Source organism: Procambarus clarkii, chromosome 56, assembly GCF_040958095.1.
Source record: "Procambarus clarkii isolate CNS0578487 chromosome 56, FALCON_Pclarkii_2.0, whole genome shotgun sequence".
Lineage (NCBI taxonomy): Eukaryota > Metazoa > Arthropoda > Malacostraca > Decapoda > Cambaridae > Procambarus > Procambarus clarkii.
In genome coordinates this window covers 7,382,508-7,526,686 of record NC_091205.1, presented here as the reverse complement: position 1 = coordinate 7,526,686, position 144,179 = coordinate 7,382,508, and the positions used below count along the sequence as shown (strand labels likewise).

Sequence of the window (144,179 nt, the reverse complement as noted above, 5' to 3'; positions counted from 1 at the left end):
TCAGGGTGACAAGCACCAGCCCCGCCCCCACACAGTGAACACTGGGGAGCCCCAGGAGTCCCTCAGGGTGACAAGCACCAGCCCCGCCCCCACACACACAACACTGGGGAGCCCCAGGAGTCCCTCAGGGTGACAAGCACCAGCCCCGCCCCACACAGTGAACACTGGGGAGCCCCAGGAGTCCCCCAGGGTGACAAGCACCAGCCCCGCCCCACACACACAACACTGGGGAGCCCCAGGAGTCCCTCAGGGTGACAAGCACCAGCCTCGCCCCCACACAGTGAACACTGGGGAGCCCCAGGAGTCCCCCAGGGTGACAAGCACCAGCCCCGCCCCACACACACAACACTGGGGAGCCCCAGGAGTCCCTCAGAGTGAAAAGCACCAGCCCCGCCCCACACAGTGAACACTGGGGAGCCCCAGGAGTCCCACAGGGTGACAAGCACCAGCCCCGCCCCACACAGTGAACACTGGGGAGCCCCAGGAGTCCCTCAGAGTGACAAGCACCAGCCCCGCCCCCACACACACAACACTGGGGAGCCCCAGGAGTCCCTCAGGGTGACAAGCACCAGCCCCGCCCCCACACACAACACTGGGGAGCCCCAGGAGTCCCCCAGGGTGACAAGCACCAGCCCCGCCCCACACAGTGAACACTGGGGAGCCCCAGGAGTCCCCCAGGGTGACAAGCACCAGCCCCGCCCCCACACACAGTGAACACTGGGGAGCCCCAGGAGTCCCTCAGGGTGACAAGCACCAGCCCCGCCCCACACACACAACACTGGGGAGCCCCAGGAGTCCCCCAGGGTGACAAGCACCAGCCCCGCCCCACACAGTGAACACTGGGGAGCCCCAGGAGTCCCTCAGGGTGACAAGCACCAGCCCCGCCCCACACACACAACACTGGGGAGCCCCAGGAGTCCCTCAGGGTGACAAGCACCAGCCCCGCCCCCACACACACAACACTGGGGAGCCCCAGGAGTCCCCCAGGGTGACAAGCACCAGCCCCGCCCCACACAGTGAACACTGGGGAGCCCCAGGAGACTCTCAGAGTGACAAGCACCAGCCCCGCCCCCACACAGTGAACACTGGGGAGCCCCAGGAGTCCCCCAGGGTGACAAGCACCAGCCTCGCCCCACACAGTGAACACTGGGGAGCCCCAGGAGTCCCCCAGGGTGACAAGCACCAGCCCCGCCCCACACAGTGAACACTGGGGAGCCCCAGGAGTCCTTCAGAGTGACAAGCACCAGCCCCGCCCCCACACAGTGAACACTGGGGAGCCCCAGGAGTCCCCCAGGGTGACAAGCACCAGCCTCGCCCCACACAGTGAACACTGGGGAGCCCCAGGAGTCCCCCAGGGTGACAAGCACCAGCCCCGCCCCACACACACAACACTGGGGAGCCCCAGGAGTCCCTCAGGGTGACAAGCACCAGCCCCGCCCCACACAGTGATCACTGGGGAGCCCCAGGAGTCCCTCAGGGTGGCAAGCACCAGCCCCGCCCCCACACACACAACACTGGGGAGCCCCAGGAGTCCCTCAGGGTGACAAGCACCAGCCTCGCCCCACACAGTGAACACTGGGGAGCCCCAGGAGTCCCCCAGGGTGACAAGCACCAGCCCCGCCCCACACACACAACACTGGGGAGCCCCAGGAGTCCCTCAGGGTGACAAGCACCAGCCTCGCCCCACACACACAACACTGGGGAGCCCCAGGAGTCCCTCAGGGTGACAAGCACCAGCCCCGCCCCACACACACAACACTGGGGAGCCCCAGGAGTCCCTCAGGGTGACAAGCACCAGCCCCGCCCCACACAGTGAACACTGGGGAGCCCCAGGAGTCCCTCAGGGTGACAAGCACCAGCCTCGCCCCCACACAGTGAACACTGAGGAGCCCCAGGAGTCCCTCAGGGTGACAAGCACCAGCCTCGCCCCACACAGTGAACACTGGGGAGCCCCAGGAGTCCCCCAGGGTGACAAGCACCAGCCCCGCCCCACACACACAACACTGGGGAGCCCCAGGAGTCCCCCAGAGTGACAAGCACCAGCACCGCCCCACACACACAACACTGGGGAGCCCCAGGAATCCCTCAGGGTGACAAGCACCAGCACCGCCCCACACACACAACACTGGGGAGCCCCAGGAGTCCCTCAGGGTGACAAGCACCAGCCCCGCCCCACACACACAACACTGGGGAGCCCCAGGAGTCCCCCAGGGTGACAAGCACCAGCCCCGCCCCACACACACAACACTGGGGAGCCCCAGGAGTCCCCCAGGGTGACAAGCACCAGCCCCGCCCCACACACACAACACTGGGGAGCAAAACCAAACACTCGGCCCGCAACTATAACGCAGGAGTCATCCAGTGCTCCCCCCTCCCCCTGCATAGCAGACTCCCACCATGGCTGAGGGCACACCAGGAGCCCACCACGGCTGAGGGCACACCAGGAGCCCACCACGGCTGAGGGCACACCAGGAGCCCACCACGGCTGAGGGCACACCAGGAGCCCACCACGGCTGAGGGCACACCAGGAGCCCACCACGGCTGAGGGCACACCAGGAGCCCACCACGGCTGAGGGCACACCAGGAGCCCACCACGGCTGAGGGCACACCAGGAGTCCACCACGGCTGAGGACACACCAGGTGCCCACCACGGCTGAGGGCACACCAGGAGCCCACTACGGCTGAGGGCACACCAGGAGCCCACTACGGCTGAGGGCACACCAGGAGCCCACCACGGCTGAGGGCACACCAGGAGCCCACCACGGCTGAGGACACACCAGGAGCCCACCACTGACAGACAGTATAGGTGGCTGCGGTAACTGCAATATTCGCCGAGGAAGGTGGAAACAACCTGTCCTTCTACAATGAACGTCGCATTTAGACCGTATGCGTTACATAATTGTCGTACTTGAAAATGGAAGCGGCTCGTAAAAAGAGACGTACTGTCCCGTTTTCTGTTTTGAGTCCTCTGGTAGGTTAGGATTGGACACTTTAATGCGACTGTTTTCTTGACGTTGGGAAGCCTTAGGAGTTCGGGCTGGACTATCTGTGTCTCGTGTATACGAGAGTTACTTACCCGTGATCAGTTAGTAACATGGATGAGTGTTGTTTGTTGACTATGTCAGATATGTAAATTATTATTGCTAAGAGCGTGACGAGTAAACATCTCCCATCATATATAAAGAAGGTCTTCCATTGAGCTTTTATGGGAATTTTTTATATAAAATTAATAATACTTTACAGGTAAAAAATATGCTGTTTGATATGCAACTTTTTGATCTCATCGCAATAGGAAAGGATTCATTATTAACTAAAATATTGATTATTTTACATATAAATGTTGTGTAGGGTAAAATGTAATTATCTTATACATACTAATTTGGAGAGGCTGAAATTTGAAGAACAAAACGAGTTAAGTAATAGTTATATAAATCGTATATAAAAAAGTTGTAAAAGTTGTAAAACATAAAACCAATATCCGCAATGCCGACACTACTCAAGCACAGCGCAGGAAACGCGTTCGTAAACGTGACGAGAGAACTGGAGTAGAAATTGTGAAAATGAACAGGCCATAGTGGATTACAATAAGTTCATGAAAGGTGTTGATCATTTTGATCAAATGGTCAAATATTATGAGTTTGCAAGAAAAACCCACAAATGGACCAAGAAGATCACTTTCTATTTTCTGCAAATGGCCATGCACAATGCATAAGCATTGTATAACCACTACTCAACAGATACAAAAAAAACTAACACTATGGCGTGGAACAGCGAGAAATGACCAACAACAACAAGCATACCACATGTTCCCGACATAGATGCCAGCGCAGCTCCTCCTGCTGACGCGGCAGTTTCAACACCCGACCCATCTGGGGCGAGGCGTCCTCCAACACCTCAAGCCCACTCATCAACCACAAATTCTGAAATGGACATTGAGGACATAGAACCACTTGATGTTTCTGATTTCATAGAAGATTCTACTACAAGTTTGGTGGTTCCTGTAGAAGACAATATTCCTCCAGTGCATCCAAGAAATACAAGAATTATAGATTCAGAACAACGTCTCAACTACAAGTTGACGCATGAACTCGTGCACTTGGCTAAAAAAAGAAGATGCCGTGTTTGTTTCAAGTCTGGCAAAAGGAGGGACGTGATATATGGATGTAAAACTTGTGATGTGGCACTGTGCGCTGCGCCTTGCTACACAAGGTACCACCGAAGAAAGATATTTTGGGTGGAGAAAAAATAACCACCGGCAACAGCTTCACTCCACCTAAGAAACATCAGACTTCAGGATCAGAAGCCTGAAGATGGTGGAGTGAAGAAAAAATGCTCAACTGTTGATCTTCAATCAACATAGACAGGGTAAGTACACCTATTTGGAATTTTTTATCATCTATAAGAAGTTATATTATATACGTTTTGTAGAGAATTTATTTGCGAATTTTTTGGTACCAGAATGAATATTATATCACATAAACTTCTATGAGTAAAAAAAAAAAAACACAAAGTATGTTTGGGGGTGTGGCGGGTGTGGCTCTGGGTGTGGCGGGCGTGTGACAGTGGGTTCCCTTTAGCCGTTGATATATCCAACACGTGGGAAATATTTGTATGTGTTATGTATATGTCTGTGTAGGGAATTTTACTGCGATCACTGTCATACAAATTATAAAATGTTTCAACAAGTATAAACATGACAAACATCAAACGAACGAAAACAATACGTTCGTTTCTGCCGCGAACGCATACTGAGCGACGTGGTTCTATATTTGGCGCTTCTCTTACACATGCTTTGTACAAATGTTATACAGTTCATCTTATAGAAAATTTTATTGCGAACACATTGGTATAAAAAAGAAATACGTACATAGAAAAGTAGGGTCAGGAAACGTATAAACTTTCCAAGCATGATTTCCCCCCTGTGTTTTCGCCAGTGCGCTCGCGGCTAACTACTCTCCACTTCACACACTCTTGCGGGTGGGCAATTACCTATATTAAACATTCATATGCATATGTTCGTGTAGAGAATTTTATTGCGATTCCAATGATACCAAAATTAGCGATGTAGGACAACTGTAGGCTTCGCAACCATTAAGAAAGTGGAAACATTTTGTTGCTGTTTGGCGCTCTCGGCGAGTGATCTGCATAGTTTTTTATTTGGTGTTGATACTCCTTATGCTTGGGCGGCATTTTATAGGTATGCTCTTATAGACAATTTCATTGCGAACACAGTGACACCAAATTTAAATACGTGCGCCTTCAATTATTGTCAGGACAGTCAAAAGAGTGTACACTTTTTCGGTCTTACAGCGTAGGCGCGCAAAGCGCCGAAAGCATCTGGGGTATTGTTTTTTTTTTATCTTTTATAAGCAATAACTCCATTAAGGAGACGAGGTAATACTGCACTAGTGACGTTCCTTGTGGAGCATCAAGGAGCTGTGGGAAGCACTCCCAATAAAATATTCAATATTCTCAGATTTAACAACTAAAAATTGCTCTAATGTTATCTCACTAAACTTTCCTGAACTCGATCTTGCTTTTATAATTATTTTACTTTTCTTGCCTAATTTGACCAATGTTCACCAACATCAAACTCCGTTACTAGTTAGCATTACTTACGTTACCTCACCTGATATTACTTTCCCATACCATACCTTATGTTACCCTACTCTACCTTACTCTCATTACTTTACATAATTATATTTCCTTACCCTTTAATACTTTACCTAATAATTCCTCACACTTTAATACTTTACCTTACATTACCATTCCTTGCTTAACCTTACCTTACACTACCTTTCCTTATATTACATTTCCTTTCAGTACCTTACCTACAATAGCCTTTATATGTCAAGTGAAAAATGAAGAAGTCCACTACGGGCTCACCATCTTGAGAGGTTATCTTGAGATGATTTCGGGGCTTAGTGTCCCCGCGGCCCGGTCCTCGACCAGGCCTCCATCCCCAGGAAGCAGCCCGTGACAGCTGACTAACTCCTAGGTACATATTTACTGCTAGGTAACAGGGGTATCAGGGGTGAAAGAATCTCTGCCCATTGTTTCTCGCCGTCGCCAGGGATCGAACCCGGTATTATAGAATCATGCGTCCAGTGTTCTGTCCGCTTAGCCACCGGCTTCCCATAGCCTGTGCTACTCGGAGCTTTTGTTCCGAGTAGCTGAATCAAAAGCAACAACAACAACAACAAACAACCTAATGTTATTCATTTGTTATATCAACATTCGTTGTAGTGAACTTATATCACTTGTCCTTACCTTACCTCACTGTACTTTACCTTACAATACCAAACCCAACATTACTTTAGTTGGTTTCACCTTATATTTGACCTTACCATATATTCCCTTAACTTTTGTGGCAATGTCAGACCTTACATTTCCTTGCAATACAAGACCTTATCTCACTGCACTTTACCTTACAATACCTTACCCCATATTTCCTTACTCTACTTTATGTATACCTTTTTTGTTCTTATATATTCTTACTATTCCTTACAATACAAAGTCCTAGTTTACATTCTGTACTCATGCTCTACCTTGTTATTCACTTCTTTGGACAAGGAAAATCGCATTAGCGTGATGTATCAATGAGAAAATCAGTAGGAGCCGTGAATAGGTTCGAAATCTTCTCTTCCAGGTAGGGATCACACTCTCACACCCACACAAAGGCATGCCACTTGAATACATTCTGTGTGCCTGGGCATGTTGTCAATTTCTCTTTAAAAATCTGCAGCGTTCGTGTTGATATCAGCTATATTTTTAGGGGTTGAGTTATCAAGCATAAAGAAGCTATCTGGATCTCTACCTTCATGCTACTTATTGGGATGTTAAACATGTCTTTATACTGCTGTTTTTGGATTTAGATAATTTCTTTGTCATCCTCTGTAACCCTTCACTTGTAAAAGTCCAATACTGACAGTGGTTTTTGCTTTTGATTTTGCACATATGAAGAAATGTCTTGTTTTTTTCTTTACCTCTTGTATGGTTTTCTGTTCTATTTGCATTTCTTCTATCTGATATGATTGTTTCAGTTTCTGTTCGATTTCTTCAGTTTCCGTGGTTAAATTATTCCTTCTCTTTAGGGATAGTCGTGTCTGCTTAAGCATTTCCGTTATTTTTTCCTACTTTTGTAGTGCCGTCTGCGTTCTCTTTCTGGCTTTCCGGAAAGGAACATGTTTCAGACAGACTTTATATGAATCACAATATTCAGTTGTTCTATTCCTTGTCTGGGATTTTTATTACTTAGAACAGTTTCCTACTGAATGTTTATAAGTATCCTGTTTATTTTTTCCTAGTCATTCACTTTATTGTTAAATTTGAATTTTTTGAATAACCCATCTCGCTTGATCATTGTTTTAGGCCTATTTCAAGTACTGATATTTGTTTGCACTTCAATGAACTTGTGATCTGAGTGTGTGGTATCTGAGACTATTGTTCCTGTTTATGTCTTCAGTGTTTGTGACGATCAGATTTAGAATATTTTCGTTCCTGGTTGGGTCTGTTATTTGCTGGTTGAGTGAAAATTTGTCACAGAATCTAAGTAGTTCTCTAATCAATGGTTGTTAAGTAAGAGGCATGATTACCACACATACAAAATTCTCAGGAGTATTAACAAGGTAGATAAGGACAAATTATTAGGCACGGATGGTACTCACACAAGAGAACACAGGTGGAAACTGAGTTCCAAAATGAGCCACAGAGTCATTCGAAAAAACTTTTTTCAGTGTCAAAGTAATTAATAAATGAAATTCGGTGGAGTCTGACTACATGCACTGTTTCAAATGTAGGTATGAAAGAGCTCAATATGGTCAGTAACCTGATGAGAGGCGGGACCAAAGAGCCGAAGCTCAACCCCCAAGTAAAACTAGGTAAGTACAACTAGGTGAGTACCAAAAATTTGTTAAGCAGGATCACACACTCTCACGCAAACTGTTGGGCAAGATCACAGTTGGGCAAGATCACACTCTCACACACAAACTGTTGGGCAAGATCACACTCTCACACACACAAATTGTTGGGCAAGATCACACTCTCACACACAAACTGTTGGGCAAGATCACACTCTCACACACAAACTGTTGGGCAAGATCACACTCTCACACACAAACTGTTGGGCAAGATCACACTCTCACACACACAAATTGTTGGGCAAGATCACACTCTCACACACACAAATTGTTGGGCAAGATCACACTCTCACACACACAAACTACTGGGCAAGATCACACTCTCACACACACATTGAGAGAGCAGCCTCTGCTGCCTGTAGAAACCGATCCCATCTGCTTATCATGGGGGACTTTAGTCATGGAAGGATAGACTGGGAAAACAGAGAGCCACATGGAGGTGATGAAACATGGAGAGCGAAACTGCTAGAGGTGACGACTAGAAACTTTTTAAGTCAGCATGTCAAGGGTCCCACGAGAATGAGAGGCAATGATGAACCAACAAGACTCGACCTAGTATTCACTCTGAACGATTCAGACATAAGGGAAATCGGTCTTGAGGCCCCCGTGGGTATGAGTGATCACAGTGTACTGTTGTTTGAATATCTGGTCGAAGAAGAGTTAATGTACTCAAGGAAGGGACCAGAAAACAAGAGGCCGGCATTCCGGAAGGGAAACTATGAGGAGATGAGAAAATTCCTAACTGAAATAGCTTGGGAAACAGAGCTCAGAGGAAAGACGGTTCAAGACATGATGGACTACATCACACAGAAGTGTAAGGAGGCAGCAAACAAGTACGTCCCAGTCCAAAAGGAAAAAAATGAAATGTAAATGAGAAACCCATGGTTCAATCAGAGTTGCAAGCTAGCAAAGCAGCAAACTAAAGGGCATCTAGACGACGACGGCATGGAGAAACTCTTTAAACAACAGAACACTAGAGAGCAGAGAAAGATACCAGAGCGCCAGGAATGAATACATCAGGGTGAGAAGAGAGGTAGAGAGACAATATGAAAATGAAAATGACATAGCAAGCAAGGCAAAGACTCAACCCAAACTGGTGCATAGCCACATCAGGAGGAAAACAGCAGTGAAGGAACAGGTAATGAAACTGAGGATAGGGGCAGAAAGATTCACTACAAATGACAAGGAAGTGTGCGAGGAACTCAATAAGAAATTCCAGGAAGTCTTCACCTCAGAGCAAGGAGAAGTCCCAGAGATAAGGGAGGGAACACCAACCCAGACATCACTAAAGGAGTTTGAGATTACCAGTGGGGAGGTGAGGAAGCATCTGCTAGATTTCGACGTGACAAAGGCTATAGGCCCGGATGGAATCTCACCATGGATCCTTAAGGAAGGAGCAGAAGCTCTGTGCCTACCACTCTCCATAGTGTATAAGTCACTGGTAACAGGCGAACTGCCAAAAATTTCGAAGACAGCCAATGTAGTCCCAATATACAATAAGGGTGATAGGCAAGAGGCACTGAACTACAGGCCTGTGTTACTAACTTGCATTCCATGCAAGCAGATGGAAAAGATTGTGCGAAAAAAGGTAGTGGAACATCTGGAGCAAAAGAACTTTGTAACACAACATCAACATGGGTTCAGAGATGGCAAATCATGCCTAACAAGATTAATTGAGTTCTATGACCAGGCAACAAAAATCAGGCAAGAGAGAGAGGGCTGGGCACACTGCATATTTCTGGACTGCCAGAAAGCTTTAGACACAGTACCACATAAGAGACTAGTGCACAAACTGGAGATGCAGGCAGGAGTGAAAGGGAAGGTACTTCACTGGATAAGAGAGTACCTAAGCAACAGGACACAGCGAGTCACCGTGAGAGGTGAAGTCTCGGTGTGGCGGGGAATCCCCAGTGGAGTCCCACAGGAATTAGTCCTTGGACCTATACTCTTTTGAAATACGTAAATGATCTTCCAGAAGGAATTGACTCGTTCTCTCGATGTTTGTTGATGACGCGAAAATTAAGAGGAGGATCAGGACAGAGGAGGATAGTATGAGGCTACAAGATGACCTAGACAAACTGAAGGAATGGTCCGACAAATGGCTACTAAAGTTCAACCCAAGTAAATGTAAGGTAATGAAACTAGGAGGAGGAACTAGGAGGCCAGTCACTGGATACCTAATGGGAGATGAAGTCCTTCACGAAACGGACAGAGAGAAAGATCTGGGAGTTGATATCACACCAAACCTGTCTCCTGAAGCCTGTCTCCTGAAGCCCATATCAAAAGAATAACATCAGCGGCCTATGCGAGGCTGGCTAACATCAGAAATGCTTTCAGAAACCTGTGTAAGGAATCCTTCACAACCTTGTATACCACATATGTAAGGCCAATCCTGGAGTATGCAGCCCCAGCATGGAGTCAGTACCTAGTCAAGCACAAAACGAAGCTGGAAAAAGTTCAGAGGTATGCCACTAGGTTAGTCCCAGAACTAAGAGGCATGAGTTATGAGGACAGACTACGTGAACTGCACCTCACGTCGCTGGAAGACAGAAGAGCTCGGGGAGACATGATCACCACATACAAAATTCTCAGGGGAATTGACAGGGTAGACAAGGATGGATTATTTAACACAAGAGGCACACGCCCAAGGGGACACAGGGAAGCTGAGTACCCAAATGAGCCACAGAGACATTAGAAAGATCTTTTTCAGTGTCAGAGTAGTTAGTAAATGGAATGCATTAGGCAGTGATGTGGTGGAGGCTGACTCCATACACAGTTTCATATGTAGATATGATACAGTCCAGTAGGCTCAGGAATCTGTACACCAGTTGATTGACGGTTGAGAGGCGGGACCAAAGAGCCAAAGCTCAACCCCCGCAAGCACAAATAGGTGAGTACAAACTTTTGAACAAGATCACACTCTCACACACACAAACTGTTGAGCAAGATCACACTCTCACACACACAAACTGTTGGGCAAGATCACACTCTCACACACACAAACTGTTGAACAAGATCACACTCTCACACACACACCAACGGTTGTACAAGATCACACTCTCACACACAAACTGTTGTACAAGATCACACTCTCACACACACAAACTGTTGAACAAGATCACACTCTCACACACAAACTGTTGGGCAAGATCACACTCTCACACACACAAACTGTTGTACAAGATCACACTCTCACACACACAAACTGTTGTACAAGATCACACTCTCACACACACAAACTGTTGGGCAAGATCACACTCTCACACACACAAATTGTTGTACAAGATCACACTCTCACACACACAAACTGTTGGGCAAGATCACACTCTCACACACACACCAACGGTTGTACAAGATCACACTCTCACTCACACAAACTGTTGTACAAGATCACACTCTCACACACACACCAACGGTTGTACAAGATCACACTCTCACACACACACCAACGGTTGTACAAGATCACACTCTCACTCACACACCAACGGTTGTACAAGATCACACTCTCACTCACACACCAACGGTTGTACAAGATCACACTCTCACTCACACACCAACGGTTGTACAAGATCACACTCTCACACACACACCAACGGTTGTACAAGATCACACTCTCACACACACACCAACGGTTGTACAAGATCACACTCTCACACACACACCAACGGTTGTACAAGATCACACTCTCACTCACACACCAACGGTTGTACAAGATCACACTCTCACACACACACCAACGGTTGTACAAGATCACACTCTCACTCACACACCAACGGTTGTACAAGATCACACTCTCACTCACACACCAACGGTTGTACAAGATCACACTCTCACACACACACCAACGGTTGTACAAGATCACACTCTCACACACACCAACGGTTGTACAAGATCACACTCTCACACACACCAACGGTTGTACAAGATCACACTCTCACACACACACCAACGGTTGTACAAGATCACACTCTCACACACACAAACTGTTGTACAAGATCACACTCTCACACACACACCAACGGTTGTACAAGATCACACTCTCACACACACAAACTGTTGTACAAGATCACACTCTCACACACACACCAACGGTTGTACAAGATCACACTCTCACTCACACAAACTGTTGTACAAGATCACACTCTCACACAAACTGTTGTTCAAGATCACACTCTCACACACACACTAACGCACACATACCAACGCCTTCTGGAGCTAAGATAATGCCGTCGGGGGTCACAGTCTCAGGACAGTTAAGATGGGACCAAGAAGGAGCCAGAAACACCCTCTGAAGCCTTCTCCCGGGACGAAGCCGTGACGCAGCAGTAATGACTCTGGCAGCGATAATGGCCAGGTGGAAGCGGTTAAAGGAGAGTAGCGAGGGAATGGTAAGTACAAGTTGAAGACGAAGTTGGTGAAGAAGAAAACGGGGATAAGGAGAAGCAGAAATGGAGGACAGTTGACCTTGGAGTTACACGTAGACGAAAACTGATATCCGCAAAAGAGCACAAACACACACTAGGGGGCCGGTGGCTGAGAGGACAGCACACTGTAAACGTAATCATGTGGCCCGGGGTTCGATTCCCGGCCCCGGCGAGAAACAATGGACAGAGTTTTCTTCACACTGATCCCCTTGTTACCTAGCAGTAAATAGGTACCTGGGAGTTAGACACCTGTTACGGGCTGCTTCCTGGGGGGGGGGATAAATGTGTGTTTGGAAAACAAATTTGTTAGTTAGTAGTTAGTAACAGTTGATTGATTGACAGTTGGGAGGCGAGCGGAGAAAACAGAGCTCAACCCCCGCAAGCACAACAAGGTGAGTACAAAGTAGACAAAGCAACATTGTCCAAACCAAACCAGCAGAACAAGACGTCACGGACAGAAACTGGAGACACAAATGAATTACAGACACGTCAGAAAGAACTTTTTCAGTTGTCAATAACTTGAACAGGTTAGACGCAGAAGTCGTTGAAGCTAGTTCAACTCAAAGTTTTAAATGTAAATATGATAAAAGCGTGACAAATGGGTTATTACATTAATCTAAGAACGTTCGGATAGCGGCCCTTGGAGCCTAGAACGACCCTGCAAGCAGTGAAGAACTCAACAAGAGATTCCAGGAGGTCTTCACAAAAGAACAAGGAGAAGCCCCTCCACTAAATGAGGAGGAGGAGGCAAACCAAGCAACCTTGGAGGAATTTGACCTCACCAGTTATGACGTCACAATGAATCTGTTGGAGCTGAACGTGACAAAGGCTATTGGGCCTGACAGAATCTACCGTGGATACTAAAAGAAGGTGCAGAAGCACTAAGTGTGCCACTCTCAATGGTGTATAACAAGTCACTGGAAACAGGAAACCTTCCAGAAAGCTGAAAGACAGCTAATGTAGTCACAACAATGCAAAATGGGTAACAGGCAAGAGGAACTGAAGTACAGCTCAGTTTCTCTAACTTGTATACAATGAAAGGATGGACAAGATCGTAAGGAAATGACTTGTAGAACGTCTGGAGGGAAATAACTTTGTAACACACCACCAACATGGGTTCAGAAATGGTAAATCGTGTCTCACAGGTTTAATAGAATTCTATGACCAAGCAACAAAAATTAGGCAGGAAAGAGAAGGGTGGTAGACCGCATTTTCTTGGACTGTCAGAAAGCCTTTGACTCAGTAACCCATAAAAAGCTGCTACAAAAGTTGGAGCAACAGGCAGGAGTATAAAGAAAGGTGCTCCAGTGAATAAGTGAGTATCTAAGAAACAGGAAACAGCAAGTAACGGTGAGGGGGGGGGGAGGCATAAGAGTGGCGAGATGTCACCAGCGGAGTCCCACAGGGCTCAGTACTTGGACCCATCCTGTTTCTAATATATGTAAACGATCTTCCAGAGGGTATAGACTCATTCCTCTCAATGTTTGCTGATGATGCAAAAATTATGAGAAAAATGAAGACAGATGAAGATAAACAGAAACTGTAGGAGGAGCTGGACAAACTGGAGGAATGATCTAAAAAATGGCTACTAAAGTTCAACTCAGGAAAGTGTAAAGTAATGAAATCAGGCGAAGGGAGCAAAAGGCTGAACACAAGGTACCATCTGAGAGGTGAAATCCTGCAAGAGTTAAATAGAGAGAAAGATCTGAGGGTTGATATCACACCGAACCTGTCCCCAGAGGCCTACATCAAAAGGGTATTATCAGCGGCATATGCTAGGTTGACCAACATAAGAATTGCCTTTAAAAACTTGCGTGAGAAATCGTCCAGGACCCTGTATACCACTTATATCAGTCCAATCCTGGAATATGTAGCTCCAGCCTGGAGTCCATACCTAATTAAACACAAGACAAAGTTAGAGAAGATTCAGCGGTATGCCACCAGTCCCGGAACTGAGAGGTATGAGCCACGAGGAAAGGTTAAGGAAGCTAAACCTTACGTCGCTGGAAAACAGAAGAGTAAGGGAAGACATGATAACCACCAACAAAATTGTCAGGGGAATTGCTAGGGCGGACAAAGATAAACTCATTAGCACGGGTGGGACACGAACAAGGGGACACAGGTGAAAACTTAGTACCCAGATGAGCCACAGAGACGTTAGAAACCATTGTTTCAGTGTCAGAGTAGTTATCAGACGAAATGCATTAGGCAGTGATGTGGTGGAGGCAGACTCCATACACAGTTTCAAATGTAGATATGATAGAGCCCAGTAGGCTCAGGAATCTGTACACCAGTTGATAGACAGTTGAGAGGCGGGACCAAAGAGAGCCAGTGCTCAACCCCCGCAAGCACAACTAGGTAAGTACATCTAGTGTGTACCTCCAGTAGACACAGACACATGTGTCTGTGTCTACTCAGACACATGTGTCTGTGTCTACACAGACACAGCAGTCAGAGTGCGGATATCCGGAGAGTTGGAGCGCGGATATCCGCTCGCTCCAACACACGCCAACCTTCAGATAAACTAAAAGTTTCACTCCGGGCTATAAAATTCTCCTTTACGGACCAATAAAAACTTCCAGGCGACATGAAGACCAAGAATCAATACAGTTTTAGAAAAACAAATCGTGTGGTATATCCTGAGAGTATACTATGTATACTATAGTATACATAGTATACTATATAGTATACATAGTATACACAATACAGAGACGCATAACACGCCGTGTTAAACGTGTCTGCTGAAAGTGTAGGTTGTCCTTGGTGGGAACACTGGAACACATGTTGCAGGAGGAGTCGAGTGGGCTCATCGCCGCCGGATGTTAGTGGCAGCGTTGGCTCCTGACCGTCGGCTGACAGGATGGATCTTCACTCAGACACTCTCTTGCACTCACTCGGGTACACGATTACACCCCCCTACACACCCACTACTACTCCCACACACACCCACTACTACTCCCACACACACCCACTACTACTCCCAAACACACCCACTACCACTCCCAAACACCCACTACTACTCCCAAACACACCCACTACCACTCCCAAACACACCCACTACTACTCCCAAACACACCCACTACCACTCCCAAACACACCCACTACCACTCCCACACACCCACTACTACTCCCACACACACCCACTACTACTCCCAAACACACCCACTACCACTCCCAAACACACCCACTACCACTCCCAAACACACCCACTACCACTCCCACACACACCCACTACTACTCCCACACACACCCACTACTACTCCCACACACACCCACTACCACTCCCAAACACACCCACTACTACTCCCAAACACACCCACTACCACTCCCACACACACCCACTACTACTCCCACACACACCCACTACCACTCCCAAACACACCCACTACCACTCCCAAACACACCCACTACCACTCCCAAACACACCCACTACCACTCCCAAACATCCACTACCACTCCCAAACACCCACTACCACTCCCAAACACACCCACTACTACTCCCAAACACACCCACTACCACTCCCAAACACACCCACTACCACTCCCAAACACACCCACTACGACTCCCACACACACCCACTACCACTCCCACACACACCCACTACTACTCCCAAACACACCCACTACCACTCCCAAACACACCCACTACCACTCCCAAACACACCCACTACCACTCCCAAACACCCACTACCACTCCCAAACACCCACTACCACTCCCAAACACACCCACTACTACTCCCAAACACACCCACTACCACTCCCAAACACACCCACTACCACTCCCAAACACACCCACTACCACTCCCAAACACACCCACTACCACTCCCACACACACCCACTACCACTCCCAAACACACCCACTACCACTCCCACACACACCCACTACCACTCCCACACACACACCCACTACTACTCCCACACACACCCACTACCACTCCCACACACACACCCACTACCACTCCCACACACACCCACTACCACTCCCACACACACACCCACTACTACTCCAACACACACACCCACTACCACTCCCACACACACACCCACTACCACTCCCACACACACCCACTACCACTCCCACACACACACCCACTACTACTCCCACACACACACCCACTACTACTCCCAAACACACCCACTACCACTCACCCACACACACCCACTACTACTCCCACATACACCCACTACCACTCCCAAACACACCCACTACTACTCCCAAACACACCCACTACCACTCCCCCACACACACCCACTACTACTCCCAAACACACCCACTACCACTCACACACACCCACTACCACTCCCCCACACACATACACCCACTACCACTCCCAAACACACCCACTACCACTCCCTCACACACCCACTACCACTCACACACACACCCACTACCACTCCCTCACACACCCACTACCACTCCCACACACGCCCACTACCACTCACACACACCCACTACCACTCCCTCACACACCCACTACCACTCCCAAACACACCCACTACCACTCCCAAACACACCCACTACCACTCCCACACACCCACTACCACTCACACACACCCACTACCACTCCCTCACACACCCACTACCACTCACACACACCCACTACCACTCCCCCACACACATACACCCACTACCACTCCCAAACACACCCACTACCACGCCCACACACCCACTATACGGTTGAGAGGGGGGACCAAAGAGCCAGAGCTCAACCCCCGCAAACACAACTAGGTGAGTACAACTAGGTGAGTACTACCACTCCCAAACACACCCACTACCACTCCCACACACCCACTACCACTCCCAAACACACCCACTACCACTCCCACACACCCACTACCACTCCCAAACACCCACTACCACTCCCAAACACACCCACTACCACGCCCACACACCCACTACCACTCCCACACACCCACTACCACTCCCACACACCCACTACCACTCCCACACACCCACTACCACTCCCAAACACACCCACTACCACGCCCACACACCCACTACCACTCCCACACACCCACTACCACTCCCAAACACACCCACTACCACTCCCACACACACACCCACTACTACTCCCACATACACCCACTACCACTCCCAAACACACCCACTACCACTCCCACACACCCACTACCACTCCCACACACCCACTACATCTCCCACACACACCCACTACCACTCCCACACACCCACTACCACTCCCACACACACCCACTACCACTCCCAAACACACCCACTACCACTCCCACACACACCCACTACCACTCCCACACACACCAGTAGTAGGGATGACACGCCACAGGCCCTTTTTTTTCTGGGAGAAAATTCCCCTGTGTGAGCCAGGGTTTTCAGGTAAATTTAGAAATTCCCCTGTGTGAGCCAGGGTTTTCAGGTAAATTTAGAAATTCCCCTGTGTGAGCCAGGGTTTTCAGGTGAATTTGGGGAGTCACAGATTTGGAAGTAAGGATTTCTTATGATGAAAATAATTTCCGAGATTTTAGAAGTTTGTTAAAGTCTTATGAGAAAAATAATTTCCGAGACTTAGAAGTTTGTTAAAGTCTTATCATGAAATAATGTCATACGACTTTGTTAAAAGTTCTTATTTGTTTCTTACTTAGAAACTTGTATATTGCTATATATATCTAATTCATTTCCCTGCCATCCCCCCTCCCTCACCTTTCCCTCCCCCTGCATCTCCCACTCATATACCTCACACCCCCCTCCCTCCCCCCCTACCTCACAATCTGTCGCCTCACCTGTGTTTACTTTAGACGTCAGCCAGACACGGCCTTCAGGTCACCTCGGTAATCGTATCTTATCTTCTCCATAATAATATCTGGACCGTCCCTCTCTCTCTCCTCCTATTTCCTTACAACTATTTTCAGAGTTTCAAATAATCATAGAAGTTTATTTATATGTTTATGACCGAATTTGTAAAAGGACCATTTTCAGAGAATAATGTCTTAGATGTTTTGTTAAAGAAAACAGCCAACTTAGCCATAACATTTAGTTTTATATCCATTTACGGCTATTTCATCTGTAAAGACCAAAATTGAACAGAGCCCAGTTTTAAGCTCATATTTCATCAGAGTCCAGTTTATACCGAAAATTCGCCAGAGTCTACTTTGAGAGCAAAATTAGTCAGAGACAGTTTTAGCTCATATTTCATCAGAGTCCTGTAATCTGCGAAAATTTGACAGAGTCCATTTTATACCCAATTTTCGTCAGAGTCTACTTTGTGAGCAAAATTAGTCAGAGACAGTATTTAGCTCATATTTCATCAGAGTCCAATTATCAACAGAAATTCGCCAGAGTCTACTTTGAGATCAAAATTAGTCAGAGACAGTTTTAGCTCATATTTCATCAGAGACCATTTTATACCTAAAAATGAACAGAGTCTACTTTGAGAGCAAAATTAGTCAGAGACAGTTTTAAGCTCATATTTCATCAGAGTCCAATTATCAACAGAAATTCGCCAGAGTCTACTTTGAGAGCAAATTTCATCAGTGTCCTGTAATCTGTGAAAATGTGACAGAGTCCAGTTCTTGATCGAAATTCATCAGAGTCCAGTTTTCTAGCAAAATTCGCCAGAGTCTACTTTGTGCCAAAATATTCAGAGTCCAGTTCATGATCGAAATTAATCAGAGTCTAATTAAAGACCCAAATTTGGCAGAGACCACATTTTCGCTACTAGCAGTCCAATCCCCCTGAAATTTTAAACAGTCATATTTCAGACGTAGTAAATAAGATCAAGTCAGTTACAGAGCTCCAGCTCTTGTCCCCCTGTATTTTCATATTTTCTCGATATTCAGCTGCGTTCTCCACATTTTGTCCATGTTTTCTGTGTTCATTCCATGTTCTACAAATGTTCACAGCATGCTCAGTTCAATTCTTTTCACCTGTTTTTTCTCATTTTTTTCTGTAATCTTTCTCTTAGTCTCATTATGTTCTCTACAAATTCTAGTCATATTTTCTATGTACATCATATGTTCTCTGTATAACTTTTATACTCAATATTCATGTTCTCAATGTTCTAGCTTGTTCTTCACACGTTCAGTGTTCATTCTTTGTATTCCCTATGTTCCTTATCATGTCTTCATATTCTCTATAAGTTCATATTCCCTGCATGTTCACTCTATTCATCAACTTTTTCTTACATGTTTTCTGTGTTCACCGTATGTTCACTGTGTTCCTTCCCGTACTTAACCTCAATTTTTTTTATGTTCTTTGTTTTCTTCCATTCGCTAACTAGTTCTTTGTCAAATATTAGCATCAGCATTACAGTTCCCTCAACAATTTTAGTCACCAAGTTTTATTTTCAAAACTATATCAAAGTAATTCTCGTTGTCAACTTAATAGTTCTACCAGCCATGTTCTTAAACAAATCTACACTTTATTCAGTTCCAAATTTACAAAAGACAAACCTTTCTTGTAACTTCTTAACTAAAAATCTTTCGCCGATCAACTAAAAACATAGTCACTTTCGTCATTTCTCAACTAAACTCATCCAGTCAACTAAAAATAGTCAGAAATAGTCTCGTTCAACACTGTTCTTAACTAAAAACAACCTTTCTCTTAGCTAAAAATTGTCAAAGGAAACTTCTTTCAGCACTTTCTTAACAGCCGCTATGTTTCATCAAGAAAAAATTGTCAAAGGAAACTTTCCAAAACTGTTCATAACTAGCTTTTATCCATCGTCAATCAACTAAATAATAACTTTCATCATTTCTTAACTAAACTTATTCCCCAGTCATCAGAAAATAGCCGTGTTCTTCATGTTTCATTGTCATTTCATAACTAAAATTATCCATCAATCAACAGAAAAAGTCATATTCATCATTTCGTAACAGCCATTATGTTTTCGTCAAGTAAGAAAATATAGTCAAAGATATCTATCATCGTCGTTCTTAACTTCCATTTATACTTTGTGGAGCACTAAAAATAGTCAAATGTAACTTTTTCAACACTTTCGTAACTAAAATTATATGTCGCTAAGTAAGAAAAATAGTCAAATGTAACTTTTTCAGCACTTTCGTAAAAATTATATGTCGTCAAGTACGAAAAATAGTCAAAGGTGCTCTCCGTGACACCAAAGTTACTCTTCGAGAAATCAAAGACACTCTTCAATACATCAAGGACTTACTCAAAGATACCAAAGTTACACTCTAAGACATCCTTCGAGACATCAAAGACATCCTTTAAGACTTCAAGGGCACTCTTCGAGATATCAAAAGACACTCTCAAACACTCAAAATTTACTCGCATCCTCAAAGTTATTCTCAGAGTCATCAAAAGTTAATCTCAGTCATCAAAATGCTATTCTCTAAGTAGCCTTTCGTTCATCAGAGAAACTTTCTAAGACATCTTCGTTCATTAAAGTTAATCTCAGAGGCATAAAAGTTATTCTCGGAGCTATCAAAATTAATCTCTAAAACAACAAAAGTTAATCTCTGTCATCAAAGTTGATCTGCAAGATATCTTCGAGACATCAAAGTTACTTTTCATTACATCAAAGACGCATTCAAATACTACCCATGTTCTCAGAAGTCATTCTCAAAGTCATCAAAGTTATTCAAAGAGCTAACAAAAGTTATTCTCAGAGTCACCTTCGTTCTTCAGAGAAACTTTCCAAAACATCTTTGTTCATCAAAGTTATTCTCAGAGTTAACAAAGGTAATCTCTAACTCACTCTCAGTCATCAAAGTTAATCCAAGAGACGTCAAAGTTAATCCAAGACATCATCTTTCATCAAAGATATTCTCTCTAAGCCATCAATGTTCTTCTCTAAGACATAAAAGTTATTCTCTATGTCAACAAAAGTTATTCTCTGAGCTAACAAAATACTACTCATGTTCTCAAAGACATTCTCCAATTCATCATTGTTGTTTCAAAGACATCAAAGTTAATCTCAGAGTTATCCAAAGACATTCTCAAAGTCATCTAAAGTTATTCTCTAAGACATCAAAGTTATTCTAAGAGTTATCAAAAGTTATTCTCAGTCATGTTATGTTATTCTCTAACTCTCTTCCATTCATCAAAGACATTCTCTAAGCCCTCAAAGTTATTCTCTAAGACAACAAAGTCATTCCCAGAGTCATCAAAAGTTATTCTTCGAAACATAAAATTTGCTCTGTAAGATATCTTCGTTCATCAAACTTATTCTCCGAGATATCTAAAGTTATTCTCAGAACAATCAAAAGTTATTATAAGACAACAAAAGTTATTCTCAGAGCTACCCAAAGCTATTCTCAGAGTCACCTTCGTTCGTCAGAGAAACTTTCAAAACATCTTTGTTCAACAAACTTGTTTTCAAAGTCATCAAAAGTTAATCTAAGACATCTGCTTTCATCAAAGTTATTTTCAGAGACATCTAAAGTTATTATGTAAGGCATAAAAGTTATTCTCAGAGACATCAAATGTTATTCTCGAAGTCATCAAAGATATTTTCAGACATCTAAAGTTAATTTCTATGTTATAAAGTTATTCTCAGAGACATCTAAAGTTAATCTTGGTCATCAAAGTTGTTCTCTAAACATCAATGTTGATCTCTAAGTCACCTTTGTTCATCAAAGAAACTCTCCTTCTTCCATCAAGTTATACTTTAAGACAACATTGTTGTTCTCTAAGACATCTTCAGGCATAAAATTTCTCCCCAAATGTAACTAGTTCAGCTTTTCATATCAAACTTACACTTCTGTTAAATATATTTTCTTAGACATTTTACCTTTTAAACTGTTCTCTGAACTACACTGTTCAAACCTACGTAACCTATCCTCTCCACCCAATGTTACTTAGTTAACGTAACGTTCCTAAACCTAACTTTACCTATCCTATCCTAACATAACTTACCTTACCTTACCTACCTTTCCTAACTTAACCTGCTTAACCTATCTTACCTAACTTTACCTATATTACCTTACCATACCTTACCTATCTTACCTGACTTTACCTATCTTACCTAACTTAACCTGCATAACCTAACTTTATCTATGTTACCTTACCTACCTTACCTATCTTACCTAACCTAACCTAACCTAACTTTACCTATGTTACCTTACCTTACCTACCTTTCCTAACTTAACCTGCTTAACCTATCTTACCTAACTTTACCTATGTTACCTTACCTTACCTACCTTTCCTAACTTAACCTGCTTAACCTATCTTACCTATCTTACCTAACTTTACCTATCTTACCTAACTTTACCTATGTTACCTTACCTTACCTACCTTTCCTAACTTTACCTATCTTACCTAACTTACCTACATTACCTAACTTAACTTAACCTGCTTAACCTAACTTACCTTACCTTACCTAACTTATATAACTTATCTTACCTATCCTAACGTAACCTAACTTGCTTTACCTAACTTAATCTTACATTCCCAAACTGATGTATCCTAACTTATCTAGTCAAACCAGACATGATCTAACTTAAGTATTCCTTCTTGTCTTTGTGTTTCGTCAATCATTGTCTCATATTCATTTACTCATTTCATTAGTTAATTAATTTCTCAAATGGTCACTTATGCATTTCAAGTGCTATTTTGTTAGAGATTGGATATTTAAGCATTTCAAAGAATTATAATTTCTCAAATGGACGTTTTTGCATTTCAAGTGCTATTTGTTAGAGATTGGATATTTAAGCATTTCAAAGAATTTTTGTTATATATGGGCATTTACTCATTTCAAGGGATAATTTCTCAAATGGACGTTTTTGCATTTCAAGTGTTATTTGTTTAAGATTGGGTGTTTAACCATTTCAAAGGATTTTTGTTATATATGGGAACTTACTCGTTTCAAGGGCTAATTTCTCAAATGGTCATTTTTGCAGATCAAAGGTTATTTGTTAAAGTTCATCAAGTTGCCCATAAGTTGTATTTATTATGTTTGTTATCATATGTTCTTATTCCCCAACCCTTTAACCTAACCTCTTGTAATCTTAGTGTATTTAGTAGGTTCTATCTTATGTTCTTATTCCCCAACCCTTTAACCTAACCTTTCAGATGTAGTTTGTTGAATATATTATCCTTTTCCTAACCTTTCAGATGTAGTTTTGTTTCTCCTTTTTGTATATTTTTACCCAAACCTTCTTTCCTTCTTTACTTTGTTTTCACATATAAGTTCTTTCTTTATCATAGTAATAATAAAATTACAATAGTAAAGAATCAGATCTACTAAAACTTGAAATTGAGAAAAACAAGAGAGCAAGTGAGTGAGAGCATGAAAAGAGGAGAAAAGAGTAAGAGAGAGGGGGGCGGAAGAAAATGGGACCAAAGAAGAGAGAATGAGAGAGAGTGTGGGCATGGGAGCACTAAGACTTGAATTGAGAAAAAGAAAAACTAAGTGAATGAGAATGAGGGTGTGAGAATGGGAGCAATAAGACTTGAATTTGAGAAACAAGAGAGCATTTGAGCAAATGAGGGAGAGAGAGGGGGAGGAAGAGAGCGAATAAGGGAGAGAGATAGAAAAGGAGGGTTAGAAGGAGTAGGAGAATCAAAGTAAAGAAGGAAAGATGGTTAAGTGGGATGGTGGGTTTGGGTAAAAATATACAAAAAGGAGAAACAAAACTACATCTGAAAGGTTAGGAAAAGGATAATATATTCAACAAACTACATCTGAAAGGTTAGGTTAAAGGGTTGGGGAATAAGAACATAAGATAGAACCTACTAAATACACTAAGATTACAAGAGGTTAGGTTAAAGGGTTGGGGAATAAGAACATATGATAACAAACATAATAAATACAACTTATGGGCAACTTGATGAACTTTAACAAATAACCCTTGATCTGCAAAAATGACCATTTGAGAAATTAGCCCTTGAAACGAGTAAGTTCCCATATATAACAAAAATCCTTTGAAATGGTTAAACACCCAATCTTAAACAAATAACACTTGAAATGCAAAAACGTCCATTTGAGAAATTATCCCTTGAAATGAGTAAATGCCCATATATAACAAAAATTCTTTGAAATGCTTAAATGTCCAATCTCTAACAAATAGCACTTGAAATGCAAAAACGTCCATTTGAGAAATTATAATTCTTTGAAATGCTTAAATATCCAATCTCTAACAAAATAGCACTTGAAATGCATAAGTGACCATTTGAGAAATTAATTAACTAATGAAATGAGTAAATGAATATGAGACAATGATTGACGAAACACAAAGACAAGAAGGAATACTTAAGTTAGATCATGTCTGGTTTGACTAGATAAGTTAGGATACATCAGTTTGGGAATGTAAGATTAAGTTAGGTAAAGCAAGTTAGGTTACGTTAGGATAGGTAAGATAAGTTATATAAGTTAGGTAAGGTAAGGTAAGTTAGGTTAAGCAGGTTAAGTTAAGTTAGGTAATGTAGGTAAGTTAGGTAAGATAGGTAAAGTTAGGAAAGGTAGGTAAGGTAAGGTAACATAGGTAAAGTTAGGTAAGATAGGTAAAGTTAGGTAATATAGGTTAAGCAGGTTAAGTTAGGAAAGGTAGGTAAGGTAAGGTAACATAGGTAAAGTTAGGTAAGATAGGTTAAGCAAGTTAAGTTAGGAAAGGTAGGTAAGGTAAGGTAACATAGGTAAAGTTAGGTAAGATAGGTTAAGCAGGTTAAGTTAGGAAAGGTAGGTAAGGTAAGGTAACATAGGTAAAGTTAGGTTAGGTTAGGTTAGGTAAGATAGGTAAGGTAGGTAAGGTAACATAGATAAAGTTAGGTTATGCAGGTTAAGTTAGGTAAGATAGGTAAAGTCAGGTAAGATAGGTAAGGTATGGTAAGGTAATATAGGTAAAGTTAGGTAAGATAGGTTAAGCAGGTTAAGTTAGGAAAGGTAGGTAAGGTAAGGTAAGTTATGTTAGGATAGGATAGGTAAAGTTAGGTTTAGGAACGTTACGTTAACTAAGTAACATTGGGTGGAGAGGATAGGTTACGTAGGTTTGAACAGTGTAGTTCAGAGAACAGTTTAAAAGGTAAAATGTCTAAGAAAATATATTTAACAGAAGTGTAAGTTTGATATGAAAAGCTGAACTAGTTACATTTGGGGAGAAATTTTATGCCTGAAGATGTCTTAGAGAACAACAATGTTGTCTTAAAGTATAACTTGATGGAAGAAGGAGAGTTTCTTTGATGAACAAAGGTGACTTAGAGATCAACATTGATGTTTAGAGAACAACTTTGATGACCAAGATTAACTTTAGATGTCTCTGAGAATAACTTTATAACATAGAAATTAACTTTAGATGTCTCTGAAAATATCTTTGATGACTTCGAGAATAACATTTGATGTCTCTGAGAATAACTTTTATGCCTTACATAATAACTTTAGATGTCTCTGAAAATAACTTTGATGAAAGCAGATGTCTTAGATTAACTTTTGATGACTTTGAAAACAAGTTTGTTGAACAAAGATGTTTTGAAAGTTTCTCTGACGAACGAAGGTGACTCTGAGAATAGCTTTGGGTAGCTCTGAGAATAACTTTTGTTGTCTTATAATAACTTTTGATTGTTCTGAGAATAACTTTAGATATCTCGGAGAATAAGTTTGATGAACGAAGATATCTTACAGAGCAAATTTTATGTTTCGAAGAATAACTTTTGATGACTCTGGGAATGACTTTGTTGTCTTAGAGAATAACTTTGAGGGCTTAGAGAATGTCTTTGATGAATGGAAGAGAGTTAGAGAATAACATAACATGACTGAGAATAACTTTTGATAACTCTTAGAATAACTTTGATGTCTTAGAGAATAACTTTAGATGACTTTGAGAATGTCTTTGGATAACTCTGAGATTAACTTTGATGTCTTTGAAACAACAATGATGAATTGGAGAATGTCTTTGAGAACATGAGTAGTATTTTGTTAGCTCAGAGAATAACTTTTGTTGACATAGAGAATAACTTTTATGTCTTAGAGAAGAACATTGATGGCTTAGAGAGAATATCTTTGATGAAAGATGATGTCTTGGATTAACTTTGACGTCTCTTGGATTAACTTTGATGACTGAGAGTGAGTTAGAGATTACCTTTGTTAACTCTGAGAATAACTTTGATGAACAAAGATGTTTTGGAAAGTTTCTCTGAAGAACGAAGGTGACTCTGAGAATAACTTTTGTTAGCTCTTTGAATAACTTTGATGACTTTGAGAATGACTTCTGAGAACATGGGTAGTATTTGAATGCGTCTTTGATGTAATGAAAAGTAACTTTGATGTCTCGAAGATATCTTGCAGATCAACTTTGATGACAGAGATTAACTTTTGTTGTTTTAGAGATTAATTTTGATAGCTCCGAGAATAACTTTTATGCCTCTGAGATTAACTTTAATGAACGAAGATGTCTTAGAAAGTTTCTCTGATGAACGAAAGGCTACTTAGAGAATAGCATTTTGATGACTGAGATTAACTTTTGATGACTCTGAGAATAACTTTGAGGATGCGAGTAAATTTTGAGTGTTTGAGAGTGTCTTTTGATATCTCGAAGAGTGCCCTTGAAGTCTTAAAGGATGTCTTTGATGTCTCGAAGGATGTCTTAGAGTGTAACTTTGGTATCTTTGAGTAAGTCCTTGATGTATTGAAGAGTGTCTTTGATTTCTCGAAGAGTAACTTTGGTGTCACGGAGAGCACCTTTGACTATTTTTCGTACTTGACGACATATAATTTTTACGAAAGTGCTGAAAAAGTTACATTTGACTATTTTTCTTACTTAGCGACATATAATTTTAGTTACGAAAGTGTTGAAAAAGTTACATTTGACTATTTTTAGTGCTCCACAAAGTATAAATGGAAGTTAAGAACGACGATGATAGATATCTTTGACTATATTTTCTTACTTGACGAAAACATAATGGCTGTTACGAAATGATGAATATGACTTTTTCTGTTGATTGATGGATAATTTTAGTTATGAAATGACAATGAAACATGAAGAACACGGCTATTTTCTGATGACTGGGGAATAAGTTTAGTTAAGAAATGATGAAAGTTATTATTTAGTTGATTGACGATGGATAAAAGCTAGTTATGAACAGTTTTGGAAAGTTTCCTTTGACAATTTTTTCTTGATGAAACATAGCGGCTGTTAAGAAAGTGCTGAAAGAAGTTTCCTTTGACAATTTTTAGCTAAGAGAAAGGTTGTTTTTAGTTAAGAACAGTGTTGAACGAGACTATTTCTGACTATTTTTAGTTGACTGGATGAGTTTAGTTGAGAAATGACGAAAGTGACTATGTTTTTAGTTGATCGGCGAAAGATTTTTAGTTAAGAAGTTACAAGAAAGGTTTGTCTTTTGTAAATTTGGAACTGAATAAAGTGTAGATTTGTTTAAGAACATGGCTGGTAGAACTATTAAGTTGACAACGAGAATTACTTTGATATAGTTTTGAAAATAAAACTTGGTGACTAAAATTGTTGAGGGAACTGTAATGCTGATGCTAATATTTGACAAAGAACTAGTTAGCGAATGGAAGAAAACAAAGAACATAAAAAAAATTGAGGTTAAGTACGTTAATGAACACAGTGAACATACGGTGAACACAGAAAACATGTAAGAAAAAGTTGATGAATAGAGTGAACATGCAGGGAATATGAACTTATAGAGAATATGAAGACATGATAAGGAACATAGGGAATACAAAGAATGAACACTGAACGTGTGAAGAACAAGCTAGAACATTGAGAACATGAATATTGAGTATAAAAGTTATACAGAGAACATATGATGTACATAGAAAATATGACTAGAATTTGTAGAGAACATAATGAGACTAAGAGAAAGATTACAGAAAAAAATGAGAAAAAACAGGTGAAAAGAATTGAACTGAGCATGCTGTGAACATTTGTAGAACATGGAATGAACACAGAAAACATGGACAAAATGTGGAGAACGCAGCTGAATATCGAGAAAATATGAAAATACAGGGGGACAAGAGCTGGAGCTCTGTAACTGACTTGATCTTATTTACTACGTCTGAAATATGACTGTTTAAAATTTCAGGGGGATTGGACTGCTAGTAGCGAAAATGTGGTCTCTGCCAAATTTGGGTCTTTAATTAGACTCTGATTAATTTCGATCATGAACTGGACTCTGAATATTTTGGCACAAAGTAGACTCTGGCGAATTTTGCTAGAAAACTGGACTCTGATGAATTTCGATCAAGAACTGGACTCTGTCACATTTTCACAGATTACAGGACACTGATGAAATTTGCTCTCAAAGTAGACTCTGGCGAATTTCTGTTGATAATTGGACTCTGATGAAATATGAGCTTAAAACTGTCTCTGACTAATTTTGCTCTCAAAGTAGACTCTGTTCATTTTTAGGTATAAAATGGTCTCTGATGAAATATGAGCTAAAACTGTCTCTGACTAATTTTGATCTCAAAGTAGACTCTGGCGAATTTCTGTTGATAATTGGACTCTGATGAAATATGAGCTAAATACTGTCTCTGACTAATTTTGCTCACAAAGTAGACTCTGACGAAAATTGGGTATAAAATGGACTCTGTCAAATTTTCGCAGATTACAGGACTCTGATGAAATATGAGCTAAAACTGTCTCTGACTAATTTTGCTCTCAAAGTAGACTCTGGCGAATTTTCGGTATAAACTGGACTCTGATGAAATATGAGCTTAAAACTGGGCTCTGTTCAATTTTGGTCTTTACAGATGAAATAGCCGTAAATGGATATAAAACTAAATGTTATGGCTAAGTTGGCTGTTTTCTTTAACAAAACATCTAAGACATTATTCTCTGAAAATGGTCCTTTTACAAATTCGGTCATAAACATATAAATAAACTTCTATGATTATTTGAAACTCTGAAAATAGTTGTAAGGAAATAGGAGGAGAGAGAGAGGGACGGTCCAGATATTATTATGGAGAAGATAAGATACGATTACCGAGGTGACCTGAAGGCCGTGTCTGGCTGACGTCTAAACACAGGTGAGGCGACAGATTGCGAGGTAGGGGGGGAGGGAGGGGGGTGTGAGGTATATGAGTGGGAGATGCAGGGGGAGGGAAAGGTGAGGGAGGGGGGATGGCAGGGAAATGAATTAGATATATATAGCAATATACAAGTTTCTAAGTAAGAAACAAATAAGAACTTTTAACAAAGTCGTATGACATTATTTCATGATAAGACTTTAACAAACTTCTAAGTCTCGGAAATTATTTTTCTCATAAGACTTTAACAAACTTCTAAAATCTCGGAAATTATTTTCATCATAAGAAATCCTTACTTCCAAATCTGTGACTCCCCAAATTCACCTGAAAACCCTGGCTCACACAGGGGAATTTCTAAATTTACCTGAAAACCCTGGCTCACACAGGGGAATTTCTAAATTTACCTGAAAACCCTGGCTCACACAGGGGAATTTTCTCCCAGAAAAAAAAAGGGCCTGTGGCGTGTTATCCCTACTACTCACACCCACTACCACTCCCAAACACCCACTACCACTCCCAAACACACACACACTACCACTCACACACACGCACTACCACTCCCACACACACCCACTACCACTCCCACACACCCACTACCACTCACACACACCCACTACCACTCCCACACACACCCACTACCACTCCCACACACACACACTACCACTCCCACACACACACACACTACCACTCCCACACACACCCACTACCACTCCCACACACCCACTACCACTCCCACACACCCACTACAACTCCCACACACACCCACTACCACTCCCACACACACACACACTACCACTCCCACATACACCCACTACCACTCACACACACACACACTCTACCACTCCCACACACACCCACTACCACTCCCACACACACACACACACTACCACTCCCACACACACACACACACTACCACTCCCACACACACCCACTACCACTCCCAAACACACCCACTACCACTCCCACACACCCACTACCACTCCCACACACCCACTACATCTCCCACACACACCCACTACCACTCCCACACACCCACTACCACTCCCACACACACCCACTACCACTCCCACACACCCACTACCACTCCCACACACACCCACTACCACTCCCACACACACACACACTACCACTCCCACACACCCACTACCACTCCCACACACCCACTACCACTCCCACACACACCCACTACCACTCCCACACACACACACACTACCACTCCCACACACACCGACTACCACTCCCACACACACCCACTACCACTCCCACACACCCACTACCACTCCCACACACACCCACTACCACTCCCACACACACACCCACTACCACTCCCACACACCCACTACCACTCCCACACACCCACTACCACTCCCACACACACCCACTACCACTCCCACACACACACACACTACCACTCCCACACACACCCACTACCACTCCCACACACCCACTACCACTCCCACACACCCACTACCACTCCCACACACCCACTACATCTCCCACACACACCCACTACCACTCCCACACACCCACTACCACTCCCACACACACCCACTACCACTCCCAAACACACCCACTACCACTCCCACACACACCCACTACCACTCCCACACACACCCACTACCACTCCCAAACACCCACTACCACTCCCAAACACACACCCACTACCACTCACACACACGCACTACCACTCCCACACACACCCACTACCACTCCCACACACCCACTACCACTCACACACACCCACTACCACTCCCACACACACCCACTACCACTCCCACACACACACACTACCACTCCCACACACACACACACTACCACTCCCACACACACCCACTACCACTCCCACACACCCACTACCACTCCCACACACCCACTACAACTCCCACACACACCCACTACCACTCCCACACACACACACACTACCACTCCCACATACACCCACTACCACTCACACACACACACACTCTACCACTCCCACACACACCCACTACCACTCCCACACACACACACACACTACCACTCCCACACACACACACACACTACCACTCCCACACACACCCACTACCACTCCCAAACACACCCACTACCACTCCCACACACCCACTACCACTCCCACACACCCACTACATCTCCCACACACACCCACTACCACTCCCACACACCCACTACCACTCCCACACACACCCACTACCACTCCCACACACCCACTACCACTCCCACACACACCCACTACCACTCCCACACACACACACACTACCACTCCCACACACCCACTACCACTCCCACACACCCACTACCACTCCCACACACACCCACTACCACTCCCACACACACACACACTACCACTCCCACACACACCGACTACCACTCCCACACACACCCACTACCACTCCCACACACCCACTACCACTCCCACACACACCCACTACCACTCCCACACACACACCCACTACCACTCCCACACACCCACTACCACTCCCACACACCCACTACCACTCCCACACACACCCACTACCACTCCCACACACACACACACTACCACTCCCACACACACCCACTACCACTCCCACACACCCACTACCACTCCCACACACCCACTACCACTCCCACACACCCACTACATCTCCCACACACACCCACTACCACTCCCACACACCCACTACCACTCCCACACACACCCACTACCACTCCCAAACACACCCACTACCACTCCCACACACACCCACTACCACTCCCACACACACCCACTACCACTCCCAAACACCCACTACCACTCCCAAACACACACCCACTACCACTCACACACACGCACTACCACTCCCACACACACCCACTACCACTCCCACACACCCACTACCACTCACACACACCCACTACCACTCCCACACACACCCACTACCACTCCCACACACACACACACTACCACTCCCACACACACCCACTACCACTCCCACACACCCACTTCCACTCACACACACACACACACTACTACTTCCACACACACACCCACTACCACTCCCACACACACACCCACTACCAGTCCCACACACCCACTGCCACTCCCACACACCCACTACCACTCCCACACACCAACTACTTCTTCCACACACCCACTACCCATCCCACACACCCATTACCACTCCCACACACCAACTACCACTCCCACACACCCACTATCACTTCCACATACCCACTACCCATCCCACACACCCACTACCAATGCCACACACCCACTACCTCTCCCACACACCCACTACCACTCACACACACACACCCACTACTACTCCCAAACACACCCACTACCACTCCCCCACACACACCCACTACTACTCCCACATACACCCACTACCACTCCCAAACACACCCACTACTACTCCCAAACACACCCACTACCACTCCAACACACACACCCACTACAACTCCCAAACACACCCACTACCACTCACACACACCCACTACCACTCCCCCACACACATACACCCACTACCACTCCCAAACACACCCACTACCACTCCCACACACCCACTACCACTCACACACACCCACTACCACTCCCTCACACACCCACTACCACTCCCACACACACCCACTACCACTCCCAAACACACCCACTACCACTCCCACACACCCACTACCACTCACACACACCCACTACCACTCCCTCACACACCCACTACCACTCCCAAACACACCCACTAGCACTCCCAAACACACCCATTACCACTCCCTCACACCCACTACCACTCCCACACACCCACTACCACTCCCACACACCCACTACCACTCCTACACACCCACTACCACTCCCAAACACACCCACTACCACGCCCACACACCCACTACCACTCCCACACACCCACTACCACTCCCACACACACCCACTACCACTCCCAAACACACCCACTACCACTCCCACACACACCCACTACCACTCCCACACACACCCACTACCACTCCCAAACACCCACTACCACTCCCAAACACACACCCACTACCACTCACACACACGCACTACCACTCCCACACACACCCACTACCACTCCCACACACCCACTACCACTCACACACACCCACTACCACTCCCACACACACCCACTACCACTCCCACACACACACACACACTACCACTCCCACACACACCCACTACCACTCCCACACACCCACTTCCACTCACACACACACACACACTACCACTCCCACACACACCCACTACCACTCCCACACACACCCACTTCCACTCACACACACCCACTACCACTCACACACACACACCCACTACTACTTCCACACACACACTCACTACCACTCCCACACACACACCCACTACAACTCACACACACCCACTACCACTCCCACACACACCCATTACCTCTCACACACACCCACTATCACTCCCACACACCCACTGCCACTCCCACACACCCACTACCACTCCCACACACCAACTACTACTTCCACACACCCACTACCCATCCCACACACCCACTACCACTCCCACACACCAACTACCACTCCCACACACCCACTATCACTTCCACATACCCACTACCCATCCCACACACCCACTACCAATGCCACACACCCACTACCTCTCCCACACACCCACTACCACTCCCCCACACACTCACTACCACACCCACTACCACTCCCACACACCCAATACCACTCCCACACACACCTACTACCACTCCCACACTCACCCACTACCACACACACACCCACTACCACACATAGCATAGATGGAATTACAAATAAAGCAAATGAACTTGGAGTACGGGTACTAGAGGAAAACCCAGACATAATAGCCCTCACAGAAACAAAGCTCACGAAAACGATAACAAACGTAGTGTTCCCACAGAACTATTATGTCATGAGGAAAGAGAGGGAAGGAAGAGGTGGAGGTGGTGTAGCTCTGCTGGTAAGATAAGGCTGGGATTTTGAGGAGATGGATATTCAGGGCTGTGAAGGTTTCAGTGACTACATAGCAGGTACCGTAACAAATGGAGGGAAAAAAATTATAGTCGTAGTCATATATAATCCACCACCAAATGACAGAAGACCTTGACAAGAATATGATAGAAACAACATGGCCACCATTAACATAATAGAAAGAGCAGCTTCTGTTGCTAGCAGGAATGGATCTGGACTACTAATTATGAGAGACTTCAACCATGGGAAGATAGATTGGAAGAACAGAGACCCGCATGGAGGACCAGAAACATGGAGAGCTAAGCTGCTGGACGTGGCAACAAGAAACTTTCTAAGGCAGCACATCAAGGAACCAACAAGAATGAGAGGAGAAGATGAACCAGCAATGCTTGATTTGATATTTACCCTAAATGAGTGGGATATAAGGGAAGTTAAGATGGAAGCGCCCTTGGGAATGAGTGACCACAGTGTATTGAACTTTGAGTACCTGGTAGAGCTAGGAATTATCTCCCCGAAAAAAGAACTAGGAATCAAAAGCCTGGCATTCCGAAAGGGGAATTATGAACAGATGAGAAGTTTCCTAAGTGAAATACCTTGGGACACAGACCTCAGAGATAAGTCTGTACAGGGTATGATGGACTATGTTACCCAATAGTGTCAGGAGGCAGTAAACAGGTTCATCCCGGCCCAAAGGGGAAAATCCGAGAAGCAACAGGAGAATCCATGGTATAATAGGGCATATATGGAAGCGAAGAAACTGAACAAAAGGGCGTGGAGGAACTTCCGGAATAACAGAACACAAGAAAGCAGAGAGAGATAACAGAGAACCAGGAATGAGTACGTCAGGGTGAGAAGAGAAGCAGAGAAAAGTTTTAAAAATGATATAGCAAACAAAGCCAAGACCGAACCAAAGCTACTCCACAGTCACATCAGAAGGAAAACAACAGTGAAAGAACAGGTATTGAAACTTCGAACAGGCGAGGACATGTATACAGAGAATGACAGAGAGGTGTGTGAAGAACTCAACAAGAGGTTCCAGGAGGTCCTCTCAATAGAACAAGGTGAGGTCACTGTGCTAGGAGAAAGGGAGGTAAACCAGGCGGCCTTGGAAGAGTTCGAAATTACGAGAGAGGAGGCCAAGAGACACCTGTTGGATCTGGATGTTAGAAAGGCTGTTGGTTCAGACTGGATCTCACCATGGATACTGAACGAGTGTGCAGAGGCACTTTGCTTGCTACACTCCATAGTTTATAGTAAGTCACTGGAGACGGGAGACATACCAGAAATTTGGAAGATGGCGAATGTGGTCCCAATATACAAAAAGGGCAACAGGCAAGAGGCACTGAACTACAGGCCAGTGTCCTTGACTTGTATACCATGCAAGGTGATGGAGAAGATTGTGAGAAAAAACCTGGTAATACATCTGTAGGGAAGGGACTTCATGACAATTCGCCAACATGGGTTCAGGGAGGGCAAATCTTGCCTTACAGGCTTGATAGAATTCTACGATCAGGTGACAAAGATTAAGCAAGAAAGAGAGGGCTGGGCGGACTGCATTTTCTTGGATTGTCGGAAAGTCTTTGACACAGTACTGCATAAGAGGCTTGTACATAAGCTGGAGAGACAGGCAGGTGTAGCTGGTAAGGTGCTCCAGTGGATAAGGGAGTACCTAAGCAATAGGAAGCAGAGAGTTACGGTGAGGGGTGAGACCTCCGATTGGCGTGAAGTCACCAGTGGAGTCCCACAGGGCTCTGTACTCGGTCCTATCTTGTTTCTGATATATGTAAATGATCTCCCGGAGGGTATCGATTCATTTCTCTCAATGTTTGCGGACGATGCTAAAATTATGAGAAGGATTAAAATAAAAGAGGACTGTTTGAGGCTTCAAGAAGACCTAGACAAGCTGAAGGAATGGTCCAACAAATAGTTGTTAGAGTTTAACCAACCAAATGTAATGTAATGAAGATAGGTGTAGGGAGCAGGAGGCCAGATACAAGGTATCATCTGGGAGAGGAAATTCTTCAGGAGTCAGAGAAGGAAAAAGACTTCGGGGTTGATATCACGCCAGACCTGTCTCCTGCAGCACATATCAAGCAGATAACATCAGTGGCATATGCCAGGCTGGCCAACATACGAACGGCATTCAGAAACTTGTGTAAAGAATCATTCAGAACTTTGTATACCACATATGTCAGGCCAATCCTGCAGTATGCAGCCCCAGCATGGAGTCCATATCTAGTCAAGGATACGACTAAACTGGAAAAGGTTCAAAGGTTTGCCACCAGACTAGTACCCGAGCTGAGAGGTATGAACTACGAGAAGAGACTACGGGAATTAAGCCTCACTTCGCTGGAAGAAAGAAGAGTTAGGGGGGACATGATCACCACATTCAAGATTCTGAAGGGAATTGATAGGGTAGATAAAGACAGGCTAATTAATACAAGGGGCACACACACAAGGGGACACAGGTGGAAACTGAGTGCCCAAATCAGCCACAGAGATATTAGAAAGAACTCTTTTAGTGTCAGAGTGGTTGACCAATGGAATGCATAAGGAAGTGATGTGGTGGTGGCTGACTCCATACACAGCTTCAAGTGTAGATATGATAGAGCCCAATAGGCTCAGGAATCTGTACACCTGTTGATTGATGGTTGAGAGGCGGGACCAAAGAGCCAGAGCTCAACCCCCGCAAACACAACTAGGTGAGTACAACTAGGTGAGTACACACACCCACTACCACTCCCACACACCCTGTAATGATCTGGTGCTCAGATCATTGGTTCTCCCTTCTTCCCTCCTTCCTTCTCCCCTCTCCCCTTCTTCTTCCTTTCTTCCCTTTTCTCCCCTCCCCTTGCCCGTCATTCGTGTCCTTCTCTTCCCCCCCCCTTTGTCGCCCATTTGTCAAGGGCCAAGAGGTTGACCTGAGGGTGGTCTTGCAGCTGGCTCTCGTGATACCTTTGGCTTCCCCCACTCAACTCTCCCCACTCAGTTTTCTCTCTCCATCCACCTCTCATTCCCTCTCTTCCCCTCTCACCGGTCCCTTCTCCATACCAGGCGAGTCAAATGTCCCTTCTCTTTATCTTGGAGGAGAAAGGCTTGAACATAATATATCAGTGTGGTAAACATTGCTCGCAGGTGCACTGGGCTCCATAGAGGCGCCCTGTTCCCTTCTAACAGCTGGCGAGAGCTGTCTCAATCTCCAAGAATTCATGTAACCTTTCACGGCAGATCATGGAAGGTGATTGGCGGTAGATAAGTGCCAAGTCCTTATTGGCCCTAGAGAGCCAGACCTCAGGCCTATTGTAAAGGGTTGGCCATTGCCAAAATAAGGGGTGGAACCCTGGGGCTGTTTTAGATGGTGGGAGGAGCAATCCATTCCACCGCAAAGCGTTTCGGCAGGAAAAACATTAAAGACTAAAACTTAATACTAATTGAGATTAAAGTATAAAATGTGTTGTGAACAAATAAAAAGAAAAAAAAAAGAGGAGAACATGGCAGAAAAAGCAGCACAAGTACAATTAGGTCGACAAACAGCGTTGTTTAAAAAAACAGACATGGGTTGACAATATAGGAGTGAGGTAGGTTACAGGGAATTTATTAGGTAGTGCTTAGTTTTTATCTTAAACTGGTTGAGAGAGGTACAGTCTTTAACATGGTTGGGAAGGTCATTCCACATTCTGGGTCCCTTGATTTGTAGAGCATTTCTAGTTTGATTATGTCGTACTCTTGGAATATCAAAACTGTATTTGTTTCTGGTGTGGTGCTCATGGGTTCTGTTGCAACCTTCAATGAAGCTTTTGAGGTCAGGATTGGCATTACAGTTCAGCGTTTTATATATGTTTAATACACATGAGAGAATGTGCAGTGACATAATATCTAACATTCAGAGATTTGAGTAAGGGTACCGAGTGATGTCTGGGGCAAGAGTTGGATATTGTCTTAATAGCAGCTTTGTGTTGGGTAATTAGAGGACGTAAATGATTTTGGGTAGTAGAACCCCAAGCACAAATACCATAGTTGAGATAAGGATAGATGAGGGAGTAATAGAGCGTCACCAGGGCAGGGCTAGGTACATAATATCTGATCTTAGAAAGAATGCCAACAGTTAATGCCAATGCCAATAGTTAACCCCATACCCATCCTGTGGGCGGTAGTAGACGATATACCCAACCTGTCGGCGGTATTTAACCATATACCCATTCCGTGGACGGAACTGGACCCTATACTCATGCTGTGGGCGGCAATGGAGGCCATACCCATCCTGTGGGCGGTAGTAGACACAATTTAATTTCATCCTGTGGGTGATTGTGGACCCCATACCCTTCCTGTGGGCGGTATAGTGGACGCCACACACATCCTTTGAGCGAAAGTAGAACATATACCAATCCAGTGGGCAGTAGTTGACCCCATACTCATCCTGAAGATGATAGTGGACCCCATACCCATCCTGTGGGCAGTAGTAGACCCCATACCCATCCTGTGGGCAGTAGTAGACCCATACCCATCATGCAGGCGGTAGTGGACGCCATACACATCCTGTGTGTGGTAGTGGACCATATACCCATTCAGTAGGCGGTAGTGGACCCCATACCTATCCCATGGGCATTTGTTGGGCCCAGATCCATCCTACAAGTGGTAGTGGACCCCTTACCCACCTAACAGGTGGTATTGGACCCCTTACCCACCTAACAGGTGGTAGTGGACCCCTTACCCACCTACCAGGTGGTAGTGGACCCCTTAACCACCTAACATAGTGGTTATAGTAACATAGTAACCTAACCTTACTATATAGTAAGGAAAGAGAGGGAAGGGAGAGGAGGTGGAGGAGTGGCCCTGCTGATAAGGAAGGATTGGAGTTTTGATGAGATGGAAATTCCGGGCTGTGACGGATTCAGAGATTACATAACAGGAACTATAACAATGGGTGGACCTAAGATAATAGTGGCAGTCATTTACAAACCTCCCCTAAATGACAGAAGACCTAGACAGGAGTTTGATAGGAACAACATGGCAACCATTAATATAATAGAGAGAGCTGTTTCAGTTGCCTGCAGGAATGGCTCAAGACTCTTAATCATGGGCGATTTCAACCATGGAAAGATAGACTGGGAGAATGGGGACCCACATGGTGGTGCAGATACGTGGCGAGCTAAACTCTTGGAAGTGGCAACAAGGAATTTTCTGAGCCAGCATGTCAAGGAACCCACAAGAGTGAGAGGCAATGATGAACCAGCTAGACTCGACTTGATATTCACCCTGAATGAGTCAGAATTAAGGGAAGTCAAAGTTGAAGCCCCCATAGGAATGAGTGACCACAGTGTACTGACCTTTGAGTACTTGGTGGAGGTAGGGATAACCTATCCAAGGATGGGAGCGGAGGGAAAAAGACTGAATTACCGAAGAGGAAAATATGACGAGATGAGGAACTTCCTCAGGGGAATATCATGGGGAAAAAGAACTTAGAGACAAGAATGTGCAGGTCATGATGGATTTTGTCACCCAAAAGTGCCAGGAATCTGCAGACAGGTTTATCCCCGTCCAAAAGGAGAAAAACGAAAAACAACAGAAAAACCCATAGTTCAACCAGGAATGTAAGGTAGCGAAGCAACTGAGTAAAAGAACATGGAGAAACTACAGAAATATCAGAACACCAGATAGCAGGGAGAGATACCAGAGGGCCAGAAATGAGTACCTCAGAGTGAGGAGGGAAGCAGAGAGACAGTTTGAAAATGACATCGCGAGTAAAGCCAAGACCCAACCAAAGCTGCTCCACAGCCACATCAGGAGGAAAACAGCAGTGAAGGAACAAGTGGTGAAGCTGCGGAAAGGGGAAAACAGATACACAGAGAATGACAAGGAGGTGTGTGAAGAACTCAACAAGAGATTCCAGGAGGTCTTCACAATAGAACAAGGAGAAGCCCCTGCACTAAATGAGGAGGCGGCAAACCAAGCAACCTTGGAGGAATTTGACCTCACCAGTGATGAGGTCAAAAGGTGTCTGCTGGAGCTGGATGTGACAAAGGCTGTTGGGCCTGATAGAATCTCACCGTGGATACTAAAGGAAGGTGCAGAAGCACTAAGTGTGCCACTCTCTATGGTGTATAACAGGTCACTGGAAACAGGAGACTTACCAGAAAGTTGGAAGACAGCTAATGTGGTCCCAATATACAAAAAGGGTGACAGGCAAGAGGCAATGAATTACAGGCCAGTTTCCTTAACTTGTATGCCATGCAAGGTGATGGAGAAGATCGTGAGGAAAAGGCTCGTAGAGCATCTGGAGGGAAATAACTTTGTAATGCACCACCAACATGGGTTCAGAGATGGTAAATCGTGCCTCACAGGTTTAATAGAATTATATGACCAAGCAACGAAAATTTGGCAGGAAAGAGAATGGTGGGCCAACTGCATTTTCCTGGATTGCCAAAAAGCCTTTGACACAGTACCCCATAAAAGGCTGTTAAAAAAGTTGGAGCAACAGGCAGGAGTAAAAGGGAAGGTGCTCCAGTGGATAAGGGAGTACTTAAGCAACAGGAAACAGCAAGCAACGGTGAGGGGGGAGACATCAGAGTGGCGAGATGTCACCAGCGGAGTCCCACAGGGCTCAGTACTTGGACCCATCCTGTTTCTAATATATGTGAACGATCTTCCAGAGGGTATAGACTCATTCCTCTCAATGTTTGCTGATGATGCAAAAATTATGAGAAGAATCAAGACGGATGAAGATAGACAGAGACTACAGGATGACCTGGATAAACTGGAGGAATGGTCTAGAAAATGGCTGCTAAAGTTCAACTCAGGTTCAAGTGTAAGTTGATGAAATTAGGCGAAGGGAGCAGGAGGCTGAACACAAGGTATCATCTGGGATGAGAAATCCTGCAAGAGTCAAATAGAGAGAAGGATCTGGGGGTTGATATCACACCAAACCTGTCCCCAGAGGCCCACATCAAAAGAATATCATCAGCGGCATATGCTAGACTGGCCAACATAAGAACTGCCTTCAGAAATTGTGTAAGGAATCTTTCAAAACCCTATATACCACTTATGTAAGACCAATCCTGGAGTATGCAGCTCCAGCCTGGAGTCCATACCTAGTTAAACACATGACAAAGTTAGAGAAGATTCAGTGGTATGCCACCAGGCTCGTCCCGGAACTGAGAGGATTGAGCTACGAGGAAAGTCTAAAGGAGCTGAACCTCACATCCCTGGAAAACAGAAGAGTAAGGGGAGACATGATAACCACCTACAAAATTCTCAGGGAAATTGACAGGGGGGACAAAGGCAAACTCTTCAGCACTGGTGGGACACGAACAAGGGGACACAGGTGGAAACTTAGTACCCAGATGAGCCACAGGGTCGTTAGAAAGAATTTGTTCAGTGTCAGAGTAGTTAATAAATAGAATGCACTAGGAAGTGATGTGGTGGAGGCTGACTCCATACAAATGTTTCAAATGTAGATATGATGAGCCCAGTAGGCTCAGGACTCTGTACACCAGTTGATTGACAGTTGAGAGGCGGGACCAAGGAGCCAAAGCTCAACCCCCGCAAGCACAATTAGGTGAGTACAGTTTTTTTTTATTATTATTTTTTTCTACCACAGACGTGGCCACACATTTACAATGCTAACCAGCATATATACATTTTCTTCTGTCCTCCATGGACAGGGTTAGTGATGTGTTAAACATATAGTTCAAGGGTTTATTGAACACTCAACCACAGAAGGTGATTCGGTGCTTTTAAAATGCTAAGCTAACCTACATACGTAAATACATAGATACACAGATTTACGTATGCCCTACATAAAGTGTTAGATGTGTCTTTTACATAGTTTCATTAATGTACATTCACAAAGGTGAAATGTAATTCTTATCAGCTTCCATATATACTTTATACCCATACATATACATACACATATACATACATATATACACACACACACATGCATACACATACATTTGTCTCATTTACTCTGACAGGGTGAGATAGCTGATAAAGAAACTAGTGTGCAATTAAGCACTTAATCACTGAAGGTGATGAAGGTGCTTGTACAAGCTCAGGTTATATAGTTACATCATATATATACATTGTATAATTGATATTTTACATGGTCAATCTTGGATACAAGTCCAATATATCAAGTGTTCCAGTACTCATATAGTAATTACAGAGTTCAGCATACCTTAGGCCAGGAGGGCGAAAGTCAGTCAGTATGGGACATTCTACAATATAATTTTCAAGAGAGTGCATGTTTTCTCTTTCACAAAGTTGACACATTGTGTACTCGACATTTGGGTTTTGAGAAAGCTGCCAGATACATCTATATCCCAGGCGTATTCTGGCCACTATAACATCACATTGCCGGGTTCTTGTTCTATTAGTCCCTAATAGAACAAGAACCTAGTCCCTATTAGAACCACCTAACAGGTGGTAGTGGACCCTATACTCATCCTACAGTAGGTAATAGACGCTATACAATCCTGTTTGCAGTATTCTACCCCATAGACATTCTAACGTAATAGCGTTTTCTTTTCACGTTCCTACAATACATTCTTTAAAGATTTTAAAAGCACAAACTAGTGTATAAAATGTTGATTGGTGAAGCACTATTATTTTATGTAATCATTTATAGTGCTTATTATAATTTACTAAGAACAACTAATATTTCTCAAAACAAAACTACGAGCCTTCAATAGGATGTAGCTGATCTGTAATATAATAAGAGCATGGACAATAGCAGGTAAATTTCACAACCCATGTGGGACCTGTAAACTACAATTTTCATTATAATTGAACCAATCACGACTATTCTGCTGTCTACAGCGATTGACGGGTTCTGTGAGACGTAAATTGGTACGTGAGGAAGAGTTTGGGCATTGAAAAAATGTAACTTGGAATATACCACTTATGTACTAATTCTTATTAAACATATTGACTTTAAGCATTCAGTCATATATGTGCTGTCTTGCGTGAGAGCGGGTTGTATGAGGCTCTGCAGGGGGGTACATAGGAGGCTCTGCAGGGGGTACACATAAGAATCGGCAGGGGAGTATATATGAGGTTCTGCAGGGGGGCACACACGAGGCTCTGCAGAGGGCACACATGAGGCTCTGCAGGGGATTAGATATGAGGCTCTGCAGAGGGGTACACATGAGGCTCTGCAGGGGGGTACACATGAGGCTCTGCTGGGAGAACGCATAAGGCTCTGCAGGGGGGTACACATGAGGCTCTGCTGGGAGAACGCATAAGGCTCTGCAGGGGGGTACACATATGAGGCTCTGCAGGGGGTACACATGAGGCTCTGCAAGGGGGTACACATGAGACTCTGCAGGGGGGCACATATAAGGCTCTGCATGGGGTACACGTGAGGCTCTGCAGGGGGGGGGTACAAATGAGGATCTGCAGGGTGTACACATGAGATTCTGTAGTAGGGTACATATGAGGCTATGCAGGGGGAACACATGAGGCTCTGTAGGGGGTACATATGAGGCTATGCAGGGGGAACACATGAGGCTCTGTAGGGGGTACATATGAGGCTATGCAGGGGGTACACATTTTTTTTTTTTTATCTTTACATGCAAGCATGCTTATAAGTACAATAAAAGTAAACAATAACATAGAACAGACCAAAATAACAAAGCACAAACGTGCAAAAACATAAAGGAACAAATGTACTAAACACAAAAACGCCGACCGGAAGGGCCGACCACAAAACAATACCAATTACCAACAAACCACAACAAGCAAGTTAAAACACAGTGGAATACAATGCAGAAATAACACACCAAAATATGAAATATTCAGAACAAGGCTATCAGCACCTCAAACCCACACGGAGAGGCACCAACACAAAACGAAAATAATTTTAATAATAATAACAATAATAATAATAATAATAACAATAATAATAATAATAACAATAATAATAATAATAACAATAATAAAAATAACAACTAGAAAGGAACAAATATACAACAAACAAAGAAAAGCACAATGGCAAAACACGACAAAAAGCATAACCCCAGACCGGGTCACGCCAACAGCCTGAAGGGCACGCAACACGACACAAACAAGCGCACAAGCAGCAACATAAAAAAACATAGAACCACAAAGCACAACATAAGCACACGACATCCACAACCAGCCACACACCAACCAAACCCCGGACCGCACAGGAACCGGACACACACACAAGCCACACAAACCGGAGCACGCAGGATCCGGGAAACAAACCTGCCCCACCCCACACACACACACACCCGACCCGCACCCCACAACCATGCACCACAATTCACAAAGGAATCATGAGCAAGGAATACATATCTCAGAGACAGGAACATATTTATCAGGGAACGAATCCCAAGGATACCGTCGCTTATAGGCCTCCCAAATCAAATACTCCAAGTCGGTGGGGGGACGATCCCCCTGCCGCCGTGGGCCCTGCATAAACTCGGAAACCTCCAGATCAGGCGGAAACGGCCACTCCTGAAGCTCACCGACACAAGTCGCATAACGAGGCTGGGGAGTGCAAACCACGTCTTGCGAGGTAGCAGATGACACCGATGAAGCGTACGAGGGCTGTCGGGACGGCCGCGTCGCCGTACGCACAGGAGCAGGAGACAAGCAACGAGATGGTAACGTCCCAACCGAGACCGCAGGAGACACTGAAGAGATGGCCGGAGACGGAAGAGGCGTCAAGACCGCAGTCGATGAAACGGGGACCGAGGAAGGGGTTACAGAACCCCCAGAGCGAGCAGTCTTTTTCAACACTATCACCAGGCTACCTCGCTCACCACGAACCTCAGCAGGGGGAACCACCCCCCACGAAGAACCGAAGCCATCCGAGGCAAGCGACGCACCCGAAGCAGGAACCGCAGACACCAAATCTGAAGTGGAGGCCGAAACACCGGCACTGGCACCCTCAGGCAAACGCACCTCCGCCACCACCATAGTCTGCAACGCAACCGGAGCCACCCCTCCGTCGCCGGCAGATCCACAAGCGTCGAAATCGCCATCGTCAGCCCAAGCTAAAGACGAAAGCCAGGAACGCTTAGGCTCTGGCCGCACATCATCAGACTCGGAGGCCGACTCAGAGACACGCGCAACACAAACTGGGCGAACCGACGCACGTCGCAGAACGGCAGCATCTTCAACCACATGGGGCACCAGAACGGGCACAGGAGGAAGCGCCGGATCCACCCCATCACCCAGCACAGCCGGAACAGTCGGCAAGGGTGCAGGGACAGGGTCAGACGCAGCAGAGGACGAACTGGAAGACGGGGGAATCGAGCAGCAGGCAGTCTGAAGAACCCCAGGGACACTAGTCGGAGCAGGACGAGCACCCTGCGACGCCACAACCTCTTGAGGAGAGGTGACAAACACAGGGGGAGCACCAGGCGGCGCAACAGGCGGCGCAACAGGCGACACAGGGGGCACATCCGCGGCTGAAGAGACGTCCACATCCACTGAATCCTCCTCCACAGGAAGCAGTGGAAAATCCTCCTCACTGAAGAGGTTCACGGGTGCAACGGCAGGCGCAGAACAGTAAGCAGCCTGATGGCCCAAGAGGCCACAACGATAACACGTCCGAGGCTGGCGGGCGTAAAACACCCGAACGTTGTAGCCCATAAGCCGCACAGAGGACGGAATATCTTCCCGGAGCCTCATGCCCAGGGTGCGAATGTTGGTCCTCACACCCTTAAGTGGACTGGAAGAAACCACGTTCACCCGCACACTAACCACTGCGCCATACCGGCCGAAGTACCGCCGTAGCAGACTCTCTGGAAACTCCAACGGAGCCCCATGCACACTGACGTACGTGAGGGCACCACTCCGATCAGATAGTGACACAGTGCCCGCACCATCCGGCAGGGTCAATGTCCGCCCCTCGTAACGACGGAGAAAGTCGCGATATGCCAATTCCTCGGTAAACTTCAATGTCGCTCAACGAGCTGTCACCAGCTCGACACCATAAATGTTGATCACAGGGACATGAAGCAATTCACACACCAGCGCTATCTCTGGGTACCCAGCCCGGCCGGAAAATTCGAGGCCCACAGACTTAGCCCGCAGTATAGGGGGGAGGGGGACCCCCATCGCGAACTCCACGTCAGCACAGGCAGGCAGAGACACACCCGCCCTCAACAGGCCAAATTGGTAAACAACACCAAAAGCCGGAGCGCAAATTCAACACGTCCATCCCCTACCGAAGCGAGGGCTAGACCTCAGGGGGTACACATGAGCTCAGTAGAGGGTACATATGAGGCTCTGCAGGGGTTATATATGAGGCTCTGTAGGGGGAACACATGAAGCTCTGCAGGGGGGTACATATGAGATTATGCAGGAAGTATACATGAGGCTCTATTGGGGGTACACATAAGGCTCTGCAAGGGGTACACAAAAGGCTCTGCAGGGGTGGGGTACATATGTACATATTACACATGAGGCTCTGCAGGGAGGGTACACACGAGACTCTGCAAGGGGTACACATGATGCTCTGCTGGGGGTACATATGAGGCTCTGCAGGGGGTACATATGAGGCTCTGCAGGGGGGAATACATATGAGGTTACGCAGGGGGTACACATGAGGCTCTGCTGGGGGTAAACATGAGGCTCTGCAGGGGGTACACATAAGGCTCTGCAGGGGGTACACATGAGGCTCTGCAGGGGATTACATATAAGGCTCTGCAAGGGGGTACACATGAGGCTCTGTAGAGGGGTACTCGTGGAAGTCTGTAGGGGGGTACACATGAGGCTCTGCAGGGGGGTACACATGAGGCTCTGCAGGGGTTAAACACGAGGATCTGCAGAGGGGTACACATGAGGCTCTGCAGAGGGTATATATGAGGCTCTGCAGTGGAGTACATATTAAGCTCTGCAGGGAGTACACATGAGGCTCTTCAGGGGGTACACCTGAGGCTTTGCAGGGGGAACACAAGAGACTCTGCAGGGGTACACATGAGGCTCTGCAGGGAGATTGCATGAGGCTCTGCAGAGGGGTACACATGAGGCTCTGCAGTGGGTACACACGAGGATCTGCAGGGGGTACACCTGATGCTCTGCAGGGGGTATATATGAGGTTCTGCAGGGGGGTACATATGAGGCTCTGCAGGAAGGGGGGTACACATGAGGCTCTGTAGTGGGGTACATATGAGGATCTGCAGGAGGTACACATGAGGCCCTGTAGGGGGTACACTTGACGCTCTGTAGGAGGGTACATATGAGGCTCTGCAGGGGGTATACATGAGGCTCTGTAGGGGAACACATGAAGCTCTGCAGGGGGGTACATATCAGGCTATGCAGGAAGTATACATGAGGCTCTGTTGGGGGTACATATGAGGCTCTACACGGGGTACAGACGAGGCTCTGCAGGGGGTACATATGAGGCTCTGCAGGGAGTACATATGAGGCTATGCAGTGGTACATATGAGGCTCTTCAGGGGTACATATGAGGCTCTGCAGAGGGTACCTGCTTGATGAGGTTCTGGGAGTTCTCCTACTCCCCAAGCCCGGCCTGAGGCCAGGCTCCACTTGTGAGAGTCTGGTCCATCAGGCTGTTGCTTGGAGCGGCCCGCAGGGTCACATACCCACCACAGCCCGGCTGATCCGGCACTCCTTTTAGAAAACAGTCCTGTTTTCTCTTGAAGATGTCCACGGTTGTTCCGGCAATATTTCTTATAGTCGCTGGGAGGACGTTGAACAACCGCGGACCTCTGATGTTTATACAGTGCTCTCTGATTGTGCCTATGGCACCTCTGCTCTTCACTGGTTCAATCTTGCATTTTCTTCCATATTGTTCACTCCAGTACGTTGTTATTTTACTGTGTAGATTTGGGACCTGGCCCTCCAGTATTTTCCATGTGTATGTTATTTGGTATCTCTCTCGTCTCCTTTCTAGAGAGTACATTTGGAGAGCTTTGAGACGATCCCAATAATTTAGGTGTTTTATCTCGTCTATGCGTGCCGTATATGTTCTCTGTATTCCCTCTATTTCAGCAATCTCTCCTGCTCTGAAGGGGGAAGTGAGTACTGAGCAGTACTCGAGACGGGTCAACACAAGTGACTTGATGAGTACAGCCATTGTGATGGGATCCCTGGATTTGAAAGTTCTCGTAATCCATCCGATCATTTTTCTGGCTGACGCGATATTTGCTTGGTTATGCTCCCTAAACGTTAGATCGTCGGACATCATTATTTCCAAATCCTTGACATGCTGTTTTTCTACTATGGGAAGATTCGATTGTGTTTTGTACCCTGTATTATGTTTCAGATCCTCATTTTTGCCGTACCTGAGTACCTGAAATTTATCAATGTTAAACATCATGTTATTTTCTGCTGCCCAATCGAAAACTTTGTTGACATCTGCTTGTAGTTTTTCAATGTCTTCAGCAGAGGTAATTTTCATGCTGATTTTTGTGTCATCTGCAAAGGACGACACGAAGCCGTGACGTGTATTTTTGTATATATCGGATATGAGAATAAGGAACAGTAGCGGTGCATGGAATGTACCTTGAGGTACAGAGCTTTTAACATCGCTTGGACTCGATTTTATCTGATTGACTGTTACTCTTTGTGTTCTGTTCGACAGGAAATTGAGTATCCAACGTCCTACTTTTCCAGTTATTCCCATTGACCTCATTTTGTGAGCTATCACCCCATGGTCACATTTGTCGAACGCCTTTGCAAAGTCTGGGTATACAACACCTGCATGTTGCTTTTCTTCTAGGGCTTCTGTGATTTTGTCATAGTGGTTGAGTAACTGTGAAAGACAGGATCTTCCCGCTCTAAATCTATGTTTTCCTGGATTGTGCAATTCATTGTTTTCCATAAAACTAGAAATTTGATTCCTAATCACTCTTTCAAACACTTTTATTATGTGTGATGTTAGAGCAACTGGCCTATAATTTTTTGCCATGGCTTTACTCCCCCCCTTGTGCAACGGAGCTATATCTGTAGATTTAAGTGCTGCTGGTATCTCCCCTGTATCCAGGCTCTTTCTCCATATTACGCTGAGTGCTCTCGCTACTGGTACTTTACATTTCTTTATGAATATTGAATTCCATGAGTCAGGCCCAGGAGCTGAGTGCATAGGCATATTGTCAATTTCTCTTTCAAAGTCTTCCGAGTTTGTGGTAATATCCGTTATATTATCTGCAGCTTGAATGTCATTCATAAAGAAGCTGTCTGGGTCATCAACTTTCATGTTGTTTATTGGTGTGCTAAACATAGCCTCATACTGGCTTCTTAGAATTTCACTAATCTCTTTGTTGTCCTCTGTGTACGTACCTTCATTTGTAATTAACGGTCCAATACTGGTCGAGGTTTTGGATTTTGATTTTGCGTATGTGAAAAAATATTTCGGGTTTTTCCTTATCTCTTGTATAGCTTTCTGTTCCAATTCCATTTCCTCAGACTCATATGATCGCTTCAACGTTTGTTCTATTTCTTCGAGCTCCCTGCTTAGGCTTATTTTCCTTCCTTGAGATAGTTGTGTCTGCCGAAGAATTTCCGTTATATTTTTCCTTCTCCTGTACAGTCGTCTGCGTTCTCTTTCTAGAGTGGTCCTCTTTCTGCCCCTCCTCACAGGCACGTACTTCAAGCAGACCTTGTAAGCTTCAGCTGTCAGCTGAGCTATTCCCTGTGTGGGAGTTTTGTCGCTTAAGACCGTCTCAGATTTAATGGTTGCAAGTTCTACATTTATTTTTTCCCAGTCAATCCTCTTATTGCTGAAATTGAATTGATTGAATATTCCTTTTCGCTTGTTGGGTCTCTTAGACCTACTACCGTTATTTATGCTAGTTCGCACTTCAATGAGCTTATGGTCTGAGTATGAAGTATCTGAGATTGTTATGTCTCTGATTAGTTCATCATTGTTTGTGAATAACAGGTCTAGTGTGTTTTCGTTCCTAGTTGGTTCTGTAATCTGTTGATTGAGCGAGAATTTGTCACAGAATCTCAAAAGTTCTCTGACCTGTGGTTGGTTATTTCCCGGGTCATTCCCTGCTATAATATTTGTGTTTGCCATTCTCCATCTTAGACTCGGTAAATTGAAATCTCCAAGGAAGATAATATCTGGAGCTGGTACACATGAGGCTCTGCAGGGGGTACACATGAGGCTCTGCAGGGGGTACACATGAGGCTCTGCAGGTGGGTATATATATGAGGCTCTGCAAGGGGTATATGAAGCGCTGCAGGGGGTACACATGAGACTCTGCAGAGGGTACACATGAGGCTCTGCAGGGGGCTACACACGAGGCTCTGCAGGGGCTACACATGAGGCTCTGCAGGGATACACATGAGGCTCTGCAGGGGGTACACACAAGGCTCTGCAAGGGGGGCTACATATGAGGCTCTGCAGGGGGGTACACACGAGGCTCTGAAGGGGTGTTCACATGAGGCTCTGCAGAGGGGGGTGTTCAACGACTGTGAGGATTCGTCAACTGTGAGGATAAGACAATTGTGAGGATACGACGACTGTGAGGATACGACGACTGTGAGGATACGACAACTGTGAGGATACGACAACTGTGAGGATACGACAACTGTGAGGATACGATAACTGTGAGGATACGACAACTGTGAGGATACGACAACTGTGAGGATACGACAACTGTGAGGATACGACAACTGTGAGGATACGACAACTGTGAGGATACGACAACTGTGAGGATACGACGATAGTGAGGATACGACAGTTGTAAGGATACGACAACTGTGAGGATACGACAACTGTGAGAATACTGTGAGAGGAAGTACTAAAGAAATGTGAGGGGTTATTGGACGAGTCTTGGGGTAGGTAGTTCACCAAGACGGAAGAGGTGGTGGGTAGTTTATCACCTTACAAATGTTTATGAATAGTTAAGACAGATATCTCATGGGTCAGGTACCAGTACCTGAGATGATCAATTCCACCCGTCTGAAGGGATCGAAAAGCTATAATACAGACGATATGTATGTAGTCGCTCGTTAAGGAGGGTTGTGGCACCGAATAAATGACTAAGTTACGTTAAATGGCTCGTTAAGTTGGCGGTCGTTACCAACACCTTGGGTTATTGGTTGGCTGTTGTTTGGTGGCCACACCAGGGGGGGGGGTGTACTCACCTGGATGTACTCACCTGGGTGTACTCATCTGGGTGTACTCACCTGGATGTACTCACCTGGATGTACTCACCTGGATGTACTCACCAGGAAGTACTCACCTGGATGTACTCATCTGGATGTACTCACCAGGAGGTACTCATCTGGATTTACTCACCAAGATGTACTCACCAGGATGTACTCACCAGGAGGTACTCATCTGCATGTACTCAACAGGAGGTACTTGTTACCAATCGTACGTCACGGCTCGAAACCCTGACAATAGCAAGACCTCAAATGTCTCGGGCAAACTACAAACTGCTGTTCTCTAGAGCGGATCACCAGTGTAACCACATGATTGGCACAGGCAAAGAATTAAAAGTATTTCTCCCTTAGGACTGAAGAAATATGCATATAAAGTTATAATATATATTCAATATAATTCTCAATATTATATAAATTACAGATGGACAAAAATCACTTATAAAGCAAAATCGAAGTACTGTCTCTCCTAGAATATAATATATTATGGCACAACACAAGTAAACACTTATCTCCCAAAGATGTTAACTCTCCTGGTCCGTGATAGCTACTGACCTACATAGGCGACAGCACTAGAAATCTTAACATCTGCCCCACTAAAAATTGCCAAAGTTACAAGTATTTATAAAACTTACATGGAGCAATATATTGTGACAAGAGTAATCTTAAACTAACTTCGTAATTAGTTATAATAATAGGTATAACAAAAATAAGGTAATTATTGCTTTATACAGTAATTAAAACAACACATACAAAGGGGGAATGATGGCATGCCCACCCAGCAACTGACTCTCCCACGAACAATTGCCAACTCAAGTTCAAACAATTATAATTCACCTATTGTTACCCACGTATGATCATACAAATCATTAGTTCCCACGGGAACAACTGAGTACACAAAGAAATAAAACAATCATTCCCACGATTCGTTGGGCCTAACTCCAACATACAACAATGTAACATGAAATTATATATTACACAAAACATATATAAATGTAAGCATATATATAAATGTAAGCATATATATATGTACAAATTAATTTATTTAATTACGTATCTTAGAGAGGTACGTAACACTTCCACCTCCAAGAAAAAAAAAATGCAATGGATTGAAGATCAATGGCATTTTTTCCGAAGTAAAAATGTTAAGTAAAAAGAAACATTTCATTTATGGTACATCAAAACATCTTGACAAAGCATCAGCAATAACATTCTGCCTGCCTGGAATGTGTTTGATCTCAACGTTAAATTCTTGCAAAAACAAGGACCAGCGCAGAGTTCGTTGGTTCTTAACTTTCATCCTGTATATAAAGATAAGGGGGTTGTGGTCTGTAAATATTAACACTTTGCTTCCTGACAGATAAATTTCAAACTTCTTAATTGACAATATAAGACCCAACGCCTCCTTTTCTACCACGGAATAATTCTTCTGAGCTGCATTAAATTTTCTAGAGTAATAATACACAGGATGCTCAATATTATCTAAACCAACTTGAATAAGCACAGCACCTAATCCAACATCTGACGCATCAATGTGTAATATAAAAGGTTTATCAAATTGGGGACTAGCAAGAACAGGTGATGTGGACAATATGCCCTTTAGGTTCTGAAAAGCATTCTGACAATCTTGTGTCCACTGAAACTTTACTTGCTTGCGTAACAAATTTGTCAAAGGAGCAGCCACTGTTGAAAAATTTCTACAATAACGCCTATAGTATGCACACATACCAATAAATCGTTGGACTCCTTTCTTATTGGTTAACACTGGGTAGTCCACAATGGCTTGAATCTTATCTTGTAAGGGAATAATCTTACCTTGTCCTACCTCGTGTCCAAGATAAGTTATCGTACCTCTTGCCCAACTACACTTATTCATATTTATGGTTAACTTTGCGGTTTGCAACACTGTAAACAATTTCTTAAGGCCTAAGAGATGATCTGCCCAATTCTTACTGTACAAAACAATGTCATCAAGGTAGGCCCTACAATCTGGCACATCCTTGAGTAAGAAATTCATGAGTCTTTGAAAAGTGGCAGGTGCATTTCTCAAACCGAATGGCATGACATTAAATTCATACGCACCATCAGGTGTAACAAAAGCAGTAACCTCCCTAGCATACTCTGTTAATGGGATCTGGTAGTAGCCTTTAGACAAATCAAGCTTACTTACATATTCGGCATGTCCTATGGACTCAATGCATTCCTTCAAAAGGGGTAAGGGAAAAACGTCTACAGTAGTGCTCTTGTTCAGTTTCCTGTAATCCACGCACAATCTCCAGGTTCCATCTGGTTTTGGCACTAACAAACACGGAGAGCTCCAAGTACTTTGACTTGGCCGAATGAAATCATGCTGGAGCAGATATTCCACTTCTGCTTGTATAATTTTCCTCTTTTCGGAATTCACTCTGTACGGATGTTGTCGAATGGGTGTGCTGTCCAGGAGCTGAATGTCGTGTGTGATGAGGTGGGTCTGTGTGGGAACCTCCCCAAACAGAGATGTATGGTTGTCCAGCAGAACCTGGAACTCATCACGTTGCTCCTCCTGTAAATGACATAGCATCTCCCTGCCATTGGAACTGGAACTGAGAAGTTGAATATTAACATCATTTCCCTCACTACAATTATCCTCAGGTGGTAACTCTTCCCGACTAAAACAAGCTACTACACCTGGTCCAATATAAGGTTTTAATCTGTTAATGTGCACAGTCATTTGGGGTTCTGAAAGATTAGGGTTAATTAGTTTATAAGTTAGGTCTCCCACCTTCTCTACCACTTGGTAGGGTCCTGCAAACTTATGGGACATGGAAGTCGTCCCATAAGGACATACGAGGTTTCAACACCAACACCAAATCTCCGACAGCAAACGACCTAAGTTTAGCCTTGAACTTCTTGTCATATCTTACTTTCATGGCTTGTTGAGTTCTTCCCAGATGTTCTTTCGCCAACTCACGAGCCCGACACAACTTGTCCTTGACCTCACTCAAGTACAACCCACTCTGATGAACAGAGACATCTCCCAACAACTTTTCTTGTAGCATTTTAAGAGGACCTCTTACTTGGTGACCAAACACGAGTTCAAAAGGTGAACAGCCCAATGACTCTTGTAGCCCTTCTCTAGCAGCAAACAACACAAAGGGGAGATTCTCATCCCAATTACGTGGATGAGTTTCTCCGGTTGTCCTCAACATTTGTTTTAAAATCTGGTGGAAACGTTCAAGCCCACCTTGGCTTTGTGGATGATATGGACTGGATAATTTGTGCTGAATCCCTCAGGACTCGCAAAAAGTTCTGAAAACTTTAGAAACAAAATTTCCCCCATTGTCACTCTGAATAACTCTAGGCATTCCAAACAACGAAAAGAATCGTTCAAGACACTTGATGAGATTATGAGCCTTGGTATTCCTTAGAGCATAAGCTTCAGGTAATCTTGTAGTCATACACATGAGAGTGAACAAAAACATGTTACCCGACTTAGTCTTAGGTAAAGGACCTACACAATCAATTACAACATGAGTAAATGGTTCATCAGGAACTACAATAGGTTGCAATGGTGCTCTAGGCACAGATTGATTTGGTTTACCAACAATTTGACAGGGTACACAGTTATGACAATATCTGACCACGTCTTTCTTTAACTTAGGCCAGAAAAAATATTTGCATATCTTATGGTACATATTTGTGATACCTTGATGACCTCCCATGGGGTCATCATGTGCAGCCTGCAGGACCTGCCTACGATACTCATTGGGGACAACGAGTTGGGTTCTAATCTCACACTTGATCGAATATATTTATGTTTGAAGATCTAAGGCTGAGGAAATTGAGCTTGGCTAATGCCCTGATTATTTTTACTACGTTAGAAATAAGGTGATCTTAAATCTCAGGTGATATTAGTTGGATAATAAAGAACTTGTACAAATGAACTAAGTGAAGAACAAGAGTTGAAACTCGGTAACTGAACTGGCTTTTTATTTACTATGTCTAAAACAACTATGTTAAAAATTTCAGGAAAATTTATGGGTTATTTACAAAGATACGAGAGAGAACTAAAGTGGAGGATGAGAGCTGGAGCTCGTTAACTGTTTTGATTTGATATACTTACTTTGAAGTATGTCTGCTTTAAATTTCGGGAAAATTGGTCTGTTACTAAAGAACTTGTACAAATGAACTAAGCTGGGGGACGAGAGCTAGAGCTCGTTAACTGTTAGATTTGAATTACTACGTTTGAAGTATGTCTGCATTAAATTTTGGTGAAATTGGTCTGTTACTAAAGATCTTGTACAAATGAACTAAGGTGGGGACAAGAGCTAGAGTTTGATAATTGTTTTGATCCTATTTACTAAGTCTGAAATACAGAGGTATAAATTTCAGGGAATTTGATGGGATATTACCGAAGACACGAGAGGGAAGTAAGGTGGGGGATGAGAGCAGGAGCTCAGTAACGGACTTGATCTTATTTACTGTGTCTGAAATACAGAGGGTTAAAATTTCAGGGAATTTGATTAGGTATTAACGAAGATACGAAAGAGAGCTAAGGCGGAGGACAAGAGCTAGAGTTTGGTAAATGTGTTATCTTTACTTACTCAGTTAGAAGTATGGTGGGTTTAAATTTCATGAAAAATAATGGGTTAATAACGAAGATGTGCGAGGGAAGTAATGTGGGGGATGAGAGCTGGAGCTCAATAACTAAATTACTGTATTGAACTACGTTTGAAATATGAATATCTAAAATTTGAGAGGGATTAGACTGTCTGTAAAGAAGATACTGGGATAAACTATGGTGGGGGACAGGAGCTAGAACTTGCTTACTAACACGATTTATTTGTGTAAAACTGACTAGTTTAATGAAAAGGAGAGGGACGGTCCAGATATTACGGAGACACAACGATAAGATAAGATAAGATTACGGAGGTGACTTGACCCAGGGCATCTGGCTGGCGGCGTAAGGTAAACACAGGTGACGCAGGAGGTTGGGAGGTATGAGCAGGTGTAAATACAACAACTAGTCAGCAGGGAAAGGAAGGTGACACTCAAGTGTATATTTACAATTATGAAACGGAAGTACTGTCAAAAAGACATGTCTTAATGACATTCATTTTAAGTCCTATTAAAGTCAGGTGAATGTTGTATGATCTGGGATAGTCTCAGAAACTGTTGAGGTAGAATGCTGATAGTGTGCAAATGTCTGTTAATTCGTGTTAGGTTTAGTTTATATTAGTTCACCATCAAATTGTCTCATCATCCTTATTTCGTAATTGAAATTTTGCCCAAATCTGTCTCGCCGCTCTAATGGTAAATTATGTTTAATTTACCCAATAATCAATAGGGAGGGAGTACCACCTCTGGCTGGAAGAAGGGGACCCTTAGCCTCGAAGGAAACCATACATTACGCATTAGAAGGAATGTTGAGGTCCCTTAAAATACTGTTTCTGTGTGATTTTCTTCTACCATCCCCCTTCCTTTTGTATTTTTTGTTTACTTCATTATATATTTGAAGGTTACATGATATACATTGGTTGATACAAAGAGTGCTTAAAGGTTATGAATCTCTTGAAGCTCCTCCGCTTCCGGACAAGAACCGAGAATGCAGCAGGCGTTTCCCCTCTGGACTTACGCACTGAGGCGCTGAAACAAAAAAAAAATGGCAGCCTTTGGGTCTCTGGTGACATCAATGAGCTTGGAACCCAATTCCTTGAGAAATCCCAAGACATTCTTGTCCCAGGGGCTATGGGAAGAAAGGTGTATTGACCTTCCAATCGCCTGAATTTGACTGATTTTGCTATTTCCCCGTGGTTGGCCGCCCCACCTGCTTGATCATCACTCTCACACAGAAAGTGTGTGAGAGAGGGACCAGAGAGTGAGACATTTCATGAGACAATAACACCTCACAGTCTATCACAAAACCTGCCAGTTACTGATCAGAGGATCAAGAACAAGTCTCCTCGTCTCCTCCGATATACTTCCATCACTAACAATTTACATATATATTATGGTTCGTGTATTCTAAAGGACAAGTTTACGGGAAAACTCCAACACCGAAAACTTTGTGAGAACGTTCCTTAATTACAAAATATTTTCTGCAGCGGGACGTTAGTGGGAGACGTGGGAGTAGAGGTGTTGTGGGAGACGTGGGAGCAGATGTTTTGCGATAGAACAAACACACACACACTCTCACACTTCCAGTAACAAACACACACAAAAACTTTTTGTTCCAAACACACACACACTCCCGGCAACAAACACACCAACAAGCACACGAGCCCCAGTGAATGTAACATCTCACGACAAGCCGCTGTCATCCTGCCGTTACAGCAGAGCTCATCACCCACTTTAACTGAATATAAATTAAAACTGACAAAAATTCTCTACTAATTAATGATAAATCTTGGTATGTATGACCTCAACTAAACTGTGCTGACATAATTACAGAAGATTACAACGTCAGTAGAGTTATGAGCAGGAGGGTTGTGACGAGGCTTCTCTCACCTCACTGACATACAGGTTCTCCCTAATACAACAAACTGCACGTCAACTCATTCCCATGACTGCAGGACAATGTGACACGGCATTTTTAGTGGTTAAAGTTGGAAACTTGGGAGTTATTGTTGTGTTTGGAGCATTTTTAACACTTTTTTAGTAATTATGTCCCCCCCCCCCCCGAAGTAAAAAAGGATCATATAGAGCCCAAAGGGAAATCCCTCAGCGGTACCAGTTGTGTGTGATCGTCAGGGCTCAGGTGTGTGTGTGTGACCGTCAGGGCTCAGGTGTGTGTGTGACCGTCAGGGCTCAGGTGTGTGTGTGTGACCGTCAGGGCTCAGGTGTGTGCGTGTGACCGTCAGGGCTCAGGTGTGTGTGTGATCGTCAGGGCTCAAGGTGGTTGTAAAGAGCCCTGAGCCCTCGTGCTCTTATATACAAACAAACTCATAGGGAAATCACATTAACGCGATATATGTAGTTCGTTGTTTCCGAACTAAAACAGTTGACCCTCCCATATATATTAGTTTCCCATCTTGTCGTCTGATGTTATGGAGGGTGACGAGGTACTGGTGACCGGTGACAGACGGCAGTGAAGCAGAGGCAGGGAAGAGGTACTTTGGTCGACCTGGAGACTTATTATCTAGAAGGCTGGAGGAGCACTGAGGACTTCCCTATTGGAGTGTGCTAGCCAGAGGGCTAGTAAAGAGCAGGGTGACCTCACGATTTGTGTGCTAACCAAAGGGTTAGTAGAGCACTGTAAGACTTCACTGTTTGAATGTACTAGCGAGTGCGCTAGGGAAGAGGGAGAGAGGGCGCTTGAAGACGTCACTATTACTGCAGGTAGCGTGAGGGCCAGTGATGCTCTGGTTGACCTCTGGTAATGGAGTGTATATAGTAGTGGTGGTAGATAATTAGAACGGTTATTTGTAAGAGCAATTTCGTTTCTTGCCTTAAACATTACACAGCATTTCCAGCAAGTATAGGGGATCTCTGAACTTGAGGAGGATCGTAGTTTTAAAAGAACCCGGTTACGGAGGAGTTCGTAACACACAGTGATGGAGGCACACGTCACCGTGTTGCTGTTCTTAAAAACATGATTTACATATATATATATATATATATATATATATATATATATATATATATATATATATATATATATATATATATATATATATATATATATATATATATATATATATAGTTATATTTATATATATATATATTTGTATATACTCTTAGTATATAAAAATACGGACCTCACAAAACGGAAGAGAGGGACCTGAAAATCATTATTGCTAGACATGCGACCCCTACTGACACCAACCAGAAGATTGACCTAATATATACTATAGGAGGAAGAAGACTGTAAACTTACTCATGAAGAACTCTCCTCACACCAAACACCTTGAAAAAGACGAAAGTTGTCTATGCTATGGAGGTCAGACACATTGGGCTAGAGCCTCACCCAACTTTGCAGGGTGAAGGGTCTGAGGTACTGGATGGACATACGCTGGTCAGGAGGGTTCAATTAGTCCCAATAAAAGGGAGTCTAGTCATATTAACACGCACACATAATATGTGAAATGCGGCTGGCCGAGCCCATAGAGTTGTTTACGAGGACCATGAGATCAGTATTTAATAGAGAGATAAAGAAAGAATGTGAAGGGGGGGGGGGAGGGAGAAGGAGGTGTTTGAAGAGAGGGGGGGGGAGAGGTAGAAAGGGAAGACAGGTGGAATGGGAAGAAGATGAGAGGTGGAGAAGGAGAGAACAGTCAGGGGGACATTGAGAGAGTGGGTGCAGATGGGGTGGGAGAGGTGTGACAGGGAGGGGAGAGAGAGGGATGTTGGATAGAAAAGTGGAGAGGGTGAGAAAGGGGGAAGATTAAGAGAGATGAGATGGGGAGAGGGAGCATCTTAGGGAAGACAGTTGGTGAGGGGGAGGAGAAGGGAGATATAAAGAGAGGCGAGATAAGGGAGGAGAGACGGGGGAGATTTGGAGAAAGTAAGAGTGGAGAAGGGAGAAGAGAGACCCGGGCGCAGCCGGGGTATACCTCCACTAGTACATATAAATGTAAACAAATTAGAATGAAGACTGGAGAAAGCAGCACTAGGGGCCTCACCTTAACACCGCTACACCACAAACAATTATTAATTGTAGAATTAGTCAACTTTATGTTAGTATTGACTCCAGAGCCTGGCGGAGGGTTAACCTGCGGCCCTCTACGGCGCCATTGTTTACAATTTGCATATATATTGAAGCTTCCCTAATAAAGCTACGATATTTGCATGCATATTAATGACAAGTTACAGTAAATATCTGAATTAATGACATTGCTCGTATTTACTCCTGTATATGTATTTACGCTTAAGCTCCTGGGCTCCGCCTGTGACTCGTAGTTCGTGTTTTGGTTAGCTGTTGCTCCTTTAGCTAATGCGACCCCTCCTGAAGTTGGGAAGGAAGTTTTCCTACACTGTGTGGTCAGTGTAGCTGGCTTCTCTCCCTCACTCCTACACTGTGCGGTCAGTGTAGCTGGCTTCTCTCCCTCACTCCTACACTGTGTGGTCAGTGTAGCTGGCTTCTCTCCCTCACTCCTACACTGTGTGGTCAGTGTAGTTGGCTTCTCTCCCTCACTCCTACACTGTGTGGTCAGTGTAGATGGCTTCTCTCCCTCACTCATACACTGTGTGGTCAGTGTAGCTGGCTTCTCTCCCTCACTCCTACACTGTGTGGTCAGTGTAGCTGGCTTCTCTCCCTCACTCCTACACTGTGTGGTCAGTGTAGCTGGCTTCTCTCCCTCACTCCTACACTGTGCGGTCAGTGTAGTTGGCTTCTCTCCCTCACTCCTACACTGTGCGGTCAGTGTAGATGGCTTCTCTCCCTCACTCCTACACTGTGCGGTCAGTGTAGATGGCTTCTCTCCCTCACTCCTACACTGGGTGGCCAGTGTAGCTGGCTTCTCTCCCTCACTCCTACACTGTGTGGTCAGTGTAGCTGGCTTCTCTCCCTCACTCCTACACTGTGTGGTCAGTGTAGCTGGCTTCTCTCCCTCACTCCTACACTGTGTGGTCAGTGTAGCTGGCTTCTCTCCCTCACTCCTACACTGTGTGGTCAGTGTAGCTGGCTTCTCTCCCTCACTCCTACACTGTGTGGTCAGTGTAGCTGGCTTCTCTCCCTCACTCCTACACTGTGTGGTCAGTGTAGCTGGCTTCTCTCCCTCACTCCTACACTGTGTGGTCAGTGTAGCTGGCTTCTCTCCCTCACTCCTACACTGTGTGGTCAGTGTAGCTGGCTTCTCTCCCTCACTCCTACACTGTGTGGTCAGTGTAGCTGGCTTCTCTCCCTCACTCCTACACTGTGTGGTCAGTGTAGCTGGCTTCTCTCCCTCACTCCTACACTGTGTGGTCAGTGTAGCTGGCTTCTCTCCCTCACTCCTACACTGTATGTCTAGTGTAGCTGGCCGTGTCTCAGTACTCAGTCACTGTAGTCAACCACTATGCTGTCAGTGTTGCCACAGTCACTGTAGTCAACTACTATGCTGCCAGTGTTGCCACAGTCACTGTAGTCAACTACTATGCTGCCAGTGTTGCCACAGTCACTGTAGTCAACTACTATGCTGCCAGTGTTGCCACAGTCACTGTAGTCAACTACTATGCTGCCAGAGTTGCCACAGTCACTGTAGTCAACCAGTATGCTGCCAGTGTTGCCACAGTCACTGTAGTACACCACTATGCTGCCAGAGTTGCCACAGTCACTGTAGTCAACCAGTATGCTGCTAGTGTTGCCACAGTCATTGTAGTCAACCACTATGCTGCCAGAGTTGCCACAGTCACTGTAGTCAACCAGTATGCTGCCAGTGTTGCCACAGTCACTGTAGTACACCACTATGCTGCCAGTGTTGCCACAGTCACTGTAGTCAACCACTATGCTGCCAGAGTTGCCACAGTCACTATAGACAACCACTATGCTGCCAGTGTTGAAACAGTCACTGTAGTCAACTACTATGCTGCCAGTGTTGCCACAGTCACTGTAGTCAACCACTATACGTACGCGTAGTTCGAGGGAGGGGGTAGACGTACCGTGCGCGCTCCGTTAAAATCGTGACATTAACAGGGATTCGTAGGACTACTGCCGTGGACTACTGATTACAGACATAACAAAGTGCATAGTGACCGCTGGAAAATAGAAAATAGTCATTAACAATAGAACTTTGTGTTAAATAGAGAATAAACGGGAGACCACGTGTGAGCCAGTGAACGAGGCTTTGTGTACATGCGTGTATTAGGATAAAAAAAAACGAAACAAAAAAAATAGTGAACGGTGATTCGTGGAACAGTGATGTGGAACGGGTATCACAACAACATATAAGTTGGAAGTGAATATTATAAATATAGAACACTAGAAATATAGAATAGTGGCAAGAGGCGGCATCAGTGGTTATAAATCGGGTAACTGGAAACTGGTGATATCAACCTGGGCCACAAGAGGTCACCTGTACTGACCGGGGGACCAGCCTCGCTACCCTACGCTAAGTACCTGCCATAAAGTTTGAACAAAATAACACACATAATATTACAAATATACGATATACATATAATATTATAATATTAAACATATAAATATATATACATATATATTGTTACAAATATACAATATACATATAATATTATAAATATATAGATATATACAACAAAACAAGGCAAAATGGGAGTAAATAAACAAATTTGTGGCCACTGTAACAACTCCTTAAAGACGAAGGTAACGGGAATTGAATGTTATATCTGTAAGACTAGATTCCATTCGGCTTGTACAGGAGTGAGTAACACTACGGCACTGAGAGATGGCCACTTGCTCTGGGTGTGTAAAAATGACCTGCCAGCTTGGAATATCCTAAAAAACCTTCTAGATAACATGACGCATGATCGGAAAACATCATTCATTGGAAGCCTACCAGCCATCCAGAAGGAGTGGGAAAGGAACAACAATTCTAATATACAAGGGGCGGAGGCTATAGTCAGGGATGAAACTGAGGCTGAAACTCAGGAAGTTGCAAACTCTGACTCAGTAGGCCTGGATGTAGATGACATTAAACTAGAAAGTGTACCTGACAGCTCGATAGGTACAGACAACACGACGGTTCTCGATAGAGCAATTCAGAACAGAAGGACAGACTTATGCAAATTTTATGCAAAGGGCATATGCAGACATAGATATGCTGGTAATAAGAAAGGATTAGAATGCAGTTACCAACATCCCAAAAAATGTTTAAATATGCTTAGGAAAGGTGAGTGTCGATTTGGATCAATATGTAGGTTTTTCCATCCTGACATGTGCCAAACCTCACTGGAGGACAGAAAATGCTATGACCTTAGCTGCCCACACTTTCACGTGAAAGGCACGGAACGCTACATAAAGAGTGGCAAGCAGGATAATGAATTTGGAGGAAACTCTATAAATTTTTTATACCAGACCGGCAGAGAATTCAAAAGGAGCAGCATGGAGAGTGTATGGAACTGGATGCCAGATCCACTGGCATTTCAGAATTACAGATACAATTACCCACCGAAAGGGAACTACAACTACGACAGAAAACTGCCCTACAACAATCAGTACTGGTCAGAACGAACTCATTATGTCCACGATTAATGGACGTGCCGAAAAAGTCTCCCATTCAAACTATCACTAATAGAGTAACCTCATTCATCTTTGCCAACATACAAGGACTGAAAACAAGAACAAACAACAAAGTACAGTTCATAAATGGCCTCCTCACGGAGTCAAATGCAGTATTTGGAGCTTTCACAGAAACCCATGCAGGGGAATTGTTGGACAGTGAGATCTGGATTCCAGGATATAACCTATACAGGTGTGATAGGAAAATTAGGTCACATGGAGGAGTGGGTCTGTATATTAGGGAAGACCTTGTATGCTCGGAGCTCCTAAACGTTACAAATGAGGTGGTAGAGGTACTGGGATTAAAAATAGAGAAAATAAATTTAGTGATTATACTAATATACAAACCGCCAGATGCAACGGCTGAGGAATTCACAGAACAGATAAGCAAAATAGAGAATAGCCTTGATAATTTGGAGAACCCGATACCTGATATTATTTTCCTAGGTGACTTCAACTTGCCTAGTCTCAGGTGGAAAATAGCAAACAATAATATTATACCAGGAAATCTATCAGGACCTAACCAACCACAGATTAGAGAACTACTTAGATTCTGTGACAAATTTTCACTCAATCAGCAGATATCGGAGCCAACGAGAAATGAAAATATTCTAGATCTGGTCTTTACGAACAATGAAGACATTATCAGAGACATTACGATATCAGATACCACATACTCAGATCAGAAACTCATTGAAGTGCAAACGACCATCAATACTCAGAATAGACCTAAAACGTTGATAAAGCGAGAGGGGCTATTCAGTAAATTCAATTTTAATAATAAAAGGATAGACTGGGAGATAATAAACAGGGAACTTACAAACATTCCATGGGGAACTGTTCTAAATAATACAAGTCCTACAGAAGGAATAGAAAAACTTACTTCAGAAGCGTATCAAGTCTGTCTGAAACATGTTCCTTTGAGGAAAGCCAGAAAGAGATCTAACGTAGAAAGAGAACGCAGACGACACTATAAACGCAGGAAAAAAATAACGGAACTGCTTATGCAGACACGAATTTCCCGTCAAAGAAGGAATAATTTAAATAGGGAGATTGAGGAAATCGAGCGGAAATTGAAACACTCATATGAAACTGAAGAAAGGCAGTTAGAACAGAAAGCAATTCAGGAAATAAAGAAAAATCCAAAATATTTCTTCTCATATGCGAAATCAAAAGCAAAAACCACTGCCAGTATTGGACCTATTCGTACAAGTGAAGGTTCATACACGGAGGATGACAAAGAAATTAGTGAAATCCTAAAAAAGCAGTATGAGGACATGTTTAGCACTCCAATAAACAACATGAAGGTGGAAGATCCAGACATTTTCTTTATGCGGGATATTCAAACCCCGGTAAATATAACTGATATAAACACGAGCGCACTAAATTTTGAAAAAGAAATTGAAAACATGCCCATGCACTCGGCCCCAGGTCCAGACTCATGGAATTCAATATTTATAAAGAAATGCAAAGTGCCGGTAGCACAGGCACTCAGTATAGTGTGGAGGAAGAGCTTGGACACGGGGGAGATACCAGATGCACTTAAAGTAGCAGACATAGCCCCTCTACACAAGGGAGGGAGCAAAGCATTGGCAAAAAATTATAGACCAGTTGCACTAACATCGCACATCATAAAAGTATTTGAGAGAGTGATTAGGAGTCAGGTCACCAATTTCATGGAGACCAATGACCTTCATAACCCAGGCCAACATGGATTTCGAGCGGGAAGATCGTGCCTCTCACAGCTACTTGAGCACTACGACAAAGTCACTGAGGCATTAGAAGAGAAACAGAATGCTGATGTGATATACACGGACTTCGCAAAGGCCTTCGATAAAGGTGACCATGGCGTGATAGCACACAAAATGAAGTCAATGGGAATAACCGGTAAAGTAGGACGCTGGATACTCAGTTTTCTGTCAAACAGGACTCAGCGAGTAACTGTCAACCATATAAAATCTAGTCCAAGTGCAGTGAAAAGCTCTGTACCTCAGGGTACAGTCCTTGCACCACTGCTTTTCCTTATTCTCATATCAGATATAGACAAAAATACAAGTCACAGCTTCGTATCATCCTTTGCAGATGACACAAAAATCAGTATGAAAATTACCTCGGCTGAGGACATTGAAAAACTTCAAGCTGATATTAATAAAGTTTTCGACTGGGCATCAGAAAATAACATGATGTTTAACAGTGATAAATTCCAGGTACTCAGGTACGGTAAAAATGAGGACCTTAAACATAATACAGAGTACAAAACACAATCAAATGTACCCATAGTAGGAAAACAGCATGTAAAGGATTTGGGAATAATAATGTCGGACGACCTAACGTTTAAGGAGCATAACCAAGCAAATATTGCGACAGCCAGAAAAATGATAGGATGGATTACGAGAACTTTCAAATCCAGGGATCCCATCACAATGGTTGTACTCTTCAAGGCACTTGTGTTGTCCCGTCTTGAGTACTGCTCAGTACTCACTTCCCCCTTCAAAGCAGGAGAGATTGCTGAAATAGAGGGAATACAGAGAACATATACGGCACGCATAGACGCAATAAAGCACCTAAATTATTGGGATCGTCTCAAAGCCCTCCAAATGTACTCACTAGAAAGAAGACGAGAGAGATATCAAATAATATACACCTGGAAGATACTGGAGGGCCAAGTACCAAATCTACACAGTAAAATAACAACGTACTGGAGTGAACGACATGGAAGAAAATGTAGAATAGAACCAATGAAGAGCAGAGATGCCATAGGCACAATCAGAGAACACTGTATAAACATCAGAGGTCCGCGGTTGTTCAACGTCCTCCCAGCAAGCATAAGAAATATTGCCGGAACAACCGTGGACATTTTCAAGAGGAAACTAGATTTATTCCTCCAAGGAGTGCCGGACCAACCGGGCTGTGGTGGGTATGTGGGCCTGCGGGCCGCTCCAAGCAACAGCCTGGTGGACCAAACTCTCACAAGTCGAGCCTGGCCTCGGGCCGGGCTTGGGGAGTAGAAGAACTCCCAGAACCCCATCAACCAGGTATCAACCAGGTATCAACTATGCTGCCAGTGTTGCCACAGTCACTGTAGTCATCCACTATGCTGCCAGAGTTACCACAGTCACTGTAGTCAACCACTATGCTGCCAGAGTTGCAACAGTCACTGTAGTCAACCACTATGCTGCCAGAGTTGCCACAGTCACTGTAGTCAACCACTACGCTGCCAGTGTTGCCACAGTCACTGTAGTCATCCACTATGCTGCCAGAGTTACCATAGTCACTGTAGTCAACCACTATGCTGCCAGAGTTGCAACAGTCACTGTAGTCAACCACTATGCTGCCAGAGTTGCCACAGTCACTGTAGTCAACCACTATGCTGCCAGTGTTGCCACAGTCACTGTAGTCATCCACTATGCTGCCAGAGTTACCACAGTCACTGTAGTCAACCACTATGCTGCCAGAGTTGCCACAGTCACTGTAGTCAACCACTATGCTGCCAGAGTTGCCACAGTCACTGTAGTCAACCACTATGCTGCCAGTGTTGTTACAGTCACTGTAGTCAACCACCATGCTGCCAGAGTTGCCACAGTCACTGTAGTCAACCACCATGCTGCCAGTGTTGGCACAGTCACTGTAGTCATCCACTATGCTGCCAGAGTTGCAACAGTCACTGTAGTCAACCACTATGCTGCCAGAGTTGCCACAGTCACTGTAGTCAACCACTATGCTGCCAGTGTTGCCACAGTCACTGTAGTCATCCACTATGCTGCCAGAGTTACCACAGTCACTGTAGTCAACCACTATGCTGCCAGAGTTGCCACAGTCACTGTAGTCAACCACTATGCTGCCAGAGTTGCCACAGTCACTGTAGTCAACCACTATGCTGCCAGTGTTGTTACAGTCACTGTAGTCAACCACCATGCTGCCAGAGTTGCCACAGTCACTGTAGTCAACCACTATGCTGCCAGTGTTGGCACAGTCACTGTAGTCATCCACTATGCTGCCAGAGTTACCACAGTCACTGTAGTCAACCACTATGCTGCCAGAGTTGCCACAGTCACTGTAGTCAACCACTATGCTGCCTGTGTTGGCACAGTCACTGTAGTCATCCACTATGCTGCCAGAGTTACCACAGTCACTGTAGTCAACCACTATGCTGCCAGAGTTGCCACAGTCACTGTAGTCAACCACTATGCTGCCAGAGTTGCCACAGTCACTGTAGTCAACCACTATGCTGCCAGTGTTGCCACAGTCACTGTAGTCAACCACTATGCTGCCAGTGTTGTTACAGTCACTGTAGTCAACCACCATGCTGCCAGAGTTGCCTTGGGTCGCCATGTTTCATGAACCGTTTTGTTGATTCCATTCGAGCATTGACAAATATATTTTCCTCAGCGTTATGTATTATTGATTGTCCTACATTGTACAGGACATAAAACAACAAACAATATCAAAGCAACACTAACACTAACAATAAACATTGGAGATAATGAAGTGTGTTAAAAGCTGTTATATATTGAGTCTAACAATAATTAATTGATAGCGTTGATAATAACGAAAGCATTTAGAGTTTTATTTTGCCATACAAATTTTTGTTAAAACTTTTATTTATAACTAAATAGGACTCTTAATTTATCTAGCAAGTTCTCTTATATCAGACATTGAGGCTCATAATACTGATTAAAGATCGCAGTTGAAAGTTATAGTATGGGAAATTAGATTTTTAATGACCTCAAAGTATAATTATTTTATAAACTAATTATTGGTGTAATTTCACTTTGCATAATAGTGTTAATCAGGCCCGCCTGAAGCTTAGTTTGTGTTCAGGATGAGTCATACTGTCTCCCTTATGATGCCTTAAGCCATAGTCCTCTGACTGTCTTCCTCAGTAGTCCTCTGACTGTCTGCCTCAGTAGTCCTCTGACTGTCTTCCTCAGTAGTTCTCTGACTGTCTTCCTCAGTAGTTCTCTGACTGTCTTCCTCAGTAGTTCTCTGCTGTCTTCCTCAGTAGTTCTCTGACTGTCTTCCTCATTAGTTCTCTGACTGTCTTCCTCAGTAGTTCTCTGACTGTCTTCCTCAGTCATGCAGTGAGTGGCCAGCATACAGTGAGCGGCCAGCATGCAGTGAGTGGCCAGCATGCAGTGAGTGGCCAGCATGTAGTGAGTGACCAGCATGCACTGAGTGGCCAGCATGCAGTGAGTGGCCAGCATGCAGTGAGTGGCAAGCATGCCGTGAGTGGCCAGCATGCAGTGAGTAACCAGCATGCAGTGAGTGGCCAGCATGCAGTGAGTGGCCAGCATGCAGTGAGTGGCCAGCATGTAGTGAGTGGCCAGCATGTAGTGAGTGGCCAGCATGCAGTGAGTGGCCAGCATGTAGTGAATGGCCAGCATGAAGTGAGTGGCCAGCATACAGTGAGTGGCCAGCATGCAGTGAGTGGCCAGCATGTAGTGAGTGGCCAGCATGTAGTGAGTGGCCAGCATGCAGTGAGTGGCCAGCATGTAGTGAGTGGCCAGCATGCAGTGAGTGGCCAGCATACAGTGAGTGGCCAGCATACAGTGAGTGGCCAGCATGCAGTGAGTGGCCAGCATACAGTGAGTGGCCAGCATGCAGTGAGTGGCCAGCATACAGTGAGTGGCCAGCATACAGTGAGTGGCCAGCAGGTAGTGAGTGGCCAGCATGTAGTGAGTGGCCAGCATGCAGTGAGTGGCCAGCATGCAGTGAGTGGCCAGCATGCAGTGAGTGGCCAGCATGTAGTGAGTGGCCAGCATGCAGTGAGTGGCCAGCATGCAGTGAGTGGCTAGCATGCAGTGAGTGGCCAGCATGTAGTGAGTGGCCAGCATGCAGTGAGTGGCCAGCATGCCGTGAGTGGCCAGCATGTAGTGAGTGGCCAGCATGCAGTGAGTGGCCAGCATACAGTGAGTGGCCAGCATGCAGTGAGTGGCCAGCATGTAGTGAGTGGCCAGCATACAGTGAGTGGCCAGCATGCAGTGAGTGACCAGCATGTATTGAGTGGCCAGCATACAGTGAGTGGCCAGCATGTAGTGAGTGGCTAGCATGCAGTGAGTGGCCAGCATACAGTGAGTGGCCAGCATGCAGTGAGTGGCCAGCATGTAGTGAGTGGCCAGCATACAGTGAGTGGCCAGCATACAGTGAGTGGCCAGCATACAGTGAGTGGCCAGCATGTAGTGAGTGGCCAGCATACAGTGAGTGGCCAGCATGTAGTGAGTGGCCAGCATGCAGTGAGTAACCAGCATGCAGTGAGTAGCCAGCATGCAGTGAGTGGCCAGCATGCAGTGAGTGGCCAGCATGCAGTGAGTGGCCAGCATGCAGTGAGTGGCCAGCATGCAGTGAGTAACCAGCATGCAGTGAGTAGCCAGCATGCAGTGAGTAACCAGCATGCAGTGAGTAGTCAGCATGCAGTGAGTAACCAGCATGCAGTGAGTAGCCAGCATGCAGTGAGTGGCCAGCATGCAGTGAGTGGCCAGCATGCAGTGAGTAGCCAGCATGCAGTGAGTGGCCAGCATGCAGTGAGTGGCCAGCATGTAGTGAGTGGCCAGCATGTAGTGAGTGGCCAGTATGTAGTGAGTGGCCAGCATGAAGTGAGTGGCCAGCATACAGTGAGTGGCCAGCATGTAGTGAGTGACCAGCATGTAGTGAGTGGCCAGCATGAAGTGAGTGGCTGTTACCTATCGTTCGTTACGGCTCGTGACCCTACAGCAGCCAAGCTTTAATTACGTCTAGGGATACCACTGCTGCTCTCTAAAGCGGGTCACCAGTATAACCCCTTGATAAGTAATGAGCACATACATAAAACTCTTCCTTTAGGACTGAAGAATAGATACAAAATATTATATAGATATATATTCAAGACAGTATAATATCAAAACACAGATGGTTAAGTTAACTTATACAATAAATGAAAGTATTGTCATTTCACGTAAAATATAATAGTAAATATGGCACAACAAGAAATAACAGACTTATCTCCCACATGTTACTCCTCCTGGTTCCCCGAAGCTACTGAACTCTCGCTCTGTCGCCACCTACATTCTCACCTCCCGTCTGCCTCATTTCCAGGATGAGGGATGGAAACTAAGGACTTTTTAATATTTTAAACTAATTGAACAACCACTTGTTCTCAAAACACACAAGAATGCAATTTACAGATAATAGTTACTTACAAAATATATAAGTATAATGCCACCTGTTTAATTACAGTATATAAACAATTTCCTAACTAAATAAAAGTGACATCTGGAACTCTCAACTGAACAGGTCCAGCTTTCCCGTATCAATCAGGTAATAGACGTGTGCAAAGGCAACCGCGCTCCTGTCCACTGACGCTTCCACACCACACGATAATTTACTAAAACACAATGTGTGTACATATACAGGCAATGATATAATGGAAACAAAAATGCTATTTCAAATTTATATACGTATTCTGCTAGGAGTACGTAACACTTCCACCTCCAAGAAAAAAAATGCAATAGATTGAAGATCAATGGCATTTTTTCAAAGTAAAATGGATGACACTTGAGATTTATGGTATTAATTACACCAAACATGTAAAAGTAATTTGAACACATTTCTGGACAAAAATGAAAACACTCCAAATATAGTCTTACAGGAAACTCAGAAATTTCAGTCTTATGACTATGTTCTACATATGTGTCACTGGAGTATGCAAATTTATCTCTCCAAGGGACTATCTCATTTATTTCACTTTGTTTCAGATCATATTTCACACTCCTATCTACAACATTATCATTATTAGCATGAATAGAATTGTCAATAAAGGTAGCTGCTTTCACACAGTTATCATGGCAATTTAGCTTTTCATTTGTTTCTACTATTTCTCCAAGATCAGTTCCGTATTTCCATGTGATCCCTTTTCCACATGGTGAGTTTTTCCAAGACAGACTCCATTTTCCATTACTCCCTTTTTCTGGAGCTGAACTGCTTAATTGAAACTGACTGGATATTGAGTAGATTTGGGACTTCTCCTGGGTATGCTCTGACACAGACATCTGCTCTTCATCACTCTTGATCCTCTGTGGAACACATACTCTCGCCCAATGGATACTAAAATTAGAGAAATTAGCATTAAACCTCACAATTATGCATAAAACTTTCCCATTCATAGAACCTTCCGAAACACAAGACACCGACTTATCAAACCTTTGACCTTCAAACCAAGAAATACAACCCAAGATAAGTGCAAAGACTACCTGATCGAACTGACTCAGATGATCCATAAGGAACACAGAAATCAATTGCCTCATAACTCTGTCATAACGATCAGTGAAAGAAAACAGGCATATGCCTAGGCACCATATCTCAATCATAACTCCGAAGACAAGTTCACACCCCCTGATGGTGAACTTGAACACAACACACACTTTCATCAACCGTCTAGTCTTCCAAAAGACTAAATAAAACATGCCGAAAACTTTACAACCCTCACCATCACTTCCCAAGTGATTTACGTCTGATGACAACCAATCAACCAAGAGGTTTAAGGGTCTTAACATCTTGAAGATGCACAGCAGATTACCTGAGAAACGCCCAAGGATAATCTGTAACCTTTCATACTGATTAACTCTAGGTAGGATAACCTTATCCTCCAACTTGAAATACACACCTGGAGCCTCAAACATCTGCTCCCCAGTATGATTTAATCCTTCACCCACAATATGACTCTGAAAGTCAACTCCAATATGACTCTGAAAGTCAACTCCAATATGACTCTGAAAGTCAACACCACACTTGAGTGAAACATACACTTTTATCACTCGTGCATCAAAATTAATTTGATCTGAATATAGAGACACTGCTCTAGTATAACTCACCACTTCCTCAGAACTGGATGCACAACCTACTTGAGTAAACTCTCTCTGCTCAACCACAAGGCTTGACAAAGATGTCCCACAGTCCATTACTTCACAAGAAAATGGCTCCTGCAGAATAAAAGTAGATTTCAACATCCTACATACACTCTGACTCAATGTACACAATGAGAAATACTTACTCCACATAGAATAAGAATCACAACTCCGCAACTTAGATCCAAATGCTACTCTACCACTCTTAATGATTTCACCAAAATTTCCTCCCATGACTTCTGGAGCTGCTTGGAGTACTGTCTGCTCACAATCAATAATATCACTACCAAGCTGGGTCACATCCTCACAGACAACTGAAGAGGGAGGCTCAATGGGTCTCCATCTACTCAACAGAAGCTGATCCTCTGGCTGCTTTCCCACACTCTCCAAAACTGGATCTACAGTACAGACTGTCTCCTTGCTTCTCTCTGAAATCTTAGGGTCAGTTCTACTCAATGCACATAAATGAAGGGAATCTGAAACGAGCGGGCAAGTAACAGGTAGTTTGACCTCCTCCCCTATTATATCACCTTGACTAGGGTGAGGCGGGGCCTCTACAACGGACTTACTCTCGACAACTGATTCGAAACTTGGAGTGAGCGGGAATACTTCTGCCAACCCGACATCTTGTCCTAAACCATTCACTTGGCTGGAATACAGAGTCGTGGCTTTTAAGTTTCTCTCAACTCCTGGCACAACGTTCGTAGTGAGCGGGCAAGACAATGGTACATGGACATCCTTTCCCAATTTATTGGAATAAAGCAGAGTCATAGTATCAGGCTTACTCTCAACAACTAAATCGGCCACACAGGAATCTGGAACAACCACATCCCACTTCTCCACTGAAGGGGTACTGGTTACTGGAACAAATGCTTGAGTAACAACATCAGAACTGACAACTGGATTTATAATAGTACTGACATCAGCACAGGTAGAATGGACAAAACCATCTTCTACAACAGGTTCATTCATAGAACTAACTTCAGCACAGGCAGAATAAACATGGTCTGCAACGGGCTGTTTACACAAACGGGGATCAATCTCACCCACAACATGATTTATGGCCACATCATTACCCAATATAACATCCACACCTGGGATGGGCAACTGTGTACTAACACCCACAGTGCATAAACGTGGTGTAATGGTGGATCTGAAATTAATGTCTATTAGAGGTACAGTTTTACATCCTGCAACACTCTGAAGAACAACAAACTTTCCAGTATCTCTCTTTTCAACATCAGAAAGAATACTGGATGAAATTATGGTTTGGGAAGCACCTGTATCACGAAGAATAACCACTGGCTTCCACTTCCCATTAATACACAAAACTTCACCTGAAGACATATATGGTGAATACTGTTTCACCCAATTGGGGTTTACAGTTACATGTTTATTAGTAAGTTTATTTTGCACACCTCTGCAATAAATGAGACCAGTTGGTCGTAACTCAGGGTGCAATATAAAACATGAATGAATTCCATGGCCTTTTCTCTTACAATGGGAACAGGACCTTACAGTGGACACACTGGTAGAACCAACTGTAGGTTTAGAAATAACCTTATTATTATTTGACATTCCTGACAATGAAGTAGCAGGGTTAGGTTTTGTAAGAGAAGAGCTCATGGGAGTAACTGGAGTACTAGGACTGGATGGATTCTGATAAGGAGTTCGGTGAGCATTATAATTTACTCTACGACTAGACTTAGGTGAAGTGGCCGTAAACTGGGCCTTAGTCAACAACTCATGCTCATCCGCGAGCTTTGACAGCTCATAAATGTCTGTTACATTCTTTTGTTCTGCCATAAAAGTAGACAACTGGTCTGGGAGACATGACAATACTTCTTCCATTATAAGAAGATTCTTTAAAGCATCAAAGTCAGTGACTGAAAGTGACTTTAACCATCTGTTACAAAAATTCGTCTTCTGACGAGTAAAATCTGCTATTGTCTGATCCCTTATCCTCCTTAGATTTCTAAACTTTTGCCTGTGTGCCTCTGGATTTAACTGGTAAGCATTTAAGATGCTTTTCTTTACAAATTCATAATCAAAACTATGAGCGTCAGGTAGGGATGTGAAAACCTCCTGACTACGCCCCTTAAATTGAGACTGCATAATGGCTACCCACTGATCCCTTGGCCAGTTCATACTGATGGCAATTTTATAAAAATGTGCAAAGAAAACCTCAGGATCCTCCTCATTGAACTTTGGTAACTCTATATACTTATGCGTCCTGATGGGATTATTATCACTATTTATTGAAACATTACTAGTATTTCCATGCCCAGCTGCCATACGCTGTGATTCAAGCCTGAAGTTAGTGTCAGCCATTTGTTGTTGAATCTCTAATTGCCTAGTTTGTTCCTTTTGAGCTTCAAGTTCTAATATTCTCTGTTCTTTTTGAGCGTCAAGCTCTAATTGGCGAGCTTCTAACTCAAGACGCTTTAACGTCATCTGATCACTCGACTCCTCTCTTAACTCTTCTAGAAATTCTTCATCTAACTCTCCATTCTCAACAAAATGTGTCACAATGACTTTCAATATTTGGACTTTAACCATTCTATTGTTGGCGGTCAAATCCAACTGATTTGCCATTTGTATTAACTCAGTCTTTTTAAGGCTCTGAATCCTTTCAAAGTCTGGGTGAGCCACCAACGCTGCAACTTTCTCCTCCATCGTTACTAACACTTGGCACTTGATTCACAACAATAATTAAAAACAATGGCACTGCACTGCACTTCACTGTAAAATTGTCACCTCACTGAAAATTCGCTTGGCCTCACTGAACAAACAAAATATATAGGATGACTTACCTCAAAATCGTGAAACGTTGTTACTTGACACACAGGAAGGCTTGCTTGGCACATGGAATAGTTCTTAAGAAACACACAGACACTTGACACAATGGTACCTAGGAAGGCAAGGTTAGATTAGCATAATTAAGGTTAAGTGGGAACAATATTTCCCGGCACAGGCCCCCATAACTCTTTGTTACCTATCGTTCGTTACGGCTCGTGACCCTACAGCAGCCAAGCTTTAATTACGTCTAGGGATACCACTGCTGCTCTCTAAAGCAGGTCACCAGTATAACCCCTTAAAGTAATGAGCACATAAATAAAACTCTTCCTTTAGGACTGAAGAATAGATACAAAATATTATATAGATATATATTCAAGACAGTATAATATAAAAACACAGATGGTTAAGTTAACTTATACAATAAATGAAAGTATTGTCATTTCACGTAAAATATAATAGTAAATATGGCACAACAAGAAATAACAGACTTATCTCCCACATGTTACTCCTGGTTCCCCGAAGCTACTGAACTCTCGCTCTGTCGCCACCCACATTCTCACCTCCCGTCTGCCTCATCCCAGGATGAGAGATGGAAACTAAGGACTTTTTAATATTTTAAACTAATTGAACAACCACTTGTTCTCAAAACACACAAGAATGCAATTTACAGATAATAGTTACTTACAAAATATATTAGTATAATGCCACCTGTTTAATTACAGTATATAAACAATTTCCTAACTAAATAAAAGTGACATCTGGAACTCTCAACTGAACAGGTCCAGCTTTCCCGTATCAATCAGGTAATAGACGTGTGCAAAGGCAACCGCGCTCCTGTCCACTGACGCTGCCACACCACACGATAATTTACTAAAACACAATGTGTGCACATATACAGGCAATGATATAATGGAAACAAAAATGCTATTTCAAATTTATATCATATTCTGCTAGGAGTACGTAACAGTGGCCAGCATACAGTGAGTGGCCAGCATGTAGTGAGTGGCCAGCATGTAGTGAGTGGCCAGCATGCAGTGAGCGGCCAGCATGTAGTGAGTGGCCAGCATGCAGTGAGTGGCCAGCATGTAGTGAGTCGCCAGCATGTAGTGAGTGGCCAGAATGTAGTGAGTGGCCAGCATGTAGTGAGTGGCCAGCATGTAGTGAGTGGCCAGCATGTAGTGAGTGGCCAGCATGTAGTGAGTGGCCAGCATGTAGTGAGTGGCCAGCATACAGTGAGTGGCCAGCATGCAGTGAGTGTCCACCATACAGTGAGCGGCCAGCATGCAGGGAGTGGCCAGCATACAGTGAGTGGCCAGCATGCAGTGAGTGGCCAGCATACAGTGAGTGGCCAGCATACAGTGAGTGGCCAGCATGTAGTGAGTGGCCAGCATGTAGTGAGTGGCCAGCATGCAGTGAGTGGCCAGCATGCAGTGAGTGGCCAGCATACAGTGAGTGGCCAGCATGCAGTGAGTGGCCAGCATACAGTGAGTGGCCAGCATGTAGTGAGTGGCCAGCATACAGTGAGTGGCCAGCATGTAGTGAGTGGCCAGCATGTAGTGAGTGGCCAGCATGCAGTGAGTGGCCAGCATGCAGTGAGTGGCCAGCATGCAGTGAGTGGCCAGCATACAGTGAGTGGCCAGCATGCAGTGAGTGGCCAGCATGCAGTGAGTGGCCAGCATACAGTGAGTGGCCAGCATACAGTCAGTGGCCAGCATGTAGTGAGTGGCCAGCATGCAGTGAGTGGCCAGCATGCAGTGAGTGGCCAGCATTTAGTGAGTGGCCAGCATGCAGTGAGTGGCCAGCATGCAGTGAGTGGCCAGCATGTAGTGAGTGGCCAGCATGCAGTGAGTGACCAGCATGCAGTGAGTGGCCAGCATGCAGTGAGAGGCCAGCATGTAGTGAGTGGCCAGCATACAGTGAGTGGCCAGCATGTAGTGAGTAGCCAGCATTTAGTGAGTGGCCAGCATACATTGAGTGGCCAGCATGCAGAGAGTGGCCAGCATGCAGTGAGTGGCCAGCATGTAGTGAGTGGCCAGCATGCAGTGAGTGGCCAGCATGTAGTGAGAGGCCAGCATGTAGTGAGTGGCCAGCATACAGTGAGTGGCCAGCATACAGTGAGTGGCCAGCATACAGTGAGTGGCCAGCATGCAGTGAGTGGCCAGCATGCAGTGAGTAGCCAGCATACAGTGAGTGGCCAGCATACAGTGAGTGGCCAGCATGTAGTGAGTGACCAGCATACAGTGAGTGGCCAGCAAGCAGTTAGTGGCCAGCATGCAGTGAGTGGCCAGCATGCAGTGAGTGGCCAGCATACAGTGAGTGGTCAGCATGTAGTGAGTGGCCAGCAAGCAGTGAGTGGCCAGCGTGCAGTGAGTGGCCAGCATGCAGTGAGTGGCCAGCATACAGTGAGTGGCCAGCATACAGTGAGTGGCCAGCATGCAGTGAGTGGCCAGCATGCAGTGAGTGGCCAGCATGCAGTGAGTGGCCAGCATGCAGTGAGTGGCCAGCATACAGTGAGTGGCCAGCATACAGTGAGTGGCCAGCATGCAGTGAGTGGCCAGCATGCAGTGAGTTGGCAGCATACAGTGAGTGGCCAGCATACAGTGAGTGGCCAGCATACAGTGAGTGGCCAGCATACAGTGAGTGGCCAGCATGCAGTGAGTGACCAGCATGTAGTGAGTGGACAGCATACAGTGAGTGGCCAGCATGTAGTGAGTGGCCAGCATACAGTGAGTGGCCAGCATGCAGTGAGTGGCCAGCATGCAGTGAGTTGCCAGCATGTAGTGAGTGGCCAGCATACAGTGAGTGGCCAGCATACAGTGAGTGGCCAGCATACAGTGAGTGGCCAGCATGTAGTGAGTGGCTAGCATACAGTGAGTGGCCAGCATGTAGTGAGTGGCCAGCATGCAGTGAGTAACCAGCATGCAGTGAGTAGCCAGCATGCAGTGAGTAACCAGCATGCAGTGAGTAGCCAGCATGCAGTGAGTGGCCAGCATGCAGTGAGTGGCCAGCATGCAGTGAGTGGCCAGCATGCAGTGAGTGGCCAGCATGTAGTGAGTGGCCAGCATGTAGTGAGTGGCCAGCATGTAGTGAGTGGCCAGCATGTAGTGAGTGGCCAGCATGTAGTGAGTGGCCAGCATGTAGTGAGTGGCCAGCATGTAGTGAGTGGCCAGCATGTAGTGAGTGGCCAGCATGTAGTGAGTGGCCAGCATACAATGAGTGGCCAGCATGCAGTGAGTGTCCAGCATACAGTGAGCGGCCAGCATGCAGTGAGTGGCCAGCATACAGTGAGTGGCCAGCATGCAGTGAGTGGCCAGCATACAGTGAGTGGCCAGCATACAGTGAGTGGCCAGCATGTAGTGAGTGGCCAGCATGTAGTGAGTGGCCAGCATGCAGTGAGTGGCCAGCATACAGTGAGTGGCCAGCATGCAGTGAGTGGCCAGCATACAGTGAGTGGCCAGCATGTAGTGAGTGGCCAGCATACAGTGAGTGGCCAGCATACAGTGAGTGGCCAGCATGTAGTGAGTGGAGAGCATACAGTGAGTGGCCAGCATGTAGTGAGTGGCCAGCATGCAGTGAGTGGCCAGCATACAGTGAGTGGCCAGCATGTAGTGAGTGGCCAGCATGCAGTGAGTGACCAGTATGCAGTGAGTGGCCAGCATGCAGTGAGAGGCCAGCATGTAGTGAGTGGCCAGCATACAGTGAGTGGCCAGCATGTAGTGAGTGGCCAGCATGTAGTGAGTCGCCAGCATACATTGAGTGGCCAGTATGCAGTGAGTGGCCAGCATGCAGTGAGTGGCCAGCATGTAGTGAGTGGCCAGCATGCAGTGAGTGGCCAGCATGTAGTGAGAGGCCAGCATGTAGTGAGTGGCCAGCATACAGTGAGTGGCCAGCATGCAGTGAGTGGCCAGCATGCAGTGAGTGGCCAGAATGCAGTGAGTGGCCAGCATGCAGTGAGTGGCCAGCATGCAGTGAGTGGCCAGCATGTAGTGAGTGGCCAGCATGCAGTGAGTGGCCAGCATGCAGTAAGTGGCCAGCATGTAGTGAGTGGCCAGCATGCAGTGAGTGACCAGTATGCAGTGAGTGGCCAGCATGCAGTGAGAGGCCAGCATGTAGTGAGTGGCCAGCATACAGTGAGTGGCCAGCATGTAGTGAGTGGCCAGCATGTAGTGAGTGGCCAGCATACATTGAGTGGCCAGTATGCAGTGAGTGGCCAGCATGCAGTGAGTGGCCAGCATGTAGTGAGAGGCCAGCATGTAGTGAGTGGCCAGCATACAGTGAGTGGCCAGCATACAGTGAGTGGCCAGCATACAGTGAGTGGCCAGCATGCAGTGAGTGGCCAGCATGCAGTGAGTGGCCAGCATACAGTGAGTGGCCAGCATACAGTGAGTGGCCAGCATGTAGTGAGTGGCCAGCATACAGTGAGTGGCCAGCAAGCAGTGAGTGGCCAGCATGCAGTGAGTGGCCAGCATGCAGTGAGTGGCCAGCATACAGTGAGTGGTCAGCATGTAGTGAGTGGCCAGCAAGCAGTGAGTGGCCAGCATGCAGTGAGTGGCCAGCATGCAGTGAGTGGCCAGCATACAGTGAGTGGTCAGCATGTAGTGAGTGGCCAGCATACAGTGAGTGGCCAGCATGCAGTGAGTGGCCAGCATGCAGTGAGTTGTTAGCATACAGTGAGTGGCCAGCATACAGTGAGTGGCCAGCATACAGTGAGTGGCCAGCATGCAGTGAGTGGCCAGCATGCAGTGAGTGGCCAGCATGCAGTGAGTGGCCAGCATGTAGTGAGTGGCCAGCATGCAGTGAGTGGCCAGCATGCAGTGAGTGGCCAGCATGCAGTGAGTGGCCAGCATGTAGTGAGTGACCAGCATGCAGTTAGTGGCCAGCATGCCGTGAGTGGCCAGCATGTAGTGAGTGGCCAGCATGCAGTGAGTGGCCAGCATGCAGTGAGTGGCCAGCATACAGTGAGTGGCCAGCATGCAGTGAGTGGCCAGCATACAGTGAGTGGCCAGCATGTAGTGAGTGGCCAGCATACAGTGAGTGGCCAGCATGTAGTGAGTGGCCAGCATGTAGTGAGTGGCCAGCATGCAGTGAGTGGCCAGCATGCAGTGAGTGGCCAGCATGCAGTGAGTGGCCAGCATACAGTGAGTGGCCAGCATGCAGTGAGTGGCCAGCATGCAGTGAGTGGCCAGCATACAGTGAGTGGCCAGCATACAGTCAGTGGCCAGCATGTAGTGAGTGGCCAGCATGCAGTGAGTGGCCAGCATGCAGTGAGTGGCCAGCATTTAGTGAGTGGCCAGCATGCAGTGAGTGGCCGGCATGCAGTGAGTGGCCAGCATGTAGTGAGTGGCCAGCATGCAGTGAGTGACCAGCATGCAGTGAGTGGCCAGCATGCAGTGAGAGGCCAGCATGTAGTGAGTGGCCAGCATACAGTGAGTGGCCAGCATGTAGTGAGTAGCCAGCATTTAGTGAGTGGCCAGCATACATTGAGTGGCCAGCATGCAGAGAGTGGCCAGCATGCAGTGAGTGGCCAGCATGTAGTGAGTGGCCAGCATGCAGTGAGTGGCCAGCATGTAGTGAGAGGCCAGCATGTAGTGAGTGGCCAGCATACAGTGAGTGGCCAGCATACAGTGAGTGGCCAGCATACAGTGAGTGGCCAGCATGCAGTGAGTGGCCAGCATGCAGTGAGTAGCCAGCATACAGTGAGTGGCCAGCATACAGTGAGTGGCCAGCATGTAGTGAGTGACCAGCATACAGTGAGTGGCCAGCAAGCAGTTAGTGGCCAGCATGCAGTGAGTGGCCAGCATGCAGTGAGTGGCCAGCATACAGTGAGTGGTCAGCATGTAGTGAGTGGCCAGCAAGCAGTGAGTGGCCAGCGTGCAGTGAGTGGCCAGCATGCAGTGAGTGGCCAGCATACAGTGAGTGGCCAGCATACAGTGAGTGGCCAGCATGCAGTGAGTGGCCAGCATGCAGTGAGTGGCCAGCATGCAGTGAGTGGCCAGCATGCAGTGAGTGGCCAGCATACAGTGAGTGGCCAGCATACAGTGAGTGGCCAGCATGCAGTGAGTGGCCAGCATGCAGTGAGTTGGCAGCATACAGTGAGTGGCCAGCATACAGTGAGTGGCCAGCATACAGTGAGTGGCCAGCATACAGTGAGTGGCCAGCATGCAGTGAGTGACCAGCATGTAGTGAGTGGACAGCATACAGTGAGTGGCCAGCATGTAGTGAGTGGCCAGCATACAGTGAGTGGCCAGCATGCAGTGAGTGGCCAGCATGCAGTGAGTGGCCAGCATGTAGTGAGTGGCCAGCATACAGTGAGTGGCCAGCATACAGTGAGTGGCCAGCATACAGTGAGAGGCCAGCATGTAGTGAGTGGCTAGCATACAGTGAGTGGCCAGCATGTAGTGAGTGGCCAGCATGCAGTGAGTAACCAGCATGCAGTGAGTAGCCAGCATGCAGTGAGTAACCAGCATGCAGTGAGTAGCCAGCATGCAGTGAGTGGCCAGCATGCAGTGAGTGGCCAGCATGCAGTGAGTGGCCAGCATGCAGTGAGTGGCCAGCATGTAGTGAGTGGCCAGCATGTAGTGAGTGGCCAGCATGTAGTGAGTGGCCAGCATGTAGTGAGTGGCCAGCATGTAGTGAGTGGCCAGCATGTAGTGAGTGGCCAGCATGTAGTGAGTGGCCAGCATACAATGAGTGGCCAGCATGCAGTGAGTGTCCAGCATACAGTGAGCGGCCAGCATGCAGTGAGTGGCCAGCATACAGTGAGTGGCCAGCATGCAGTGAGTGGCCAGCATACAGTGAGTGGCCAGCATACAGTGAGTGGCCAGCATGTAGTGAGTGGCCAGCATGTAGTGAGTGGCCAGCATGCAGTGAGTGGCCAGCATACAGTGAGTGGCCAGCATGCAGTGAGTGGCCAGCATACAGTGAGTGGCCAGCATGTAGTGAGTGGCCAGCATACAGTGAGTGGCCAGCATACAGTGAGTGGCCAGCATGTAGTGAGTGGAGAGCATACAGTGAGTGGCCAGCATGTAGTGAGTGGCCAGCATGCAGTGAGTGGCCAGCATACAGTGAGTGGCCAGCATGTAGTGAGTGGCCAGCATGCAGTGAGTGACCAGTATGCAGTGAGTGGCCAGCATGCAGTGAGAGGCCAGCATGTAGTGAGTGGCCAGCATACAGTGAGTGGCCAGCATGTAGTGAGTGGCCAGCATGTAGTGAGTCGCCAGCATACATTGAGTGGCCAGTATGCAGTGAGTGGCCAGCATGCAGTGAGTGGCCAGCATGTAGTGAGTGGCCAGCATGCAGTGAGTGGCCAGCATGTAGTGAGAGGCCAGCATGTAGTGAGTGGCCAGCATACAGTGAGTGGCCAGCATGCAGTGAGTGGCCAGCATGCAGTGAGTGGCCAGAATGCAGTGAGTGGCCAGCATGCAGTGAGTGGCCAGCATGCAGTGAGTGGCCAGCATGTAGTGAGTGGCCAGCATGCAGTGAGTGGCCAGCATGCAGTAAGTGGCCAGCATGTAGTGAGTGGCCAGCATGCAGTGAGTGACCAGTATGCAGTGAGTGGCCAGCATGCAGTGAGAGGCCAGCATGTAGTGAGTGGCCAGCATACAGTGAGTGGCCAGCATGTAGTGAGTGGCCAGCATGTAGTGAGTGGCCAGCATACATTGAGTGGCCAGTATGCAGTGAGTGGCCAGCATGCAGTGAGTGGCCAGCATGTAGTGAGTGGCCAGCATGCAGTGAGTGGCCAGCATGTAGTGAGAGGCCAGCATGTAGTGAGTGGCCAGCATACAGTGAGTGGCCAGCATACAGTGAGTGGCCAGCATACAGTGAGTGGCCAGCATGCAGTGAGTGGCCAGCATGCAGTGAGTGGCCAGCATACAGTGAGTGGCCAGCATACAGTGAGTGGCCAGCATGTAGTGAGTGGCCAGCATACAGTGAGTGGCCAGCAAGCAGTGAGTGGCCAGCATGCAGTGAGTGGCCAGCATGCAGTGAGTGGCCAGCATACAGTGAGTGGTCAGCATGTAGTGAGTGGCCAGCAAGCAGTGAGTGGCCAGCATGCAGTGAGTGGCCAGCATGCAGTGAGTGGCCAGCATACAGTGAGTGGTCAGCATGTAGTGAGTGGCCAGCATACAGTGAGTGGCCAGCATGCAGTGAGTGGCCAGCATGCAGTGAGTTGTTAGCATACAGTGAGTGGCCAGCATACAGTGAGTGGCCAGCATACAGTGAGTGGCCAGCATGCAGTGAGTGGCCAGCATGCAGTGAGTGGCCAGCATGCAGTGAGTGGCCAGCATGTAGTGAGTTGCCAGCATGCAGTGAGTGGCCAGCATGCAGTGAGTGGCCAGCATGCAGTGAGTGGCCAGCATGTAGTGAGTGACCAGCATGCAGTTAGTGGCCAGCATGCCGTGAGTGGCCAGCATGTAGTGAGTGGCCAGCATGCAGTGAGTGGCCAGCATACAGTGAGTGGCCAGCATGCAGTGAGTGGCCAGCATGTAGTGAGTGGCCAGCATACAGTGAGTGGCCAGCAAACAGTGAGTGGCCAGCATGCAGTGAGTGGCCAGAATGTAGTGAGTGGCCAGCATGCAGTGAGTGGCCAGCATGCAGTGAGTGGCCAGCATGCAGTGAGTGGCTAGCATGTAGTGAGTGGCCAGCATGCAGTGAGTGGCCAGCATGCAGTGAGTGGCCAGCATGCAGTGAGTGGCCAGCATGTAGTGAGTGGCCAGCATGCAGTGAGTGGCCAGCATGCAGTGAGTGGCCAGCATGCAGTGAGTGGCCAGCATGTAGTGAGTGGCCAGCATGCAGTGAGTGGCCAGCATGCAGTGAGTGGCTAGCATGCAGTGAGTGGCCAGCATGCAGTGAGTGGCCAGCATGCAGTGAGTGGCCAGCATGAAGTGAGTGGCCAGCATGCAGTGAGTGGCCAGCATGCCGTGAGTGGCCAGCATGCAGTGAGTGGCTAGCATGCAGTGAGTGGCCAGCATGTAGTGAGTGGCCAGCATGCAGTGAGAGGCCAGCATGTAGTGAGTGGCCAGCATGCAGTGAGTGGCCAGCATACAGTGAGTGGCCAGCATGCAGTGAGTGGCCACCATGTAGTGAGTGGCCAGCATACAGTGAGTGGCCAGCATGCAGTGAGTGGCCAGCATGTAGTGAGTGGCCAGCATACAGTGAGTGGCCAGCATGTAGTGAGTGGCCAGCACCCAGTGAGTGGCCAGCATGCAGTGAGTGGCCAGCATGTAGTGAGTGGCCAGCATACAGTGAGTGGCCAGCATGTAGTGAGTGGCTAGCATGCAGTGAGTGGCCAGCATACAGTGAGTGGCCAGCATGTAGTGAGTGGCCAGCATACAGTGAGTGGCCAGCATGTAGTGAGTGGCCAGCATACAGTGAGTGGCCAGCATGCAGTGAGTGGCCAGCATGTAGTGAGTGGCAAGCATACAGTGAGTGGCCAGCATGTAGTAAGTGGCTAGCATGCAGTGAGTGGCCAGCATACAGTGAGTGGCCAGCATGTAGTGAGTGGCCAGCATACAGTGAGTGGCCAGCATGTAGTGAGTGGCCAGCATACAGTGAGTGGCCAGCATGCAGTGAGTGGCCAGCATGTAGTGAGTGGCCAGCATACAGTGAGTGGCCAGCATACAGTGATTGGCCAGCATACAATGAGTGGCCAGCATGCAGTGAGTGGCCAGCATGTAGTGAGTGGCCAGCATGCAGTGAGTGGCCAGCATACAGTGAGTGGCCAGCATACAGTGAGTGGCCAGCATACAGTGAGTGGCTAGCATGCAGTGAGTGGCCAGCATGCAGTGAGTGGCCAGCATACAGTGAGTGGCCAGCATACAGTGAGTGGCCAGCATGTAGTGAGTGGCCAGCATACAGTGAGTGGCCAGCAAGCAGTTAGTGGCCAGCATGCAGTGAGTGGCAAGCATGCAGTGAGTGGCCAGCATACAGTGAGTGGTCAGCATGTAGTGAGTGGCCAGCAAGCAGTGAGTGTCCAGCGTGCAGTGAGTGGCCAGCATGCAGTGAGTGGCCAGCATTCAGTGAGTGGTCAGCATGTAGTGAGTGGCCAGCATACAGTGAGTGGCCAGCATGCAGTGAGTGGCCAGAATGCAGTGAGTTGCCAGCATACAGTGAGTGGCCAGCATACAGTGAGTGGCCAGCATACAGTGAGTGGCCAGCATACAGTGAGTGGCCAGCATGCAGTGAGTGACCAGCATGTAGTGAGTGGCCAGCATACAGTGAGTGGCCAGCATGTAGTGAGTGGCTAGCATGCAGTGAGTGGCCAGCATACAGTGAGTGGCCAGCATGCAGTGAGTGGCCATCATGCAGTGAGTGGCCAGCATGTAGTAAGTGGCCAGCATACAGTGAGTGGCCAGCATACAGTGAGTGGCCAGCATACAGTGAGTGGCCAGCATGTAGTGAGATGCCAGCATACAGTGAGTGGCCAGCATGTAGTGAGTGGCCAGCATGCAGTGAGTGGCCAGCATGTAGTAAGTGGCCAGCATACAGTGAGTGGCCAGCATACAGTGAGTGGCCAGCATACAGTGAGTGGCCAGCATGTAGTGAGATGCCAGCATACAGTGAGTGGCCAGCATGTAGTGAGTGGCCAGCATGCAGTGAGTAACCAGCATGCAGTGAGTAGCCAGCATGCAGTGAGTAACCAGCATGCAGTGAGTAGCAAGCATGCAGTGAGTAGCCAGCATGCAGTGAGTGGCCAGCATGCAGTGAGTGGCCAGCATGCAGTGAGTGGCCAGCATGTAGTGAGTGGCCAGCATGTAGTGAGTGGCCAGCATGTAGTGAGTGGCCAGCATGTAGTGAGTGGCCAGCATGTAGTGAGTGGCCAGCATGTAGTGAGTGGCCAGCATGTAGTGAGTGGCCAGCATGTAGTGAGTGGCCAGCATGTAGTGAGTGGCCAGCATACAGTGAGTGGCCAGCATGCAGTGAGTGTCCAGCATACAGTGAGCGGCCAGCATGCAGTGAGTGGCCAGCATACAGTGAGTGGCCAGCATGCAGTGAGTGGCCAGCATACAGTGAGTGGCCAGCATACAGTGAGTGGCCAGAATGTAGTGAGTGGCCAGCATGTAGTGAGTGGCCAGCATGCAGTGAGTGGCCAGCATGCAGTGAGTGGCCAGCATGCAGTGAGTGGCCAGCATGCAGTGAGTGGCCAGCATACAGTGAGTGGCCAGCATGTAGTGAGTGGCCAGCATGCCCTGAGTGGCCAGCATGCAGTGAGTGGCCAGCATACAGTGAGTGGCCAGCATACAGTGAGTGGCCAGCATGTAGTGAGTGGCCAGCATGCAGTGAGTGGCCAGCATGCAGTGAGTGGCCAGCATGCAGTGAGTGGCCAGCATGTAGTGAGTGGCCAGCATGCAGTGAGTGGCCAGCATGCAGTGAGTGGCCAGCATGTCGTGAGTGGCCAGCATGCAGTGAGTGACCAGCATGCAGTGAGTGGCCAGCATGCAGTGAGAGGCCAGCATGTAGTGAGTGGCCAGCATACAGTGAGTGGCCAGCATGTAGTGAGTGGCCAGCATGCAGTGAGTGGCCAGCATGCAGTGAGTGGCCAGCATGTAGTGAGTGGCCAGCATGCAGTGAGTGGCCAGCATGCAGTGAGTGGCCAGCATGTAGTGAGTGGCCAGCATGCAGTGAGTGGCCAGCATGTAGTGAGTGGCCAGCATGCAGTGAGTGGCCAGCATGCCGTGAGTGGCCAGCATGCAGTGAGTGGCTAGCATGCAGTGAGTGGCCAGCATGTAGTGAGTGGCCAGCATGCAGTGAGTGGCCAGCATGTAGTGAGTGGCCAGCATGCAGTGAGAGGCCAGCATACAGTGAGTGGCCAGCATGCAGTGAGTGGCCAGCATGTAGTGAGTGGCCAGCATACAGTGAGTGGCCAGCATGCAGTGAGTGGCCAGCATGTAGTGAGTGGCCAGCATACAGTGAGTGGCCAGCATGTAGTGAGTGGCCAGCACACAGTGAGTGGCCAGCATGCAGTGAGTGGCCAGCATGTAGTGAGTGGCCAGCATACAGTGAGTGGCCAGCATGTAGTGAGTGGCTAGCATGCAGTGAGTGGCCAGCATACAGTGAGTGGCCAGCATGTAGTGAGTGGCCAGCATACAGTGAGTGGCCAGCATGTAGTGAGTGGCCAGCATACAGTGAGTGGCCAGCATGCAGTGAGTGGCCAGCATGTAGTGAGTGGCCAGCATACAGTGAGTGGCCAGCATGTAGTGAGTGGCTAGCATGCAGTGAGTGGCCAGCATACAGTGAGTGGCCAGCATGTAGTGAGTGGCCAGCATACAGTGAGTGGCCAGCATGTAGTGAGTGGCCAGCATACAGTGAGTGGCCAGCATGCAGTGAGTGGCCATCATGTAGTGAGTGGCCAGCATACAGTGAGTGGCCAGCATACAGTGATTGGCCAGCATACAGTGAGTGGCCAGCATGCAGTGAGTGGCCAGCATGTAGTGAGTGGCCAGCATGCAGTGAGTGGCCAGCATACAGTGAGTGGCCAGCATACAGTGAGTGGCCAGCGTACAGTGAGTGGCCAGCATGCAGTGAGTGGCCAGCATGCAGTGAGTGGCCAGCATACAGTGAGTGGCCAGCATACAGTGAGTGGCCAGCATGTAGTGAGTGGCCAGCATACAGTGAGTGGCCAGCAAGCAGTTAGTGGCCAGCATGCAGTGAGTGGCAAGCATGCAGTGAGTGGCCAGCATACAGTGAGTGGTCAGCATGTAGTGAGTGGCCAGCAAGCAGTGAGTGTCCAGCGTGCAGTGAGTGGCCAGCATGCAGTGAGTGGCCAGCATACAGTGAGTGGTCAGCATGTAGTGAGTGGCCAGCATACAGTGAGTGGCCAGCATGCAGTGAGTGGCCAGCATGCAGTGAGTTGCCAGCATACAGTGAGTGGCCAGCATACAGTGAGTGGCCAGCATACAGTGAGTGGCCAGCATACAGTGAGTGGCCAGCATGCAGTGAGTGACCAGCATGTAGTGAGTGGCCAGCATACAGTGAGTGGCCAGCATGTAGTGAGTGGCTAGCATGCAGTGAGTGGCCAGCATACAGTGAGTGGCCAGCATGCAGTGAGTGGCCAGCATGCAGTGAGTGGCCAGCATGTAGTGAGTGGCCAGCATACAGTGAGTGGCCAGCATACAGTGAGTGGCCAGCATACAGTGAGTGGCCAGCATGTAGTGAGTGGCCAGCATACAGTGAGTGGCCAGCATGTAGTGAGTGGCCAGCATGCAGTGAGTAATCAGCATGCAGTGAGTAGCCAGCATGCAGTGAGTAACCAGCATGCAGTGAGTAGCCAGCATGCAGTGAGTGGCCAGCATGCAGTGAGTGGCCAGCATGCAGTGAGTGGCCAGCATGCAGTGAGTGGCCAGCATGTAGTGAGTGGCCAGCATGTAGTGAGTGGCCAGCATGTAGTGAGTGGCCAGCATGTAGTGAGTGGCCAGCATGTAGTGAGTGGCCAGCATGTAGTGAGTGGCCAGCATGTAGTGAGTGGCCAGCATGTAGTGAGTGGCCAGCATGTAGTGAGTGGCCAGCATACAGTGAGTGGCCAGCATGCAGTGAGTGTCCAGCATACAGTGAGCGGCCAGCATGCAGTGAGTGGCCAGCATACAGTGAGTGGCCAGCATGCAGTGAGTGGCCAGCATACAGTGAGTGGCCAGCATACAGTGAGTGGCCAGAATGTAGTGAGTGGCCAGCATGTAGTGAGTGGCCAGCATGCAGTGAGTGGCCAGCATGCAGTGAGTGGCCAGCATGCAGTGAGTGGCCAGCATGCAGTGAGTGGCCAGCATACAGTGAGTGGCCAGCATGTAGTGAGTGGCCAGCATGCAGTGAGTGGCCAGCATGCAGTGAGTGGCCAGCATACAGTGAGTGGCCAGCATACAGTGAGTGGCCAGCATGTAGTGAGTGGCCAGCATACAGTGAGTGGCCAGCATGCAGTGAGTGGCCAGCATGCAGTGAGTGGCCAGCATGTAGTGAGTGGCCAGCATGCAGTGAGTGGCCAGCATGCAGTGAGTGGCCAGCATGTAGTGAGTGGCCAGCATGCAGTGAGTGACCAGCATGCAGTGAGTGGCCAGCATGCAGTGAGAGGCCAGCATGTAGTGAGTGGCCAGCATACAGTGAGTGGCCAGCATGTAGTGAGTGGCCAGCATGTAGTGAGTGGCCAGCATACATTGAGTGGCCAGTATGCAGTGAGTGGCCAGCATGCAGTGAGTGGCCAGCATGTAGTGAGTGGCCAGCATGCAGTGAGTGGCCAGCATGTAGTAAGAGGCCAGCATGTAGTGAGTGGCCAGCATACAGTGAGTGGCCAGCATACAGTGAGTGGCCAGCATACAGTGAGTGGCCAGCATGCAGTGAGTGGCCAGCATGCAGTGAGTGGCCAGCATACAGTGAGTGGCCAGCATACAGTGAGTGGCCAGCATGTAGTGAGTGGCCAGCATACAGTGAGTGGCCAGCAAGCAGTGAGTGGCCAGCATGCAGTGAGTGGCCAGCATGCAGTGAGTGGCCAGCATACAGTGAGTGGTTGTTACGAACCCGGATCCAGCGTCCGAGCCTGGAGCAGTGACAACCACGCCATCTGTGGGTTAGCTCCCGAAACCCCCGCCAAACGGACGACGACACCTGGTGAGGACAGCGTGTACTGGCCTCGAGGACCAGTTTCCAGTCTGGTTCCGCGCTCAACACCGCCGCTCCTGACCTCTGGTGAGGTGGTGCTCCGACGACAGCGCCATCTATGGACTGGATACGTCAGGTGTTTGCGCCCGAGCCCGTAAGTGAGGTGTTTTAGTGTCCCAGTTATTGATGACGTGTCTGTTTACAGAGTCGACCTGGGACCGCTGTGTTGAGGGTTGAGTCAGTCTACCCGAGGCAGCCAGTCTCCATACCTTGAACCTTGCTGCAGCTGTTGTGACGTCGTCCCCCCGGAAGAACACTGTGGTGTGTTAGCCTGCCAGTAGAGTGGCAGTAAGAGGATTTACCGAGGACCGACTGTTGGAGACGATCATCCACTGGGGTATTGAGGACAGGAGGGTGATTTGTGATATCACACGAGACTCCTGTCTAGGGCGTTCCCCTTTGATCGTTCGTAGAGTGGCCGTACCAGCCTTGTTGGCTCAGAACCTGCCAGCAGACCAGCTGGACGTGTGGTTGACGGCCTCCACGGCAGTGCCCCCAGTGGACCCGTGTTTTGGCTGACCTGTGGCCAGGGTAGGCTCAACTTCTTTGGAGAACAAATCTTGAGGCCACGAAGAAAGCACCAAGGACTCGGCACTGAGAGTTATGGCACCAGCATCTTCAGCAGAAGACATCGATTGAGGATTAATCCCCTTGTCAAGTGTTAATACCCCTCCCCTTTGTGCACTCATTTATTTTATATATTTAAACGGTGATGGTAATAATTATAATATTAAGTTCTTAGCTTTCTTTCCCTACTCCCTTTAAGTTACTTGCGTCACGGATCTCATCCCTTGATAGCCACTACTGGCTTGGGAACGGATACATTATATCTTCCTCTAAGAACATCAGAGTAAGGACCCCGTTGCGTCCCGAGAGGGCCGTAACAGTGGTCAGCATGTAGTGAGTGGCCAGCAAGCAGTGAGTGGCCAGCATGCAGTGAGTGGCCAGCATGCAGTGAGTGGCCAGCATACAGTGAGTGACCAGCATGCAGTGAGTGACCAGCATGCAGTGAGTTGCCAGCATACAGAGAGTGGCCAGCATACAGTGAGTGGCCAGCATACAGTGAGTGGCCAGCATACAGTGAGTGGCCAGCATACAGTGAGTGGCCAGCATGCAGTGAGTGGCCAGCATACAGTGAGTGGCCAGCATGCAGTGAGTGGCCAGCATGTAGTGAGTGGCCAGCATGCAGTGAGTGGCCAGAATGCCGTGAGTGGCCAGCATGTAGTGAGTGGCCAGCATGCAGTGAGTGGCCAGCATATAGTGAGTGGCCAGCATGCAGTGAGTGGCCAGCATACAGTGAGTGGCCAGCATGCAGTGAGTGGCCAGCATACAGTGTGTGGCCAGCATGCAGTGAGTGGCCAGCATGTAGTGAGTGGCCAGCATACAGTGAGTGGCCAGCATGCAGTGAGTGGCCAGCATGCAGTGAGTGGCCAGCATACAGTGAGTGGCCAGCAAACAGTGAGTGGCCAGCATGCAGTGAGTGGCCAGAATGTAGTGAGTGGCCAGCATGCAGTGAGTGGCCAGCATGCAGGGAGTGGCCAGCATGCAGTGAGTGGCCAGCATGTAGTGAGTGGCCAGCATGCAGTGAGTATCCAGCATGCAGTGAGTGGCCAGCATGCAGTGAGTGGCCAGCATGTAGTGAGTAGCCAGCATGCAGTGAGTGGCCAGCATGCAGTGAGTGGCCAGCATGCAGTGAGTGGCCAGCATGTAGTGAGTGGCCAGCATGCAGTGAATGGCCAGCATGCAGTGAGTGCCTAGCATGCAGTGAGTGGCCAGCATGCAGTGAGTGGCCAGCATGCAGTGAGTGGCCAGCATGTAGTGAGTGGCCAGCATGCAGTGAATGGCCAGCATGCCGTGAGTGGCCAGCATGCAGTGAGTGGCTAGCATGCAGTGAGTGGCCAGCATGTAGTGAGTGGCCAGCATGCAATGAGTGGCCAGCATGCAGTGAGTGGCCAGCATACAGTGAGTGGCCAGCATGCAGTGAGTGGCTAGCATGTAGTGAGTGGCCAGCATGCAGTGAGTGGCCAGCATGTAGTGAGTGGCCAGCATACAGTGAGTGGCCAGCATGTAGTGAGTGGCCAGCATACAGTGAGTGGCCAGCATGCAGTGAGTGGCCAGCATGTAGTGAGTGGCCAGCATACAGTGAGTGGCCAGCATGTAGTGAGTGGCTAGCATGCAGTGAGTGGCCAGCATACAGTGAGTGGCCCGCATGCAGTGAGTGGCCAGCATGCAGTGAGTGGCCAGCATGTAGTGAGTGGCCAGCATACAGTGAGTGGCCAGCATACAGTGAGTGGCCAGCATGTAGTGAGTGGCCAGCATGCCGTGAGTGGCCAGCATGCAGTGAGTGGCCTGCATACAGTGAGTGGCCAGCATACAGTGAGTGGCCAGCATACAGTGAGTGGCCAGGATGCAGTGAGTGGCCAGCATGTAGTGAGTGGCCAGCATGTAGTGAGTGGCCAGGATGCAGTGAGTCGCCAGCATACAGTGAGTGGCCAGCATGCAGTGAGTGGCCAGCATGCAGTGAGTGGCCAGCATGTAGTGAGTGGCCAGCATACAGTGAGTGGCCAGCATACAGTGAGTGGCCAGCATACAGTGAGTGACCAGCATGTAGTGAGTGGTATTATAGTACTGTGGGTTGGCGGGTGTTGTCGCTGTCGATCCTTCTCTACGGACAAACAACCCACAACTCGGTAGAGTGCTTATACCTCCCTAGGAGATCACCCTTGGCGCTTCTGGCTCTTGGAGAGGGGCTCAACATCACACGTTTAGGGGATGCGGCTCCAACACTTAGCCTCGTTGTCACGTGCACACACCCACTCGAGCCGCTGTGACTCCCCACTCTCTCCTTAGGTGATATGATCTCCTTGATCCCCTTTTGAGTTATTAGTATTACCTTCTACCCTGTCCACAGCAGTGGTTCTTGGTTCTTTCTCTCTCTCTCTCCTTCTTTACTACCTCCGGGGAAGCCTCACTAGGACAATGTCAAATACTAGCAAATTGGAATACATTTACTGGACAAAGCACATACACGATACATACACACATATAATAATAGTGAATCCTATACTCTATACTATTACAATCAGGTTGCTCTCCAACACCATCAGAACTCTATCATCAGCTTATCAAGTGGTATCCTATCTCCTGGTTCACCACCTGATACTATCAACCACCTCAAGTTGATCAAGTCTACATACACTGTTGCACCATCAGCAAGAAAATATATATATGAATCTATAAATGTGTACAAAGAAAATCAGCATATGAATGCAATAACACGTATCAGTATAAATGTTCCTTGATACACAACAATGATCAATCGATCTTTCTATCAGCCCTAGAACGCATACATCTGTAGGTAATCCAGCCTACGACTGTAACTCTAAACTTCAGTATAAATCACTCCTTGACATCAGAATACCAACAATCACTCACCTCTCACTGCGTCTTGCACGCTAATGACAATCAAACACTATCAACTCCATACTAGTAATCCACCAGAACTTCCCTTCCACTTCTGGAAGTTCACTACCCTGATATCTTCAGGTTCTTCCGGGCTTCACTACCAGGATCCTCTGCAGCTCCTCCAGGCTGCTATCATGAAGTTTCTTTGAGCAACTACGGTGCTTCACCCTTCTGCTAGGTTCCTCCACAGCTCTCTTGGCTGCTACACCATGAAGTTTCCTCAAGCAACTATGGTGCTTCACCACCTCTACAGAAGCATGTGACACTCCTCTTCACTGCTTCTCCTCCCAGCTCGAGGTCCTCTGCTTCACTACCTTGGAGTCTCATCAATTACCTCATCTAGGCTGGCTTCGAAGTTCTCAGCAACTTCTTCCCCAAAGAACAAACCTGCAACCCATCGACACTCCAATAAAATGTTCCCCTTTAACACATAAACAAAAATAACAACACAATATGCTTGCCTCAAACCTCTATCTGTTCTCTACATACAGTGAGAGTGGATTCCCCCGTTTTGGGCGGGTCCATACTCCACCTCGCCCGGCGGCGGTCCTCACTCGCTGGGAGGGTCTTCCTCCGTCAGGAGCCGGGCTCCCTCAGTCGTCTGTCAGAGCTCAGAGGGGATGGATGTCGCTCCGTGTTCCTCCCTCTTCATTCTCCTATTTCAGGCTTTCTGCCTTATTAAAACATGTCTAACTTATAAATAAACATCGCTACTGTCGCTGGGCACACGACCAACTACAAGCAATCACTATGAACTGGCGTATATCGTGCTTACCACAGATTAACTGGTCGAGGGCGCTTTCCCTCTGACGGCGTCTGGTCAGGGCGCTCCACACAGCCCACGAAAATGCCTCTGAGCAGCTTATTGAACTCTGCTCGTCGACCAGGACTTGAGACCACAACGTTCCCAGCTCGGTTCCACAGCTGGCACGTCTACACACTTCTCTTCTCTTCGAGATATATCACTAGGGGTTCCCTTCTGGCGGGAGCTCACGGAGCGCGGCTTTCCCCTGCGATGTCTGGCACTCAAGTGAGGTCAAGGTCCTCCGGAAGCGAGCCTCACGCCTCCAGCAAAATGTCCACATCTCCTAGCCAGTCATTTATCTGTTTTCTCCTTCATTGCCCATAATCTCAAACTGTTATACATATCCAAGCAACTATTTTACATATGCGTTATCACCTCAATATTTGCTAGACCTTCTAATCAGGTCAGGCTTGATGAATAACTCTCAAGGAGGGAGACTCGTTTCTCCTGTAGGCTGAGATCATAACACTCCCCTCCCCTTATTTTTGAGAGTTATTCTAGTGGCTAGGCTCGAGATAACGCATCAGCCACTACATTGTCTCGCCCTCTTATGTGCGTTATCACCAGGTCATACTCTTGTAGCGATAAAAACCATCTGGTTAATCTCTGGTTTGCATGCTTCATTTTCTTCAGGTAAACTAGGGGATTATGGTCTGTATACACCGTCACTGGGTGTCCCCCCCCCCACTCACATACACTTCAAAATGTTTCAATGCCATCACCAGGACCAAAGTCTCTTTTTCGACTGTACTGTACGACCTCTGGTGCTTAACGAACTTCTTCGAGAAGAAGGACACGGGGCCGTAAATTCCATCATTCTGCTGCGTCAGTACAGCTCCGGCCCCTATATCACTGGTATCTACTAACAACGTAAACGGCGCTCCAAAATTGGGTGACACTAGTACAGGCGCCTCGGTCAACAGTCTTTTGGTCTTTTCAAACGCTTCTTGTGCTGTTCCATTCCACTCCCACTTCTTGCTCTTTGATAGCAAACTCGTCATAGGAGCGGCTATGGTGGAGAAATTTTCACAGAACTTCCAGTAATACCCAATCATACCGAGGTATCTCAACAATTCTTTCTTACTCCTGGGCACCGGGAAGTTGTCAATGGCCTCCACCTTTGTTCTCACCGGAGCAACCTCGCCTTGCCCTACTATATATCCAAGGTACTCCAGGCGGGCTCTCCCGAACTCGCTTTTTGCCAAGTTGATCGTCATGTTGGCCTTCTCCAACCGATCGAACAAATCTAAAAGTCGATCCACGTGATCCTTCCAGGAATCAGCGAACACCACAATATCATCGATGTACACTGCACATCCGGTCGCGCCTTCTAATACCTGATTCATTACTCGTTGAAAACAACTACCACTATTCTTCATTCCGAACGGCACCACTTTATATTGGTACAAGCCGTCGGGTGTCACGAACGCTGAGATCCTCTTGGCCTCCTCAAACAGGGGAATCTGGTAGTATCCCTTCAACAGGTCTATCTTCGAGACATACCCTGCACTCCCAATCTGATCTATGCAATCGTCAATGCGCGGTATCGGAAACGAGTCAGCGACCGTGAGTGCATTCACTTTCCTATAATCGGTACAGAACCGGTACGTGCCGTCACTCTTCTTCACGAGGAGGCACGGCGAACTCCAGTCACTGTTGCTAACCTCTGCCAAGTCGTTATCTAGCAGATACTTCACTTCTGCTCTCATTGCCGCTGCTTTCTCCGGGTTAACTCTGTAAGGGTGCTGCTTGATGGGGTCAGCACTCCCTACATTCACTTCGTGCACCGTTCCGCGGTGTCTTCTAGGCACGTCCGCGAATAACGACTTATTCCTCCATTGGATCTCCACTAGCTCCTGGCGTTGGTCATCCTCCAAATGACCCAGACGCTCACCTATCTTGGCCAGGCTTTCTGTATTTGATATCTTCGCGCCATCGGCCCTCTCTAACTTACAGTTCTCCTCTTCTATCCCTTTGCCGTCTCCTCCACACAGCACAGTCGCCTGCAATGGGGTTTCCATCGGTTCTTCATCGCCTAGAGGCTTATCTCTGTCATAGTACCTCTTTATCATGTTCACATGGCAAACCTGTGACTTCCTCGGACGATCTGGCATGTGGATTACATAATTCACATCCCCTAATGCCTTCTGGATGGTATATGGTCCACAAAATCTCGACTCGTATATACTTCCTTTTACCGGTAGTAGGACTAACACCTGATCTCCTTCTTGAAATTTCCTGCCCTTCGCTTTCCTGTCGTGGTACCTTACCATCTCTGCCTGGGATGTCCTCAAATTTTCCTTGGCCAAATCTCTGGCCCTAGAGAGTCGCTCTCTAAAGGTTTTCACATATTATCCCACATCCACCTTAGGCCTATCCACGGTGAGCTGCTCCTTCAGCGCACCCACTGGGCTCCTCACGGAGTGTCCGTACACCAGTTGAAATGGGGTGAATCCGAATGATTCTACTACCGCATCCCTGATGGCGAACAACACGGATGGTAATGCCTCGTCCCAACTACTCCCTTCCTCAGCGCAGTATATCGTCAACAAGCTCTTTAGCGTTCCATGGAAACGCTGCAATGCTCCCTGCGACTGAGGGTGATACGGTGACGAGCGCACTTGCTCTACTCTCCATCCTTTCACAGTTTCCCTAAACAACTTCGACTGGAAGACACTCCCCTGGTCCGTCTGGATAACCTTGGGCATTCCTACCAACGCAATGTAGTTCTGTAGTCTATCCAGAACGGCTCATGACGTCACTCTTCTCAGGGGGATTGCTTCAGGGAAACGGGTGGCCGTGCACATTATGGTCAGTAAGTACTCGTGGCCTTTTCTGGTCCTCGGCAACGGACCTACACAGTCTATCAAGACTCTCTCAAAAGGCTCGCCAAATGCCGGTATGGGCTTTAAGGGTGCCTTTGGTATAGCCGGAGCCGGCTTACCTGCACGTTGGCATGCCAAACATGTCCTACAATATTTCTTTACCTCCTTCCACACGTTCGGCCAGTAGAAGTGCTCCTGCACCTTATTTAAGGTCTTCTTCACCCCTAAATGCCCTGCCATATCTACGGAGTGGGCTAGTTCTAACACAGCCGCCCTAAACTCCTTCGGCACTAACACTTGGTGCTTCTCCAACCATACCTTATCTGCGCCGGCTTTGTCCGGTCGCCATTTCCTCATTAGTACATCATCGTCCAAGTAGTAATACACGGGGGACTCCGGACATGAATTTCCCCCTTTTGCCTCCCTGATTAGATCTATAAACTCCTCTTTCTGAGCCCTAATCAGGTCCGCTCGGTTCACGCTGAACTTTTCAGGTAGGGTCATTTTCACTTCCTGTCTCCTCGAATCCTCATTCTTCTGAGCTCGATCTTCGTCGAACAGCCCAGACATGTCCATGTTGACCTCCTCCCTTGGTGGAGTCGACACTGCCATATCATCTCCAATGTCTTCCTCGGCGGCTACGTCCGACTCTGTCACTACACAGGCCGGGTATACGATGACTTGACTGTCCTCTGCCTCATCTTCAAGGATGCTGGCTAGATCTATCTTGTCCGGCGTTCCACTTGTACCGCGGTCCTTCTGGTTCACCTCCGGCACAGCTTTTACTATCAGCTCTGGCAGCACCTTGGACCCACACAAGTCGTTCCCCAGGATCACTTGGACTCCTGGAACAGGTATGTTGGGGCACACTCCCAACATCACCTCCGCCGACAAATAATCTGACTTCAACTGGACAGCACACACGGGCATGTCACTCTTAGACAACAACCCATGAACCTTTATCCTCCTGCTGCCAGCTAACAGTCGATCATTTCTTATTAGGCCTCTCAGAATCAAGCTCTGATTGGCTCCAGTATCCCTGAGGATACTAACCTCCACCTCGGGTTGACCTTCTATGCCGACCCAACCTTTACTAATGAACGGCCTATACCGCTCGTTCATCAAATCTACCTTCTGTGGTTTGTCTTGTTGTACATCAACATACTTCTTCCGGGGATCACATGTCGTCAGGGTCACGACTCTCTTGCCCTGCCGACAATCTCGCATCATGTGACCTGATCTGTTGCACTTGTAGCATCTCATTTGGGAGAAATCTCTCCTATACGCCCCCGAGTGGCTCTGACTCTGCCCACTCGTATTGGAGTTCCTCGGGCCAGATGTACTACTCATACTCTGTGGAGCTTCATTGGACTCTTGTCTCCTCTGCACATTTTTATTTTCCTGCTTACCTCCAGCAGGCGGACTCGGCAACTTTCCTTCCTGGGGCTTAAAACTAGCTGGTCTGCTTGTCTGCCCTCCAAAACTTCTTCCTCCCCAGACTCCACTGGGTCTGCTATTGCTGCGTCTCGCCTCGCTTCTTACTCTGTTCTCCCTTAAGCTCTTGTACGCTTCAGTAATCATATCCGCCCTATCTGCGGCATCTTTCACCTCCTTTATCCCTGCTTTTTGGATCTTGAACTTTGTTTCGGGATGCATCATCTCTATGAACTTCTCCATGACCATCAGTTGCTTCAGGTCAGCGTAAGATCCAACTCCAGCAGCCTCAATCCACTTCTGGAATCGTCTTTCCAGATCCCTTGCTGTCTCAGCAAACGTACATGCTCCAACTTTGATCATTTCTCTGAAGCGCTTCCTATAAGCTTCTGGGGTTAACTGAAACGAGCGCAATATGCTGCTCTTTACCGTGGCATAATCCTGGCACTCTTCCAGTGACAATTGGGTGTATGCCTCCCTGGCTGCACCGGTCAATCTTAACTGGACCAGCTGGGCCCATTCCTCCTGTGGCCACTCCTTGATGCTGGCTACTTTTTCAAAATGCTCGAAGAAGCTCTCCGCCTCTTCGGGAACAAACAAGGAAATGTCCTTCTCCCTAACCCTAACATCTGGTGGGTGTGATACCTGGGTGGTGCTCTCTGGCAACCCATGTTCAATCCTTTGCTCAGCCAAGGTTTTATTCGCTTCTATCTGCATTTGTTTTGTTCTCTCTTTTTCTTTTTCGACCTGGGCTTTTTCTTTTTCGACCTCTAGTCTTGCTTTCTCTTTTTCTTTCTCCTGTTCCAACTCCAGTTCTCTTACTCTGGTTTTCTCTTTTTCTACTTCCAGTCTGGTTTTTTCTTTTTCCTTCTCTGCTTCATTTTTCATCTGGAGTTCTAATTTCATCTTTTCCAGCTGGAACTGTCTCTCCTCACGCTGCATCTGGAGCTCTAACTGGAACCTTTCCAAGCTCCTATTTCGGCTACTCCTGCTACTGCGGCTACTCTTGCTGTTCCTACTCGATCCTTGGGATCTCACTTCATCCTGCCCATCATCCTCCTTTCCACTTTCAGCTCCTTTCTGGGCTCCTTGTTCTGCTGCTTCATTTTTGGCTCTTAACTGCCTCAGGATCTCATCCTTCATCCCAGCTACTTTAGATGCTTTCAACCTGATGCCACATTTTTCTGCTATTTGTTTCAATTGATCCCTCGTGCAACCTTCCAAGTCCTCAGGCTTGCCTGACTCCACAAACGCTTGCACCTTATCCATCTTTGTCCTGTGAGTCTTCCCAAGAGAGAGAATATACACCTGCGTTCACACAGTTTATCTATTTCAGCAAGGGTGTACAAATCCACTCTTGGACAGGGTGTGGGTGTGTCAGTTCACTCTCCCGGACACAGGCCCCCAATTTATTATAGTACTGTGGGTTGGCGGGTGTTGTCGCTGTCGATCCTTCTCTACGGACAACCCAACCCACAACTCGGTAGAGTGCTTATACCTCCCTAGGAGATCACCCTTGGCGCTTCTGGCTCTTGGAGAGGGGCTCAACGTCACACGTTTAGGGGATGCGGCTCCAACACTTAGCCTCGTTGTCACGTGCACACACCCACTCGAGCCGCTGTGACTCCCCACTCTCTCCTTAGGTGATATGATCTCCTCAATCCCCTTTTGACTTATTAGTATTACCTTCTACCCTGTCCACAGCAGTGGTTCTTGGTTCTTTCTCTCTCTCTCTCCTTCTTTACTACCTCCGGGGAAGCCTCACTAGGACAAGGGCAAACACCAGCAAATTGGAATACATTTACTGGACAAAGCACATACACGATACATACACACATATAATAATAGTGAATCCTATACTCTATACTATTACAATCAGGTTGCTCTCCAACACCATCAGAACTCTATCATCAGCTTATCAAGTGGTATCCTATCTCCTGGTTCACCACCTGATACTATCAACCACCTCAAGTTGATCAAGTCTACATACACTGTTGCACCATCAGCAAGAAAATATATATATGAATCTATAAATGTGTACAAAGAAAATCAGCATATGAATGCAATAACACGTATCAGTATAAATGTTCCTTGATACACAACAATGATCAATCGATCACTCTATCAGCCCTAGAACGCATACATCTGTAGGTAATCCAGCCTACGACTGTAACTCTAAACTTCAGTATAAAACACTCCTTGACATCAGAATACCAACAATCACTCACCTCTCACTGCGTCTTGCATGTTAATGACAGTCAAACACTATCAACTCCCTACTAGTAATCCACCAGAACTTCCCTTCCACTTCTGGAAGTTCACTACCCTGATATCTTCAGGTTCTTCCGGGCTTCACTACCAGGATCCTCTGCAGCTCCTCCAGGCTGCTATCATGAAGTTTCTTTGAGCAACTACGGTGCTTCACCCTTCTGCTAGGTTCCTCCACAGCTCTCTTGGCTGCTACACCATGAAGTTTCCTCAAGCAACTATGGTGCTTCACCACCTCTACAGAAGCATGTGACACTCGTCTTCACTGCTTCTCCTCCCAGCTCGAGGTCCTCTGCTTCACTACCTTGGAGTCTCATCAATTACCTCATCTAGGCTGGCTTCGAAGTTCTCAGCAACTTCTTCCCCAAAGAACAAACCTGCAACCCATCGGCACTCCAATAAAATGTTCCCCTTTAACACATAAACAAAAATAACCACACAATATGCTTGCCTCAAACCTCTATCTGTTCTCTACATACAGTGAGAGTGGACTCCCCCGTTTTGGGCGGGTCCATACTCCACCTCGCCCGGCGGCGGTCCTCACTCGCTGGGAGGGTCTTCCTCCGTCAGGAGCCGGGCTCCCTCAGTCGTCTGTCAGAGCTCAGAGGGGATGGACGTCGCTCCGTGTTCCTCCCTCTTCATTCTCCTATTTCAGGCTTTCTGCCTTATTAAAACATGTCTAACTTATAAATAAACATCGCTACTGTCGCTGGGCACACGACCAACTACAAGCAATCACTATGAACTGGCGTATATCATGCTTACCACAGATTAACTGGTCGAGGGCGCTTTCCCTCTGACGGCGTCTGGTCAGGGCGCTCCACACAGCCCACGAAAATGCCTCTGAGCAGCTTATTGAACTCTGCTCGTCGACCAGGACTTGAGACCACAACGTTCCCAGCTCGGTTCCACAGCTGGCACGTCTACACACTTCTCTTCTCTTCGAGATATATCACTAGGGGTTCCCTTCTGGCAGGAGCTCACGGAGCGCGGCTTTCCCCTGCGATGTCTGGCACTCAAGTGAGGTCAAGGTCCTCCGGAAGCGAGCCTCACGCCTCCAGCAAAATGTCCACATCTCCTAGCCAGTCATTTATCTGTTTTCTCCTTCATTGCCCATAATCTCAAACTGTTATACATATCCAAGCAACTATTTTACATATGCGTTATCACCTCAATATTTGCTAGACCTTCTAATCAGTTCAGGCTTGATGAATAACTCTCAAGGAGGGAGACTCGTTTCTCCTGTAGGCTGAGATCATAACAGTGGCCAGCATACAGTGAGTGGCCAGCATGTAGTGAGTGGCCAGCATGCAGTGAGTGGCCAGCATGCAGTGAGTGGCCAGCATACAGTGAGTGGCCAGCATACAGTGAGTGGCCAGCATACAGTGAGTGGCCAGCATGCAGTGAGTGGCCAGCATGTAGTGAGTGGCCAGAATGCAGTGAGTGGCCAGCATACAGTGAGTGGCGAGCATGCAGTGAGTGGCCAGCATGTAGTGAGTGGCCAGCATGCAGTGAGTGGCCAGCATGCAGTGAGTGGCCAGCATGCAGTGAGTGGCCAGCATACAGTGAGAGGCCAGCATGTAGTGAGTTGCCAGCATACAGTGAGTGGCCAGCATGCAGTGAGTGGCCAGCATGTAGTGAGTGGCCAGCATGTAGTGAGTGGCCAGCATGTAGTGAGTGGCCAGCATGTAGTGAGTGGCCAGCATACAGTGAGTGGCCAGCATACAGTGAGTGGCCAGCATGCAGTGAGTAACCAGCATACAGTGAGTGGCCAGCATGCAGTGAGTGGCCAGCATGCAGTAAGTGGCCAGCATACAGTGAGTGGCCAGCATACAGTGAGTGGCCAGCATGTAGTGAGTGGCCAGCATACAGTGAGTGGTAAGCAAGCAGTGAGTGGCCAGCATGCAGTGAGTGGCCAGCATGCAGTGAGTGGCCAGCATACAGTGAGTGGCCAGCATGTAGTGAGTGGCCAGCATGTAGTGAGTGGCCAGCATGTAGTGAGTGGCCAGCACACAGTGAGTGGCCAGCATACAGTGAGTGGCCAGCATGATGTGAGTGGCCAGCATGCCGTGAGTGGCCAGCATGCCGTGAGTGGCCAGCATGCTGTGAGTGGCCAGCGTGCAGTGAGTGGCCAGCATGCAGTGAGTGGCCAGCATGTAGTGAGTGGCCAGCATGTAGTGAGTGGCCAGCATACAGTGAGTGGCCAGCTTTCAGTGAGTGGCCAGCATACAGTGAGTGGCCAGCATGCAGTGAGTGGCCAGCATGCCGTGAGTGGCCAGCATGCAGTGAGTGGCCAGAATGCAGTGAGTGGCCAGCATGTAGTGAGTGGCTGCAAGCAGTGAGTGGCCAGCATACAGTGAGTGGCCAGCATGCCGTGAGTGGCCAGCATGCAGTGAGTGGCCAGCATGTAGTGAGTGGCCAGCATACAGTGAGTGTCCAGCATGCAGTGAGTGGCCAGCATGTAGTGAGTGGCCAGCATGCAGTGAGTGGCCAGCATGTAGTGATTGTCTGCAAGCAGTGAGTGGCCAGCATGTAGTGAGTGGCCAGCATGTAGTGAGTGGCCAGCATGTAGTGAGTGGCCAGCAAGCAGTGAGTGGCCAGCATACAGTGAGTGGCCATCATACAGTGAGTGGTCAGCATGTAGTGAGTGGCCAGCAAGCAGTGAGTGGCTGAAAGCAGTGAGTGGCTGCAAGCAGTGAGTGGCCAGCATGCAGTGAGTGGCTGCAAGCAGTGAGTGGCTGCAAGCAGTGAGTGGCTGCAAGCAGTGAGTGGCCAGCATGTAGTGAGTGGCCAGCATACAGTGAGTGGTCAGCATGTAGTGAGTGGCCAGCAAGCAGTGAGTGGCCAGCATGTAGTGAGTGGCCAGCATGCAGTGAGTGGCCAGCATGTAGTGAGTGGCCAGCAAGCAGTGAGTGGCCAGCATGTAGTGAGTGGCCAGCATGCAGTGAGTGGCCAGCATGTAGTGAGTGGCCAGCATGCAGTGAGTAGCCTGCATGTAGTGAGTGGCCAGCATGTAGTGAGTGGCCAGCATGCAGTGAGTGGCCAGCATGTAGTGAGTGGCCAGCATACAGTGAGTGGCCAGCTTGTAGTGAGTGGCCAGCATGCAGTGTGTGGCCAGCATGTAGTTAGTGACCAGCATACAGTGAGTGGCCAGCATACAGTGAGTGGCCAGCATACAGTGAGTGGCCAGCATGTAGTGAGTGGCCAGCATACAGTGAGTGGCCAGCATGCAGTGAGTGGCCAGCATGTAGTGAGTGGCCAGCATGCAGTGAGTGGCCAGCATGCAGTGAGTGGCCAGCATGCAGTGAGTGGCCAGCATGTAGTGAGTTGCCAGCATGTAGTGAGTGGCCAGCAAGCAGTGAGTGGCCAGCATACAGTGAGTGGCCAGCATGTAGTGAGTTGCCAGCATACAGTGAGTGGCCAGCATGCAGTGAGTGGCCAGCATGCAGTGAGTGGCCAGCATGTAGTGAGTGGCCAGCATGCAGTGAGTGGCCAGCATGCAGTGAGTGGCCAGCATGCAGTTAGTGACCAGCATGTAGTGAGTGGTCAGCATGTAGTGAGTGGCCAGCATGTAGTGAGTGGCCAGCATGCAGTGAGTGGCCAGCATGCAGTGAGTGGCCAGCATGCAGTGAGTGGCCAGCATGCAGTGAGTGGCCAGCATGTAGTGAGTGGCCAGCAAGCAGTGAGTGGCCAGCATACAGTGAGTGGCCAGCATGTAGTGAGTGGCCAGCATGTAGTGAGTGGCCAGCATGCAGTGAGTGGCCAGCATGTAGTGAGTAGCCAGCATGTAGTGAGTGGCCAGCATGTAGTGTGTGGCCAGCATGTATTGAGTGGCCAGCATGTAGTGAGTGTCCAGCATGTAGTGAGTGGCCAGCATGTAGTGAGTGGCCAGCATGCAGAGAGTGGCCAGCATGCAGTGAGTGGCCAGCAAGCAGTGAGTGGCCAGCATGTAGTGAGTGGCCAGCATGCAGCGAGTGGCCAGCATGCAGTGAGTGGCCAGCATGCAGTGAGTGGCCAGAATGTAGTGAGTGGCCAGCATGTAGTGAGTGGCCAGCATGTAGTGAGTGGCCAGCATGTAGTGAGTGGCCAGCATGCAGTGAGTGGCCAGCATGCAGTGAGTGGCCAGCATGTAGTGAGTGGCCAGCATGTAGTGAGTGGCCAGCATGTAGTGAATGGCCAGCATGTAGTGAGTAGCCAGCATGCAGTGAGTGGCCAGCATGTAGTGAGTGGCCAGCATGTAGTGAGTGGCCAGCATGCAGTGAGTGGCCAGCATGCAGTGAGTGGCCAGCATGCAGTGAGTGGCCAACATGTAGTGAGTGGCCAGCATGCAGTGAGTGTTCAGCATGTAGTGAGTGGCCAGCATGTAGTGAGTGGCCAGCATGCAGTGAGTGGCCAGCATACAGTGAGTGGCCAGCATGTAGTGAGTGGCCAGCATGCAGTGAGTGGCCAGCATGTAGTGAGTGGCCAGCATGTAGTGAGTGGCCAGCATGTATTGAGTGGCGTCATGTAGTGAGTGGCCAGCATGCAGTGAGTGGCCAGCATGCAGTGAGTGGCCAGCATGTAGTGAGTGGCCAGCATGTAGAGAGTGGTCAGCATGTAGTGAGTGGTCAGCATGTAGTGAGTGACCAGCATGCATGAGTGGCCAGCATGTAGTGAGTGGCCAGCATGCAGTGAGTGGCCAGCATACAGTGAGTGGCCAGCATGTAGTGACTGGCCAGCATGTAGTGAGTGGCCAGCATACAGTGAGTGGCCAGCATACAGTGAGTGGCCAGCATGTAGTGAGTGGCCAGCATGCAGTTTTTTTTTTTTTTTTTTTTTTTTTTTTTTTTTTTTTTTTTATTATTATTTTCTACCACAGACGTGGCCACACATTTACAATGCTAACCAGCATATATACATTTTCTTCTGTCCTCCATGGACAGGGTTAGAGAAGTGTTAAACATACAGTTCAAGGGTTTATTGAACACTCAACCACAGAAGGTGATTCGGTGCTTTTAAAATGCTAAGCTAACCTACATACGTAAATACAAAGATACACAGATTTACGTACGCCCTACATAAAGTATTAGATGTGTCTTTTACATAGTGTCATTAATGTACATTCACAAAGGTGAAATGTAATTCTGATCAGCTTCCATATTTGCTTTATACCCATACATATACATACACACACACACATACACATACATATATACACACATACATGCATTCACATACATTTGTCTCATTTACCCTGACAGGGTGAGGTAGCTGATAAAGAAACTAGTGTGCAATTAAGCACTTAATCACTGAAGGTGATGAAGGTGCTTTTACAAGCTCAGGTTATATAGTTACATCACATACATACATTGTATGATTGATACATTACATGGTCAATTTTGGATACAAGTCCAATATATCATCAAGTGTTCCAGTACTCATATAGTAACTACAGAGTTCAGCATACCTTAGCCCAGGAGGGCGAAAGTCAGTCAGTATGGGACATTCTACAATATAATGTTCAAGAGAGTGCATGTTTTCTCTTTCACAAAGTTGACACATTGTGTACTCGACATTTGGGTTTTGAGAAAGCTGCCAGATACGTCTATATCCCAGGCGTATTCTGGCCACTATAACATCACATTGCCGGGTTCTTGTTCTATTAGTCCCATATGTGAATGTCTCCTCACGATATCTATCATAATATTTAATGCTACAACTTTCAGGTCTTTGAGAATTTGTTAGGTCGGTGAGATTTTCATTAGATATTTGTTTAAGTATTCTCTTTGTCACTGCTAATGAAACACCCATATCAATTTCTACCACTGGTTTTCTGCAAGCTGACTTAGCAAGCATATCAACAGTGTCATGCCTTGAGATGCCAACATGTGATGGTATCCATAGGAATTTAATCTCAAATCTGTTTTCTTTGGCAGCTAAAACATTCATTCGAATATCACTTACTATTTTCTGGGTGTCACTACTATGTGCGTTCAATGCCAGGAGTGCACTCTGCGAGTCACAGTATATAAGTCCACTGCCTTTGTCTTTTAAAAATTCAGTGGCAAGGTATATGCCTGCAAGTTCGGTTTGAGTTGAGCATGCAGTGAGTGGCCAGCATGTAGTGAGTGGCCAGCATGTAGTGAGTGGCCAGCATGTATTGAGTGGCCAGCATGTAGTGAGTGGCCAGCATGTAGTGAGTGGCCAGCATGCAGTGAGTGGCCAGCATACAGTGAGTGGCCAGCATGTAGTGAGTGGCCAGCATACAGTGAGTGGCCAGCATGCAGTGAGTGGCCAGCATACAGTGAGTGGCCAGCATGTAGTGAGTGGCCAGCATGTAGTGAGTGGCCAGCATGTAGTGAGTGGCCAGCGTGTAGTGAGTGGCCAGCAAGCAGTGAGTGGCCAGCTTTCAGTGAGTGGCCAGCATGCAGTGAGTGGCCAGCATACAGTGAGTGGCCAGCATGCAGTGAGTGGCCAGCATGTAGTGAGTGGCCAGCATGTAGTGAGTGGCCAGCATGTAGTGAGTGACCAGCATGTAGTGAGTGGCCAGCATGTAGTGAGTGGCCAGCATGTAGTGAGTGGCCAGCATGTAGTGAGTGGCCAGCATGCAATGAGTGGCCAGCATGCAGTGAGTGGCCAGCATGCAGTGAGTGGCCAGCATGCAGTGAGTGGCCAGCATACAGTGAGTGGCCAGCATGCAGTGAGTGGCCAGCATGTAGTGAGTGGCCAGCATGTAGTGACTGGCCAGCATGTAGTAAGTGGCCAGCATGTAGTGAGTGGCCAGCATGTAGTGAGTGGCCAGCATGTAGTGAGTGGCCAGCATGTAGTGAGTGGCCAGCAAGCAGTGAGTGGCCAGCATGTAGTGAGTGGCCAGCAAGCAGTGAGTGGCCAGCATGTAGTAAGTGGCCAGCATGTAGTGAGTGGCCAGCATGTAGTGAGTGGCTAGCATGTAGTGAGTGGCCAGCATGTAGTGAGTGGCCAGCAAGCAGTGAGTGGCCAGCATGTAGTGAGTGGCCAGCATGTAGTGAGTGGCCAGCAAGCAGTGAGTGGCCAGCATGTAGTGAGTGGCCAGCATGTAGTGAGAGGCCAGCATGTAGTGAGTGGCCAGCATGTAGTGAGTGGCCAGCATGTAGTGAGTGGCCAGCATGTAGTGAGTGGCCAGCAAGCAGTGAGTGGCCAGCATGTAGTGAGTGGCCAGCAAGCGGTGAGTGGCCAGCATGTAGTAAGTGGCCAGCATGTAGTGAGTGGCCAGCATGTAGTGAGTGGCCAGCATGTAGTGAGTGGCCAGCATGTAGTGAGTGGCCAGCAAGCAGTGAGTGGCCAGCATGTAGTGAGTGGCCAGCATGTAGTGAGTGGCCAGCAAGCAGTGAGTGGCCAGCATGTAGTGAGTGGCCAGCATGTAGTGAGAGGCCAGCATGTAGTGAGTGGCCAGCATGTAGTGAGAGGTCAGCATGTAGTGAGTGGCCAGCATGTAGTGAGTGGCAGGCATGTAGTGAGTGGCCAGCATGTAGTGAGTGGCCAGCATGTAGTGAGTGGCCAGCATGCAGTGAGTGGCCAGCATGTAGTGAGTGGCCAGCATGCAGTGAGTGGCCGGCATGTAGTGAGTGGCCAGCATGTAGTGAGTGGCCAGCATGCAGTGAGTGGCCAGCATGTAGTGAGTGGCCAGCATGCAGTGAGTGGCCAGCAAGCAATGAGTGGCCAGCATGTAGTGAGTGGCCAGCATGCAGTGAGTGGCCAGCATGTAGTGAGTGGCCAGCATGTGGTGAGTGGTTTGGTTTCCTTGATTCTAGTTAATCAACGCAAGGCCATATACCATGCCATTGAATTTGTAAAAGACAAAGGCAGTGGACCAATATACCTTAACTCGCAGAGTGCACTCCTGCCACTGAACTTACATAGTAGTAACACCCAGAAAATAGTCAATAATATTCGAATGAATGTTTTTGCTGCTAAAGAAAACACATTTGAAATTAAATTCCTTTTGTAACCATCACAAGTTGGCATCTCAAAGCATGACACTGTTGGTATGCTTGCATGGACCACCTTTAGTAGGACAGTAGTAGACATTGATATGGGTGTTACATTAGCAGTGACAGAGAATACTTAAACAAATATCTAAAGAAAATCTTACTGACCTAGAAAATTCTCAAAGACCTGAAAGTTGTATTTGGGGAACCGACATGTGAGATTTCTATTTATTTAATTTATATGAATATATTTAGAATTTATATTTACGTTAATTTATATATTTCGATAGCAAAGGGTATGATGGAGTGAACTGTATTTCAACAATATCTCACAAACCGATCTCCTTTCACATTATGGGCTGTTTATATATATGTAGTCAATCAAACTTGATTAGCAGACTTTCACTATAGTATTAAACTACATATATTAGTAATTAAAATTGGGAGGCCTTATCTTATTGTAGGTTGGCCTGGTCCACCAGTTATGAACAAGATGATCACACCAAGTAATCCTCGTGGTTGAGGCTGGCATCAACACCCTGTACTGGTGGTCCAAGTAACTGTTCTGCTTCCTCTTCTAATGTTCCTGTCAAAGGGAACTTGCAATATTAGCAAGAGCAATGAACTTGCTCTTTGCAAGGTTAAAAAAGAGCAAAAATCATAAGAGGAAGAGAAAAGAATGTAAATTAATGGGAAGAAAGGATGAGAAGAGTTGATGGGGAAAGAAAAGATATAAATGACTGGTTAGGGTTTTTAAAAGTAAAGGACAAAAAAAAAATGAAGAAATGAGAGGAAATACTACAAATAAAAACTAGATTGAAAAATCAAATCATGTGAGATAGAAATGATGGGAATGAAAGACACGAATATATTAGAAACGAAAGATTAGTAAGATAATGGAAAAAACAGATAGAAAATTAAAATAAGAGGAAAAAAGTAGAAGATAAGACGAGCATAAAAAGAACGAGAAGTCGGGTGGACGGAGTTATTATTCTGAAGACTCAATATTTAGTGTTCTTCAGAGCTTGATCCAAGCACATATCTCGGGCGCTCCTCCCGGTAGAGATTACAGCCGCAGGAGACGGAAGTCTACCCCCAGGTCAGCTCCTCAGTCAAGAAACATTCTCAGGAAATTTAAGGAAAATAGCCTAGCGGTCTGTTTGAGGACGTCGTGTGGTTATATTGTGTTATATGAAACTAGGATGGAAGTTTTTGGGAAATTTTGAAATGGCCTAATTGTTTTTAATTATACCAAGGAGTATGTGTTTGTTTATGCTTAGCCTTCATAAATATTGTGAATCTCTTTGATCTCCAAACTGATAATCTTTATATTTCTCTCTCTCTATAAAGGGTTTCTCTTTTGAGGTCACACCCGGGGAGTGCTCAGCGGGTGGGCGGTAAAATATTGATGAAGTCCTGACTCAGATAACTGGAAAAGTTACAGGAGGAGGGGAGGAAGGTGGGAAGGTGATGGTTGAGGTTGGGATGAGGAAGGGGAAGGGTTGGGGATGGGACAGGAGAGCGGGGTGTTTGGGAGAGGATTGGGGGGGAGGGGGGAGGTGGCCAGAAAACGTCGCTGAGCCTGACTCTGCTCAGGTCACGGCTAACATATATTTTAGGATTTTCATCTCGTATAAAAAAAAATTGTGATCCCAAATTTTGCTATCTGAAAATTTGTTGAAAAACAAAAAAACAAATGAAAAATGATTGATGGTAAACTTTATAATACAGGCTAAAATCACTGCATTCAATGGACTTGTCATCATATTATGTTTACCTCAGACGGAATAGTTCTGACGTGGCTGTGACCAACGACAACAAATATATCTGCCCCAAAAATGTCTGTAACGTGAAGCCTAATAACGTGCTGTTATCAGACCCTTACGAGCTATCAGACGACACGCTGCACTCCTCTCTGTGGACAGGCATCATGTTGTTCCAACAAGAGAGGTCAGACCATCACTATAAAGAACAGAGTGATCCCTAGAGCATTGCCTTATAATATGCAAATTGATTGAAAGGTTTAGCCATTACATTCTATTTAACACAGATGAGCTATTCAATTTTCCCATTTGCTACACCACTTTCACTTATATAATCCTATAAACAATTTGAGATTTTCTCGTCATATTCAGGAACTCTTACGACCTCCCACAAACCTTTCTGAAGTCTGTATAATTATGAAACGGCTCTTTTTATCTCGTACATCTCATATTTTCTAAATTAGGAACTGAAAATGTTCACAATAATGCTAACTGTAAAGGAGTTGGAAGACTCAATTGCGAGGGCACTCGTGTGCTGATCCTAAAATCAGGTTCTCTAAACATCGTTCCAGCAAGGAATTTATATGTCTTCCACATTTCTCCTAAAATAGAAGTAAGGTATTGAGAAAGCCTATTACTTTTTACCCCCTGAAGATTGGAAAGAAAATAAGAAAATTTGTGTCCGAAAATAAAACACATGGAAAAGATATTTGTATAATTAAAGAGCGCAAGGAATGTGAAGGAGGTGGAGAAGGACTTTATCTGGCAGCAGCGTTGACGACCTTTCTGGCAGCAGCGTTGACGACCTTTCTGGCAGTAGCGTTGACGACCTTTCTGGCAGCAGCGTTGACGACCTTTCTGGCAGCAGCGTTGACGACCTTTCTGGCAGCAGCGTTGACGACCTTTCTGGCAGTAGCGTTGACGACCTTTCTGGCAGCAGCGTTGACGACCTTTCTGGCAGCAGCGTTGACGACCTTTCTGGCAGTAGCGTTGACGACATTTCTGGCAGCAGCGTTGACGACCTTTCTGGCAGTAGCGTTGACGACCTTTCTGGCAGCAGCGTTGACGACCTTTCTGGCAGCAGCGTTGACGACCTTTCTGGCAGTAGCGTTGACGACCTTTCTGGCAGCAGCGTTGACGACCTTTCTGGCAGCAGCGTTGACGACCTTTCTGGCAGCAGCGTTGACGACCTTTCTGGCAGCAGCGTTGACGACCTTTCTGGCAGTAGCGTTGACGACCTTTCTGGCAGTAGCGTTGACGACCTTTCTGGCAGTAGCGTTGACGACCTTTCTGGCAGTAGCGTTGACGACCTTTCTGGCAGTAGCGTTGACGACCTTTCTGGCAGCAGCGTTGACGACCTTTCTGGGAGCAGCGTTGACGACCTTTCTGGCAGCAGCGTTGACGACCTTTCTGGCAGCAGCGTTGACGACCTTTCTGGCAATAGCGTTGACGACCTTTCTGGCAGTAGCGTTGACGACCTTTCTGGCAGTAGCGTTGACGACCTTTCTGGCAGCAGCATTGACGACCTTTCAGGCAGCAGCGTTGACGACCTTTTTGGCAGCAGCGTTGACGACCTTTCTGGCAGTAGCGTTGACGACCTTTCTGGCAGCAGCGTTGACGACCTTTCTGGCAGCAGCGTTGACGACCTTTCTGGCAGCAGCATTGGCGACCTTTCTGGCAGCAGCGTTGACGACCTTTCTGGCAGCAGCGTTGACGACCTTTCTGGTAGCAGCGTTGACGACCTTTCTGGCAGCAGCGTTGACGACCTTTTTGGCAGCAGCATTGACGACCTTTTTGGCAGTAGCGTTGACGACCTTTCTGGCAGCAGCGTTGACGACCTTTCTGGCAGCAGCGTTGACGACCTTTCTGGCAGCAGCGTTGACGACCTTTCTGGCAGCAGCGCTGACGACCTTTCTGGCAGCAGCGTTGACGACCTTTCTGGCAGCAGCGTTGACGACCTGTCTGGCAGTAGCGTTGACGACCTTTCTGGCAGTAGCGTTAACGACCTTTCTGGCAGTAGCGTTGACGACCTTTCTGGCAGCAGCGTTGACGACCTTTCTGGCAGCAGCGTTGACGACCTTTCTGGCAGCAGCGTTGACGACCTTTCTGGCAGTAGCGTTGACGACCTTTCTGGCAGCAGCGTTGACGACCTTTCTGGCAGTAGCGTTGACGACCTTTCTGACAGCAGCGTTGACGACCTTTCTGGCAGCAGCGTTGACGACCTTTCTGGCAGCAGCGTTGACGACCTTTCTGGCAGTAGCGTTGACGACCTTTCTGGCAGCAGCGTTGACGACCTTTCTGGCAGCAGCGTTGACGACCTTTCTGGCAGCAGCGTTGACGACCTTTCTGGCAGCAGCGTTGACGACCTTTCTGGCAGCAGCGTTGACGACCTTTCTGGCAGCAGCGTTGACGGATTTTCTGGTAGCAGCGTTGACGACCTTTCTGGCAGTAGCGTTGCCGACCTTTCTGGCAGTAGCGTTGACGACCTTTCTGGCAGTAGCGTTGACGACCTTTCTGGCAGCAGCGTTGACGACCTTTCTGAGAGCAGCGTTGACGACCTTTCTGACAGCAGCGCTGACGACCTTTCTGGCAGTAGCGTTGACGACCTTTCTGGCAGCAGCGTTGACGACCTTTTTGGTAGCAGCGTTGACGACCTTTCTGGCAGTAGCGTTGACGACCTTTCTGGCAGTAGCGTTGACGACCTTTTTGGCAGCAGCGTTGACGACCTTTCTGGCAGCAGCGTTGACGACCTTTTTGGCAGCAGCGTTGACGACCTTTTTGGCAGCAGCGTTGACGACCTTTCTGGCAGCAGCGTTGACGACCTTTTTGGCAGCAGCGTTGACGACCTTTTTGGCAGTAGCGTTGACGACCTTTCTGGCAGCAGCGTTGACGACCTTTTTGGCAGCAGCGTTGACGACCTTTTTGGCAGTAGCGTTGACGACCTTTCTGGCAGTAGCGTTGACGACCTTGTTTCATCCTCTCCTTGTCGTTCTGGTTCGCCACCTGTATTGTTATCTACCTATGTTTTATCCCGGTTTCCAATGTATCTATATCTTTACATACACTCACACACACATACACATGCGGGAAGTCGCGGCTGAATGGACAGCGCTCTGGGGTCGTAGTCCTAAGGGCCCGTGTTCGATTCTCGGCGGAGTCGGAATCAAATGAGAAGAGTTTCTTTCAACCTTATGTACCTGTTTACCTAGCAGTAAATAGGTACCTGGGAGTTAGACAGCTGCTATGGGCTGCTTCCTGGGAATGTGTGTGAGTACTCACCTAAGTGTACTTACCGTATTGGGCTTGCGGGGGTTGGGCTCTGGCTCTTTGGTCCCGCCTCTCAACTGTCAATCAACTGGTGTACAGATTCCTGAGCCTACTGGGTTCTATCATATCAACATTTGAAACTGTGTATGGAGTCAGCCTCCACCACATCACTGCCTAATGCATTCCACCTGTTAACTACTCTGACACTGAAAAAGTTCTTTCTAACGTCCCTGTGGCTCATTTGGGTACTCAGTCTCCACCTGTGTTTCCTTGTTCATGTCCCAGCCGTGTTAAACAGTTTATCTTTAGCTACCCTGTGAATTCCTCTGAGAATTTTGTAGGTAGAGAAGATGTCTCTCCTTACTCTTCTGTCTTTTAATGTCGTGAGGTTCATTTCTCGCAGCCGTTCTTCGTAACTCATGCCTCTTAGTTCTGGGACTAGCCTAGTGGCATATATCTGAACTTTTTCAAGCTTCGCCTTGTGCTTGACAAGGTACGTGTTCATGGTGGGGCCGCATACTCCAGGATTGGTCTTACATATGTGGTAATCAAGGTTCTGAATGATTCCTTACACAGATTCCTGAATGCAGTTCTGATGTTAGCCAGCCTCGCATACGCCGCAGATGTTATTCTTTTGATGTGGGAGACAAGGTTGGTGTAATATCAACTCCTAAATCATTCTCTCTGTCCGTTTCATGAAGGACTTCATCTCGCATTCTGTATCCTGTGTCAGGCCTCCTGTTTCCACTGCCTAGTTTCATTACCTTACATTTGCTCGGGTTGAACTTTAGTAGCCATTTGTTGAACCATTCATGCACTTTGTCTAGGCCATCTTGTAGTCTCATACTGTCTTCCTCCGTCTTAATCATCTTCATAATTGTTGCATCATCAGCAAACAATGTGGGGAATGATTCTATACCATCTGGAAGATCATTTACATATATTAGAAACAGTATGGGTCCAAGGACTAAACCCTGCGGGACTCCACTGGTGACGTCTCGCCAATCTGATACCTCACCTCGCACAGTGACTTGCTGCCTTCTGTTACTTAGGTACTCCCTTATCCAATGGAATACCTTCCCTTTCACTCTTGCCAGCATCTCAAGCTGTTGCACTAGTCTCTGGTGTGGCACTGTGTCAATCGCTTTCTAGCAATCCAAAAATATGCAGTCTGCCCACCCCTCTCTTTCTTGCCTGATTCTTGTTGCCTGATTGTGGTATTCAATTAATCCTGTGAGGCGTGACTTGCCATCCCTGAAACCATTTTGGTGTTGTGACACAAAGTTCCTTCGCTCCAGATGTTCGACTAGCTTTTTTCGCACAATTTTCTCCATTAGCTTGCATGGTATGCAAGTTAGGGACACTGGCCTGTAGTTCAATGCCTGATGTCTATCCCCATTCTCGTATATCGGGACTACGTTTGCGACCTTCCAAATTTCTGGCAGTTCACCTGTTACCAGTGATTTGTTAAACACTATGGAGAGTGGCAGGCACAGTGCTTCTGCTCCTCTTTCCTCTAGTATCCAGGGTGATATTCCATCTGGCCCTATAGCCTTTGTCACATCCAACTCTAGCTAAAGCTTCCTTACATCTCCACTGGTAATCTCAAATTCCTGAAGTGGTGCCTGGTTAATTATTCCTTCTCTTATCTCTGGAACTTCTCCTTGCTCTAATGTGAAGACTTCCTGGAATTTCATATTGAGTTCCTTGCACACTTCTTTGTCATTTGTAGTGAATCTGTCTGTCCCTATCCTCAGTTTCATTACCTGTTCCTTCACTGTTGTCTTTCTCCTGATGTGGCTGTGCAGCAATTTTGGTTGGTGTCTTAGCCTTGCTGGCTATGTCGTTTTGATATTGCCCTTCTGCCTCTCTTCTCACCCTGACGTATTCATTCCTGGCTCTCTGGTAACCTTATCTGCTGTCAAGTGTTCTGGTATTTCTATAGTTTCTCCACGCTCTTTTATTTTGTTGCTTAGCTAGCTTTCATCTCTGATTTTTTTTTTTTTTTTGAGATATATACAAGAGTTGTTACATTCTTGTACAGCCACTAGTACGCGTAGCGTTTCGGGCAAGTCCTTAATCCTATGGTCCCTGGAATACGATCCCCTGCCGCGAAGAATCGTTTTTTCATCCAAGTACACATTTTACTGTTGCGTTAAACAGAGGCTACAGTTAAGGAATTGCGCCCAGTAAATCCTCCCCGGCCAGGATACGAACCCATGACATAGCGCTCGCGGAACGCGAGATTAATCTATGGTTAAAGTTTATTAAACTATTAAACTAAACGTAGATTAAACTATGGAATTCTCATATTCATTTCAGTTTTTACCTTTTGGGCGGGATAAGCTTTTCTGCGGCCTCCTTGCACTTCTGTGTGATGTAGTCCATCATGTCTTGGGCCGTCTTTCCCCTTAGCTCTGTTTTCCAAGTTATATCCGTTAGGAATTTTCTTAACTCCTCGTAATTTCCGTTACGGAATGCTAGCCTTTTGCTTTTAGTTCCCTTTCTCGAGTACTTTAGCCCTTCTTCAACCAGATACTCAAACGTCAGTACACTGGGCAAGGGAGTCATTCAGAGTGAAGACTAGGTCGAGTCCCGCTGGTTCATCGTTTTCCCTCATCCAATTGGGTTCCCTGACATGTTGGCTTAGAAAGGTTCTTGTCGCCACCTCCACTAGTTTGGCTCTTCAAGTATCCTCTCCTACGTGCGGTTCCTTGTTCTCCCAGTCTATCCTTCCGTGATTGAAGTCCCTCATGATGGACAGATGGGATCGATTTCTACAGGCAGCAGAGGCTGCCCTCTCAATTATGTCATTAACTGCCATGTTGTTTCTGTCATACTCTTGCCTTGATCTTCTGTCATTTGGTGGAGGGTTGTAAATCACTGCTACTACTACTCTTGGTCCTCCAATCGTCATGGTGCCTGTTATGCAGTCTCTAAACTCTTCACAAGATCCCAACATGTTGGGATGTGGAGATATTGGGATGTGGAGATGTTGGGATGTGGGGATGTGGAGATGTTGGGATGTGGGGATGTTGGTATGTGGGGATGTTGGGATGTGGAGATGTTGGGATATGGAGATGTTGTGATGTGGGGATGATGGGATGTGGATATTTTGGGATGTGGAGATATTGGGATGTGGAGAGGTTGAGATGTGGGGATGTTGGGATGTGGGAATGTTGGGATGTGGGAATGTTGGGATGTGGATATTTTGGGATGTGGAGTTGTTGGGATGCTGGGATGTATAGAGGTTGGGATGTGGATATTTTGGAATGTGGAGAAATTGGGATGTGGAAAAGTTGGGATGTGGAGATATTGGGATGTAGGGATGTAGGGATGTTGGGATGTGGAGATGTGGGGATGTTGGGATGAGGGGATGATGGGATGTGGAGATGTGGAGATGTTGGGATGTGGAGATGTTGGGATGTGGGAATGTTGGGATGTGGGGATGTTGGGATGTGGGAATGTTGGAATGTTGGGATGTGGGGATGTGGGAATGTTGGGATGTTGGGATGTGGAGATGTTGGGATGTGGGAACGCTGGGATGTGGAGATATTGGCATGTGGGGATGTTGAGATGTACTCACCTATTTGTGCTTGCGGGGGTTGAACTTTGGCTTTTTGGTCCCGCCTTTCAACTGTCAATCAACTGGTGTACAGGTTCCTGAGCCTACTGGGCTCTATCATATCGACATTTAAAACTGTGTATGGAGTCAGCCTCCACCACATCACTGCCTAATGTAGTCCATCCGCTAACTACTCTGACACTGAAAAAGTTCCTTCCAACGTCTCTGTGGCTCATGTGGTTACTCAGTTTCCACATGTGTCCCCTTGTTCGCGTCACGCCAGTGTTGAATAGTTTATCCTTGTTTACCCCGGTCGATTTCCCTGAGGATTTTGTAGGTTGTGACCATGTCTCCCCTTACTCTTCTGTCTTCCAGTGTTGTAAGGTGCATTTCCCGCAGCCTTTCCTCATAACTCATGCCTCTTAGTTCTGGGACTAGTCTAGTGGCATACCTTTGGACTTTTTCCAGCTTCGTCTTGTGCTTGACAAGGTACAGGCTCCATGCTGGGGCCGCATACTCCAGGATTGGTCTTACATATGTGGTGTACAAGATTCTGAATGATTCCTTACACAGGTTCCTGAACGCTGTTCTGATGTTAGCCAGCCTCGCATATGCCGCAGACGTTATTCTTTTTATGAGGGCTTCAGGAGATGGGTTTGGTGTGATATCAACTCCTAGATCTTTCTCTCTGTCCGTTTCATTAAGTACATCATCTCCTATTCTGTATCCTGTGTCTGGCCTCCTGTTTCCACTGCCTAGTTTCATTACTTTGCATTTACTCGGATTGAACTTCAACAGCCATTTCTTGGACCTTTCACTCAGTCTGTCTAGGTCATCTTGTAGCCTCCTACTATCATCCTGTCTCAATCCACCTCATAATTTTTGCATCGTCGGCAAACATTGAGAGGAACGAATCTATACCCTCTGGGAGATCATTTACATATACCAGAAACAGTATAGGTCCAAGGACTGACGCCTGCGGGACTCCACTTGTAACGTCTCGCCAATCTAAGACCTCACCCCTCACACAGACTCGTTGTCTCCTGTTGCTTAGGTACTTCTTTATCCAACGGAGTACCTTCCCTTTCCTTCCAGCCTGCATCTCCAGCTTTCTCACTAGCCACTTGTGTGGCACTGTATCAAAGGCTTTTTGACAATCCAAAAATATGCATTCTGCCCACCCTTCTCTTTCTTGCCTTATTTTTGTTGCCTGGTCGTAGAATTCAAGTAACCCTGTGAGGCAGGACCTGCCATCCCTGAACCCATGTTGATGCTGTGTTACAAAGTTCCTTCGCTCCAGATGCTCCACTAGTTTTTGTCGCACAATCTTCTCCATCAGCTTGTGTCGTATGCAGGTTAGGGACACAGGCCTGTAGTTCAGTGCCTCCTGTCTATCCCCTTTCTTGTATATCGGGACTACGTTAGCTGCTTTCCAAATATCTGGCAGTTCCCCTGTTGCCAGTGATTTGTTATGCACTATGGAGAGTGGTAGGTGCAGTTCTTTTGCTCCTTCCTTTAGTATCCAAGGGGAGATTCCATCTAGGCCTATAGCCATTGTCACATCCAACTCTAATAAACACTTCCTTACTTCCCCGCTGGTAATCTCAAACTCTTCCAGTGGTTCCTGATTAGCTATTCCCTCTCTTATCTCTGGAATTTCTCCTTGCTCTAAGGTGGAGACCTCCTGGAATTTCTTATTCAGTGCCTTACACACTTCCTTGCCGTTTGTAGTGAATCCTTCCGCCCAATCCTTTGTTCATAACCTGTTCCTTTACTGTTGTTTTTCTCCTGATGTGGCTATGCAACAATTTAGGCTGAGTCTTTGCCTTGCTTGTGATATCATTTTCGTATTGTCTTTCTGCCTCTCTTCTCATCCTGACATATTCATTCCTGGCATTCTGGTATCTTTCTCTGCTCTCCAGTGTCCTGTTATTCCTATAGTTTCTCCATGCCCTTTTACTTTGCTGTTTAGCTAGCCTACATCTCTGATTAAACCATGGGTTTCTCATCTTCATTTCTCTGTTTTCCTTTTGGACTGGGAAAAACTTGTTTGCTGCGTCCTTGCACTTCTGCGTGATGTAATCCATCATATCTTGGGCCGTCTTTCCCCTGAGCTCTGTTTCCCATGCTATATCTGTTAGGAATTTTCTTATCTCCTCATAGTTTCCCTTTCTGCATGCTAACCTTTTGGTTTCGGTATCCCTCCTCGAGTTCAATAACCCTTCTTCAATCAGGTACTCAAACACCAGTTTTGAGGACCAGGTAGGAATGAGCGACCACCAAACTGTGGTCGCTCATTCCTACTGGGTCCTCAAAACCGATTTCTCTTGTCGGAGTCGTTCAGAGTGAAGACTAGGTCGAGTCTCGCTGGTTCGTCATTGCCTCTCATCCTTGTGGGTTCTCCGACATGCTGGGTTAAAAAGTTTCTTGTCACCACCTCCAATAGTTTGGCTCTCCACGTATCCTAGCCTCCATGCGGTTCCTTGTTCTCCCAGTCAATCCTTCCGTGATTGAAGTTGCCCATGATGAGCAGGTGGGATCTATTTCTACAGACAGAAGAGGCTGCCCTCTCAATTATAGTGTTAACTGCCATGTTGTTGTTTTCATACTCTTGACTGGGTCTTCTGTCCTTTGGTGGAGGGTTGTATATTACTGCTACTACTATCCTTGGACCTCCCATTGTTACGGTGCCTGCTATGTAGTCTCTGAACCCCTCACAGACCGGGATAGCCATCTCCTTAAAACTCCATTCCTTTCTCATGAGTAGGGCCACTCCGCCTCCTCCCCTACCTTCCCTCTCTTTCCTTATTACTGTGTACTCCTGGGGAAACACGGCATTCGTTATGAATCCAGAGAGTTTTGTTTCAGTGAGTCCAATGACATCTAGGTTCACTTCTTGTGTTCTTTCCCTTAGTTCACTTCTCTTGCTTGTGATCCCATCTATGTTCGAGTACTTCACCCTGAAACTGACTCTCTTCTAATTCCCCTCTGGGAGGGACCTGTGGGATCTGGGGTGAGTGGGAGGTGGGAGGATCTGGTATGGGGAGACTGATGGAGGCGGGAGGACTTGGGGGGGGGAGGGTAGGGGTGGTGGGTGAGAGGGGGAGGGTAGAGGGGAGAGTGTGAGGGGGAGGGATTGGGGGAGAGTAAGTGGGGGAGGGTTGGGGGAGCATGGGGGGAGGAGAGGCTTTGGGGGGGGGGGAGAAGAGGGAGGAACAACCATGCTGGGACACGGTGCTAAGGGACAGTCATGCTGGGACACTGTGCTAGGTTCAGCCATGCTGGGACACTGTGCTAGGGTTTTTTTTTTTTTTTTTTTTTTTTTTTTTTTTTTTTTTTTTTGAGATATATACAAGAGTTGTTACATTCTTGTACAGCCACTAGTACGCGTAGCGTTTCGGGCAAGTCCTTAATCCTATGGTCCCTGGAATACGATCCCCTGCCGCGAAGAATCGTTTTTTCATCCAAGTACACATTTTACTGTTGCGTTAAACAGAGGCTACAGTTAAGGAATTGCGCCCAGTAAATCCTCCCCGGCCAGGATACGAACCCATGACATAGCGCTCGCGGAACGCCAGGCGAGTGTCTTACCACTACACCACGGAGACTGTAAAAGGTTCAGCCATGCTGGGACACTGTGCTAGGGACAGTCATGCTGGGACACTGTGCTAGGTTCAGCCATGCTGGGACACTGTGCTAGGTTCAGCCATGCTGGGACACTGTGCTAGGGACAGCCATGCTCGGACACTATGCTAAGGACAACCATGCTGGGACACTGTGCTAGGGACAGCCATGCTGGGACACTGTGCTAGGGACAGCCATGCTGGGACACTGTGCTAGGGTCAGCCATGCTCGGACACTATGCTAAGGACAACCATGCTGGGACACTGTGCTAGGGACAGCCATGCTGGGACACTGTGCTAGGGACAACCATGCTGGGACACTGTGCTAGGGTCAGCCATGCTGGGACACTGTGCTAGGGACAGCCATGCTGGGACACTGTGCTAGGGACAGCCATGCTGGGACACTGTGCTATGGACAACCATGCTGGGACACTATGCTAGGGAGCCAGAGCTCAACCCCCGCAAGCACAACTAGGTGAGTACTGTGCTAGGGTCAGCCATGCTGGGACACTGTGCTAGGAACAACCATGCTGGGACACTGTGCTGGGGACAGCCATGCTGGGACACTATGCTATGGACAACCATGTTGGGACACAGTTCTAGGGACATTCATGCTGGGACACTATGCTATGGACAACCATGCTCGGAAACTATGCTATGGACAACCATGCTAGGACACTGTGCGAGGGACAGCCATGCTGGGCAGCTGTGCTAAGGTCAGCCATGCTGGGACACTATGCTATGGACAACCATGCTGGGACACTATGCTATGGACAACCATGCTGGGACACTATGCTATGGACAACCATGCTCGGACACTATGCTATGGACAACCATGCTAGGACACTGTGCGAGGGACAGCCATGCTGGGCAGCTGTGCTAAGGTCAGCCATGCTGGGACACTATGCTATGGACAACCATGCTAGGACACTGTGCTAGGGACAGCCATGCTGGGACACTATGCTATGGACAACCATGCTGGGACACTATGCTATGGACAGCCATGCTGGGACACTATGCTATGGACAACCATGCTGGGACACTATGCTATGGACAACCATGCTCTGACACTATGCTATGGACAACCATGCTAGGACACTGTGCTAGGGACAGCCATGCTGGGCAACTGTGCTAGGGACAACCATGCTGGGACACTGTGCTATGGACAACCATGCTGGGACACGGTGCTAGGGACAACCATGCTGGGACACTATGCTAGGGACAACCATGCTGGGACACGGTGCTAGGGACAACCATGCTGGGACACTATGCTATGGACAACCATGCTGGGACACTATGCTATGGACAACCATGCTGGGACACTATGCTATGGACAACCATGCTGGGACACTATGATATGGACAACCATGCTGGGACACTGTGCTGGGGACAACCATGCTGGGACACAGTGCTAGGGACAACCATGCTGGGACACAGTGCTAGGGACATCCATGCTGGGACACTGTGCTAGGGACAACCATGCTGGGACACTATGCTAGGGACAACCATGCTGGAACACTGTGCTGGGGACAACCATGCTGGGCCACAGTGCTAGGGACATCCATGCTGGGACACTGTGCAGGGGAAAACCATGCTGGGACACAGTTTTAGGGACAACCATGCTGGGACACTGTGCTGGGGACAGCCATGCTGGGACACAGTGCTAGGGACAACCATGCTGGGACACTGTGCTAGGGACAACCATGCTGGGACACTGCGCTAGAAACAATCATGCTGGGACACTGTGCAGGGGAAAACCCTGCTGGGACACAGTTTTAGGGACAACCATTCTGGGACACTGTGCTAGGGACAACCATGCTGGGACACAGTGCTAGGGACAACCATGCTGGGACACTGTGCTTGAGACAACCATGCAGGGACACTGTGCTAGGGACAACCATGCTGGGACACTGTGCTAGGGACAACCATGCTGGGACACTGTGCTAGGAACAATCATGCTAGGACACTGTGCTGGGGACAACGATGCTGGGACACAGTTCTAGGGACAACCATGCTGGGACACTGTGCTAGGGACAATATGCTGGGACACAGTGCTAGGGACAACCATGCTGGGACACTGTGCTTGAGACAAGCATGCTGGGACACTGTGCTAGGGACAACCATGCTGGGACACAGTGCTAGGGACAACCATGCTGGGACACTGTGCTAGGGACAACCATGCTGGGACACTATGCTATGGACAACCATGCTGGGACACTATGATATGGACAACCATGCTGGGACACTATGCTATGGACAACCATGCTGGGACACTATGATATGGACAACCATGCTGGGACACTGTGCTGGGGACAACCATGCTGGGACACAGTGCTAGGGACAACCATGCTGGGACACAGTGCTAGGGACATCCATGCTGGGACACTGTGCTAGGGACAACCATGCTGGGACACTATGCTAGGGACAACCATGCTGGAACACTGTGCTGGGGACAACCATGCTGGGCCACAGTGCTAGGGACATCCATGCTGGGACACTGTGCAGGGGAAAACCATGCTGGGACACAGTTTTAGGGACAACCATGCTGGGACACTGTGCTGGGGACAGCCATGCTGGGACACAGTGCTAGGGACAACCATGCTGGGACACTGTGCTAGGGACAACCATGCTGGGACACTGCGCTAGAAACAATCATGCTGGGACACTGTGCAGGGGAAAACCCTGCTGGGACACAGTTTTAGGGACAACCATTCTGGGACACTGTGCTAGGGACAACCATGCTGGGACACAGTGCTAGGGACAACCATGCTGGGACACTGTGCTTGAGACAACCATGCAGGGACACTGTGCTAGGGACAACCATGCTGGGACACTGTGCTAGGGACAACCATGCTGGGACACTGTGCTAGGAACAATCATGCTAGGACACTGTGCTGGGGACAACGATGCTGGGACACAGTTCTAGGGACAACCATGCTGGGACACTGTGCTAGGGACAATATGCTGGGACACAGTGCTAGGGACAACCATGCTGGGACACTGTGCTTGAGACAAGCATGCTGGGACACTGTGCTAGGGACAACCATGCTGGGACACAGTGCTAGGGACAACCATGCTGGGACACTGTGCTAGGGACAACCATGCTGGGACACTGTGCTGGGGACAGCCATGCTGGGACACTGTGCTGGGGACAGCAATGCTGGGACACTGTGCTGGGGACAGCAATGCTGGGACAGCCATGCTGGGACACTGTGCTAGGGACAACCATGCTGGGACACGGTGCTAGGGACAATCATGCTGGGACACTGTGCTGGGGACAACCATGCTGGAACACATTAGGTATTGGAAGTGACTTCCTCAACTCCGCACGCTGACCCCTCAAAAACTTCCTTACCTCCCCCCACAGGGGGTGACCTTCCTGACTCTGTATCAACTCCCTCACATTCCACGACACATCTTCCTCCCCCCTTTCACTCACCACTGCTACATTGTGACACCTTGACAACGCGTCAGCGACCACATTGCTTTTCCCAGGTACATGTTCAAAGTTTGTAATGTTAAACTCTGAGAGCGAGGTAACCCACCGTGCCAGTCGCTGACAAGGCTCCTTGGACTCGAACACATACTTAAGGGGTTTGTGATCGCTTCTGAGTCAAATTTCATGTCCAGGCAAGATGTACCGGTTCCGTTGTAATATGAATGTGATCGCTAGCGCTTCCCTCTCAATCGTACTATAGTTCCTCTCTGCAGGACATAGTACTCGTGAACAAAATGCAATGGGACGCTCCCGTCCTCACTCATCCACCTGAGCTACCACACCACCTATCGCTGCTCCAGAAGCATCCGCATACACCAGAAACGGTTTGCTAAAATCTGGGTGCGCCAAGATACTGCGAGAGCTGACAGCAGCCCTCAGTACCTGGAACGCCTGCTGTTGTTCCTTCCCCCACACGAACTCTGCAAGTCCACTGATCTCATGTAATGGTCTTGCAATTTTTGAAAAATCTTTAATAAATCGCCGATAATAGCTAACCAACCCCAGGAAAGATTTGCACTCTTTCTTGTTCTGTGGAACTGGGAACTCTTGAATATCCCTGGTTTTATCTGGCAATGGACTGATACCCATCCGGCCCACTGTATGACCCACCAATGTTACCGATTCTCCAAAAAAACCTGCATTTTTCGAAATTCACTTTGAGGTTGTGTGACCTCAACCTTAGCAAGAGTTTCCTCAAATTATGCATGTGCTCCTCTAATGACTTTCCCAGCACGATTACGTCATCGAGGTACAGCAACGCTGTGGAACCTATCAACCCCGATAATACACTCATCATTAGCCTACTGAACACAGCAGGTGCTGACTTCAACCCGAAAGGAAGTCGTTTATATTGCCAGAGCTCGTTGCACGCACTAAACGCTGTGATTTCCCTCGACTCTTCCTCCAGCGGTATCTGGTGATACCCACTGAGCAGGTCTAATGTGGTAAAATATTGTGTACCCTTCAAGTGTGTCAATGTGTCCTGTATGTTAGGTAATGGGTATGCTTCGTCTTTCGTCAGCTTGTTTATTCTGCGGAAATCTACGCATAACCTCACTCCCCCATTCTTTTTCCTGACTACTACGAGAGGGCTGTGCCACGGTGAACTGGATGGTTCAATGATATCATGCTCCTTTAGCTGGCTTATCTCCTCTTTCACCTCCCTCTGGTGTGCCACTGGTATGCTATATGCTCTCGTATATACTGGATGTGCGCCCGCTACGTCAATTCTATGTGCTCCTTGAGTAATGCACCCAGGGGGTTCCCCTCTCAACGCAAAAACATCCGGGAACTCCCTGACTAAGCCCCTTAAGGCTTCCTTAACCTCCCTTTCCATGGACATCCTATCCACTATTCCCATAAATTTATCCATTCTATCCTCATCGCCCTCACTCTGACTTACTGACATGGCTGCAATAATCTCCTCCACAGGGCGCCCCCACGCTACCTGTGCATGCTTACTCAAGGTGACTGGCCACCGAGAGGGATTAAAAACCCTCAACCGAATTACCCCTTCATTTATGTCTTCAATAGTCTCCATTATCACCAACCCTGCTGGATCATCCAATGGCTCAATTTGCACAACGTCTACTCCCTTGGCTTTACATACCATTTTCATCACTAAGGATGCTTCTCCCGGAATGGTGACATCCTTGGGTACCGTGACTGCCCACTGTATATTCTGGTCCCCAGCCGAGTTACCACAGTTACCCCTCACTACTGCTACTCCTTCTCTACTCCTCACCTTGTTAACGTCTACCGCTTGACCCCCACATACCAATTTATTCCCCCTTGCGCTGAACGCTATGGTACATGAGTATTTTTCTAGGAAATCAATTCCCAGGATAATGTTGGTATGTTTCAGCCCTATATCCTGTATTACTACAAAACTATGTTTAAACATCTATCTTCTAGCTGGAAATCCACAGTTGTCTCACTCAACACCCGCAACGCATTATCCCCCACCGCCGTTAATCTCCTGTTGTTCGGTATCAGCCTGACGTCTGATCCTAACACGCTACGACTCATGATGGACACGGAAGCACCGGTGTCCACCAAGGCTGTATAGATAGTGCCCTTTAACCGTAAATGCACCTTTATGGGATGACCCGACCCGACGGTACACAACCACTGTCCGCCACCCCCTACTGTTCACACTGGGTAATTAGGCGGAACAAAAAGCTTACACTGCCAGGCCAAGTGACTACCGTCACCACACAGCTTGCACACTTTTGTCTGCTTAGGTCGTTCTGGCTCGTGTTTACCTGCAGTGTACCCCGTTCCCCGGGGATACCCTCTACCGGTACCCTGGTTCTGGTGGTACATTCCTGTTGCTCCCTGAGCAGGCGAGTATCGTGGTGGAGCAGGAGTGAACCTCCCTCCACGTGCCCCTTGATTATAGCCTCCTCGCTGCCCGCGAGTACCCTGATGGGGTCCCCACGACACCCAACTCGTATTGTGTCCCTGGAACACCCTTGGCTCCCAGCCCTTATTATTGTTACGTCGAGGAGCACCTCGCCCCTTGCCCTTGGAATGTGTGACCCCCGCCGCGGGTCCATCCTCCACTGGCTGAGCTACTGGGGCCCAGAGCTGAGCCTGTCTATCTTGCGTGTCTGCAAGATTTGCCTGTTCCTTATGGGACACTTCCTTGAAAATGTCATCCTCTGTCAGTTTATGTGTCGGGCTATTCTCCGTCCAAAACACTGCATGTTTCACCGCTTCCTTAAAAGACTTAGCTTCCCTGCAGTGTAACGCACTTTCCCGCGGTAATGCACCGAAAAAAACACTCCGTTGCATAGAATCTCTTACTACCCCCGTGAACTGCGTTTCAGTCCGCTCAATCACATCACCCAAGAGTCTTATTCTATGGCCAAACGCCCTTAATTGTTCCCCTGGTTCTCGTTTAAGTGCAGCTAACTGAGCCTTTAGTTCTACTGCATCGTGCTGCACATCGTAATGATTTATCAGTTCCTGCTTAAACTCGCTATAACTATTTATTTCTCTAATTTCCGCCGAGTTGAGCAGGGTCTTTGCTTCCCCTTTCACCTTGGAATATACCAATGCAATCTTTGCCTGACCCGACCATGACCCCACACTAGTCGCCTTCTCTAGAGCAAAGAAAAATGTTCTAATATCCGTCAGTAACTGACCTTTCGAATCCCGTTTGGCGCCCCAAAACGTGGGTATGTCTCCATATACCTTAGGTCCTGCATTAGTCGTCTCATGCGTGCTCAACACATTTTTCAACCACTGTGCAACCTGCCCAATTGTCTCTGACGCTGCCGCCTGCGCCGTAAGCAACGCCGCCGTGTTATCACCACTCTCACCCTGACCGACATTACTCGTGGCCTGGCCACTGGCGCCCCTATTACTACCCGTACCCGTCATGGCTACTCGCCCCTTATGTGCTCGTGTATGAACCAGCTTGACGCTTTGCCGTACAGTAACCTTACTTGGCCTTATTCCCTTAATCTCACTAGAATCACGTGTAATTTTAAGCCACCATTAACAACGTCACTTATCAGTTCCCCACACTACTGTTTCCACCCCTTAGGAGACCTTTCCCTGCCGCACAACGTGGCCACTCCACTTGGCCACACACCTTGGCCCCACACCCCACTATGGCCACTCACTGGCCCACACACCTTCCCTTCCTCACTCCAATATCCACCGTCCTGAACACAACCCGACGTCTACCAATTCCCGAACATTCCCTCACCAACTAAACCAGTAACACACTTCCTTCATCTCTCAAAGTGTTCCAAACCTGTTTGCGCTGCCACCAAATATGTCGTGACGCTGAACCCCGGTTCATTCCGAACACAGCGATTACACAACACATAACACCTTGCCTCAGCAACCGTTACTACCACCGTGTACTTCTACACACACCAGACCCTTGAGGCGTACCACTCGGTTTGTACTGGAACACAATGAGTGAACATATGGAAGGTATTTAAAGGCCGTCGGGTTTTGTCATTTAATTACAAAGAATAGACTCTGACAAATAAATACATATTAACATACTCTATTAGGTCAATACACTTCCAATACCCATAGACCACTTGACCTCCGCGATCACCACCCACACTCGTAACTTCTGCCTAAGTCCCTAATACGGAATGAGTACTACAACGCTCCACACCCAGTTAGTCTTTCATTCAATACTCACATACTGCAGACTTAACTTCGTCATTAAGATCACATCAGGTTCTCGCATAGCTGTCTGCTACACTTCGCTGCTGCCGCAAACGGGGATCCAAAGGACTTGCTAGTTCAACTCCCACAATCAGACTGACTCTAGCCAACCATGGCCTCAAACATTTCATCACTCCTCTCAAGGAAGGTATAATCCGATTAACCTTATCCCTATAGCGGTAACCTTGATCCTAGAAGCCTGACGAAGAATAATTCCTCTTTCCAGGAATTATTAATTTGGCTAAACAGCTTCGATCTTAATCCATTGACCTTTCTTAGATATGTGATCCATAGTTTGTCTACTTACATGCACTTCCAATCATCATTCGTTAAGTGTTGTAGTAATGATCCTCTAGCTAATAATTCCTACTAACTTGTGGATTACAACACTGGGGACAACCATGCTGGGACACTGTGCTAGGGACAACCATGCTGGGACATTGTGCTAGGGACAACCATGCTGGGACACGGTGCTAGGGACAACCATGCTGGGACACGGTGCTAGGGACAACCATGCTGGGACACTGTGCTAGGGACAACCATGCTGGGACATTGTGCTAGGGACAACCATGCTGGGACACGGTGCTAGGGACAACCATGCTGGGACACGGTGCTAGGGTCAACCATGCTGGGACACGGTGCTAGGGACAACCATGCTGGGACACTGTGCTTGAGACAACCATGCTGGGACACTGTACTTGAGACAACCATGCTGGGACACTGTGCTAGGGACATCCATGCTGGGACACTGTGCTAGGGACAACTATGCTGGGACACTGTGCTAGGGACAACCATGCTAGGACAAGGTGCAAGGGACAACCATGCTGGGACACTGTGGTTGGGACATCCATGCTGGGACACTGTGCTAGGGACAACCGTGCTGGGACACTGTGCTAGGGACAACCATGCTGGGACACTGCTAAGGACAGCAATGCTGGGACACTGTGCTAGGGAAAACCATGCTGGGACACTGTGCTAGGGACAACCATGCTGGGACACGGTGCTAGGGACAACGATGCTGGGACACTGTGGTTGGGACATCCATGCTGGGACACTGTGCTAGGGACAACCGTGCTGGGACACTGTGCTAGGGACAACCATGCTGGGACACTGTGCTAGGGACAGCTATGCTGGGACACTGTGCTAGGGACAACCATGCTGGGACACTGTGCTAGGGACAACCATGCTAGGACACTGTGCTAGGGACAACCATGCTGGGACACTGTGCTATGGACAGCTATGCTGGGACACTGTGCTAGGGACAACCATGCTGGGACACTGTGCTAGGGACAACCATGCTAGGACACTGTGCTAGGGACAACTATGCTGGGACACTGTGCTAGGGACAGCTATGCTGGGACACTGTGCTAGGGACAACCATGCTGGGACACTGTGCTAAGGACAACCATGCTAGGACACTGTGCTAGGGTCAACCATGCTAGGACACTGTGCTAGGGACAACCATGTTGAGACGCGATGCTGGGGACAACTATGCTGGGATCTTTCTAGGTCTTACTCATCCTACGTTTTGCCCATACAGCAGACCATTCTCTCTCTCTCATCCTTATATATATATATATATATATATATATATATATATATATATATATATATATATATATATATATATATATATATATATATATATATATGTATATATATATATATGTATATATATTTATGTATATATATATATGTATATATATATATATATATGTATATATATGTATATATATACATATATATATATATATATATATATATATATATATATATATATACATATATATATATACATATATATATATATATATATATATATATATATATATGTATATATATATATATGTATATATATATATATATATATATATATATATATATATATATATATATATATATATATATATATATATATATATATATATATATATATATATATAAGCCGCCTGCTATCGCTGTATCTATCGATGATTTCTGTGTTTTTTGTTAAGACTTCTCTGGTGATGGTTTGGTTGTGGGAAGAGATTATATGTTCCTTAATGGAGCCCTGTTGCTTATGCATCGTTAATCGCCTGGAAAGAGATGTTGTTGTCTTGCCTATATACTGAGTTCTTTGAGGCTTGCAGTCCCTAAGTGGGCATTTGAAGGCATAGACGACATTGATCTCTTTTAAAGCGTTCTGCTTTGTGTCTGGAGAGTTTCTCATGAGTAGGTTGGCCGTTTTTTTGGTTTTATAGTAAATCGTCAATTGTATCTTCTGATTTTTTCTGTAGGGATAACGTTCCTATTAACAATATCTTTCAGGACTCTTTCCTCCGTTTTATGGGCTGTGGAAAAGAAGTTCCTGTAAAATAGTCTAATAGGGGGTATAGGTGTTGTGTTAGTTGTCTCTTCAGAGGTTGCATGACGTTTCACTTTCCTTCTTATGATATCTTCCACGAAACCATTGTAGAAGCCGTTGTTGACTAGGACCTGCCTTACCATACAGAGTTCTTCGTCGACTTGCTTCCATCCTGAGCTGTGGCTGAGGGCACGGTCGACATAAGCGTTAACAACACTCCTCTTGTACCTGTCCGGGCAGTCAATGTTGGCATTCAGGCACATTCCTATGTTTGTTTCCTTAGTGTAGACTGCAGTGTGGAAACCTCCGCTCTTTTCCATGACTGTTACATCTAGAAAGGGCAGCTTCCCATCCTTCTCCATCTCGTAAGTGAAACGCAATACAGAATTCTGCTCAAATGCCTCCTTCAGCTCCTGCAGATGTCTGACATCAGCTACCTGTGTAAAAATGTCGTCAACATACCTGCAGTATATGGCAGGTTTCAAGTTCATGTCGACTAAGACTTTTTGCTTGATGGTACCCATGTAGAAGTTTGCAAACAGGACACCTAGGGGAGAACCCATGGCGACCCCATCTACTTGCTTATACATGTGCCCATCCGGGCTCAAGAAGGGTGCCTCTTTAGTACAAGCTTGGAGTAGTTTCCTTAGAATATTTTCTGGTATGTCAAGAGGAGTACAGGCCGGATCACGATACACACTGTCCGCTATCATCCCGATTGTTTCATCCACAGGAACGTTGGTAAACAGTGATTCTACGTCCAACGAGGCTCTTATCCCTGTGGCCCGTGTTCCCCGACTCCGCTCCATTATAGAATCATCGGGCCTTGAATAGTAGGCTGAGAAATGCGTTCTGGCTACTAGGTACGACATATATATATATATATATATATATATATATATATATATATATAAGGATGAGAGAGAGAGAGAGAATGGTCTGCTGTATGGGCAAAACGTAGGATGAGAAAGACCTAGAAAGATCCCAGCATAGTTGTCCCCAGCATCGTGTCTCAACATGGTTGTCCTAGCACAGTGTCCCAGCATGATTTTCCCTAGCACCAAGTCCCAGCTTGGTTGACGCAAGCGAGTTTGAGCCCTGTGGTCTCGCCCCCCGTGTTGCTGTCACCTTCAGGAGGGGGGGGGGAGGTAGGTGGGGGTTGCCTCGTCGGGGGGGGGGGGGGGGCGATGTATCAGTTGCTGATGTGGAGTCTGGACCCCGTATGATGATCTGGGTGCGGCCGGTTCCCTGTTGCTCGTCCATTGTGTGGACGAGCAACAGGGAAGGATGGTCAGAGTGAAGGGCTTTCATCTCTGGTGTTCCTGATTTCATGACATGCCCTCAGGGGAAGTCTGGCGGACGTCCCAAGGAAGATGAGCGGATCGTTTGGAAGGCGTACTGTTTGCGGTTTCCGGAAAAGGATCATCCACATAAATATGTGTTGAGTTGCCTTCTCACGTATGTCCTTTGCCTTTGGTATATTGCTGTGTTTCGATTGTTGTCTTTGTTGTACGCCCATCAGGCATTTTGATTGTTGATTTGTATTGTTTGTAACGTGTGATGCTTTTGTGTTCGTTTTGGGCTGACTTGGGTATTTGTCTTTTTGTATGACCCTGTTGCTATGTTCTTCTGTATTTGTGTTGTCATAAAACACTACTGTGGGATTGGTTTGGGAATTATTGTTTTGTTCCCTTGTAACTTGTACTTTTGTTGTTAGTTTCTTTTTTGTATTTGTTTTTATGGTATTTATGTAGCATGGTTCCGTATGTAAATATATATAAAAAAATCAACATGATAGAAAGTCGTGATATAAAATTGTTCACCATATTTTTCCTCACCTGTTCTCCTACTCAATTGTTCACATCTTCACTATTAGTCAACAAGGACTTCTATCACCGCCTCCGCTCGAGCACACTCTCAATCATCAAATTTCCATCAAAATCTTGTCGAGAACGAATGATTTTTTTTGTACTAAAAAAATACGTTTTTGTCTGTTACTAAAAGCCATCGTCATGGGGTTTTGAGGTCTCTGTGTCTCTTCAGCATATTGGACCAGAGCCCGTTCCTCATTAATTACTCAAGTCCTTGCCCTCATTAGGTAAAATAGGTCCCCCCCCTCCCCCTGGCAACCAGACAGCCACCTTCTCCGGGGCAGAAACCAATTATGCGCAGTGAATGTGTGTTGTGTCCGGCCGTCGCTTGCTGGTCTTCACGGTGGTTGGCGAGACGAAATTGGTTTTAGCCTAAGTGGCCAAGCAGTCACATTACCACTTTGAAATCGATTTTCAGTTTTTGGCGCGTGTTCTCTGCGGACCGCTGGACCGGAACCAAGCAATGGGGCTCTGGAAATTATGACAGCAACTGAAACCTCGTATACCAGGAACGGTCTAGGATGCCTGGTGAATGTGAGCGGGAGGCGCGATGCCTGGCACCCGGGTATGGCGCTCCATTGCCAGTCGTGAAGGCATATATACACTAATAATTAATGAATCACTATATATACATTATTTACGACAAGTGTTCCGCTGGTGCCAAACTGCGAGCCAGCGGCATTGTTTACATGTGCCAAGCAGTGCCTTCACTCCTCAGTTGGAGGAGTTCCTCCACCCCTCAGTTGGAGGAGTTCCTCCACCCCTCAGTTAGAGGAGTTGCTCCACCCCTCAGTTGGGATAGTGACTCCACCCCACAGTTGAAGGACTGTGTTCACCCGACAGTTGAGGCAGAGCTTCAACTGTCCAACTATCCTCGGGCCAAACTAGACCAGCCACCACACTACACAAAGACAACAGACGAACACACACTACTGGTGTAAGACTAACTACCTTTAACACACTAAGAGATACTGGAGGAAGTATTCTCTGTGTTTTCATGTTTTTCCCCCAAGTCCCTGAAACCACAACGTGCGGAATAAATACCAGGAATGTTGTAACGCTCATTATAAGCAAAATAGAGCAAGAATCTCAGAATTTCATTTGTATAGATATTATCTGATATCCATATTGTTCAGGAGGATGATATGGACCAGGTAGCTAAAGCAGCATGTGATAAACCTGAACTTGAGCTGGACGTAGGCATTTCGATTTCTTTTGTTAAAAAAGTCTTATTAACGAAGTTATGGCTACCAGAACTCCAATCACTGATATTCAAACGGCAGAAAGCACTATTATAAAGAGTTAGGTTTAGGACCAAGAACTATATAGACAAACAGCACAAAACATTGGACAGTGTGACAATGTAATCGCCAGAATTAATCTAGGATTTCGGTACTTGTAGCAGGTGGCAGCTGGCAATGAACCCAATCACGAAACATTCCAATTGTAAACAATGTGAACAAGCGCTGGGACACACTGTCCAGAACTATATCTCTGAGCGACCTGTTATCAGTGACTTCAAACCAAACTTTCACCTTTGCATCTCACGAATATTGGAAGTTATTATTGTGCAACACACAGAGTTTGCTAGTGAAAACCTCTTGACTAGACTCACTTTCCCATGTTTTGTCTTGAGTCCCTGTACGACTGACCATCCTGTGAGATGGACATACTAGATGAACTACACAGAGAAATAACATTAACGTGATATATAAATGAACAAATCCAGCAGGACCCTTGGAGAGGGTTCGAACCTATGCGCTGAGTGTTCCCAGACACGCACTAGTCAACTGCACCACGACATGGTCAAAAGAATTTTGACCATGTGAAACACTCATAGGTAGATATGATGAACCCATAGCTATGATGAACCCATAGCTATGATGAACCCATAGCTAGCTAGGATGAACTCATAGCTAGCTATGATGAACCCATAGCTAGCTATGATGAACTCATAGCTAGCTATGTTGAACCCATAGCTAGCTAGGATGAACTCATAGCTAGCTATGATGAACCCATAGCTAGCTAGGATGAACTCATAGCTAGCTATGATGAACCCATAGCTAGCTATGATGAACTCATAGCTAGCTATGATGAACCCATAGCTATAATGAACTCATAACTATGATGAACCCATAGCTATGATGAACCCATAGCTAGCTAGGATGAACTCATAGCTAGCTATGATGAACCCATAGCTAGCTATGATGAACTCATAGCTAGCTATGATGAACCCATAGCAAGCTATGATGAACCCATAGCTAGCTATGATGAACCCATAGCTAGCTATGATGAACCCACAGATAGCTATAATGAACCCATAGCTAGCTATGATGAACCCATAGCTAGCTATGATGAACCCATAGCTAGCTATGATGAGCTCATAGCTAGCTATGATGAACTCATAGCTGGCTATGATGAACCCACAGCTAGCTATGATGAACTCATAGATAACTATGATGAACTATACTCTGTTATCCTTCATATAGTTTAGCTGCATATTGCTGTGTGAACGAAAGTTTGTTACAACACAAAACACTTCCCCCTTCGCGGTTGAGGAAGGTGATTAGGCAGCATGTATACCTAGCCATGTATACCTCTTGCCCCCAGACGTACTCTGATATCCCTAGCCATGTATACCTTTTGCCTCCAGACGTACTCTGGCAGCATGGCCATGAATACCTCTTGCCCCCAGACGTACTCTGGTAGCATGGCCATGAATACCTCTTGCCCCCAGACGTACTCTGGTAGCATGGCCATGTATACCTCTTGCCCCCAGACGTACTCTGAAAGCATGGCCATGTATACCTCTTGCCCCCAGACGTACTCTGAAAGCATGGCCATGTATACCTCTTGCCCCCAGACGTACTCTGAAAGCATGGCCATGTATACCTCTTGCCCCCAGACGTACTCTGAAAGCATGGCCATGTATACCTCTTGCCCCCAGACGTACTCTGAAAGCATGGCCATGTATACCTCTTGCCCCCAGACGTACTATGAAAGCATGGCACAACATATGAGACGCTGTTTACAACGAAAAGAATTTGAAATGGACCATTTCAATAACCGTTATCAGTGTTTTAATTGAGGTTCACAACACATGTCAACACTGCTCTAGAACCCGAAGGTCTTGTCTTCCGGCTGAAGACATGGTGACCAAACCTCACACCGGAAGATGAGGAGACGACGACGTGTCGGTCCGTCCTGGACCAGCATCACACGAGTTGATTATGGTCCAGGACGGACCGAAACGTCGTCGCTTCTCCATCTCCTGGGTATGGAAATGCGTATGGAAATGTCAAGACACACAAGCCTGGAAACCCACTTCGGCCAATCATTAGCCAGATACCCACACCCACGTACAGGCTGGTGAAGCGACTCAACGGCCTGCTGACTCCTTATGTTCCCTGCGCCTTCAGCCTGAAGTCTCCAAAGGAATTTGTTGACTTACTGCGGGGCACACGGGCCACAGGGATAAGAGCCTCGTTGGACGTAGAATCGCTGTTTACCAACGTACCTGTGGACGAGACAATCGGGATGATAGCCGACAGAGTGTATCGTGATCCAGCCTGTACTCCTCTTGACATACCAGAAAATATTCTGAGGAAACTACTCCAAGCTTGTACTAAAGAGGCACCCTTCTTGAGCCCGGATGGGCACATGTATAAGCAAGTAGATGGGGTCGCCATGGGTTCTCCCCTAGGTGTCCTGTTTGCAAACTTCTACATGGGTACCATCGAGCGAAAAGTCTTAGTCGACATGAACTTGAAACCGGCCATATACTGCAGGTATGTTGACGACATTTTTACACAGGTACCTGATGTCAGACATCTGCAGGAGCTGAAGGAGGCATTTGAGCAGAGTTCCGTGCTGCGTTTCACTTATGAGATGGAAAAGTATGGGAAGCTGCCCTTTCTAGATGTAACAGTCATGGAAAAGAGCGGAGGTTTCCACACTGCAGTCTACACTAAGGAAACGAACATAGGAATGTGCCTAAGTGCCAACAGCGACTGCCCAGACAGGTACAAGAGGAGTGTTGTTAACGCATATGTCGACCGTGCTCTCAGCCACAGCTCAGAATGGAAGCAAGCCGACGAAGAACTCTGTAGGGTAAGGCAGGTCCTAGTCAACAACGGCTTCTCCAATGGTTTCGTCGAAGACATCATAAGAAGGAAAGTGAAACGCCATGCAACCTCTGAAGAGACAACTAACACAACACCTATACCCCCTATTAGACTATTTTACAGGAACTTCTTTTCCACAGCCCATAAAACGGAGGAAAGGGTCCTGAAAGATATTGTTAATAGAAACGTTATCCCTACAGACAAAAATCAGAGGATACAACTGACGATTTACTATAAAACCAGAAAAACGGCCAGCCTACTCATGAGAAACTCTCCAGACACAAAACAGAACGCTTTAAAAGAGACTAACGTCGTCTATGCCTTCAAATGCCCTCTTGGGGACTGTAAGCTCCAAAAAAAACAGTATATAGGCAAGACAACAACATCTCTTTCTAGGCGTTTAACGATGCATACGCAACAGGGCTCCATTAAGGAACATATAATCTCTTCCCACAACCAAACCATCGCCAGAGAAATCCTAGTAAACAACACAGAAATCATCGATAGATACAGTGATAGCAGGCGGCTTGACGTTTGCGAGGCACTACACATCAAGAAGTCAACACCAGCAATCAACAGCGAATTAATGCACAACTATATTCTACCCACCTCAAGACTCCGCTCCAATATAGAAGCATCAAGAAATATGGACCAATAGGCTTTCTACAAACACTTCTATTCAATAATCATTGTTTCGTGTTCTGTCTTGTGTTGATGAAATTAATACCCTATTAATGCCACCTCTTGTTCTGTCTTGTGTTGATGAAGTTAATACCCTATTAATGCCACCTCACCCCATCCACCTCACTAAAATGTAGATATAAAATCGGAGATGCGTAAGCTCTATTCAGTTGTGTATTTGTAAACTAAAGTCTTTGAAAATGTAATAAGTTTTACGAAACGCGTTCGTGTCGCGTCAGACTAGAAATAAAAATGAATTTTGGAGAATTGATTTTTGATTTACCTCCAACAGTGAAAAGAAACGTACGAAAGATTGAGAAAATTCGTGTTAGAATTATTAATCTTACTTTTTCGGTCATATTTAATAATATATGTCTACAGGAAAGACTGCTACCAAAATATACTAATATATATATATATATATATATATATATATATATATATATATATATATATATATATATATATATATATATTTATATATACATACTAGCAGTACCCGGCCATGCGTTGCTGTGGCTCAGCAACGCATGTGCGTTCATGAGCCACAGCAACCTTCCCTGTCTCCCAGTCCTCCCCACCATTCCCCCCTCACCCGTTTCTTCGGCCTCTAAACCATTCCCCACTCCACCATCCCCTCTTCCTTCCCACCATGCCCCACTCCCCTGTCACTTTGCCCTCCCCACCCTTCTCTATTCCCCCATCTCCTCGTCCCCACCATCCCACACTCCCCCCGTCCCCTTATCCTTCCCCATCATTACCCCCTCCCTTGTCCCCCTCGTCATCCCCACCATTCCCTACTCCCTCGTCCGATGCCTTCCCAAATGGTCTGATGTTCCCATCAGAAAATTAGGAACATCAAGTGATCTGATGTTCCCATCTCTGAAATATAATAAAGCACTTAAAAAATTAAATGAAACTATAAAAAAATAAAAAAAATAAACTATTCTCACGAAATGAACGGTATGGTAAACAACACAGCTCAATTCCAGCGCAATTCACACAAAATAATTAAATCAAAAAGAAAATATATCAAAATCTATGAAAATTCTATTTATCAGTGCAATCAGAAACGCTGAAATGGAATTGTAACATATATAGTATAGCATGTGTATTGCTCTTACATGCAACAGATGGCGCTGTTTTTCAAGAAAAGCATAGTTTTACCTGTCACAGGTGTGGCATCTATACATATACTTACGAAATGAATGGCATGGTAAACAACACAGCTCAATTCCAACACAATGTCACACATAATAATTAAATACAAAAATTAAATATATCGAAATCTATGAAAATAAAATATATCAATGCAATCGGAAACATTGAAATGGAATTCGTGACATATTTAGTATACCGTGCATGTTGCTATTATGTGCAACAGATGGCGCTGTTTATAAAAAACACATGTTTTTATCTGTCACAGGGGTGGCATCGTTATAGTAGGTATATGAAAAGAAAAGAAGTACCTATTCGAGTGCAACGTTGTATAAAAATTTCAAAGCAATCGGTGAAGAACTGTTTGAGATTACAGCATGTGTTGCCCTTACGTCCAACAGATGGCGCTGTTTTATAAAAAAAAACATGTTTTTTCCTGTCACAGATGAGGCATGTATATAGTAGATATATAAAAAGACGCGCCTATTTGAATGCAACGTTTTGTCAAAATTTCAAAACAACCGGTAAAGAGTTTTCAAAGATTTCCTTCACATGGAAAAACTCATGAAAGACACAGTTTTTCAGAGAAAGCAGGTTTTTTATCCGTCACAGACTTGAGATCTATAAGGTATGTATATAAAAACCTGGACCTAGATTCAGGAAGCTCTGTGTATTTCTTCGTAAGTGGGTTTGCTACGAAGGTTCCTAAGTGCGCCCTAAGAAGATGCTTAGGTGCGATTCAATAAGGTATACTTGGGAAGAAAATTGTTGGTTCACCTGCGTGCCGATAGAGGTCACTACTGTGTTTCGTTTGGCCAATCAGAGAGCAGCAACATTCTTCATATTGAAGATTTAGCGCTGGCTTATCGGAGCTCTACTGCCTCCTATTTACGTCGAATTTTCTCATAAAATTAATATATTTCGAAGTAAAACAATGTTTTTTTCAACTTCTACAGCCAGCACCGACATTGTAGTAAACAAATATGTTACATTTGTTGTTTACTTACGTAATTCTAAGAGATACTGTGTAGCTGTCCTTGTTGCTCGGAAGATGTGCTGACAATTATTGAATATATTTACTGAATTTACCCAAGGGCCATTAACTATCTAGTGACCTCGAAGAGGACTGAAAGCCGGCGGCTTGTTAAAGGGCCCGCCAATTGTCTTAATGATATTTTTTAGCTGGAATTTGGCATTTACGGCTTCAGCGGGTAGGCGGTTCCATGGGTTTATAGCCCTCTTGGTGGAAAAAAAACATCTGTTTTCAGTCCTACTTGAGAGAACATACTCTCCAACACTATATCTGTGATTGTCCTGTTATCAGTGACTTCATACCAAATGGTATGAGGTATTTTGAGCTCTGTAATTACTTCATACACTCAGGAATATTGGAAGATATTCTTGTGCTGCACCCAGATTTTGCCAGTGGAGGCTAATAGATCAGCATTAAGTATTTTGTTCTCTCCTAATTCCATGTATGACTGGCCATCCTGTGAGGTGAGGATGTTGGGTGAGCTTGTAGCTGGTTTTTGATCTACACTGTGTGGTCCTTTAGACAGAATAGGGAAGCAGCACATTGCTGTGTATACCTAAACATGTTTAAAAATACATTGTTTGAGAGGAGTTTTGTAGAAACTGGTAAGAGTAATTATAATATAATGTTTCCATGATTCAGTGCTTATCTCTTGTGAAAATTGCTTAGAGTTGTTTAGTCAGAGTTGATTTGTTTTTTGTATTGAGCTGGTATTTTCTAAATTGATTCCATGTACAGTATGTCTAACCATCCTGTGAGATGGGAGTATTAGATAAACTTATAACTAGTTTTTTATCTACACTGTGTAATATTTTATATAGAATAGGGTAGTAGTACATTGCTGTGTATACCTAATCTTCTTAATAAAAAAATCTGTAATAAAGATTTTAAATTATAGTTTGTATTATTACAAATACAGTACTGTATTATCCTTATTATATCATGTTGACCATGGATCATTAAGATCTCATGTTGATATGTAATACAAGTCATATTTCTTTTGAACTGCTAATCCACGCTAATCATTCATTAAATTGTGCATTATGTCTCAATTTTTCACTTGCTTGGATATACTGTACAGTACAAAAAGATAGGATAAAAATAAATCAGTAATATTTCTTTCATTATATTTTTCATTTAAATAACTGCATCAATATTTTTACAGCTGACAGGATTTGTTTTCCCATACAGGTGCATTATTTGTTAACAAAAATTTGGTTTATTGTTACACACAATGGTGCTACATAGCCTTCCCAGCTTGGTGCCTTCTTTTAATACTTTCTGATTAAAAAATAAATAATAAATACATTTTATTCAGGAAAAGTACATACAGTTGATTTACAAACATAATGTTGGATTTATAGACAGAGCTAGTACATACAATACCTAAAGCCACTAATACTCATAGCATTTCGGGCAAGGTGTGGGGGAAAAAAACACAGACTAAAACTTAAAATAGTAATCGGGATTAGGTTTAAATTGTGTTGAAAGAAGGAATAAAAAATACAAAAAGGGGGTTAAGATAGCATAAATCAGCAATTGCACATGTTGGTGAACAGCGTTGTTTAAAAAATAGCAAGACATGGGTTGACATTTAGGAGGTAAGTTAGGTTACATGGAGTTAATTAGGCAGTACTTGGTTTAACTCTTAAACTGGTTGAGAGAGGTACAGCCTTTGACATGATTCGGGAGGTCATTCCACATTCTGGGTCCCTTAATTTGTAGAGCTCTTCTAGTTTGGTTACACACAGCCAAATTGAGTAACAAGAAGAGGTCTTGGACACAAATTTGTTCCATGCTAAATGTAGAGGAATCAGCTGAGTATTCCTCAAATAAAATAAGTTGCCTCAGCTTATAAGGTAAATAAAATAAGCATTTCTCAAATAAGTAGCTGCCTCACCCCACTGCCTTACTGCTACATAGCCTTCCCGGCATGGTGCCTTCTTTTGATAATTACTTGTTCCACACCCAAATTGTATAACAGGATGAGGTCTTGGACCCCTACTTCCCTCTCTCTTTTTTAATAGTCAATATAGTCATAATTATAGCTTTAAGTATTCAATGAATAAAGTTTTTGACATTTTTACCCTTTTCCTTACCTAACATCATTTGTGCAGCATATTTTTATTTTATGTCTCACCCAGATTTAATTTCAAAATAAAACCAAACTAAATAAATTAGAAATGGGTATGTATAGCTAAGGTACACCCTTACTACTAGGTGAACAGGGGCATTTGGTGATAGTAAATGATCCCATCAGGCAGGGCTCATCACCTTCTCTCATATTTCATGTTCACCAGTGTTTATTTACTTAATAACTACTAGTATAATATCTTGCTATTATAAAACTAATTCTACTATCATCAAACACATATTTACTTCAAGTTTCAAGCAGAGAATGCATATATAACTAACACGAAAGACTCCTCTTCACTAGATTCACCAGCTATAATATTTTGGTCATGTTCCAATATCATAAATCGATCCCAGTGTTATGTAGTAGAGAAAAAATGACTTATATACAGTTTACGTAAAGCTACGAGTGGTCGAAACCACACTTAAATCCCGGAATGAACTTACGAAGGTTTTTCCACTTAGGGTAGTTAATTGAATACGGACGTAGCCGCCACGAAGGCGCTAAGACGGAAAACGCTCTTAGCTAAGAGGACAAACCTTCGTAAGTACCTTCCTGAATCCGGCCCCTGGCCGGATGTGAATGGAACGTTGTGTGAAAATTTCAAAGCAATCGGTGAAGAACTTTCGGAGATTAGCGATTTTGAACGAACGAACATTTCCCCTTATATATATATATATATATATATATATATATATATATATATATATATATATATATATATATATATATATATATATATATATATATATATATATATATATATATATATATATATATATATATATATATGTCGTACCTAGTAGCCAGAATGCACTTCTCAGCCTACTATGCAAGGCCCAATTTGCCTAATAAGCCAAGTTTTCATGAATTAATTATTTTTCGACTACCTAACCTAACCTAATCTAACTTTTTCGGCTACCTAACCTAACCTAACCTATAAAGATAGGTTAGGTTAGGTTAGGTAGGGTTGGTTAGGTTCGGTCATATATCTACGTTAATTTTAACTCCAATAAAAAAAACTTGACCTCATACGTAATGAAATGGGTAGCTTTATCATTTCATAAGAAAAAAATTAGAGAAAATATATTAATTCAGGAAAACTTGGCTTATTAGGCAAATCTGGCCTTGAATAATAGGCCGAGAAGTGCGTTCTGGCTACTAGGTACGACATATATATATATATATATATATATATATATATATATATATATATATATATATATATATATATATATATATATATATATATATATATATATATATATATATTATATTTTACATATGTTTGTGTGTGTGTGTATTGCGTTCATTGATTTTTCCTCATTGTTTGAGAAAATACTTTCCATATCATAGCTGTGTAAAATTGTACTTTGTCTCCAATTCTTTCGTACCGGAGACCCTTCACGGCCTCATCCCTCAGCTCCACGAGATGCATCGGAATGCAACAGTGGCGCTCCTGCTGCCCCGGACTGAGACACCAAACCCTGGAAACACAAACCGAAACTGTCTCTATTTTCCGCTTGTTACAACTTGTAATTAAGTTGTTACAGCTTGGCTTTACGTGTTTATGACTTATTAGAACGTTGTTACAACTTGCTATATTGGTTGTTATAACTGGTTAGGTGTTAAAACTTGTTCGAACGTTGTACCAACGTCGTAGTTTCGGTATGTGTTTGGCGGGAAGGCTCTGGACTCCTCTTCCACTTATCGTCCAGTGAGCCATTCAACAAACCTACAACTAGAAAATAACTGTCAAGAATTCCTTTACTAAACTCGGTCCAACTTGAAAAAGTTAGCATGACATATTTCAAAGTTTTAAACTCAAAGATTCTTTAGTGTTTGGACAGCCTGCCAGCCTTCAGTGGAACGCCAAGCACGAGAAAATTGTGTTCAAGAATTTGGGGAAATTGTAGCCGGGCGCCGGAATGTTAAACTTGGATAAGACGGAAGGAGCTAACACAAAAATTTAAGAGGGTCTGCTTTGTATAATTTGAGATTTGAAAATTTTTCGTTTGTCTTCCTGGCAACGTGGTAGGCTGCCCATGCGTCAGGTCAGCATCCTGGAGGTTGTTCGTCTTAGTGATGACTTTGGTGCCACGCACATGTACGAATATGACTTGTGTACTTTTGAATATGTATTTACCAGCACGTGTCTCAAATATTGATCTATATATATATATTTGTGGACATTTGTCTCTATTTTCGTATGACGCATCACCAAGCTAATTTGACTTTTGTACTTCTAATATACTAAAATAATTCTTACTTATTTACGCGTGACTGATCTGTTTTTCTGTTTTCCTTTTGTCTCAGACCTTTCTGTTTCTGCTTGCGACCTTGCACGTGCACACATACCAAAGTGTCTGTGTGTGACACAAGGAATGAGAAGAGTTGTGACAGATGA

At 46.4% G+C, this 144,179-nt stretch overlaps 1 protein-coding gene across 1 annotated transcript; it reads left to right on the top strand.

Moving 5' to 3' along the window:
• Window positions 1-68,672: 68,672 nt before the first annotated feature.
• On the top strand, window positions 68,673-135,136 carry LOC123770962 (S-antigen protein-like). Its single transcript, XM_069305709.1, has 4 exons — window positions 68,673-68,677; window positions 110,296-110,463; window positions 111,046-113,270; window positions 134,841-135,136. The coding sequence occupies exons 1-4, from the start codon at window positions 68,673-68,675 to the stop codon at window positions 135,134-135,136; spliced, it is 2,694 nt and encodes an 897-aa protein (XP_069161810.1).
• Window positions 135,137-144,179: the final 9,043 nt, after the last annotated feature.

Coding starts and splice junctions, on each gene's coding strand:
- LOC123770962 (XM_069305709.1), top strand. Junction 110,464..111,045: donor ATGTTGTTCCAACAAGAGAG/GTCAGACCATCA, acceptor TTTATCTGGCAG/CAGCGTTGACGACCTTTCTG. Junction 113,271..134,840: donor ATCCTCTCCTTGTCGTTCTG/GTTCGCCACCTG, acceptor ATGAACCCATAG/CTAGCTATGATGAACTCATA.